Below are 124913 nucleotides of genomic sequence, written 5' to 3'. Positions count from 1 at the left end.
CTGTTTCCAGATTCACAAACGTGACCGTACGCTGCTTGTTGTTGGTTTATTTCATTTAATACTGAACATGTTTGGATTTCTGACTATTTTAAATCGTCACTTTTGGGCTCTGATGGTCATTTTCCACTATTTTCTGCTGTTTCATGAACCAAACGATTAATTGATTAATTGATAACACATGTGTGGACATATCAGGTTGATCAGTTTGTCTTTTTAGTCGTATTTAAACAGAAATATTAAACTTTAGCTGTTCTATGTTGCCACCTTTAGGCTCTGATTGTCATTTTCCACAATATTCAGCATTTTTACCAAACTAAACGATTAATTGATTAATCAACAACGATTAAAATTAACCGATTAACCGTTTTGCCTTTTAAAAATATCACAAAATAAGAGAAGAAAAGTCCAAAATAAGCTCTTCAAACTGTCCGAAACACAAACATGTTCAATTTAAAACGACATGAACCAACAACAAGCAGCAAATCTTCACATTTACGAAGCTGACATGTGAAAAAAAGTCCAGAAGTGGCTGCTGATTGATTCATTAAGGCAGCTTTAATGAAAACAAATCACTAATTGGACGCCTGGTTTGTGGCGAATGAATGAGAAGTGCAACATCTCCTGACTGAGATCTGCAGTTTGATTATTTCACTCAACCTTCCAACAACACGGAGCCTCTGACTGATCGATTCACTGATCGGCTCCTGCAGTGACTGACAGGTCTGCACGGTGCCACTGACGCGTCACAGCCACTTTCACGCGGATGTGTAGATGTTAAAACAGCCTCGGAGCTGCTGACGAGTCGACGTGAGTTCATTCGTGCACGTTTTTTTTTTGTTTTTTTTTACTCGCTGACGCTTCACGGCTGCATGTGTGAACTACAGCGCTGTAAACAAACGGATCCAGGTGGTGGACGGGTGATGTCCGCCGAGTGACCGGATGACAGCCTGTGTGTGTGTGTGTGTGTGTGTGTGTGTGTGTGTGTGTGTGTGTGTGTGTGTGTGTGTGTGTGTGTTTCCTCAGCTCCGACACACTCCAGACAGACAGCGCTACTTACTTGGCCACTCTGACCCAGACAGTTGGCAGCCGGCCCGGGTGCATTACACCGGTACCTCGACTACAAACCCCCGGAGGAGCGTCTGCACACTCACAATAAGCCACCTGACATCTCTTCTGGGTGTCGTTGCAAAAAAAAAAAAAGCCGAGAAGCTTCGTGAGTTAGTTTGAGCTCTGCAGACCTGCACCGCTGCAAAACTTTAAAGTAGATCCAGTGCGTAAACGTTTCCAAAAAAAGTACGCATTTTGCGCGCAAAACGCCCCCAACCCCCCCCGAAAAAACTCTGTGAACCCGCTGCGCATGAATGAAGAGGCTACACAACACAGTCTGCGTCCCTCACAGGATTTAACTGCTCACAAAAAAAAAAAAAAAAAAACTACACCTGAAACACACAAGCGTCCGTATTCTCAGCAGCGTTAGCGCATAGTTACCATGCTCATCTTCATCGCCAGCTCCGGTCCAACCGTGCAGAGAGAGCTCGGGACAAAAGACGTGTGCAGCTGTGAAGTTGCTCTGCTGCTCTCCTCTGTTCATCTCCTGCTGGACTCTGCCATCCTCCGAAAACTGCAGCGCGAGTCTCCGCTTCAGACCCGGACACTGTCACCTAAAACTGAAGCGGTTATTCAGCTGGATGTGGTCCAGCAGGGGAGTCTATTTTCAGCCTTTCTGTCGTCTTTTCAATCTTCTTCTTCTCCTCCTCCTTCTTCTTCTTCTTCTCGGAGGCTCAAAAAGTGAGTTGAGGTCGCGGAGCCGCCACAGTCAGACTGCGAGCACCAGCAGGAGTTGGCTCGGAGCTGCTCCTCCTCACTACATCGCAGAGACCGGGTCTGTCCCAGTCCAGGACAGCTCCACACTGCCAGCTTTTTCAGGGGGGGAGGTGACGTCAGTGCAGATGTTGCCTCTCAGCTCCATCAGCTGTGCGCATGTCCATCACAGCTGCCCTGAAATAACACCGCGCGCTTCAGCTGCTTCACCCCGAGCACGGGAGGTGACCCACAGAGCGGCTACTCGAGTACAAGTACTCCGTTACAAGTCAGAGAAAAGTCGGTGTCTTTAAGGAGCACGTTTAAAAACAACACAAAGTGAAAGTAACTAGAGGTGGAAGGTAACTGAGTACATTTACTCAATTCTTAGCTACTGGAACTTTGAGTATTCACATTTCCTGCTCCAGTACATGTATTTGTTAACATTAGTTACTAGTTACCTTCAGACCGTTTACTGGAGTAAAAGTACTCCATTACAAGTCAAAGTTAAGTCACTGTCTTTATCATTATAAACAACACAAAGTGAAAGTAACCAGTGTACTTGTACTTTAAGTATTTGTGTTTCCCACCACATTACACTTCTACTCCTATAACTTTAATTACTAGTGACTAGTGAGGCATTATTTACTGGAGTAAAAGTACTCTATTACAAGTAAAGGTAAAGTCAGTGTCTATAAAGAGCACATCTCACAACAACACAAAGTGCAAATAACCAGCGATGGAAGGTAACTAAGTACATTTACTCAATTTTTAGATACTTTTACTTTGAGTTTTTCCATTTTCAGCTTCATCTCTACTTCATTTATTCGATAACTTTAGTTACTAGCTACTTAATATCGGAGATTTTCACACCATAATCTAGTTACTAGTTACCTTCAGACCGTTTACTGGAGTAAAAGTACTCCATTACAAGTTAAAGTAAAGTCAATGTCTTTATCCAACACATTTATAAGCAACAAGTAACAAGAGATAGAATGTAACTAAATACATTTACTCAACATTAAGGTATGTACTCTGAGTATTTACATTTCCTGCTCCATTACATTTAGTCATTAACGTTAGTTTCTAGTTACCTTCAGACCGTTTACTGGAGTAAAAGTACTCCATTACAAGTTAAGGTAGAGTCAGTGTCTTTAAAGAGCGCGCCTAAAAACAACACAAAATGAAAGTAACCAGCGATGGAAGGTAACTAAGTTCATTTACTCAGTTTTTAGGTACTTGTAATTAGTATTCCCATTTTCTGCTACGTTAGACTTCCTAGACTTACTAGAGTAAAGATACTCCATTACAAGTCAAAGTACTTATTAAATATATCTATAGTAAGTAAAAGAACAAAAGTATTTGCAACAAAGTGGACAGAAAAGTGCAAAGTAACCAGTGATGGAATGTAACTAAGTACATTTACTCAATAGCTACTTGTACTTTGAGTATTTCCATTTGAATCTACATTACACTTCTACTCCTCTACATTTATTTGATAACTTTAGTTACTAGTTACTGTGTAGGGGTAGTTTTCACATCATAAACTTCAGCTCTTTAACCCCTGACAGAGGAGGTGTAGCACATTATAAAACTACTCTATTACAAGTAAAAGTAAAGTAAATGTATTTAAAGAACACGTTTAAAAACAACACAAAGTGCAAAGTAACCAGCAATGGAATGTAACTAAGTACATGTGTTGTGCTGAAGTACAATGATGAGGTACTTTTTCTGCTACTTTACACTTCCACTCAACTACAATATCATACTTTTACTCCATTACATTTAGGTTACTTTCCAGATTCAGATTAATAACACAAACAGCTCTTTAATACAGTGATTTACTCAAACACTTTTTCCGCTCCACTTCATTTTACTCCACCATATTTATTTGATTACTTCAGTTACTAGTTACTCTGCAGATTACATGCTGCATCACAGCCACAGTGGCTCGTTGTTACATGTATTTATTTTATCGTTCATCAGATTAAAGACAGATTCTGATAATCACAGTAGACAGAATATAAACACATGTAATTATCCGTATAATTGACTTTTACTTGTACTTTTGATACTTGAGTACATTAAATGTCAGATACTTTAATACTTTTACTCAAGTACTATTCATATGAGTTACTTTCACTTTTACCAAAGTAATATTTCAATGGACTTTTTGTGTTTTTTACTCAGGTATGACTTTTGGGTACTTTCTACAATACTAAAAGAAACTAAGTACATTTACTGAAGTCCAATTTTGAAGTACTTGTACTTTACTTGAGTATTTCCATTTTCTGCTACTTTAGATTTCCACTCCTACATTTTGCAGGTAAATATTGTAACTTATACTCGTCGTAAGAGTAACTTTGACATATTTTAACACGTTAACTTTACTTTTTTTAACTGTTTGACTTTTGGATACTTTTTACTCTTTTAACGCTCAAAGTAAAGTACACTACTTGTACTTTACTTGAATATCTCCATTTTCTGCTACTTTATACTTCCACTCATTTACTACATTTGTTTGATAACCTTAGTTACTTCACAGATTACAGATTACATGCTGCATCAGAGCAGAAGACGTGCATTTTTGTCTTCATTTATTTTATCAGCCAACAGGAAACTTGTACTTTTCATACTTAAGTATATTCAGTATCAGATACTTTTACTTCCTATGAGCGAGTTTAACTTTTATCAAAGTAATACTTTAACACGATATCTTTACTTTTACTCAAGTGGGACTTCTGGGTCTAATTATTGATGCATTAACACGTACGTGGTGCTTTAATGTTGCATCTGGTCAAAGAAGAGCTCACTTTAACTACTTTTGGGTATTTTATCTTTAATAATGATGTTTTTATGTCAAATATTAATCTGAAAAGTAACTACAGCTGTCAGAAACAAGCAGGGAAGTAAAAAGTACAATATTTCCTCCTGGATTGGAAAAAAATAGAGAATAAAATGGCATAAAGTGGAAGTATTGAAGAACAAAAACCTAAAAACTATACTCGAGTGATATTCCACTTACTGTAGGTGCAGATGTTTGGCTCAAACTTTGAATTTAACTAATGAAAACTGCTGTCAGACTAAAAGACATGAACACGTTCGTCTGATTTTACCATTAACCCTGAAGTATCCTGATGTAAATCAAACACAGATTGTCAGAATATACTTTATTATTTTCTTGCTATTAAGTGATAAAGTGTAGAGGTTGTGTGTGTGTGTGTGCTCAGTGTGGTGAAAGTCTTTCAGGGGTCTGCTGTCGGCTGTAGGTTAATGACAACCTCGTGTATTTTGCTGTAATTTGGCCCACGTCTATCTTTAGTCTGTAGGAAATTGAAAATCATGCCTATTCCCCGAGCCTCAGTCACAGCCGCTCATTATGTAGGAGCCCATATCATTACAGTCATTACATGCTCTCCTACACAGCCTGAGGAGGTGTCGCTGAGTTTGTGGGAAGCGGCGCCACCGTGTGTCTGAAAGGAGCGTCGCACAGGATTAGAAACGCATCTAAGATTGATGCGTTTTTTTTTTTTTTTACTACTCTCTTTACTACTTTGTGCTACTCTCCGGTCAGGTGACCTTACATATTCTCTGTTACTATAAGTTGGAACAAGGTGTGTCGGCTGGATGACCTGGATTCATGACTCAGGATTATTCACTGCAAACACAGTAAAACTGTGTGACTGTACTTCCTTTGGTGGTTGAGGTGGAGCTGATCCTGTTCCTGAAAACAATTTAAAAAATACTTAAAAAGGGCTCAGTTGGTACCACACAAAGCTACAAAACCTTGAAGTCAACACAGTACACATATCTACCTATGAAATTAATACTTTCAAGAACATTAAAGTAATCGTTCTTGGGAAAATATACAGTCAAAATATTGATTTTTTTTTTTTTAAAGATGTGTTTTTCAGCTCTGAAGTTATATTTTGTGAGATCTGTGGCACCAAATAACTTGTAGATGTGATAGAACCACATAAAAAAAACATTTGGCAGCAGGAAAGTGAAAACTAGTGGAGATTTAAATGATTCTTGAACTATCAAGTGTCAACTTTCACCGTTACAAGCTGCAACTTGTGTTTTTTTTCTGAACTCAATGAAAAAGAAAGGCTCAATAGGACTGAATGTGATATTACAGCTGGTGAAAAGTAAGAATAAAAAATCGTTAGTGATGGATCAATATAACCTCTTCAATTTTCACTTTAAAAAGTTTCAAGGAAATGAAAATAATCCTTCTGCGGGAGGGAAATACACAGTGTGTTTACATCAGCTGCAAAGATATTTAACAAGATCTGCTGCACACTGACCAAATAACCCGACCCAGATGTGAGAGAACTGTACTGATACTACACAGAATCAACATTCCCTTGCGGGAAAGTGACAGTTTTTGAAAATGAAAGGTTTCTCATTTAGGTATAAAATTAATCTGATTACAGCAGAGATTCTGTGTGAAACCTACTGAGCCTGTTTTTCATTCGGTTCAGGAAATTTGGCAATTGTTATTTGATGATTGTAAATATTCAGCAGAAACTATTTTAAGTTGCAATTTATCCGTAGAGTTTTTTGAGTTTTTTTGGATCTTCAGAACAAATTTCAACCCAATCCAAAGAAAAAAAGCAAGTGGTGAGGTGAACTTCAGCATTTCATAACTGAAAAAGTAAGTAAGTAAGTTTTTATATGAATTCTTTGAAGAAAATCCAGGACATGAGCTTGGAGGGTCTACGTGAGTTGCTTTGACCCATTTACAAATGAGAGCGTGCAGGCACATCAAAACCAAAGATGTCCAGTAGAAGTTTACCGGTACTCCGATGCTTTGGTAATAAATAAGGGCAGTAAATAACTGGACTCTGGAGCCGTGTGGTGTGTACAAAGTTGAACTATAAGTGACCTCTTGCGCTCAGATCTCACCTACCTGCTCGATATACAAATACTGTATACACCTGCATCACTGGAGCAACTCGATACAACATTTTTCACACAAAGAAAGAAATATATTCATGTATAAGGTTTGCCGAATTAACAAGAAGGCCCAAATAGTTGAAAATATTTGTCGACAGCGGTTCACAACGATCACAAAGTTCCTCCTGATGCAACAAGTCTCAAAATGTAGCATTTTTTTAAGGGAGTCTGGTGATTTTCTCCGCGGGATAGAAAGAAGTAGGGTTTAGTGTGTCACCCATTGGTTGATCGACATCAGAGTGCGTTGACCGACACTAATAAATAAATACATTTAAAAATGAATAAATTACTAAATAAAATGGAACATTGAACGGAAAAGTAAATAAATACGATGGTAAATAAGTACAGAGGCAAATTAAAACAAATATCAATTTATGTCCTGGTTTATTTATTAATACATGCATTTATTTTTAATATTACTTTAAGTGCATTTAATGGCATATTCATTTATTTATTGATTCATATATTTATTTATTTATTTATTTATTTAGGCAGTTTTGGTTTTACTTGTAAATGAGATTTTGATTTCAATGTGACCTCCTTATTAAATAACGTACGTATACTGTACATATAAAAAGCATTATAGTGTTAATAACATGGATTTGATGCACGGATCGCTTCAGACTCAGTGGATGTAAATATGTTGAATTCATTTTTGGAAGTTGGAGTTGAACTCTCAGTTCATATTTGCATCAAAGGGTTTTTTTTTTACATTTGAACAAAACATGTCAACATCCTCGTTGTGTGTGCGTACGTGTGTGCGTGTGTGTGTGTGTTTCCTGAAAGAGTCATTTAAGGTAATTGCAGTATAGTGGCCTCAATGTAGGTGTGTTCAGTGACGTCCTTTACTGGAAATTCAGGCATAATAAAAGTGATAACGCTGATAACAGCTACATTAAAGACACTCACGCTGTCTCTGGTCTCAGTCTGTCGTCCAGGAGTCTCCTCCGTCAGCTTCACCGACCCTCGACTCTCCATCCATCTGGTAAGATTTACCTCCTCCCAATGACCGCTTGAATCCCGACGTCATGTCTATTTTGTTTGATGTTCAAAAGGAAGGTGTAATTTATACTTATCTCTGCTGGGGGAAAACACACACAAGTAATGATCAGAAAATGGGCCCAGAGAACGTTGATAAGAACAAACATCAGTGACAAACCTGTTTTCATCCCTCACAGAAACATCCCAATCATGGCTGTGACCATGCAACCAGGACGATACCAGCAATCTGAGTTCCAGACCGGCGTCCTCAGCTGCTGCGATGACGTTGGAACGTGTGAGCGCTCGTTCCTTTTCTTTGAAATCTGATGTTCACAGTTACATCTGCAGACGAGAGGTAGATTTTTGTATTTTTTTCTCAATATATTTGTTTTTCTCTCCGAGTCAGGCTGCTACGGTTACTTCTGCTACTGTTGCCTCGGCTGCTCCATCGCCAGCGACATGGACGAGTGCTGCCTGTGTGGTTTGGGGATGCCGATGCGCAGCGTCTACAGGACCAAGTACAACATCAAGGTAAGTTCACAGTGGACGTGTGGAGCTGGAGACTGTGAGATGATTGGTTAACACTGAGTAATGATAAGACTACCTTTAATTAGGCTTACACGTACAACAAACTAAAGTGTCTAATACCTTAAAAGATGTAAAACATGGATTTCCTAGAAGTAATAAAATCTTTAAAGGAACAGTTCACCCAAAAAATTGATATCCAAACTTCTCATTTGCATTTTTGTAGCCAATTAAAGCAATCAGATCACAAACGGGCCAATGAAAAGGGAATTATTATATTTTTGAGTCGCTGTGAAGTGATTTTAACATTGTGGCTGTTTGGTGAGCTCCATGAGACACAGCCTTGTACAGTTTCCTCCTGACCTGAACAAAACCTGCACAGCTGTTTAACTTCCCCTGTCCTACATCACACCGTGTTCACACCGGGACAAAATCCTATCGTGTTGTAGCTGAAACCTCAGGTCATCCAGCAGAAGTTCATACTGATGCACCTTTCTAAGTGTGTGTGTTTGTGTTTCCAGGGGTCAATGTGTAAAGACTTCATGATTACTCTGTGCTGTCCGGTCTGTGCTACCTGCCAACTGAAGAGAGACATCGACCGCAGAAAGGAGCAAGGCATTTTCTAAACACACGCTCGTTTACAAAAGCCTCATACAGTCCACGTTCTGGTCTGTGGGGTTTTCTGTATGCAGCCGTTGAAATGATGGAAAGTCACATGTCTGTTTTATACCTTAGAAATCTGATTACACGCTGTCACGGCATGTCATAAATCTGCTGCACTGCTGTGCCCATTGAAGCACCTGTGAATGCAGCCAATTGCTTAATATTTATATGAAGCCCTATAAAGTATGATGTAACCTTTGAATGTGCTGTAAATGGACTATCATCGTGATTTACTTTATATCAACATTATATCTTGGGGGCATTGACTTCTTCCTGACAGTTAAATATTAGCCGGCTGGGACAAAACTGGTTTCGCCTTTCTTATCTCCAAGCTGCAGACGTATTTTCATGAGGAAGATTGTTTTAATTAATAAAAAACTCAGTTCAGTTCAGTTCAGTTCAGTTCAACTGAACTAATAAAAAACTGATTTTTAAAATGTTTTTTGTTTTTTTTCCTTTGGTGACACAAGTTTAAATCAGTTAAACTAAACTGAACAAAAACAGCTTCAAAATGCCTATAAGTCTATTAAATGGATGCTGATGAACTTGTGACCTGGATTATAAATATCTGCTAAACTTTTATTGGAATAAAAGTCGTTTTAATTTGATTTAAAAGTCTCTTGTCGTCTTTATGGAGGACAGAAACAATGAACAATGAATCAACTGATACTTATTTATTTACTTTTCCATTTCATTTAGTAATTTATTCATTTTTTATTGTATGTATTTACGAGTGTCGGTCTTTGCACTGTGATTTTAGTCGGCCATTAGGCGACACACTTTGAATAACTGCCCCTTCATTTGCATGAAGCACAAAGACGTGTAGAGAAAATGAGGAAATAACAGAAATAAAATTTGTATGATTTTCATGATGGCACCTACAGCCATGGCAGCGTTTTACTTCCCACCATAACTGAATTACCTATTTTGCATCGTATCTCCTGTAAACAGTAGAATAATATTCAATATATATAGTAATATATAAGTAAAATGGCCACCACGTGGTGTTTTTTGCAATGGCTCCATCTCTGAGGATGTTCAGGACCCCAAACTGTAAAAGTTTCATGCTTTTATGAAAAAGTGAACAACATTTTCACAAATCATCTGGACTTTATCTATAGATACTGATGTTTGTCTTTTACAGGATGCGAGGGCGGGTCTCTTACTTTACTGTTGGGGGGGACAATAAACAGACAACTTTCTCAAGAGCACTTCCCGAGGAGGAAACCAAAGATGCTGCCAAACGTACTGGTTTACTTAATGTAGGCCTACGTGGAGGAGATGCTGATTACTACCATGAAACTATCCTGTATAATGAAAGATAAATAACTTCAGGGTTGTACCAGCGTGTTAAAAAAAACCATGGCAGCGACGCACCAATACTTTGGAAGCAGTGACACACGAGATTCAACTGTGAGGTAACAGGTGGAACAAAAATGGAGTCATGACTGTAAATGTGTCATTGTTATTATAGTAAATTAAAATGTCAGACATCTTCCCGCCCAGTCGCCAGAAAAACATTTTAGCAGTTGCCGACGTTCATGGAGGTGGATGTTTCAACATTTGTTAACGTGACACCGCTGGATATTTTTAAGGAGAGCTGGGGACGCTTCAACAAGACGTGAGACGTCCACAGCAGTGTTTTAAGCAGTTTTAAGCCAAATCAGTTTTTCTAACCCAAACCCAGTGTGCTGAAACCCTCTGTGACTACAGACAAGTAGCATCTTGTGTTTTAAGTTAACTTTTGCAGAGTAGCTTCTTATAACTGTAGTCAGCCGGCACCTCCAGACTGTGAGGCGTATGAAGGAGGGAATAAACCTTTTAAAACTTTAAAACACATTGTTTTGCACCTTAAATTTGCATTTTCAGTGCATATTATTACATAATTAACTATTAGAATTGCTTGTTTTCACTGATATAGATTACAGAGCGGTCCCTGTGATCTCCACCTATGACAGGATGTTTTATTTGAGCTTAAATATTGGGCTGATTATTATTTTAAAAAGTCCTTTGACAAGATGAAAACAATGAAGTTAGGTATCAACAAATCTTGTTTGTGTGAGTGGAGAGAGATAAAATGTATTTCACGTATCCACAGTAATCAGAGAACAGGCCTTTATCGCAGCAGACATTTGGACGTGATTTGTTGATGGACCAGCGAAGGTCTCTATAATAAGAAACTTTTCTTTTCCAAATAATTAGTGTCTATCTCAGAACGACATACAGTCATTATCTGGAGATATTAAATAGATACTCAACAGGACACTGCTGAGACATCTGCAGGAGAGTATGACTGTCATATGAATGTGATTTAAAGGGGCTCTACAGTATATTGTAATGTGACCTTCCCCGTCTCTCGAGGTTTCCTACAGCCCATATTGTCTTAGTTGTTATTGTTTTTCAGCTGTTGCACTGTGGATTTCTTTGTGAAGGACTCAGATTTTCCTCGTCAGTCCAAAGGATGTGACTTTGTGCCATTTTGGGCGTCTAACGTAAACATTCTCGATTGTCCGCTAACATAAAGCATGAAGCACAACACAGAGGGTCCTTGCAGCCCCTGAAACCAAATTAAAACATTTCAATTCATTATTACAGAAGCAGAAAGTAACAACAAAAATCAGTGTCTCTCAGCTTTGAATTTAATTCTCTGTGCTGATATTCTATAAATGTGGACTGAGAACGTTTACACAAATAAATCCAGAGTCACTTGACAGATGTTGGTGCGTCATTATGTTAAATTAAAACACGAGAATGTGTTGAACACAAAAGCTTAAACAGACCAGGCGTTCGCATCTTTCACTTCTTTTTGACCCGATTACATGTCATCATATCCAAATTCTTCAACATGCTGAGAGAAACACACCTAAATGTTACATTACACCCCTTGTGTGACTACATCTTTGCCAGACACTGAACTATTTTCCCTGTCGGCAAAGATGTAAAACAGTGTTCTCTGTGAATATAAACAAGTGATGGTGATGACAGAGGTGTCTCTCCTTGGCCGTTTCCATCACTGGGACTGAAGTGCTGACCAGGAAGGAAGACGACACTTGGAGAGGCTGAGGGAGCAGTTTTGGGTTTTTTATTCTGAGAGTGGTGTCGATGTTTACTGGGTCATCTGGGTTTCCATCGCCTGCGCAGCCCACTCTGGAGCCGCCGTACGGATCTTCTCTAACAGGTTGTTGACTTGGAAACACAGAGACTGGATCTGCTTGTCCCACGTAGGAAGGGGTTCACGTGCTGCAGAAGATAAAAACAAAAGATTAGAAGGATATTAAACAGATGTCTATTTCAGGACACGTGAACAACTGATTTACATGTTCAAAAAGCTGTGTGTGACTTTAAATGGCCGCTGTGCCTGCTCTATCACAGCACTGCCCCTGCCCATGAGCAGGGAGGGTGCTTCATGCTGTTTGTTGTCATTCCTGTTTGAAAAGACTGCCCCCTGCTGGTCGCTGACTGATTGAGCCAAATCACAATGTAAACACTGTAAGACATCAGTTTGGGTTACTTTATTTTCTCCCTTGGGAGAAATTTGTCTTGGCTAAAGGGACGTGCTGCATCGAACCAGACATGCCAATGAAAACAGATTAATAAGAGTATGGTACGATTGCCTTAGATAAACAATTGAGCAAGTTGATCACAAAGTCAAGCGCACAAAATTACTAGAATAAAACATTAAGTAAAGTGTGACTGACACTCTTTGGTGGAGGAGAAATAAACAATGAAATCTGCAAATAATTTAACAGGTTGTTTTTTTTCTTTGGTTCACAAAATCCAGGTGGCAAGTTGTGTTTGATATCAAATCAGACCAGCTGTCGTTACTCACTCTCAAAGTGTACTATGCCATCTATCTGGTCGATGAAGCCGTTCATGCGTCCTTCTGTGATCATCTGCGAAGCAATTTTCTCAGCCTGAAGACAAACAAAAGAAGCTGATGCCTCAACATGTAGCAATGTACACATAGATGTTAATAATATCATCACTACTAAAATAAGTGCAACAATAATGGGCTTTAGAGTGAGCTAATACAGTAATTCTTCACTTCAAGCAAAAGTCAGACTGAGCAGTACAATGATAAAATATCAAACTGAATAATATATATAATTAAGGTCTGCTCAACATCTGCAGAGAGATCAACATTAATATTCCTTGAAACCGACCTGTGGCGGCAAACCGTCTCAATATTTACAGCTTAATATTCATTTTCCATCTCCTTATGTTACTTCACAGTGATGAGGCTAAAAATGAGAAACACTAAAAATATTTATCTAATCGCTGTCTGACCTTTGCTGGGGGGATTTCCAACAGTGCTCCCAGTTCTTCAAAAGTGATGTTGTTGTAGAGTTTGCTGGCAGACAGCAGGTTGTGTTCGATCACAGCTCTGTCCAGGATGCTGGAGCCTGCGAGGGGGTGAACACACAACCTCAACTATATTCATGCTCAATTATGATGAAGCTCCACATGGTGAAATGTTATATTGCACCCAGAGGAGGAATCTGGACTTTTTAAAGAAACAACACGCTCCACACATAGATCAAATATCAAAATATTAGGGGACGTGTGAAGCTAATTATCTCGACTCACCATCTGCTGTGGTGGCTTTCTGGTGGGGCATCAGCATGGCAGCAAACTCCTGCAGCTGGTTCCCTCTGATAATTCGATCAAGGTACATCTTCTCCAGAATACCGTAGGTGGCCAGCTGCTGACAGCGCTCATCCTTAAATAGAGTTGCCAACATACGGGAACGCTGCTGGCCTACAACAAATAGAAGTATTTTTGTTTTTTCAACTCTTTCTGTCCTTTATATTGTCTCTGAAAATATTGTCCTAAACACACAAGTCTGAGTGTACCTGCTGAAGCCAGTATGGTGCAGTTCAGGGCGTGTTTCAGCGCCTCCAGACGTTCACTCTCGTGGACGATTGATTTATAAGACAGCTCATTGTATCGTTGTGCGGCTTCAATGAACTTCCTCCTGAAGTCGAGGACTCTGGCATAGCACACCTGACGATGAAAACTCCATGAGACACCGATCCAATTTTATATTATATTCTGCCATTTATTTTCATGATTGTTTATCAATTTAGACGAAAAAATTAAAATGTGTCGAAGGCAAAATGCACACCACTTGTTTTATCTTTTATTTTGTGATGCAGGGGGTCAAATCACCCCAAAATCTACTTCCAATGAAAAAGAGTAAATTCCCTCTTCATTGACTGTCATGAAATGCAAATTCTTCCATTTTAGAAGCTGGAACCACATTTGTGTTTGAAGAATGACTGAAACAATTAATCGATTATCAAAACAGTTGGCCACTAATTTTCTTTCGATCAACTAATCGATTAATCGACTTATTATTGCAGCTCTACATTTATGCACATTGTTTGCATTCAATTGCAAAGATAGCAGTAATGCAGATATAACCTGTGGCGGTGAAATCACTGAGGGATTGTGTACCTTATAGTGTATCTGCAGCTGTTCATTAGACGACTCATTCTGAAGCAATGAGGCTCTGTTGATGTACGCCTCTGCCTGCACTGGATCATCGTCCTCCAGGTAGAGACGGGCAATTTTCAGGTATGTGTCCAGCTTATAGTCAACATTGTATTGCCTATGAGGGGAAATGAAAAGATTTTTGAAGAGCTGGAAATATCACAGACATTAAAGGTAAGGAAATAAATCTGCCGTTAGCTGACTTACTTCTGTCCCGTTTCGAGGGGAATTCCAACTAAAACCTGGGCAGCATTCCTCCAGTCGCCCTCCTTTTCATAAATGGTTGCTAAGTGCTGTCTGATTGAGGCCACCTGAGGATGAGCAAGAACACCCGTTTAATTGTGTGTTTCAGTAAGAATACTGAGGTTTAACTGACCTTATGAAGGCCGGTGAAAGAGTGTGAGGGCTTTTTACTTGTTCCTCAAAGGAGATGACCCTCGGCTGAATCTTTTCCAAGGTGAAGTGATACACGGCTTTAGCTGTGGCGTCAGGCAGGTTGGGCAGATGTGTGCAGAAGTCTGTGAGCAGCTGTCTCGAGATGACGAGACTGACATTTTCATTGACCACTGATCAAGAAAGGTACAAACAATACGTTTAGATATCCTGTTCATATGTACAAAGTACAAAGCGTGTTGTGTAAAAAGAATGGGAGGACAGCATACTTGCTTCAACAAAGGCCTTCAAGGATTCCAGTTGATCTGCATCTGTAAACTGAATGGCCTTGTCCAAAATCTGTCGATACCTACAAAAGATTTTACAGGTCAGAGAGCACACCAGTTTTAACTGATAAATGGACATTTAAGAGACTGAAACCGTAATACGGGGTGGTACATATAAACACGTCAGTATAAACTAAATAAATATAAAGCTCAAAGGTACATAAAGTCATACTTTGTTGGGCTGTTATTAAAATGGAGACTTCAACAGGTCAGTAAAAACAATGCACACAAGTACACAGTCCAAAGTGTCAATGAGACGATGTGGTTGAGGCGAAAAATTAAAAACAAGGATCATACAGAGTATCGTTAACAGGATCGATAATGAGAACAGTCAATGATTTGAGTTCACAGCTGGTGAAGTCAGGAGAGGTCATGATGAACATTAAGTTGATGTGTTTTCAGTCTGGATTTGAAAATGTTAACGGAGCTTGCCTCCCGAATTGGAGCTCTGTGGACAAAGGCTCTACCACCAAAACAGTTTTAATGAATCAGGGAACAGTTAAATATCTGACATTAAGGGAACACAAAAGACGTGATGGACGTTATGGGAAATAACCTAAAGGGACATTACGGAAGCCAACACAAACTACAGAAACAAACTCATTGTTTTCATGACTGAATAAACTGAATAAACACAATTTTATACTGTTTTACTTTATTTATGTGTGGCGGACCCTGCCACCTTTCTAGCTTTAAACAGTGTTCTGGGACCTTATTTTCCTCTGAGAACAGCTTGTTTATTCACTGATGGAAAAAAACAGTTTGTATTATTACCCACCACATTATTAAATTCTGAGTTGAATTGCGTCTCCAAACTACATAGCACACCAGTATCATTTGTAAATGGCACATTTCTTGTCAAATAACATTACCATGTTGAGCCTGGAAGCTTTTGTATGAGGTGTACGGTGACTCGGGGTGCAGAGGAACACCGGTTTCAAGGTAAACCCAGTGTGGTTATCATACAGTGTACATTTGCTGCTCTGCAGTATTGAATCCTACACATTAGTGTTATTAAAACATTATATTTGTATTAGTCTGTATCAAGTTTCATGTCTGTCAAGTTATAATATTTTATAACATTATATTAAAACATGTGTTCCGAATAAAAACCATCCGTTTTCATTCCTTTATGAGTTATTCTAGCTGACATTAATATTACAATATTAATACCGTGATATTTCCTGACATGGTTATCATGCACGTTATCGTTGCGACTCTAACGTTAACTGATTAGCCCAAGTTCCGACTGTTAGCTAATGCTATGCTGCTCTCAGCTGGTAAACAGTAGCCTCTAGATTCAGGCTATCAAGATGAAAATATAACAGTACTGTCAATGTTGGTGTTGAAGCGTAAAGGAACAAAATCTGCTCAATAAAGTGTTCCGATAAACCGTTAACGTTCACCTAGCTCAGCGCGGCTAATGTAGCTAGGTCGCGAACATTAGCTTAGCTCGGTCTATCACAGCTATTTCGTCACTAGCTAACAGTTAGTTTCCAGGTGTAGGGACGCATACGGCTGCTGTTTGCGTGTAAAATGTTTTCTGAGACTATCGTGACATACTTGGCGGCCAGATCTTTGTGAGATCCACTTGAATTCATCAGCTGTGCCAGCTCCTGCCTCACTTCGGTCGCCATTGTTGCCTGTCGAAGTGTCAACAACACCGGCTTCCTCCGCCAAGTAGGGAGCGGGACTTCCGGTGTGCCTGCCCGCCGCGGACGCGAGCACCTCGCGGTAGCGCGCACGCATGCGCAGCGAAAAGAAGTTGTGATTTTTATACAACGTGCAGTTTAAAAACGAAATATTAGATTTCATGGGAACATTTAATGGTTCCAGCTTCTCAAATGTCCCTTTAATCATTTTAACCATCTTAATTTAGTTTTAAAATCATTTTCAGATTTGGACAAAACCAGTATTTGTCAGGGTGTCACTGTGGGCTCTCTGACAAGTGTGACGATGTTTTTTCACGATTTTCAGATTTTTTTTCAAACCAAAAAAGGGTAGGTCTGGGCGATATGGCCTTTAGGTCTCAAACCTGAGGTTAGCAGACATGCATTTTAATAGGACTAAATATATACGCTTTGAAATAACGTATAATTAGTTAATTAGATTCTGTTCTGCTACTGCTCCAGCATATGTGCAGCTACAGAAACCATTCAACTATCAAACTGTTCAGCTTTTTGAGCTCTTTCAGCCTGTTACTTTTCAGCTTTATGTTCAGCTAGAGAAACTGTTCAACTATCACAATATTCAGCTTTTTCTGCAAAATCTTGACCATTCATTATTATAGTTTATGCAGTACATTCAGCAGATTTCCGAAATCACTTCAGCTGTCAGCATTCACACTGTATTTTTGCAGGAAATGCAATTTTTCTAGTTCAAAAAGGCCATTAAGTTTTTGTAAAACAACAAGCATTCTCATTGTTGCTATAGCAACAACATGAAGAAGATCAAAGGAAGATCAAAGGCAAATGTATTAAAGACTAGAATGTTGAAATGTTAAATAGAAGAGATGACTTTATATTTGCCACTTTTGCTCAGATCACAGTTTAGTTCAGACACAGATATCTTTGTCGCAATAGAACGTAAACAGAGTAACAGAAGAAAACGAAGGAACAGAAAAACGAGAACGAAGGAAGATAGTTCACAGGATAGGAAAGCAGAAATAAACTTGAGGAGATCTTGTTCTCGAAGCAGGAAGAGACAGAGAAGCCAGAGCAGAGATGACAGCGCTGGAAGACTTGGAAAACAACTCTGAGAAGGCTGGACCTTCAGCTGCTTTGTTGTCCCATTGTGGACAACCTGAAGAGCAGAGTGAAGTGCAAACTTCTTCCAGCAAGTCCTCTCAAGACACACCGCAGGAGATGAACGAACCACAGCTCCAAGCGTACTCTGAGACGCTGCACAACATTCAGACTGAACTTGAGTGGCAGATTTCCAACAGCAAGGACACTGAGATCGAATTGGAGAAAGCGAAGGCCGAGATTGCGGACCTTAAAAAGGAAGTGGAGAACATGAAATTAGTAGTCCATGCTGAAAAGCAGCTGCGTGCAGTGGCTGAACACAACATTGAGAGAACTACTCAAAGCTGCCTGAAGGACATAGAAAGAGCTCGCGATGAGGCTCACACAAAAGCTGAACAGCTGGAGGCCGATCTTGTAAATGAGAGGGCTCAAGTTCAGATGCTGGCCAAGGAAAAGGAAACGGCTTGGAAGATTGCAGAAAGATCCCAGGCTTCCCAAAAAGCCCAGCTTGACGAGACCAGGAAGATCAAATTTGCCCTTAAAAAGGCAGAGGATCTGCTGGAGACTAAGCACTTCTGCTGGCAGCAGGAGAGAACCTCTCTGCTGGAGAAGATGGAGAAATCCAGAGCTCTCTATGAGGATCAGCTGGAGCAGCCGAAACACGAGATCAGCATCCTCATGGATACTCTGAGGAATGTTGAGCAGAAGGCGGAGAGTGAAGAGCTGGTGATGCAGGAGGAAAAGACAAACTACATTCAGGCCAGAGAAGGAATCAAGAAGGCTTTGCAGAAGTTTCAACAGGAAGCAGAGAAGACTTTGGTAAACACCATCAGACATAAGGAGGAGTTGCAGCCATCTCTCATGCAGTCCACAAGCAGTATTGAGAAGATGCAGAAGGAAAGGGAGGAGGAGTGGGAGGAGAAAGAAAGCTCCATGGAGTCCCAGCTGGAAGAGCCCACGAGCAAGAAGAAAAAGAAGAAGAAATGGTACAGCACCTTTTTCCCGTGCATAAAGCCACGCTCAGTTACTGAGGACGACTAAAAACCCTCCCTGAGCTACGACTGGTTTTCTCCGGGTGCTCTGGTTAGCCAATTTTAATTGAAGAAGAAATTCTTCAATTAAAAAAAAAAAGTCACATTAGTTCAGGCGTGTAAAACTGACCCATCACAAATATACAAGAACAAATGCACGTACACACCCAGCCGTCTGAGGAGAGCGGATCTAAGTAACAGAAAAACGAGAACGAAGGAAGTTAGTTCACAGGATAAGAAAGCAGAAATAAACTTGAGGAGATCTTGTTCTCGGAGCAGGAAGAAACAGAGAAGCCAGAGCAGAGACAACAAAGCAATCCAGCAGATGACAGCGCTGGAAGACGTGGAAAACAACTCTGAGAAGGCTGGACCTTCTTCCAGTGCATAGATCCACGCTCAGTTACTGAGAACGACTAAAAACCCTCCCTGAGCTACAACTGGTTTTCTCCGGGTGCTCTGGTTAGCCAACTTTAATTGAAGAAGAAATTCTTCAATTAAAAAAAAAAAGTAACATTAGTTCAGGCGTGTAAAACTGACCCATCACAAATATACAAGAACAAATGCAGGTACGCACCCAGCCGTCTGAGGAGAGCGGATCTCTCTCTGAACTGTCTTTCCCAAGGTTTCTTCCTGTGTCCTTTCAAGGTTGTTCTGAGGTTCATGGGGAGTTGTTCCTCGTCTTCTTAGAGAGCTTGGGCTGGGTACCTGTTTCTGATCTGGTTCCACAAGGCCCACTGTCACACCATCACCAACAAAAATAATATAATCATTCAGTTTGAGCATAACAAAAAAATAGCATGAAATGAGATCAAATAAAACATTTGCCTTAAAAAGTTTTTTTTTAAATGATGTCATGTTTGTCATTCAGCTGTTCTTGAGAATTTAAAGTTTGTTGTAAAGCTTTAACTACACACAGGTCATTTCACTGCAGAACCCGTGCTTTTACTTTGGACAGTTGAAGTACCTTCAGCAGATTATACCTTTACTTAATTAAGGTTTTGAATGCAGGACTTGTACTAAAGTGTTACGTAGTTGTACATAAATGAAGGCTCTGGTTTTATATAAATCGATCATTTCTTTAAGATTTCAACAGTATTTGTCCTTTGCCACTAAAATGTTGAGCTTTTAAGGCTTTCTTGTGTGTGCTGGTCATGTAACCATGGTAACTACAGGAGCCACACCACCCCACAGCGACGAAACAATAAGATAGCTAACCACTTAGAGGTGTCACGCTCCGGCCGAGGACCCACCCTCACGGCGTAGGGGTCTGCGTCGACGGCGTAGCTACGGCGTAGGTACGCCGTCGACCTGACGCAGAAGCATAAACTAAGCTTAAGTTGGTGACCTGGCTTGCCTGCGTGATCCATGCCAGGATTTTCCCTCTGCCCTGCCTTCTGTTTGACTGACAATTGAGGCATCCAATCACCGTTGCCTGCTGCTCCACACCTGATTTCACTCTCCTCGTCAGCCTTGGCTTTAAAGCCACACCAGAAATGACAGTCTTCACCAGAGTATCACGTCTGTTTCCCAGGAGACCCGCTCATGTATTGCCTCTTCTTTGGATACCTTTACTCTGACTGCCAAGCCGTTGCCAACCCTGCTTCTGTCCAGCCACGTGAGTCTAGCCAAGCCCCTTTGTACTGCTGCCTGTGTTTCCCCCTGCCTGCCTGTGTACCGATCTCTGCCTGTTTTTGACTCCTGGATTTTTTGCCCCAGCCCGCGAGTTTTTTGGATTTTCTAAGTTTGACTTTTTTCTTCTGTGGCCTGTGCCTGGCTTGAACTGCCTATGTTTGATGAACTGCCTTTGTTTGATGAACAGTAAATAAATTGCCTAACCATCATTCTGCTCCTGGGTCCACAAACTTTTCAGGCCTCACCAGCCCTGACAAGAGGACTCTGAATTATACAACTTATCATAGAAGTTATCAAAATATCTTTAGATTTGAATCCATGTAGCTACATTTGTGTTGGTTATAAAGCTCTGCATTCAGAGTCAAATGAGCAAAAATCATTTCTGTTAAATAAAATAAAACAACCCAAAGGAGTTTCTTAATCGATCAGTGTTGTATGTTATATGATTGAGTTATTTCATCAAAGGGCAATAATGAAATAAGATTGCGGGAAGGCATTCAGCCAGAGCTCCAACCTCATCACCCACAGCCGTAAACACAGGGACGACCGGCCCCACCGCTGTCCTCACTGCCTTAAAGGCTTCCAGCACAGAGTGGACATGCAGCAGCACCAGGAGCACCACTGCGCCTACCGCTGACTCAACATCTTCAGCCTTTTACCAGCAGAAACACACTCAGGACAGAAAGCTACCAACTGTGTTGTTGTTACCACAAAGTCAAAGCTTACATCCAAAGCTTACATTTAACTGTCTTTTAGGACACTGAGAGGAGAAAGATGCTGTCATTTCTCTGCTCTGAGGTTTCCAACACATTCATTTTACAGGTTTTTAGATTTTACAGGGACAATATGTAAGAACTGGTCACATATATTACATATTGTCCCTTTAATGCCCAAACAGACTAAATAAACAAACATTCTTATTTTCTTTATCTTGTCATGACTGAATAAACAAACTGACCTTAAAGGACAACACAATTTATACTGTTTTACTTTGTTTACATGTGGCGGACCCTGCCACCTTTCTAGCTTCAAACACTGTTCTGGGATCTTATATTCCTCTGAGAACAGCTTGTTTATTAACTCATGGAAAAAAATACATATGTTGAGTTTGTGTATTACCTCATTAATATTGTAAATATTACAATCCTGATTTTGAATTTCTTCTTCAAAACCACACAGTGCCCCTTTAATGTTTTAGTGCACTGGTATCGTTTTGGACAGTAAAGAGTAAAGTTTATTGTTAAACTGTAAAATATCCTGCCCCCTTTACATATCTCTATCACAAGCGTGTTTTAAGGGATCCTTGATGAAAAAAAATGTGCATATATTGGCTGATATAGCGATAATCGACTAAAACTAAATAAGCAAACTCTCTTTGTTTGCATGACTGAAAAAACAAAATGTCATACAGTTTGTTTATATGTGGTGGACCCTGCCACCTTTCTAGCTTCAAACAGTGTGCTTCTGTTGGTAACTCAGATTGTAACACGTTACATGACAAACCTGTTATATGTTATGAAATATTATTAGTAACGTGCTACATTACTCTATTACAGCTAAAAGAAATATATTACTGTAACGTGTTGATTTTCTAACATGTGACTCCTAACACTGATTATAAGTAATGATACATGCTTTAACCAGTTTCAAAATTACTGCATGACAAGCCTCATGGGAAACAAAACCAAATATCACAATATTTTTGACCAAATAGGCCCTACTTTTTGACGTCTCTGCTCTGTTTGTTACTTTAGGTCTCAAACCTGAGGTTAGCAGACATGCATTTTAATAGGACTAAATATATACACTTTGAAATAACATATAATTCAAAAAGGCCATTAAGTTTTTGTAAAACAACAAGCATTCTCATTGTTGCTATAGCAACAGAATGAAGAAGATCAAAGGAAGATCAAACAAAGATCAAAGGAAGATCAAAGGAAGATCAAAGGCAAATGTATTAAAGACTAGAATGTTGAAGTGTTAAATAGAAGAGATGACTTTATATTTGCCACTTTTGCTCAGATCACAGTTTAGTTCAGACACAGATATCTTTGTCGCAATGGAACGTAAACAGACTAACAGAAGAAAACGAAGGAACAGAAAAACGAGAACGAAGGAAGATAGTTCACAGGATAGGAAAGCAAAAATAAACTTGAGGAGATCTTGTTCTCGAAGCAGGAAGAGACAGAGAAGCCAGAGCAGAGATAACAAAGCGATCCAGCAGATGACAGCGCTGGAAGATGTGGAAAACAACTCTGAGCAGGCTGGACCTTCAGCTGCTTTGTTTTCCCATTGTGGACAACCTGAAGAGCAGAGTGAAGTGCAAACTTCTTCCAGCAAGTCCTCTCAAGACACACCGCAGGAGATGAACAGGTCGAAGAAACCACAGCTCCAAGCGTACTCTGAGACGCTGCACAACATTCAGACTGAACTTGAGTGGCAGATTTCCAACAGCAAGGACATTCAGATCGAATTGGAGAAAGCGAAGGCCGAGATTGCGGACCTTAAAAAGGAAGTGGAGGACATGAAATTAGTAGTCCATGCTGAAAAGCAGCTGCGTGCAGTGGCTGAACACAACACTGAGAGAACTACTCAAAGTTGCCTGAAGGACATAGAAAGAGCTCGCGATGAGGCTCACACAAAAGCTGAACAGCTGGAGGCCGATCTTGTAAATGAGAGGGCTCAAGTTCAGATGCTGGCCAAGGAAAAGGAAACGGCTTGGAAGATTGCAGAAAGATCCCAGGCTTCCCAAAAAGCCCAGCTTGAGGAGACCAGGAAGATCAAATTTGCCCTTAAAAAGGCAGAGGATCTGCTGGAGACTAAGCACCTCTGCTGGCAGCAGGAGAGAACCTCTCTGCTGGAGAAGATGGAGAAATCCAGAGCTCTCTATGAGGATCAGCTGGAGCAGCAGAAACACGAGATCAGCATCCTCATGGATACTCTGAGGAATGTTGAGCAGAAGGCGGAAAGTGAACAGCTGGTGATGCAGGAGGAAAAGACACACTACATTCAGGCCAGAGAAGGAATCAAGAAGGCGTTGCAGAAGTTTCAACAGGAAGCAGAGAAGACTTTGGTAAACACCATCAGACATAAGGAGGAGTTGCAGCCATCTCTCATGCAGTCCACAGACAGTATTGAGAAGATGCAGAAGGAAAGGGAGGAGGAGTGGGAGGAGAAAGAAAGCTCCATGGAGTCCCAGCTGGAAGAGCCCACGAGCAAGAAGAAAAAGAAGAAGACTGTGACTTTGGATGAAGCCATCAGACATCAGGAGGAGTTGCAGCCATCTCTCATGCAGTCCACAGGCAGTATTGAGAAGATGCAGAAGGAAAGGGAGGAGGAGAGGGAGGAGGAGAGGGAGGAGAAAGAAAGCTCCATGGAGTCCCAGCTGGAAGAGCCCACGAGCAAGAAGAAAAAGAAAAAGACTGTGACTTTGGATGAAGCCATCAGACATCAGGAGGAGTTGCAGCCATCTCTCATGCAGTCCACAGGCAGTATTGAGAAGATGCAGAAGGAAAGGGAGGAGGAGTGGGTGGTGATAGAAAGCTCCATGATGGCCCAGCTGGAAAAGCCCACGAGCAAGAAGAAAAAGAAGAAGACTGTGACTTTGGATGAAGCCATCAGACATAAGGAGGAGTTGCAGCCATCTCTCATGCAGTCCACAGACAGTATTGAGAAGATGCAGAAGGAAAGGGAGGAGGAGTGGGAGGAGAAAGAAAGCTCCATGGAGTCCCAGCTGAAAGAGCCCACGAGCAAGAAGAAAAAGAAGAAGACTGTGACTTTGGATGAAGCCATCAGACATAAGGAAGAGTTGCAGCCATCTCTCATGCAGTCCACAGACAGTATTGAGAAGATGCAGCAGGAAAGGGAGGAGGAGTGGGTGGTGATAGAAAGCTCCATGAGGTCCCAGCTGGAAGAGCCCACGAGCAAGAAGAAAAAGAAGAAGAAATGGTACAGCATCTTTTTCCCGTGCATATTTCCACGCTCAGTTACTGAGGACGACTAAAAACCCTCCCTGAGCTACAGCTGGTTTTCTCCGGGTACTCCGGTTAGCCAATTTTAATTGAAGAAAAAATTCTTCAATTAAAAGAAAAAATTTACATTAGTTCAGGCGTGTAAAACTGACCCATCACAAATATACAAGAACAAATGCACGTACACACCCAGCCGTCTGAGGAGAGCGGATCTAAGTAACAGAAAAACGAGAACGAAGGAAGTTAGTTCACAGGATAAGAAAGCAGAAATAAACTTGAGGAGATCTTGTTCTCGGAGCAGGAAGAGACAGAGAAGCCAGAGCAGAGACAATAAAGCGGTCCAGCAGATGACAGCGCTGGAAGACGTGGAAAACAACTCTGAGAAGGCTGGACCTTCTTCCAATGCATAGATCCACGCTCAGTTACTGAGAACGACTAAAAACCCTCCCTGAGCTACAACTGGTTTTCTCCGGGTACTCCGGTTAGCCAATTTTAATTGAAGAAGAAATTCTTCAATTAAAAGAAAAAAGTTACATTAGTTCAGGTGTGTAAAACTGACCCATCACAAATATACAAGAACAAATGCACGTACACACCCAGCCGTCTGAGGAGAGCGGATCTAAGTAACAGAAAAACGGGAACGAAGGAAGTTAGTTCACAGGATAAGAAAGCAGAAATAAACTTGAGGAGATCTTGTTCTCGGAGCAGGAAGAGACAGAGAAGCCAGAGCAGAGACAACAAAGCGGTCCAGCAGATGACAGCGCTGGAAGACGTGGAAAACAACTCTGAGAAGGCTGGACCTTCTTCCAATGCATAGATCCACGCTCAGTTACTGAGAACGACTAAAAACCCTCCCTGAGCTACAACTGGTTTTCTCCGGGTACTCCGGTTAGCCAATTTTAATTGAAGAAGAAATTCTTCAATTAAAAGAAAAAAGTTACATTAGTTCAGGTGTGTAAAACTGACCCATCACAAATATACAAGAACAAATGCACGTACACACCCAGCCGTCTGAGGAGAGCGGATCTAAGTAACAGAAAAACGAGAACGAAGGAAGTTAGTTCACAGGATAAGAAAGCAGAAATAAACTTGAGGAGATCTTGTTCTCGGACCAGGAAGATCAAATTTGCCCTTAAAAAGGCAGAGGATCTGCTGGAGACCGAGCACCTCTGCTGGCAGCAGGAGAGAACCTCTCTGCTGGAGAAGATGGAGAAATCCAGAGCTCTCTATGAGGATCAGCTGGAGCAGCAGAAACATGAGATCAGCATCCTCATGGATACTCTGAGGAATGTTGAGCAGAAGGCGGAGAGTGAACAGCTGGTGATGCAGGAGGAAAAGACAAACTACATTCAGGCCAGAGAAGGAATCAAGAAGGCTTTGCACAAGTTTCAACAGGAAGCAGAGAAGACTTTGGTAAACACCATCAGACATAAGGAGGAGTTGCAGCCATCTCTCATGCAGTCCACAGACAGTATTGAGAAGATGCAGAAGGAAAGGGAGGAGGAGTGGGAGGAGAAAGAAAGCTCCATGGAGTCCCAGCTGAAAGAGCCCACGAGCAAGAAGAAAAAGAAGAAGAAATGGTACAGCATCCTTTTCCTGTGCATATTTCCACGCTCAGTTACTGAGGACGACTAAAAACCCTCCCTGAGCTACAACTGGTTTTCTCCGGGTACTCCGGTTAGCCAATTTTAATTGAAGAAGAAATTCTTCAATTAAAAGAAAAAAGTTACATTAGTTCAGGTGTGTAAAACTGACCCATCACAAATATACAAGAACAAATGCACGTACACACCCAGCCGTCTGAGGAGAGCGGATCTAAGTAACAGAAAAACGAGAACGAAGGAAGTTAGTTCACAGGATAAGAAAGCAGAAATAAACTTGAGGAGATCTTGTTCTCGGAGCAGGAAGAGACAGAGAAGCCAGAGCAGAGACAATAAAGCGGTCCAGCAGATGACAGCGCTGGAAGACGTGGAAAACAACTCTGAGAAGGCTGGACCTTCTTCCAATGCATAGATCCACGCTCAGTTACTGAGAACGACTAAAAACCCTCCCTGAGCTACAACTGGTTTTCTCCGGGTACTCCGGTTAGCCAATTTTAATTGAAGAAGAAATTCTTCAATTAAAAGAAAAAAGTTACATTAGTTCAGGTGTGTAAAACTGACCCATCACAAATATACAAGAACAAATGCACGTACACACCCAGCCGTCTGAGGAGAGCGGATCTAAGTAACAGAAAAACGGGAACGAAGGAAGTTAGTTCACAGGATAAGAAAGCAGAAATAAACTTGAGGAGATCTTGTTCTCGGAGCAGGAAGAGACAGAGAAGCCAGAGCAGAGACAACAAAGCGGTCCAGCAGATGACAGCGCTGGAAGACGTGGAAAACAACTCTGAGAAGGCTGGACCTTCTTCCAATGCATAGATCCACGCTCAGTTACTGAGAACGACTAAAAACCCTCCCTGAGCTACAACTGGTTTTCTCCGGGTACTCCGGTTAGCCAATTTTAATTGAAGAAGAAATTCTTCAATTAAAAGAAAAAAGTTACATTAGTTCAGGTGTGTAAAACTGACCCATCACAAATATACAAGAACAAATGCACGTACACACCCAGCCGTCTGAGGAGAGCGGATCTAAGTAACAGAAAAACGAGAACGAAGGAAGTTAGTTCACAGGATAAGAAAGCAGAAATAAACTTGAGGAGATCTTGTTCTCGGACCAGGAAGATCAAATTTGCCCTTAAAAAGGCAGAGGATCTGCTGGAGACCGAGCACCTCTGCTGGCAGCAGGAGAGAACCTCTCTGCTGGAGAAGATGGAGAAATCCAGAGCTCTCTATGAGGATCAGCTGGAGCAGCAGAAACATGAGATCAGCATCCTCATGGATACTCTGAGGAATGTTGAGCAGAAGGCGGAGAGTGAACAGCTGGTGATGCAGGAGGAAAAGACAAACTACATTCAGGCCAGAGAAGGAATCAAGAAGGCTTTGCACAAGTTTCAACAGGAAGCAGAGAAGACTTTGGTAAACACCATCAGACATAAGGAGGAGTTGCAGCCATCTCTCATGCAGTCCACAGACAGTATTGAGAAGATGCAGAAGGAAAGGGAGGAGGAGTGGGAGGAGAAAGAAAGCTCCATGGAGTCCCAGCTGGAAGAGCCCACGAGCAAGAAGAAAAAGAAGAAGACTGTGACTTTGGATGAAGCCATCAGACATCAGGAGGAGTTGCAGCCATCTCTCATGCAGTCCACAGACAGTATTGAGAAGATGCAGAAGGAAAGGGAGGAGGAGTGGGAGGAGAAAGACAGCTCCATGGAGTCCCAGCTGGAAGAGCCCACGAGCAAGAAGAAAAAGAAGAAGAAATGGTACAGCACCCTTTTCCTGTGCATATTTCCACGCTCAGTTACTGAGGACGACTAAAAACCCTCCCTGAGCTACAACTGGTTTTCTCCGGGTACTCCGGTTAGCCAATTTTAATTGAAGAAGAAATTCTTCAATTAAAAGAAAAAAGTTACATTAGTTCAGGTGTGTAAAACTGACCCATCACAAATATACAAGAACAAATGCACGTACACACCCAGCCATCTGAGGAGAGCGGATCTAAGTAACAGAAAAACGGGAACGAAGGAAGTTAGTTCACAGGATAAGAAAGCAGAAATAAACTTGAGGAGATCTTGTTCTCGGAGCAGGAAGAGACAGAGAAGCCAGAGCAGAGACAACAAAGCGGTCCAGCAGATGACAGCGCTGGAAGACGTGGAAAACAACTCTGAGAAGGCTGGACCTTCTTCCAATGCATAGATCCACGCTCAGTTACTGAGAACGACTAAAAACCCTCCCTGAGCTACAACTGGTTTTCTCCGGGTACTCCGGTTAGCCAATTTTAATTGAAGAAGAAATTCTTCAATTAAAAGAAAAAAGTTACATTAGTTCAGGCATATAAAACTGACCCATCACAAATATACAAGAACAAATGCACGTACACACCCAGCCGTCTGAGGAGAGCGGATCTAAGTAACAGAAAAACGAGAACGAAGGAAGTTAGTTCACAGGATAAGAAAGCAGAAATAAACTTGATGAGATCTTGTTCTCAGACCAGGAAGATCAAATTTGCCCTTAAAAAGGCAGAGGATCTGCTGGAGACCGAGCACCTCTGCTGGCAGCAGGAGAGAACCTCTCTGCTGGAGAAGATGGAGAAATACAGAGCTCTCTATGAGGATCAGCTGGAGCAGCCGAAACACGAGATCAGCATCCTCATGGATACTCTGAGGAATGTTGAGCAGAAGGCGGAGAGTGAACAGCTGGTGATGCAGGAGGAAAAGACACACTACATTCAGGCCAGAGAAGGAATCAAGAAGGCTTTGCACAAGTTTCAACAGGAAGCAGAGAAGACTTTGGTAAACACCATCAGACATAAGGAGGAGTTGCAGCCATCTCTCATGCAGTCCACAGACAGTATTGAGAAGATGCAGAAGGAAAGGGAGGAGGAGTGGGAGGAGAAAGAAAGCTCCATGGAGTCCCAGCTGGAAGAGCCCACGAGCAAGAAGAAAAAGAAGAAGAAATGGTACAGCACCCTTTTCCTGTGCATATTTCCACGCTCAGTTACTGAGGACGACTAAAAACCCTCCCTGAGCTACAACTGGTTTTCTCCGGGTATTCCGGTTAGCCAATTTTAATTGAAGAAGAAATTCTTCAATTAAAAGAAAAAAGTTACATTAGTTCAGGCATATAAAACTGACCCATCACAAATTTGGAGTACCCGGTTTTCTCCGGGTACTCCATCCATCCATCCATCCATCCATTTTCTACCGCTTATCCGCGGCCGGGTTGCGGGGGCAGCTGCCTGAGCAGGGACACCCAGACTTCCCTCTCCCCGGACACTTCCTCCAGCTCCTCCGGGAGGACCCCAAGGCGTTCCCAGGCCAGCCGGGCGACATAGTCACTCCAGCGTGTCCTGGGTCTTCCTCGGGGTCTCCTCCTCCCGGTGGGGCATCCGATACAGATGCCCGAGCCACCTCAGCTGGCTCCTCTCGATGTGGAGGAGCAGCGGCTCTACTCCGAGCTCCTCCCGTGTGACAGAGCTCCTCACCCTATCTCTAAGGGAGCGCCCTGCCACCCTGCGGAGGAAACTCATTTCGGCCGCTTGTATCCGGGATATTATTCTTTCGGTCACGACCCAAATTTCATGACCATAGGCGAGGGTAGGAACGTAGATTGACCGGTAAATCGAGAGCTTCGCCTCTCGGCTCAGCTCTCTCTTCACCACGACAGACCGATACAACGGCCGCATTACTGCGGCCGCCGCACCGATCCGCCTGTCAATCTCGCGCTCCATCCTTCCCTCACTCGTGAACAACACCCCGAGATACTTGAACTCCTCCACTTGAGGCAGGAACTCTCCCCCAACCCGGAGGGGACAAGCCACCTTTTTCCGGTCGAGAACCATCGCCTCAGACTTGGAGGTGCTGATTCTCATCCCAGCTGCTTCACACTCGGCTGCAAACCGCCCCAGGACATGCTGGAGGTCCCGGCTCGAAAAGCAGGGATGAAATCCAGTGGCTCCCGAACCAGATCCCCTCCGGCCCATGACTGCCCCTACAAATTCTGTCCATAAAAATAATGAACAGAACCGGTGACAAAGGGCAGCCCTGCCGGAGTCCAACATGCACCGGAAACAGGTCTGACTTACTGCCGGCAATGCGAACCAAGCTCCTGCTCCAGTCATACAGGGACCATACAGCCCTTAGCAGAGGGCCCCCAACCCTGTACTCCCGAAGCACCTCCCACAGAATGCCACGAGGGACACGGTCGAATGCCTTCTCCAAGTCCACAAAACACATGTGGACTGGTTGGGCAACTCCCATGAACCCTCCAGCACCCTGCGGAGGGTATAGAGCTGGTCCAGTGTTCCACGGCCAGGACGAAAACCGCATTGTTCCTCCTGAATCCGAGGTTCAACTATCGGCTGAATTCTCCTCTCCAGTACCCTGGAATAGACTTTACCAGGGAGGCTGAGGAGTGTGATCCCCCGATAGTTGGAACACACCCTCCGGTCCCCCTTTTTGAATAGAGGGACCACCACCCCGGTCTGCCAGTCCAGAGGCACTGTCCCCAACTGCCACGCGATGTTGCAGAGACGTGTCAACCAAGACAGCCCCACAACATCCAGAGACTTGAGGTACTCAGGGTGGATCTCATCCACCCCCGGTGCTTTGCCACCGGGCATCTTCCAGACTACCTCGGTGACTTCGGCTTGGGTGATGAATGGATCAACCTCCGAGTCCCCAGCCTCTGCTTCCTCTATGGAAGGCGTGTCAGTGGGATTGAGGAGATCCTCGAAGTATTCCTTCCACCGCCCGACGATATCCCCAGTCGAGGTCAACAGCTCCCCACCTCCACTGTAAACAGTGTTGGTGGAGGGCTGCTTCCCCTTTCTAAGGCGCCGGATGGTTTGCCAGAATTTCCTCGAGGCCGACCGGTAGTCCTCCTCCATGGCCTCCCCGAACTTTTCCCAGACCCGAGCCTTTGCTTCCGCGACCTCCCGTGCTGCAGCACGCTTGGCCTGCCGGTACCCGTCAGCTGCCTCAGGAGTCCCCCAAGCCAACCAGGCTCGATAGGACTCCTTCTTCAGCTTGACAGCATCCCTTACTGTCGTTGTCCACCACCGGGTTCGGGGATTGCCGCCACGACAGGCACCGGAGACCTTACGGCCACAGCTTCGAACAGCCGCGTCAACAATGGAAGCGGAGAACAAGGCCCATTCGGACTCAATGTCCCCAGCCTCCCTCGGGATCTGGTCTCCCGGAGGTGGGAGTTGAAGACCTCCCCGACAGAGGGTTCCACCAGACGTTCCCAGCAGACCCTCACAGTACGTTTGGGTCTGCCAAGTCTGTCCAGCTTCCTCCCCTGCCAGCGGATCCAACTCACCACCAGGTGGTGATCAGTTGACAGCTCAGCCCCTCTCTTCACCCGAGTGTCCAAGACATACGGCCAGAGGTCAGATGACACGACCACAAAGTCGATCATTGACCTCCGGCCTAGGGTGTCCTGGTGCCATGTGCACTGATGAACACCCTTATGCTTGAACATGGTGTTTGTTATGGACAAACTGTGGCTAGCACAGAAGTCCAACAACAGAACACCACTCGGGTTCAGATCGGGGAGGCCGTTCCTCCCAATCACACCCCTCCAGGTAACACTGTTGCTGCCCACGTGAGCATTGAAGTCCCCCAGTAGAACGATGAAGTCCCCAATTAGAGCACTCTCCAGTACCCCTCCCAGGGACTCCAAGAAGGCCAGGTACTCTGCACTGCCGTTTGGCCCGTAGGCCGAAACAACAGTGAGAGACCTATCCCCGACCTGAAGGCGCAGGAAAATGACCCTCTCGTCCCCCGGGGAAAACTCCAACACATGGCGGCTGAGCTGGGGAGCTATGAGCAAGCCCACACCAGCTCGTCGCCTCTCACCGCGGGCAACTCCAGAGTAGAAGAGAGTCCAGCCTCTCTCAAGGAGTTGGGTCCCAGAGCCCAGACTGTGCGTTGAGGCAAGCCCGACTATCTCTAGCCGGTAGCGCTCAACCTCCCGCACCAGTTCAGGCTCTTTCCCCCTCAGCGAGGTGACATTCCATGTCCCCATGGCTAGAGTCACCGTCCAGGGATTGGGTCGCTGGGGCACCCGCCCAGGACAGCCACCCAAATCGCACCGCACCAGCCCCTTCTGAACCCTCCTGTGGGTGGTGGGCCTACTGGAGGGCGGGGCCACGTCGCTCCTTCGGGCTGACCCGGCCACCAGGCGCTCGCCTGTGAGCCCCAACCCCGGGCCTGGCTCCAGGGTGGGGCCCCGGTGACGCCATTCCGGGCGACGTAAACTTCCTTGATGTAATGTCTGTCATAGGGGGCTTTGGAACTGCTCTTAGTCTGACCTGTCACCTAGGGCCTGTTTGCCTTGGGAGACCCTACCAGGGGCATTAAGCCCCGGACAACATAGCTTCTAGGATCATTCAGGTGCTCAAACCCCTCCACCACGGTAAGGTGTCGGTTCAAGGAGGAGTACTCCGGTTAGCCAATTTTAATTGAAGAAGAAATTCTTCAATTAAAAGAAAAAAGTTACATTAGTTCAGGTGTGTAAAACTGACCCATCACAAATATACAAGAACAAATGCACGTACACACCCAGCCGTCTGAGGAGAGCGGATCTAAGTAACAGGAACGAAGGAAGTTAGTTCACAGGATAAGAAAGCAGAAATAAACTTGAGGAGATCTTGTTCTCGGAGCAGGAAGAGACAGAGAAGCCAGAGCAGAGACAACAAAGCGGTCCAGCAGATGACAGCGCTGGAAGACATGGAAAACAACTCTGAGAAGGCTGGACCTTCTTCCAATGCATAGATCCATGCTCAGTTACTGAGAACGACTAAAAACCCTCCCTGAGCTACAACTGGTTTTCTCCGGGTGCTCTGGTTAGCCAACTTTAATTGAAGAAGAAATTCTTCAATTAAAAGAAAAAAGTTACATTAGTTCAGGCGTGTAAAACTGACCCATCAACAAATATACAAGAACAAATGCACGTACACACCCAGCCATCTGAGGAGAGGGGATCTCTCTCTGAATTGCCTTTCCCAAGGTTTCTTCCTGTGTCCTTTCAAGGTTGTTCTGAGGTTCATGGGGAGTTGTTCCTCGTCTTCTTAGAGAGCTTGGGCTGGGTACCTGTTCCTGATCTGGATCCGCAAGGCCCACTGTCACACCATCACCAACAAAAATAATATAATCATTCAGTTTGGGCATAACAAAAAAAAAAAAAATAGCATAAAATGAGATCAAATAAAACATTTGCCTTAAAAAGTTTTTTTTAAATGATGTCATGTTTGTCATTCAGCTGTTCTTGAGAATTTAAAGTTTGTTGTAAAGCTTTAACTACACACAGGTCATTTCACTGCAGAACCCGTGCTTTTACTTTGGACAGTTGAAGTACCTTCAGCAGATTATACCTTTACTTAATTAAGGTTTTGAATGCAGGACTTGTACTAAAGTGTTACGTAGTTGTACATAAATGAAGGCTCTGGTTTTATATAAATCGATCATTTCTTTATGATTTCAACAGTATTTGTCCTTTGCCACTAAAATGTTGAGCTTTAAAGGCTTTCTTGTGTGTGCTGGTCATGTAACCATGGCAACTACAGGAGCCACACCACCCCACAGCGACGAAACAATAAGATAGCTAACCACTTAGAGGACTCTGAATTATACAACTTATCATACAAGTTATCAAAATATCTTTAGATTTGAATCCATGTAGCTACATTTGTGTTGGTTATAAAGCTCTGCATTCAGAGTCAAATAAGCAAAAATCATTTCTGTTAAATAAAATAAAACGACCCAAAGGAGTTTCTTAATCGATCAGTGTTGTATGTTATATGATTGAGTTATTTCATCAAAGGGCAATAATGAAATAAGATTGTGGGAAGGCATTCAGAATCAGAACCAGAATCAGAATCAGAATTCCTTTATTTGTCCCGCAAATGGGGAAATTTCTTAGTCACAGCAGCCAAAGGACAGTATCACACTAAACAATAATAAAAAGTAAAAAATACACAATATAATAAGAAGATAAGAAATAGAATTAACTCATATATACATAGTATTTACAATATGAACTTAGTATTTATAATATGAATGGTGTAAGTATAAACAGTTCGGTATTTTTATTTACAAATAATAAATAATAAATATGGGTATTAAAAATTGTCCAATTAGTGCAAACCAAAATGTATGTGGATATGTGTAGAGTTGTTTGTATTGCACAGTGCACATGTGAGGTCTACTGGGAGCAGTGCTGGTTGTACAGTCTAACAGCAGCAGGAAGGAAGGACCTGCGATACCTCTCCTTCACACACTTGGGGTGTATCAGCCTGTCGCTGAAGGAGCTGACCAGTGCGGTGATAGTGACCTGCAGGGGGTGGGACTCCTTCACCAGCAGCGATGACAGCTTGTCCATCATCCTGCTCTCTCCCACCAACTGCACTGGGTCAAGAGGGCGCCCCAGGATGGAGCTGCCTTCTTGATAAGTTTATCAAGTCTCTTCCTATCTGCTGCGAGATGCTGCTGCTCCAGCAGACTACACCAGAGCCAGCCAGAGCTCCAACCTCATCACCCACAGCCGTAAACACAGGGACGACTGGCCCCACCGCTGTCCTCGCTGCCTCAAAGGCTTCCAGCACAGAGTGGACATGCAGCAGCACCAGGAGCACCACTGCGCCTACCGCTGACTCAACATCTGCAGCCTTTTACCAGCAGAAACACACTCAGGACAGAAAGCTACCAACTGTGTTGTTGTTACCACAAAGTCAAAGCTTACATCCAAAGCTTACATTTAACTGTCTTTTAGGACACTGAGAGGAGAAAGATGCTGTCATTTCTCTGCTCTGAGGTTTCCAACACATTCATTTTACAGGTTTTTAGATTTTACAGGGACAATATGTAAGAACTGGTCACATATATTACATATTGTCCCTTTAATGCCCAAACAGACTAAATAAACAAACATTCTTATTTTCTTTATCTTGTCATGACTGAATAAACAAACTGACCTTAAAGGACAACACAATTTATACTGTTTTACTTTGTTTACATGTGGCGGACCCTGCCACCTTTCTAGCTTCAAACACTGTTCTGGGACCTTATATTCCTCTGAGAGCAGCTTGTTTATTAACTCATGGAAAAAAAATACATATGTTGAGTTTGTGTATTACCTCATTAATATTGTAAATATTACAATTCTTCTTCTTCAAAACCACACGGTGCCCCTTTAATGTTTTAGTGCACTGGTATCGTTTTGGACAGTAAAGAGTAAAGTTTATTGTTAAACTGTAAAATATCCTGCCCCCTTTACATATCTCTATCACAAGCGTGTTTTAAGGGATCCTTGATGAAAAAAAATGTGCATATATTGGCTGATATAGCGATAATCGACTAAAACTAAATAAGCAAACTCTCTTTGTTTGCATGACTGAAAAAATAGAATAGAATAGATATACTTTATTGATCCCAAGCTGGGAAATTAAGGTGTAGCAGCAGCATTACACACAGAGACGAATGACAACACAGTGAAATAAAAAGTACAACCTAGACATATTAACATAGCAATATAAAATGTAATATAAAAAATGTATATATACAAAAAATATGTACACAAGCAGTATTAATTGTAGTGTAAAAAGTGCAAAAATAAAATATAAGGTGCAGTGAACAGATGAGGTGCAGAACAGTGTAAAAACATATGAAGTGCGTAGAGACTGTATGTTATGACCAGAGTTTTAGCTGTTATTATACAGTGTGATGGCATGTGGCAGGAAAGATTTCCTGTATCTGTCCAAAATCTGTATCTGTAAACAAAATGTCATACAGTTTGTTTGTATGTGGCGGACCCTGCCACCTTTCTAGCTTCAACAGTGTTTCACAAGTGAATAAACAAGCTGTTCTCGAAGGAAATTAAGGTCCCAGTTTGTTTATATGTGGCGGACCCTGCCACCTTAATTTCCTTCGAGAACAGCTTGTTTATTCACTTGTGAAACACTGTTGAAGCTAGAAAGGTGGCAGGGTCCGCCACAGGGTCCGCCACATCTGGGACCTTAATTTCCTTCGAGAACAGCTTGTTTATTCACTTGTGAAACAGTTTGTATTATTTACGGAAGAGGATTAGGACCACATGTGACATTTAAAAAAAAAAAAAAATGTCACATGTGGCCCTAATCCTCTTCCGTAGTATTATTACTTCATTAATATTGTAAATGTTACATTTGTGAGTTTGAATGTCGTCTCTAAAACTACACAACGCTCCTTTAAATCAACCCTAAGTGTTGCATCGGTGAAGTCGCGCTGTACCTTTAAGAGAAACGTAGCAGTGACGTAGGGCGCGGAGGGCGTGGTCGACTTGTGAAATGTCAGGGAGGAATGGCGCTCGGCGCGGTATTTTGAACAATCGCCTTTTGCTTTCCTCGCTTTATCTGGAAACGTTGCCCGGCGTAAATATCTCGGGGTAAGCAGCGCTGCGTGTCGGGCCGTGCTGGGCTCCGCTACAACCGCATTCAGCAGGAAGCCGCACACTTAAAAAAAAAAGTGTTCAGTGTTGAGAATGTTGTGCTAGCTAGCTTGGGTTAGCAGCCTCAGCAAGTTTGCTAGTACAGTTGTCCTGCCCGCTGGGCTGGCTTGATGTGGCTGATGATGATGATGATGGTGATGATGATAACGATGGTTAAGCACTGGGGACAGGATAGCCCCCCGGACCTGATCATTTACAGCACTCTTTGTTCTGAGATAAAGTTTGGTGTGTGCTAACAGACATTCATTTTATCGTGTGAGCCATCTGCTAAGTGAAGTTAAACTGCGTCCGCAAAATGAAAAGTAAAAGCTAGGTTAAGTTAGCTGAGCACCGAGACGTAACGTCGCGGAGTTGTTTCGGTGGGATGGAAAAGCGACTTCTGCATTAAAACTGTTCCCACTCAGTCACGTTATACTGTTAAACATGATAGTTAGCCTCTGCTGTTAGCTGCTCCACCGAGACCCTGCTGCTGCATCTGACGTGCTCTCTGGGTTAGAGACGGATCCTGTGTGTGTGCATCTTGACTGGGTTAAAATAGAAATTCAACTGAAATGTGTAATTTATAACTGGTTGGGCCCGGCTAACTTGACTTACAGCCACACGCACCGCAGGCTACACACGCCCCTCAGGTAAATCTATTGGGTGCTGTAGTTTATTAAGTGCATTGTCTGGCTTGAACTGTTGTAATCCAGATGGACGTCTCAAGTGACAGGAGGGGTTGTTGAAAGCTAGCATTGTTTACGTTGAGTGCGCTAAAAGAGTTTGTGTGACGGCAGCACACAGTGACCCGCGAGTCTCATCCTCGGCTCTCGTGTAGCTGCAGTGTTTTTTGCGGCTAAGTGTTTTAGCTCAGTGTAAATAAGAGCAAAATGCAGCCCCTCATTCTCATGTAGCTCCGCGTTAGCCGGGGCAAGCTAACAGAGTTGATGACGAGGTAAAAATGGCGGATCTTTCGAAATCCAACCCCGGCCTGAAATAGTAACGCAGCCAGCGAGCAGCTCGTCGCTTTTCTCTCTGTCTTTGCTCCCACAGGGGACACTTCTTCACTTCTGGGATGGTTTTGGTGGGGTTTTGGTTACAGGAATGAGTGCAGCTTCAGCACGGTTTAATGTGAGGACGTGTGCACAGTCACAGCAGTGTGTGTGTGTGTGTGTGTGTGTGTTTGGGGTGGGAAGGGTTCATATGTGTGGATTAATGTTGAGCAGAGAGCTGCGGGACAAAGATCCGCCTGAGATGATCGCTGCGGCCTAGCTAACCCACCATCAGCTGTCAGGCTGTGTCAGGGCTCCGCCGTGACTCACACACAGGACACCCCTCCATTGATAAAACCTCACGACGCTACTGAAAACTAATTCACAGGCAGAAAGTTATAAAACCGGGCACTTTTTGCAGTGAGCGCGGCTAACTCGTTAGCTTGAACTGCCTTGATGGTTTGTTTATTTTTCCTGCAAAGCCTTTTGCATGCAGACTGCAGTGTCTCACTGTTTATCAAGTATGTAAAGCATTATAACATTAATTAATGGTATATATATATATTTATTTGCAATTGTATGCAACACCTATGTGAAAAGTAATCAACATATTCTCTGGATATACCCTGAGATATATTGCATGCATCAGGCACCATGATGCATTTCCTGCAGTAATTATAATAATGATAATCTTTATTTGTTTGTTTATTTCATTTTTCTTTTATTTATGAGAAACCTCTTGCTGCTAATCTCCTGAATATCACAAAGTAATCTGTTCTGTAAAATGAATGACAAGTCATTCAAATGGAATAAGGATTCTGACTATTTCCTCAGGGATGACCATGTGAGATTTCCCAATTAAATGTGTTTTTATATAGCTCGTTTAAAAACAGAGTTTACAAAGTACTTTGACAAACAAGCGAAAGCAGGAAACTGATGAAGACAGTATTACAGTATAAACAGTCAGCAAACACAAGAAAGCCGAGTCTGAGGTGAGTTAAGACGAGAAGCAACAGAAAAAGACGAGGAATAAAAGGGATGAAACAGGCAAAATCACAGAAAAAGAAAGAGGGGGTGGAAAGTATTGCAAAAAAGAGATAAATAAAAGAATAAAATCATCCAAGGAGAAGAAGAGGAATCTTAAAATGTTTAATCATCTATCTTTGCTTACTCCATCTTAGCCTTTCCCTCAGTTCAATTTTTTAAAGCACAAAAATGTGAAATTATCGGTCATCTTACCGACCACGAGAATCAGGTAATAACCAGTTAACGGTACCGGCACCATTTCTATCTTCTTTCCCATCTCCAGTACGGCTAGATGAACCAATAAAGTCGCGTTTTGTCCTCTGTTGTTGGAGAAGAAACAGCCGGAGGCCTGTAATACAAAATCAGTTGAACATATCCAGGATATTTTCCGTTATCTGGCTTCACTGACGCTAACGAATAACGCTTAGCGGTCACACGAAAGTGGTTTCGACTTGATAAGTCAGCCCAGGTTTCCATATCAAACCATGAGCACGTTGGCATGAAAGGGGAGATGTTTGTGGCATCTGACCAATCACAAACACGGACAACTCAACTGGCAGCAGAGCGGAATATTTTATAAAAAACAGTAAACTATTAGACAGATAGTGAAAGAAGTTAAACACATAATTCAGGCGTACCCCGTTAAGTTTCCTAGCCCCTGGTTTTCTTTGCAAAGGTGGTACAAATTATAATACAGCTTGGAAATGCTAGAGGAGACAAGTTGTCTGTTTCCACTTTTAAATAATTACAAATACAAAAGGAAATGTTTCTTAAAAGCTTGCAGTCTGTTGAACTTGAATTTATATGTTGAGTTGAAAAATGTGACACATTTTTCTGTGTTCTTTGGGGATTAACAGAGAGCTGAGAGTTTGCCAGCATGGATGTGGTGTCACCAGAGCTCAACAGCCTTCTTCCTGATGAGATCATGGATACTGAGGCCATAGAGGATATCCCTCACTCCCAACCCGACGGCACTGCGGTTCAGTCCGAGCCCAGCGATGACACATCGGTCCCGATGGAAACGGATACACCCATGGCTTCAGAGAACTTGAGCCTCTGTTCGGATGCCAGTTCTACAGAACGCACTCAGACTGTGACCACCTCCATCGCCACGGACTCCACGTTCACCATCAGCTCCATGAGTCAGCTTCCTATCTCCATATCCACATCGTCCCCTCTTCTTACCGTCAAACCATCCATGGCTACTTCCATAGCCACCACCAAAACTACAGACAGTGTGACTGGGACTGTCTCTACGAGTGGGCTGCAGAAGCTCACGGCTCCGTTCACCATCTCTCCCGCCAACCACCAGATCATTCTCAACAAGGTGGCTTCATCTCAAGCCACAGAGGCAGCAAAGTCTGCAGGTTCTCAACCGCAGGTCATCAAGCAGGAAGGACAAAAACTTTTGGTCACAGCCATAGGAAAGTCGGGGCAGCCTATAGTGCTGCAGTTGCCCCACACAGGCAGCAAGCCTGGTGTTTCACAGACTTCAGGAGACATCAAATCTCCTGCGCCACAGTTTAAAGTGGTGACGATCGGTGGGAGGTCGGAGCTGAAGCCTGTGGTGGGAACTGCAGGGAACCAGTTGACCACATTACAGGCCCAGCAGCTGAAGACTGTACAGGTAACAGAGATTGTATTGTGTCATTGCAATATTTAAACAAACAGATGTTATTTGACAATATAATATAGTAGGTGGAAGATCATTAGCCACTGGGAGTGAACAATTTACTGAAATATGATTGAAATTGCAATAAGACCAAGTGCAATATCCAAATTGTAAAGTAGATTCTGTATAAATGAAGCATTGTGGTGCTACAGAGACGACCCGGCCTTCAAATCAGCTTCTTCATACGCAAGACAACATGTTGGTTTAACTAAAACTTTCTGTGAAAATGAAATGCAAAAATGAACACACCCACTAAAAGTGTGACTCATGTCGCGAACGCAATATGATTTTTTTCAGAATATCATCACCCCTATTTGCCACAAATTAGTGTTAAAGGAACAGTTCACCCAAATATGAGAATGCAGTCATCATCTCCTCCCTCCATGCTGATGGAAAGTCAGGTGAAGTCTCGTAGCCCACAAAACATTTCTGGAGCTTCACAGCAAAACAGAGTTGCAGCATTCTGCTAAACACCTGAAGCAGCTGGAGGACTGTCTGAAGTGGGTGCACGAGCTCGACTGCACATCGAGGATGTGAATAACGTCATGACTTTAAGGAGGAATCTAGATCAGATATAACTAATTTTCCAGTGTCACTGAGCCTGTTTCTGTTGTATTTGTGCCCTTAAGGACCAGCCAGTCAGTGTCGGCCAGTAGCAGGTTCAACCTTGTGTTTTGAATTTTGAAGATGAAACAACAGACAGTCAGGTAAAAGACTGCAAGTGAAGTGAGGTTATTTGCTCTAATGCTGTCGAAAAAAGAGATGGACAGTTGAGGGCCGACTTGTTTTAATGGATATTTTGTCAGAATAAAATCAAAGGTAATACATTAAATAAATTAATGTTAATATAAGGCTGCAACTAATGATTATACCTTCATTGTTGAGTAATCTGTTTATGACTTTCTTGATTAATCGAATAGTTTGGTATAGAAAATGGTGAAAAATCTAAATTAAGATGACGTTCTCAAATTGTGTTGTCCACAACCCAAATATATTCAGTTAACTGTCATAGAGGAAGAAAAAAAATCACATTTAAGAAGCTGGAGTCGGAGAACTCTTTCCTGTTTTGTCTTTAAAGATTACTCAAACCTATTAACCGATTATCATAATAGTTGACAACTAATCGATTAATCAATGCTGCTCTACTTTCTATCCAAATTAAAGTACTTTTTGGGCAGATGAACTAGTGATGCACAGATCCACACAGGTGATGCTGCAGATCATGTATTTTTCAGATGTGACTGGTAAACGAAATACTTTTTCTTAGTCACTGAAGTCTAATCATTAAAATCAGTGTGAATAAACAGATTTTAAATCAACAAGTTGAGATGAAAACACAACAAAAGAAACTAAAATAAACCAGCAGCAGTAATTCAAGATTAAAGACTCTTTATGAATTAAAAATGTTAAGATCTTAAAGTTATGATTGTTTGAGCTGAATACAGATCATTCTTCCTGAATATCTCCACAGATTTCTAAGAAAACACCAACATCCTCGGCAGCACCGATCAAGTTTATCATCACAAAAACTGTTAACAGCAAAGGTCCCCAGACCTCAGTGTCTCCTGTTATTGCAGGTAAGTTCATTATTTATTTAAGTGTTCAGATGTCTCCTGTGTTCTGTTTCTGTTGTAACGAAGCCACATTTTCTTAAATCTTGTGTCATGTGTTCATAGGACGGGTCCTGACACAGAGTACTGCAGTGATGCCCCCGAGGACCATCACTCTCTCAGAGCCCCACAACACCAGTATACAAAGTATCCCCGGCAAAAAGATCGCCATTTCACCCCTTAAGACTCCCAGCAAGGTGCGGCTACACCCGACTCCTCATTTACAAAATAATGGATCCCTTTCCTCTTTTTACGTATCGTTTTTTGGTGTCGGGTTCCCCCACTTGTTTTTGGTTTATTTCAGTTTTGAAAGGCTGCAGGTTGTTCACCCCCATATCAACTGTTTTTCCTCTTACCTGCAGTGCTATTTATCCATCGAGATTGTTTTGTTGTGAGTTGCAGAGATATCGGCTGTGGAGGTGTCTGCCTTCTCTCCAGTATAATGGAACTAGATGGTGCCCAGCTTGCGGTGCTCAAAGCACCAAGAAAATCAATTTGATAAAATCAACAGCAATGTCTCCTTCCAGAAATCATGATTCGGTTACTCAAGATAATCCACAGAGCTTGTGGAGTAAAACTGTGAGTAAAACTGCCCAGGAGGAAGAGTTTATCTACTCCTGGATGAGAGGCTCGTGCTCTTGAAAGCGTGGGGTGTAAATATTAATGGCATCCATCTTGGCTGAGCTTTAATGTTAGCTAACTTAGTTAGCTCGCCTCTCGTCCATGAGTAGATAAACAAAAGAAAATGGTTCCTACATGAAACTGCTCACAACAAGGTGTGCAACTAACACCAAAAACATCTAGATGGATAAATGTCAAACATTAATGTCTGAGAATATATACGAGATATCTTTCAGGTCAGCAGTCACATTGATACGACTGCTCTCTCCTTGTTCGTCCCTGTCAGGTGACTGTGGTTTCTGTGGCCTCCCCGACCTCCAACGCCTCTCAGAAGTCAGTGACGCTGCCTGTTAATGTAGCACTCGGCCAGCAGATCCTCGCAGTCCAGCAGTCCACATCTGCATCTCCAGTCAAGGCCACCAGCCAGAGCACAGCGCAGGTAAGAGTGTGAACATGGGTCTGGTCTCATGAAGTACCGAGTGCTCGGTAGTCACAGGGTCTCCAGTTTCTATTTCTGTCATTTGGACTCTGAGCTCCATCCCCTGTTGAATCTGAACATTTTCAGAATCTAAAACCAGTCCAGTCTGTGGCTGTGGGAGGAGTCAGCGCCTCCCAGTTCAAGACCATCATCCCACTGGCCACCCAGCCCAACGTGCAGCAGATTCAGGTTCCAGGCAGCAGGTTCCACTACGTCCGCCTCGTCACGGCAACGACAGCCAGCAGCACGGGACAGCCCAGTGGTCCCAGCACCAGCTCCATACAGACAGGTGACTCACACACAGACCTTTCAATGGTTTCTGGTAACACACTTTATTTAACAAAAGCACAGTGGAAGCTCTTATGTGGCAGCTTATGATACTCAATGTCCCACAGCTAAACCCATGGTGGTGAGTACAGGAGCAGTCAGGATGTCTGTCCCCATCGTCCCGGCGCAGACCATCAAACAGGTAACTCCTCATTCAAACAGAGCTTTATTTAAAATATCTCTAGAGCTGTGTTCATGGATCTTGTTCCATGCAGGTGGCACCGAAGCCCTTGACGTCAGCAACGGTAGTAACCACCACTCAGACCCAGCAACGCCTCATCATGCCTGCCACTCCACTACCCCAGATCCAGCCCAACTTCACCAACCTCCCTCCCGGCACCGTCCTGGCTCCAGCTCCAGGAGGAGGGAACGTGGGCTATGCAGTCGTGCCAGCACAATACGTCACACAGGTTAGTGGTGTTGGTGAGTTTTTTTTCATTCACAGCTCTTTGATATTCATGTGTTTTTATTTATTTTCTGTCATGTTATCTGCCTCTGCAGCTCCAGCAGCCTCCGTTCGTGACCCTCTCCAGCAGCCCCAGTTTCCCAGCGTCCACTGGTGTCCAGACTCAGGCCAGATTACCACTGAACGGGTGAGGAGGGACATGAAGACTGTTCTAACTACATCATTTATCTTCAGTTTAAACTGGAGAAGAAAATTTGCGTTGATATTGACTTTTTGAACTCAAATAGAAAATGGTAAAACTATCTTGCCTAATTGAAAAAAAACCTGGTATTATATATATATTTTGGGGCTGTACGGGACAGAGATGTGGCCTCGAGTTGATGTGAGTCCCTGTTTTGTTGGACTTTGATGTCGTGAATTGATTTGACTTGAGACATGATGGCTCGACTGTTACTACAACAATTACTACTAACTACTCAGTTACTAGTGAACAGGCAACCCGATAAACTCGTAAACAAAAGATGCACAAAGCCTTCGCTTGATTATTTAGATGATATCATGTGTCATTATCAACAAAATATCAATATTTCATTTTTAATACCTCGTCAGTTTGATGATATTTCTGCACCCCTAGAATATTTTTTAATTGAGAAGAACTTCCAAATTAAAAGTTAAAGTTAAAAGTTCCATGTTTATACTTTTTAAAACTACCTCTGTTTTCTTAACGGTACTAACTGATATTGAATTGATTGATTGGTTGAATGTGCTTTGCTTTCATTATAATCAACGTTGTTCGTTGGCTCACAGCGTGTCGACGGCAGAAACAACTTCAAGACCGAGGAAACCTTGCAACTGCACCAAGTCACAGTGTCTCAAACTGTGAGTACGACTGAGGTTTAGTTTTGTGTGTCCACTGATCTAGGCTAACTCATTCTGATTCTGTCAGTTTTATTAAATGGAGCTCTATTTTTCTTCCTCAGATACTGTGACTGCTTTGCAAATGGAGAGTTCTGCAATAATTGTAACTGCAATAACTGCTTCAATAACCTGGAGCATGAAACTGAACGTCTCAAAGCTATAAAGGTGAGCTGGAGGTGTTTGTGTTGTTGGACTGAGTCGCTTCCTCTCTCAGACAGATGGATTTAGGTGAAACTGTGTTTTTCCTCAGACGTGTCTGGACCGGAACCCAGAGGCCTTCAAACCTAAAATCGGTAAAGGCAAAGAGGGCGAGTCAGACCGCCGACACAGCAAAGGCTGCAACTGCAAACGATCGGGCTGCCTGAAGAACTACTGCGAGTGCTACGAGGTGGGCTGTAATGTAACTTCGTCTCTTCCACCTCATACTGACTGATTTGACTGTCGTTTTTACATTTCATTGTTTCCTTTGTTTCACCTCGAAGGCGAAGATCATGTGCTCGTCCATTTGTAAGTGCATCGGCTGTAAGAACTTCGAGGAGAGCCCGGAGAGGAAGACGCTGATGCACCTGGCCGACGCAGCAGAAGTCCGAGTGCAGCAGCAGACTGCAGCAAAGACCAAGCTGTCGTCACAGATCTCAGACCTGCTCATGCGGACGACGCCTGTTATCTCAAGTGGAGGCGGGAGGTACGGTACCACTTCTCTCTACAACACCAAGAAGTTACAGGAGATCAGTGGTGTAAAAAGTATTCTTATCCTTTACTCAAGGGTCATTCCATGACAACTCACCCAAAATCCAGACCTCTTCCCAGTTCACGTCATGGATTTTGTAAAAAGAAATTCATGTTACACTTCATGGGACCTTACCAAATCCTATAGCTGCACTCACAAGCTAAATGTCAGTGTTTCTTCTGTGTATGTGTGTATCCTCAGCCTCGCTAATTGTTTAATTCTCACTTGATTGGGATGAAATTTGTCCTGAACATCCAAGAAACGGTGAGGAAACTTGGCAACATGTATTCATTTAAATAGCTGTTGCTGAATGTTTACATTAATCAAATGAATAACAGGAAGTCATTCACTCTCATGTTCTAAAATTATCATCTCCACTAGTTTTCACTTTCCTGCAACCAAACTTTGGTTCTTCGTAGTTATAATGTATTTCTATCTAGAAGTTATTTTGTCCTGCAGAAAAAAAGTGGTTTAAGTGGTTTTATTTCATCTGTAGATATTTGTCCTGTTGACTTCAAGGTTTTCTGTCTGTCTGATACATATTGAGCCTGTTTTTAATCAGGTTCAGGACATTTTCATGTTGCATACTAGCTGATGTTATCTAGTTCTGTGTGTCTGAACAAAATCTTAGTCTTAGTTCTTTAGCTCAATACACACATATTTCACAGTTTGAAACTCTAAATTAATTTCTGACATGAAACTTAAAAAAATATCTTTTCCAGTCTGTCTTGTGACAGTTGGCTTCTTCTTCTAGGATGTTCCTGTTGAGCAGGGCTCCATGATCTCACCAAACTGGCTGATACTATCGTCCATTGGCACAGCCCTAGTGGATAGGGAGAATCATGAAACCGCTAATAGTTACACCCCTAATACGTACATATATAAAGTTGTATACAAAGATCCCTTTTGTTCATCCCTGGCACATTCTTCAGGACAACGTTAGCCCTGGTGTTAAATGACTTACTCAGCTCCTCTGCCAACATTTAACAATGGCTGTTGACATGGAGGATGTTGTTTTCTCTCACTGAGCTCTTGTTTTTTCATCTCCCCACAGGCTGCCGTACACGTTCGTAACGAAGGAGGTGCTTGAAGCGACGTGCGAGTGTCTGCTGGAACAGGCCAAGAAGGCAGAACAGACTCATCAGCCTCAGGTGGAGGCAGAGAGGTTGATCCTGGAGGAGTTCGGACACTGCCTCATGAGGATAATCAGCTCCGCGGGGAAAGCCAAAGCAGACTGTGCCTCCATCAACTGCTAGGCTGCGGCACTGTGGCTCTCCTCGCACTCTAACCCGGCCCGGCTGTGGGGGCTGAGATGTATGGATTACTGTGCTCTCTGTCTCGGACCCCCGTGGTTTCTCTCCTGCAGGGAAACGGGTTGTCTCCCTCATCAAATGGCCTGAAAGTAGATTCCCCTGCCCGGGGCACGCTACGGCCAGCTGGAATAATAAACATGGAACAGGCGTTTGCACTGTTCCCCGACTCAAACTGAAGGACAAATGGACAGAGCAGACTGCCTCTGATAGACCTTCGTAAACTGCTTCACACTTGTTTGGCCGGCTGTGATGGACAGAAGTGACTCTGAGCGAGTTGGTGCTGAACAGGAATGAAGTTGTTTCTTCACTTTATTTTCCCTGCGAGGCCCCGATCAGATCTGTTTTTCCCCCTCAAACCTTTGTTCTTCCATTTTACTCTGTTTCCTTTTATTCTTTCCCTTTTTAAAGGTTTTCGAAAAAGAAATGCCTGTAATTTTTATGTAATCATTTGTGCTGACAGTAGACGAACAGAACATGTATCTTTTGATATTTATTTTGACAAGTATTTGTAATCGTTGTGAGCGCTAATATGGTGTGGCTTATAGTGCTGCAGAATGTTAATTATTAATCACGGCTAGGCTAAATTGTTTCTATGAAAATGAATTATCCTAAAGGCAAGATGAACACACACACAATGCATTATACACACACACACACACAGCACTGGTCAGAATAGTTGGGACGTGGCTAGATTGGCGGAGGTACACAATTCTTCTGGTGCTGTTCTGTTTTATTAGTCACATGCTTACTGTACATTAAAAAAACATTGAGACTTAAATGACTCGTTAAATGTTGTTTCCTAACGAGAGGCGAGCAGCTGAAAGAAAGAATCATGTGTCTTTTTTTTTTATTGTTTATTGTCAAAACCTTCAACTTCATGAATGTAACATTGCAGAGAGGAAGAGAGAACCAGAGTCTCTGAGTGCTGAGTTCACTGACACACATCTATGGCATTTACCCATCGCTGGCTAACATTAGCTTATGGCTAATATACAGTAATCTGGCTGTTTGGGTGGATAAACACTGCGTGAGTAACCCGAATAATTCCACATGTTCCTGCAGTCAAACTCGCTTCACTGGTGGTGAACGCACCATGAAAACAACCATCGCTGCAGGTGAAAATCTACCAGACGTGACTCAGGCACAAATGTTTAAATGTGTAAGTCCTTCACAAAGAAACTAGTCCAGCAGCTTTGAACACCTGACGGGGAGGGTCTCACTTTTCACGTCACGTTATAATCTGCTCACATATGGACAAAATGAAAGTGATAAATAAATGTGGTGTGCTGTAGCTCAGGAGGTAGAGCGGGTCGTCTAGTAATCGGAAGGTCACTGGTTCGAATCCCGGCCCCCCTCAGCTACCTTAAGCAAGATACTGAACCCCAAATTGCTCCTGATGAGCAGTTGGCGCCTTGCATGGCAGCCTCCGCCATCAGTGTATGAATGTGTGTGTGAATGGGTGAATGTGCCAAGTATTGTAAAGCGCTTTGAGCTGTCAGTAGACTGGAAAAGCGCTATAGAAATGCAAGACCATTTACCAGGACCATTTAAATTGTTACACAGAGCCCCTTTCATTTCAGTGCCGTTCGCTGACTTCCCTATTCTGGAAGTGGGATAATTTAATAACACAACTCGACAAATGTCCAGTTGTTTTAACTCATTTTAATGTAGAATTACTACATATTATATCTTTTAAATAACACGTTATGTTCATATAGATTATATACTTACATTTAAAAAAAAACTTTCAATGATCCATGCCTATTATGGCTATTTAAAAATAATAATAATTTCCACTTGCTATCTGGGAGAAGACAAATCTATGCGCATGCTCAGTCAGAGTGAGTGTACCGCCCAGGCAGCAGGTGGCGGCAGCGCGCTGCAGGACGAACGTGTCAATAAACCAGAAGAAGAAGAAAACGACGCCATGAGGAAGTGAAGACTGGAGTTGTGGATCAGATGCAGCACGATGTCTTTAGGAGGGTTAATATCTAAGACAGGAACAGTTGAATTTCACCTGCAAGTGTTTGAAAAACGCAAGTTGTGTGCGTACGATGTAACAGCTTCCGGTAGAGGTAGCTAGCTAGTTTGCGTTTCTCTTTTTAACGCGACTTTCAAACGAGGTTTCGTTTAGCGACGTTAGTGGATATTGTATCTGCACGTCGATGCTCCCGTTCGGTAATCAGGTGAGTAAACTGCAGGTTATAATCATCATTACTGTGTTTTTAGTGATAATGTGTTGCAGAGCGAACAGTTAATCCGCTTCACGCAGGAAACCCGCCACCTGCCAGAGCACGTGGTCCAGAAAGGACGGCGTGTCCCTGTGCGTCACGCCGGACTCCTATTTAAAATGTGATCGTTTAAGATGAATTCACTTACCGACCAGGATTAATTCGCTAATGGAACATAACTTAAACATTTTTTTGAAATTCATACACCCACTCTTCATTTCGGCATACATCCTGTGAGCATATAATTAGTTTTTCATATAGTAAACGGTGTTTAAATGTATTCATGGTACTTTTTGATGGTTAATGTCTAAATTCTTGTTTTGCAGATCAGCTGAAGGAGACTGAAGTGCAGACTGGACCTGACAGACGTGTATGTATTAAGTTTTGTCATTCATGTAAAATAGTGAAAAGCCGTCCCAATGATTATACCAATCACTACCCATCTGACCCATTCAGTTGTCTGGGGAAGATTATTCACAGTTTGTAAATGAGGGTCTGGCTCTCCTCTCCTGACTTCAGAGCCTGCTGCTGTTTGTGAAAGTGACTTTTCAGCTCACTTGAATATCTGCTTTGTTCTTTCAGACCTGCTGAGGCGATACAACTACATCTACTATAAGTACTTGGCTGGTTTGTCTTTGTTCTCATTTCAAGGTGTTTTAATAAATACAAGTTGTGAAGAAAAGCTGGTGTTTGTGTGTATTGTTTGGGGGGTATGTTTAGAGAAATGAGGTCACACTTAATTTAACAAGTATAGTATAGGGGAATCAATTCCTCCATTTGATGCAGTTTTATTTTGTTACAGTTCAGAGGGAATTATTGTTGTGGTGTCCAGCTGGGGCTCAGTGTCAAGTTTCTTGTGCAAGAAAATTCATGTTTTCCTTTTTAAGTAACAGTTTTAGGCCCCAAGTGACACAATCCAGTGTTCCACAATACTGTTTTCTATCTTACCTACATCTTAAATTGAAAATAAAAAATGTAATTGAATTTTCTTCTACAATAAAACCACATTGAATGCTTAAATGTAAATGTTCCACTTCCAGCTTCTATTGACTAAACTTACATAGTTACATGTTTTGCATACATGCACTCCTGAGAAAGAAAAATAGTAGCTTAATTACACTAGTAATTGCACACTGAGTGCATGTATGCGTGTGCATGGATATGCAATACAAGTCAAAATGTGTTTCATTATTTTTGGGAACCAAAAATATTCACAAAATAAAAATGACTAGAATAAACAAGAGAAACACTAATTTTGAGTAGTTTAATTTATAAAATGAATCTTGGGACAAAAAAGGTTTAAATTAAATTATTTTGAAAATAAAATAAAGTTATTCCAAGGCTGAATGCTAACACTAGATGCTAACACTAGCATAACAATGATGTGAAACTATAAATAAAAAAATGTAACTTAATTTCTTTATCTGCGACAATAAATCCACATTGAATACTTAAATATAAAAGCTCCACGTGTTTTCCTTCTTCCAGCTTCTCCTAACTTTAAGTTTTGGGAGATTTATTATCAGAAAAGGTGTCGCTAGCATCGTTAGCATAGCTAGCATGCTAGCAGGAGCAGCAGCGGCGTCGACGTCCCCCGGAAGCTGTTGTTGTTCTTCTTCTTCGTGGGCGGAGGAGGTTGTTGCTTAGTGCCACGTTGATGGAGCCAGTGGGGACGTGGAGATCTGTCTTGAGTCGGCAGCCGGGACCCGGTAGCCTCTTCTCCTGTCTGTACAACCGCTAATCCTCAAAAAGCAGAAGCGACACGGGGGAAACTCGAGCGGGCGGAAGGCAGTTTGTGTTTGTCGCCAGCAGTTTTATGTGTTTATTCATGTGAGAAGGAGAAAAGAAAAGGAAGGTAAGTGAAGTGATAAGATATCTGAGTGTTTCTATGAGTGTCTCCACTGTGTTACACTGCCCCTGCACAGGCAGCTAGCAGGCTAATAAACCCCTGTAGCTCCGGGACATGTTGTACTATGTGTGTACAAGACGTGACAACACACTGCAGCTCGCTTTCTGCCCTTTCTGCCCTCGTTTCTCCTCCTGCTGTCAGCACAGTGTGGGTTTTCACTGGCCAGTCAGCTGTTAGCTTGCTGCTAGCTTGCACTGTACTTTTTTTTTTGTGTTTGCTAATGTTTGAACCTTTGAATGTGAGAAGCTAGCCGAATGGTGGGTGGGTTTCTTGGGAGTCGTTTGTAATGTCATTACTGCAAATCGGCTCAATAATGCAGCGCCGATGTGATAATTAGTGTTAGTGTAAGTAGGCCTTTGTGTGTAACTGTGTAACTAGTGTGTTTATTACAGTAGTGAGGCTGAATGGGGAGAATACAGGATGTAAAAGTGACAGTAACACCTGAATTGGTTGTCTGTAAACTCAACAATATCACCTCAGGTCTTGACTAATTAGCCTCCTCTTAGCACGAGTCTATTCAAAAAATAAAACATTTACTCTCTGTTAGCAGTTTGTTAAATGCACCTAGATTAAACTAATGCAGTCTAACACAACTTCCCTTTAATGAACCTGTTTTAAAGGAGCATTATGTAGTTTTTGGGGAAGCAAAGTTCATCAGAAGAGAAAGATTTTTTTTAATGTCTAAACAAACCAAATAAACAAACTCTCTTTGTTTTCATAACAGTATAAACAAACTGACCTTAAAGGACAACACAACTTATACTGTTTTACTTTGTTTATATGTGGCGGACCCTGCCAGCAGCATTAACAGCTTTGTTAATTCACTTACGAAACAAATAAATATTTCTGAGTTTGTATTATTGCCTCATTGTTATTGTAAATATTAAAATGAGTTGTCTTGCAGTGTATCGATTATCGCTGTATCGTGATTCTGTCGTTATTGTGGGCAACATATTGTCAAATAAATATGGCAAAAAAACATCATATTGTAATTATGTTGACAGATAAAGTGATGGCGATATGATTTAAATTAGTGGTAGTGATCATTTTTTCATCATAATTTTAATTTTTACTGAAAAACCTATTAAAATCCTGATGAACAAACATGTTTTCTTATCGATTTGTAGACCAGGACATCTCTGCAGCACTACAGTAACTCATTAAAGTAATTTAATCACAAATACTCTTATCGAAACATTGCAGCTTCTGCTATTTGGTTATCACACTGCTCGTACTCTGATCTCGATAATATTTTGATTGATTGTGCAGCCTGAATGCAAATTTAGGATTTGTTGACCAAACTGGCTGCGAAAAGATCCAAATCAGTGATGCGAGTCCTCGTCGGCACTAAAAATCAGTGCATAAAAAAACTTTTTCATGTCACCGCTCTGCCGCCGTGGCTCATCAGGGAATGTGAAGAGAGTTTCATACTGATTACGTGCATTCTGTACAAATCACATTAGGAAGTGATCTTTTCACAGCGAGTGCGGACAGACGGATAACTGAATGTGCCAGCTCAGCAACATCATCTGTTTTTTTTAATTCATACTGTCAAAGCTAAAAGACACCGAACGCTGCATGTACGCTCTGTTATCTGTGGTTGATTCCTGCAGAAGCCACATGGAGAGAAACAAAAACAAAATTATATTGTACTGTAACCACCCTGTAGTCATTTCTGCATGTTCCTCCGTTATTTCTCCAGGATGAAACTCAAAGAGATCAACCGCACGGCCATCCAGAGCTGGAGTCCTGCGCAGCACCACCCCATCTACCTTGCGACAGGTACGAGCATGCAGCGAGCGGCCGGCACACGCCCGCAGCTGCTGAGATATCTGGAGTTCTGGCAGGACGTTATATCATTTATATCGTGTCACTTAGACTAATGAGAGTCAGAGCACCTCACTTATCTGCATTTTTTGAACTGGAGAAACTGCTTTCTGTCTGATCGCATCATGTATAATGTGACACAACATGGCCCAAAGCTTCCGGTCCTCTCTGTCTGCAGGAACATCAGCCCAGCAGCTGGATGCCTCCTTCAGCACCAATGCCTCCCTGGAGTTTTTCCAGCTGGACTTGACTGAACCGTCTCTGGACATGAAGTCATGTGGCAGCTTCTCCTCCTCTCACAGGTACTGAAAGCTGCACTTATGTTGTGGTAGATCGTTTTTCCTTTGAGTGCAGCTGTTCACCACACACCCCTCTCTCTCTCTCTCTCCACAGATACCACAAACTGGTCTGGGGTCCGTACGGAATGGACAGCGGCGCTCACCCGTCCGGCGTTCTCATCGCAGGAAGCGAGAACGGCAACGTCATCTTGTACGACCCCGCAAAGATCATGGCCGGAGAGAGCGATGTGGTCATTGCTGAGAGCGAGAAGCACACAGGGCCAGTGAGAGCTCTCGACGTCAACCCGTTCCAGGTACGATCCAGTTAAAGGAACAGTTCACCCGAAAACGAAGATTCAGTCATTATCTAATCGCCCTCGGGCTGACGGAAAGTCAGGTGAAGTTTCGTAGTCCACAAAACATTTCTGGAGCGTCACAGCGAACGAGCTCTGCAGCATTCTCATCCGGGGACCAAATGTGAAAAAAACAAAACATAAAATGGCTCCATCCAGCTCGTCCAACATAATCAAGCCTCCAGAAGCTCAGAGACCTCAAAATGGTTTGAAAAGACGTTTATTTACACCCTACAATCTTCACTGTAGCTGCTAAACTAAAAGCGTCAGCTCAGACCTGTCTGATGTGGGTGCATGAGCTCGAGTGTATGAGCCCATTATATATTTTAAATCAAGTCTCCAGCTGCTTCAGTTGTTTAGCAGAATGCTGCAACTCTGTTTTACTGTGAAGCTCCAGAAATGTTCTGTGGACTACGAGACTTCACCTGACTTTACATCAGCATGGAGGGAGGAGATGATGACTGGATTTTCAAGTTTTGGGTGAACTGTTCCTTTAACTCCAGTGTCAGTCTCTGCATTTGTTTCAGACAACGTCAAATTCACTGATTTTGTATTTTGTCCTCTGCTGCAGACAAACCTGGTTGCATCAGGTGGGAATGAGTCTGAGATCTATATCTGGGACATGAATAACTTTGGCTCTCCGATGGCACCAGGACCAAAAACTCAGGTATTTATTTTTACTCTATTTGCCACATTTTATATTTATTTTCTACCTTGAAATAAAATATAAACTTCTTCTTCTGCGACAACAACTTTGTATGTAGATCTGCAACTAATGATTATTTCCATTTTCTCGATTAATCGATTAGTTGTTTGGTTTATAAAATAAAACGTTGATCAAAAGTCCCAAAGATATTGAGTTTACTGTCATAGAGGAGGAAAGGAACCAGGAAATATTCACATTAAAGAAGCTGGAAAAATCAAAGAGCTGTTGTTTTGTCTGAAAGCCTCAGGAGGACATCAGCTGTGTGTCGTGGAACAGACAGGTCCAACACATCCTGGCCTCTGCCAGCCCGAGTGGCCGGGCCTCAGTGTGGGACCTCCGCAAGAACGACCTCATCATTAAAGTCAGCGACCACAGCAACAGAGTACGTCCTTCCTCCTGCACTCACACCAAGTCTTACTCCTCCTGTGCTGTTGGATCTTCTCAGGATTGTTTGGTGCTGTCCGCTCGACTGAATCTGTTTCCGATCGTGTGTTTTTCAGATGCATTGCTCGGGGCTGGCCTGGAACCCAGAAGTGGCCACTCAGCTGGTCTTGGCCTCGGAGGACGACCGGCTGCCGGTCATCCAGATGTGGGACTTACGTTTTGCTACATCTCCTCTGAAGATTTTAGAGAATCACACCCGGTAAACACACCTGTTCAAAAGCAGCGAGAAGCTTTCCTCTGCAGGCTTAAAGGATAAGACTGCTGATGATTTAGATTTTTCTTACTTTCAACAAATCTCAGAAAAAGACCAAATGAATTGATCCTAAAGTCAAAAAACAAACGGTGCACCAGCTCCCCTGTTCTGCCAGGTAAAATGACTGTTTTTATGAATGTAGTCTGGTGGATTAAAAGAGAGCACAGATGGATGAAACAGCTTCAGTTCCCCGTCGGTAAATCCCACAAATACAGTCGTCCTTTGTCACATTGTCTATTCTCATGAATTGTGACATCCGTCTTGCACAACATGATTATTCGATGCCTTCATTTGTTGCGTGAAAGCTCAGAAAAATTATTAATTGGATTTGTTGACAATAGCAGCCTCATCCCTTAAAATTCAGGTGATTATTTAAGTCATAACTGAACTGTTTTTTACGCACAGGGGTGTCCTGGCCATCGCCTGGAGCTTGGCTGATCCCGAGCTGCTCCTGAGCTGTGGGAAGGACAGCAGGATCCTGTGCTGGAATCCAAACACAGGAGAGGTAAAAAATATATGACAATAAATGTCAGTCATACGCAGGTTACACAACTAACGTTGATGAAAGTCAGTGTTTCTTCTGTCCCTCTGATGTCAGTAAATCCTCTGCTTGTGTCTCCAGGTGTTGTACGAGTTGCCCACCAGCAGTCAGTGGTGCTTTGACATCCAGTGGTGCCCGAGGAACCCCGCGGTGCTGTCGGCTGCAGGCTTCGACGGACACATCGACATCTACTCCATCATGGGAGGCAGCAACCAGGCGCAGAGCCAGAGACACGCCGACCAAGTGAGACCAAATATCCTGAGACAGGAAAAAAAGAGACCGCAGCACAGTGATTTATCACCTCTGATGTCTAACTTGACTCTCTTTACAGATCAGTAACTCGTTTGGGAACATGGATCCTTTTGGGACGGGACAGACTTTGCCCCCGCTGCAGCTGCCCCAGACGACTGCCCCTCCAGCCATAGTAACTCCGCTGAAGAAGCCCCCGAAGTGGATCCGCCGACCCGTCGGAGCCTCGTTCGCTGTGAGTCCCGTTCATTTAGTTTTCATGACTCTGAGGATCGAGCGTCTTCGTTTCACCATCTGAAACCTTCTTCTTGCTCTTGTTCAGTTCGGTGGGAAGCTGGTATCTCTGGAGAACACAAAGCCGAACCCTCAGCAGCCCACCGCGCACGTCGTTCACGTCAGCCAGGTCATTACAGAAACGGCCTTTCTGAAGCGCTCGGAGCAGCTGCAGGCGACTCTGAGCGCCGGAGGCTTCGTGGATTTCTGCCAGGAAAAGATCGACGTGGCTGCAAATGAGTTTGAAAAGACTCTGTGGTGCTTCCTCAAGGTTGGAAAGAATCATTTCCTAGAAACATTTGAATAAAACTTGAAATATTTGATTGTATTTTTAAGTTGTTTGTGACTTTTTTGTGTTTTCAGGCTAATTTTGAAAGTGACGTCCGCAGCAAGTACCTGGAACTGCTGGGATACAACAAAGAGGAGCTCGCCTTAAAGGTGAGATGTCCTTTCTAGGCTCCTGTAGGCCTCATGAGACACTATAGATATATTTACTCCAAATATTCTCTGTTTAATACTTTCATCAAGTGTCTTTCAGTACATGTTGTCATAAACAATCCTTTTATTGTTTTCAGATTTCTGCAGCACTCGAGGAAAAACCTGCTGACCCTCCACAGGTACGTTCGTGCAGAGCAGTTAGTGTTAACGGTGCATTTTAAAGAAGTTATTCAACATTTTGTGAAATTAACAAATTTGAAGTCTTGTCAAAAGTTTGATGAGGAGATTGATACCACTCTGTGAACTCTGAAACAGCTGGCATGGCTTTAACACCAGCTGAAACACGTTCATTATCTTATTTGTTGAATCAAAAACTGAAGGAATTATCCCCCGTAAACCTGTTCTTGACTTCCTGTAGTGGTGACGATGAGACTGAAGGCAAAAAAAATCAAATAAAACATATTTATCTCTATCTCATATTATCTCTGTGCTCATTTGCAGCTGAGTATTCAATGTTCCTCCCTGACTTTGACCTCATATCCTCCCTCAACATTCAGGTGGAGGTGCCTGCTCCTCCAGCCGTCCTGCAGCCTTTGCCGGAGCTCAGCTTCGTGCCTCCTGCTGACACTCCCGAGGCAGCGTTCGACCTGATCGCTGCTGCAAACCCTCAACCAGAAGCCACACTGGAACTAGACTCCACTCCTGAGGCAGCGTTCGACCTGATCGCTGCTGCAAACCCTCAACCAGAAGCCACACCGGAACTAGACTCCACTCCTGAGGCAGCGTTCGACATGATCGCTGCTGCAAACCTTCAGCCAGACGCTGCACCAGAACTCGACTCCATTCTTGACCCAGAGCCCGAAGAGCCAGCAGCAGCAGCAGATCCTGAGGATGCTGCGACCGATGAACTGGAAGAAAATGTGGACTCAGTTCTCCCAGAGGAAGAGGAGATCCCTTTGGAGGAGGTAAACCGTCATTGCTGCACATGTTCATAGGTTCTGTCTTCTAGCTCAGTTACCTTCAGAAACACGGCTGAACTTGTTTCCTCTGATGTATGTGCTGTTAAACACAGGCGCTTCTGTGTATTGTGTATTGCAAAATCTTTGTCCAAAATCGGCGAACTCAACAATGGAATTCATAAACAATATTCACAAGGAGTAACAGATAACGATAATATGGTACAAGAAAATAATGTGGCGACATCGTTTCAGTCAGAACAACATAGATTTTTTTTTCTTTGTCTGGAGTGAGCAGTGAGTGCTGAGGGGTGAAATCAAAGTGGGTGAATGAACTCAGCGCTCCCCTCCACTCACATGCTCTGTCACGAGGTGTCTGCACAGTCAAGATAATAGGAATTGCAGTACAGAACTTTTTAAAATGATTTATTAATAAGTCTGAATCTTGCAACACGCGTGGGAAGGAGAAGAGTAAACTGAAGACATGACGGGATGTTTCTGTGGTGTTTCAGGAGACAGCGGCGCCAGTGGAGGAGGAGCCCAGGCCTGCTGAGACTTTAGCTCCAGTTGAGGAGCCCACCGAGGCTCCAGAACCAGAACCGGAACCAGAACTAGCTCCATCTCCGGCTCCAGCTCTGGTTCCGTCTCCTTCTCCTGCTCTTGTTCCATCTCCATCTCCAGCTCCAGCTAACGCAGGAGGAGTCAGCCTCAGCATCAGTCAAGGTAACAACACTGAACCTTCAGTGACAGAGGGAGAGCTAACTGTGGTTGTCGTGTTTGGTTCTAGTAAAATGCTTTCTGTGTTCTGGTCAGATGTGGACGGGCTGATCACTCAGGCCCTGCTGACCGGAGACTTTGAGGGAGCTGTGGAGCTCTGTCTCCATGACAACCGAATGGCAGACAGTATCATCCTGGCCATCGCCGGAGGGTCCGAGCTCTTAGAGAAAACCCAGAAGAAGTATTTCACCAAAACTCACAGCAAGATCACCAAGGTGACGACAACAAGGAGAAGTTAACAAGGAGAGTTAATGAATTAAAAGTGTATTACTGATGATGTGACCGCGTGTTTGTCGTGCAGCTGATCAGCGCCGTGGTGATGAAAGACTGGCATGACATCCTGAAGACGTGCGAGCTGCAGAACTGGAAGGAGGCGCTGGCTGCCGTCATGACCTACGCTCAGCCTGAGGAGTTCTCCTCCCTCTGTGGTCAGTTCAACGGAAAAGTTCGCCCAAAAATAAGAATCCAGTCATCATCTCCTCCCCCTCCCATACTGATGGACAAAAACATTTCTGGAGCTTCACAGCAAAGTACTGGAGAGAAAAAAACCCAAACTAAAATGGTGTAATCCACGTCTCTGAGAGCTCCGAGATCCCAAACTGATTTGGAAACACATTATTTACACCCTCAACGTGCGTGCTAACATTTTTAGCTCGCAGCTCAGAGAAGATTTCAGCGTACAAATGGGTGTAAATAACATCTTTTCAAATCAGTTTGGGATCTCAGGGCTTCTGGAGACTTGGATTACACCAGACGAGCTGTATGGAGCCATTTTATGTATATATATTTATTTTTTCTTCCATTTTTAAAACAAGTCTCCAGCTACTTCAGTTGTTTAGGAAAATGCTGCAACGCTGTTTTACTGTGAAGCTCCAGAAATGTTTTGTGGACGACGAGACTTCACCTGACTTTCCATCAGCATGGAGGGAGGAGATGATGACTGTTATACTGCTGCTGTCATTTCTTTCCTCTTTCATTGTTCCAGCTGACATGCTGGTTCTCTCAGTGTCTCCTGTCTCTTCTTTTATTACATTTCGTTGTCTCAGTCATGAATTTGTGCTCTATAATTGAACTTGTCTGCTCGTAGATCTCCTCGGGGACAGACTGGAGGCAGCAGAGGACGCCCAGCTGCAGGCACAGGCCTGTCTGTGTTACATCTGTGCTGGAAACGTGGAGAAACTCGTGTCTTGCTGGACCAGAGCGCAGGACGGACTATGTCCACTGTCTCTCCAGGTAGGTTTACCTGCTGCAATGCTTAATGGATGGGATGTGATCTATTAAATTGACTCCAGCTTTGTATCTGAAACCTGCAACCTGCTGATATCTTTGGACACTTGGGGGCAGCATCTCAGTCCACCGGATGAATTGAAATCCAGTTTTTTCCCTCTTTAAACTCTGTATGAACACAGTTAGTGAGCAGTTAGTGAGCAAAATTTAGGAGTTTATAGAGACAAGAACAAAAATCAGAGTGATTATTGAGCTTAAATTCATCAGGTGGTTCGAAACATGTCTCCAAATGTAAGCTGCGGTTGCTCCACGTCTGCTGGATGTTTAAATGGCTGTCTGTTTGCTAAATTCATAGTAGTAAACTGAAGGATCTTGAATAGAAAGAACAGAACAGAAGGCAGAAGATGTGGTCGGATTTTGTGTTTTCAGCTTGTTCTGTCTTTTTTTTTTTTTTGTCGTGCTAATGCTTTGTGTCTCCGTCCCTCAGGACCTGGTGGAGAAGGTGGTGGTGCTGCGGCGTGCCGTGGAGCAGACTCAGCGCTCTGGTCCGGCTGCTATCGGCATCCTGCTGGCTGAGAAGATGAGCCAGTACGCCAACCTGCTGGCCTCCCAGGGCAGCCTGTCCACTGCCATCACCTACCTGCCTGACAACACCAACCAGGTGTGTAACTGAGTCTGTGTGTCGAGTTCCTCCTCAGCTCTCAGGAATAACAACGTTTTTGCTAATAAAGCCTCGAGTGAAGTGAAAACAAAGATGCTGATAAACATCTGTTCATATCTGTTACTGTAGTTTCACAAGCTGTCACATAACCAGCAACAAAATAACAGTTTCTTTGATGCATCACATCTCCACAAATATTACAACACACTGACCCAAGTTCCCCTCTCTCGTTTGGACCTTACAGGTCGCCGTGCAGCAGCTTCGGGAGCGTCTCCGTCGGGCTCTGGGGCAGCAGCCGGAGGCTCCAGCAGCTCCGGTACAAACCCAGAGAGCTCGGTCTCATCAGCCTGCCCCGACTCAGGCCGCTCCCCGTCATCCGTTCACCCCGATCCAGCCCGCCATGGTGCCTCAGCCCCCTGCAGCAGCTCCAGCACCCATACCTACACCCGCTGCCTCGGCACCAGCACAGCCGCAGTATTACCAGCCAGTAGGTTCCAGCATTACATCACACGTATTACATCACTGTTCCTCACTTTGACATGATGTTAGTCGTGAACCTGAGTCTGTGCGAAACCTGTTTATCATCAGGGTGCACACAGGTTTAGGTCTGAGGTTTTATTAACCCTGAGGGCAGACTGGTCTTCTTCCTGCTCCTCCTCTAAAACCCGACAACATCTCCAGGTCACACACGAGGGAGAGGTTTTGATGGATGGCGTCCGGTCCGTGAAATACTCAAATCTCTTATCAAACCTGTTTATCTCTCACTGAAAAGGTTTGATAAGAGAATGTTTCTGTATTGTTTCAGAAGGCGATTAGACACCTTGAGTTTGTGTTTTTTCACAAATGTTGAAACCTGATAAGATCTGATAGGTGGATTATTCACTGGATGATAATTTGATAAAACGCTCTCAGACTCACACACGACTAACCAGCCGATGAGGATCTCATTGCTGTTGTGTTGTCGACATTTCATCGACTGGATTTCCATTCTCACCAGGGTTTAAATCACACGCTCATTCCTAAATGAACTCATGAAACATTAATAAGACATGTGCGTCTGTAGAAGAGGCTGGTGATCTACGGAGGCCTGAAACTGACAACATTAAAAAGAAATAAAGACATAAATAAATGTCTCAATAAATAAATGTATTTAAAATAAATGTAGACATTAATTAATTTACAGAATGTGACATAAATTGACATTTCTGCATTTCAGTTTGCTTCTGTTGTTATCTGACGTTTTATTAATTCCCGTTTATTAGCTTTCCATTTTGTTTTTTTAACTATTTTTATTATTTCTTTATTCTTTTCACTTTGCCTCTTGCAAAATAATATGTAAATGAATACACAGATGAACATTTGAAAATGAGTAAATAAATGAAGACGATGGTAAAGCTAACGGAAAACTAAATAAATAGGAGAATTAATTTTTTAAAAAAAGGTAAATAAATACAGAAGCAATTTAAAACAGAAAAATCAGTTTATGTCCCATTTTATAAATTAATCAATGCCTACATTTATCACTTAATGACATATTTGTTTATTTATTTGTTTATTTATTGAGACATTAGTTTCTTTATATTTATTTTGGCAGTTTCAGTCCTCCATAGTTCACCACCAGTTGGTGGCAGCAAAGTTTTCTCTGTGTAAAAACGTTATTTTCTGGCGGTGTGTTTCTGTCATTTGAACCCTGGTTCTGGTCCAAAGTGTTGTTGTGTTGTTTTGTGTGTCCCCCCTCCTCCTCCCTCCTCCTCCCCCCATGCTGCGGCCATCATTAGTGTGTGCCGTGTGTCTCTGTGTGCTTCAGGTGAGGGCTGCCTCCACTGTCACCTCCTGGAGTAACCAAACTCCCACAGCCCTCCCCACTGTCCCTCCTCCTCTTCAGGACCAGCAGGTACACTGACCGCCCACCTGGCCTCCACACACACACCTGTGCAGATGTTTGCAGATGTTCTCGCACGCAGACTTCCACCTCCATGATTGCGAATAACTAAATATGATATTCTGAATCCTGTCTGGCTGCTGTGGTGCGTCCGTGGTAACCGGCCTTCACCCACAGCTACTCCACTTCCTGTGTCTCCCGTGATGCGTTCACTGTCACTCAGTCTCTCATTAGTTCCTCCTGCGCCTCCTGTGATTTGCCTGCTTGTCACGACATGCATGTTGCTCCTTGTGAGCAAACATAATGAGACTGAACTGAAGTCGTTACATAAATGTTTTCTTCCGACTCAAAGAAGAGCAGATTTGACACGAGACTATTCTGCCCTGTGTGTTCAGCACCGAGCTTTATTTTTACAGCGGGAAGAAAAAGTCTCCTAGAGATGTTCTGAGCCGACTGTAGCTTCAACGCTGAATCTTTTATCTCCCCCTTCTCACTCTGTTATTAGCAAAGATCAGCATACAACACATCCAGGTAGCAGCTAGAGTATATACCTAACACCCAATATAAACCTAATAACTATAACAATATTATTAAAGTATCGGGACATCTCTGCTGGCTTCCTCTTCTGTTGCATCTCACAGATACGTCTATCAGTGGACATTTCTTTGTCTTTTATTTTGAAATATGGTTTCCTGTGTGTCTTTGCAGGTGGAGCCGTCAAACCCCATGTACGGGATGCCTCCCGCCGGCTCAGCTGCTGCACCTCCACCCTCCTCCACTCCTGCTTACATGTTCTCCCATCAGTACCAGCGTAAGTGTTGAGCACTTCCTACCTGAGGAGTCAGCTGCGTGTTACGAGGGTCTTTATCTTTAAGAAATCTTTGATATGGAGAGAAAAGCACAGGTACAGATGAAACTGTGAGGGTCATTAAGCAACCTCGTCTCCTAAAAATAAAGTTTAATTCAACATATCTGCAATCTGTTCACGCCCAATGCAAAAAGTTCATACTTAAATGTTTGTTATGATCATAATTAAACAACTTAAAGACGAGACAATAACAATATTTTACCAAAACCACCATCCCAACCATCTTTCCACAACCTGAACTAAATGTTTTGGGTCGCTTTCACACCTGCCAAAAAAACTCTGGTGATGAGTCACTAATTATTAGAATTAATGGTCAATGTGCAGCTATATAAAATATATTCTAGAGCCGCTTTCCACCAGCACTTTTGGCCGCGGCGAGTCAAAACGAGCTGCCGCGACTTGCTTTTCCATCACCAGTTTTACTGCGCCTGCTCCACAGTTATGCCAAGCCGGGCCCGCCGGGCTGCGGTGGCGTCTCGCATCTACAGCCGACCCGTGACAAGCACCCGTCTCCTCCCTGGAATCAATACTGAACTCATGTCTGTGCAGGAAACACGTTGTTCAGCTCTCAGTACTTCTGTAGCTTCTAACTGAATCTCTTTAGTTTCTCCTGTCCTACAAGAGATTTTTCACTCCTGGAAAATGTTGGAAGTCGTCCAGGCTGTGATTATTTGTGTGAAAACTTTATTTGTAGGAGACAGGGTTGCAGATGACACACGAACACACAGTCCTTCTTCTCTCTTCTTTAATCAAACATTTCCTTTTAGAAATGTTTGACTCTCTAACATCTGATCTCGTCTTCGTCCTCGCTAACAGAGGATGAGAATGTCTTACAGCTCGTTCTGAACGTTTATCTCTTTGAGTCTTTTGAAACCTGCCAGCTGAACATGAAGCACGTTGCATGATACAGTCAGTATAACCAGCACCAGTTGTTCACTAACAGCGTCTTGTTTGTCCTGGGCGACTCCCAGCCTACCCCCAGGTCAGCCAGTACCCACCTGGAGCTGGTGGGGTGTCTATCTATCAGCCTCTTCAGTACTCCTCCTCTGCTGCTCCTCCTCATCCTCCTGCAGAGCCTCCTGGCTTCCTCTCTCAGTACACTCAGCCCGTCCCCTCTCAGCCTCCACCTCCGGTCTATCCCGGACAGCCTCCTATCAGCCAGTGCCTGTCCTCCTCTGCTCCCTCCCATCCTCCTTTCTATCCGACCTCCTCCTCCTCCTCCTCCTCCTTCTCCACTCCGCCGTCCTCCGGAGCATCTTTCCAGCATGGCGGTCCAGGATCTCCTGTGTCATACATGCCTCCTCCTCCTCCTCCGAGCGGAGTCTCAGGTACACAGCTTGAGTCTGACCCCGGGCTGATCCCCGCCTCTCAGCGAACAGGTCTGCATGGCTCCGATCACACTCCTCTCAAATTCACTCAGTGGCTCGAACGTCATCTTTTTAACTACAACCACGTTTACAGTGTCAGTCTGCCTCTCAGGGTGTGTTTTTTATTTCTTTACTCATGTGTCACATCAACAGTAGGAAGCAGCCGATCATAAACCTCAGACTTCATCCAGAAGATGTTAAAATGTGTTTTTAAAAAGTCTTAAATTAATTAAACACGTCGTCTTTCCCCGCAGCTGAGAACAGACGTTTCTGAGGCGTCTCGCTTCTTTCTCATTAGCTCGTTCACCCGCTGTTGTTTTCAAAATTAACGTTAAATTGATTATAAACATTTACATTGCAGACGAAAAGCCAGATGTCAGCTGTGTTGAAGGGAAATACAGGACATTTTACTGAAATAACAGGTTTTAGTCTCTTTAACAAACGTGAATGTTTTTTAACTTCTTAAAATAAAAGACAGAATCAAATCTCACCGACAGTAGAAGCTTGATCATTTAATTCATCATTATAGACTTTAATTACAATCAATGTATTCATTGATAAATTCACAATAACATTAACATGTTCTTCTCTGAGAAATGTGAAAGAAAAGGCCACATTTTTTCAACTAAAGACTAGTTCTTCACATTTTACCAGTGATTTCTGCTCTTTTCTGGAAAAGATATAGTTTCAATATATAGTTTATTATATGACCAGCAAACAAAGAGTAAAATAGGACTTTTGCAGGACGTGTAAAACCAAAAGTAGTTAAAATTTAGTTAAGAATTACATTTTTTTTAATATTATAATGCAATATATGTATAACTTCGCTCATGTTCTATCTGAACAGCGTGTAACAAACTTGTTAATCCATCATTTTAGTAATTAAAACAATTCAATTAAAATTTAATCAATTAAATTAGCATTGAAATGATACATTTTAAAACTTTACATGAAAAAAATGAGAGTAATGATAATATTATTGAGAAGATATAATTATAGCGAACAGATACACTCGATCTAAAGTCTCTTTGTCAGGACATTTTATTTATTTATTGACTTCATCAGCTGTCTGCACACAGGCGATCCCACACCAGACCTCATAAAGAAATGTATATATTTTAGTTTTAAATAGTACATGCGCCCTGTTATGTAGATTAAACCGTTTATCTTTGGAACAGAGGGGAATGATAAATTACATCTAATCGTACTTTATTACATAAATCTGAAAAATAACAGGAAGAGTCCACGATTATAATTAAAACTAACTAAAGTTTTCTGAACTAAATTTGCACGGCTTTTATCCCAGTATTGATCTTTTAATTGATTATAAATCACATTATGTTGATTAAAATAGAAGAGCTTTAAAGGAAGAGTTCAACATTTTGGGAAATACACGTGTGAATCCTGCTGAGATTTAGATGAAAAGATTGATACCAAGCTCATGTCTGTACACTTAATATGAGGCTGCGGCCAGTTAGCTTAGCTTAGCACAAAGGAATAGTGTCTATTTATTGATTTAACAAACATGATGTAACAAAATTGATTTGTGAGCTTCAGAAGTGCTGGTAGGCAGATTTTCTTTTCAACAGAGTCGAGGCAGCTTTTTGTCTCTTTATGCTAAGCTAACAGCTGTAGTTTCATATTAATCTAAAGACATGAGAGTATCAGTCTTCTTCATCAGTTTGAGTAATTTTTTTTTAAGCAAAAGGAAAAAATTCTCTGATGTCATCTTGTTGAATGTGAATATTTTCTGGTTTCTTTCCTTATTCAGTAACCTGAATAACTTTGGGTTGCGGGTAAAACAAGAGATTTGAGGACGTCGTCTTGATCGACATTTTTCACCAATGACCACAATGAAAACAATCGTTAGTTGCAGCCCGAATCTTTTCATTCTTATGTTCACAGTTAGCTAAGTTAATGAGTGTGTTTCCCAAAATGTTGAACGTTTTTCTTGTGATCACAGCTTAGGCAAACAAATGAAATATATTCTGATACACTTTAAAACATGAAACAGATCGTCTCCCGGTGGTGTAATTAGGATTTTGTTCCTCCTGTAGGGCCTCAGAACGGCTGGAACGACCCTCCGGCCCTGAGCAGAGCGTCAAAGAAGAAGGTGAGTCTGCCGACTGAAGTCAAACGCTCTAGAGATCTGTAACTCCTCCTCCTGACGGAGATGGAGATGTGTGAAATAAATTGTATTTATCATCGTTCAGCCGGTGCCACAGACGTACACCCCTCCTGCCCCCATCACCTCCCCCATCATGGCTCCGCTGGGCGCCGACCCTCAGGCCCAGCCGGTGCCCTCGGGGGCCCCTCAGGCCATGGTCCAGGGCCCGCACGGTGCCCAGGTCCCCTACTCAGGCATGCAGCAGCAGCAGCAGCAGCAGCAGCAGCAGCAGTTCTCCCCTCCACCCATGAACCCTGCGATGCCCAAGACCAGTATGGAGGGAGCACCAGGAGCACCGACAGGAGATGTTATACAGGTACAGACTGTAGTTTCATCTTACATCCAGACAAAAAAAGTGTTTTCATGTGAAAATATTCGTTGAAGGAGGTTTTGTGCCCTTTGCTCGTTAAACAGTGATAATCTGGCCACGAAGTAAAGGTCTTTGCACACCAAGTCGTCTTTTTTTGTCCGACATTGCTTCACTTTTTAAAATATGTACGCGTTCATGTTGTGTCAGTCGTGTTTACAAACTTTTGTCCGTCGTCATTTTTTTCTCATCAGGTTAAATTTTCTGTGTTTTCTGCGTCCAACATCCAGCGAAAGGTTCTCAAAGTCATTTCACACATCAGACCTCTGACCCTGTATAAAACCCTTTCAGCCTCTGCAGTCGATCCCCGCAGAGAAGATCATGAAGAAGCCCATCCCCGACGAGCACCAGGTCCTGAAGACCACCTTCGAGGGGCTCATTCAGAAGTGCTTGGCTGTAGCTACCGACCCTGTGAGTCTTATCTGACGGAGACAACAGCTCAGTTCATCTTAACTTAACAAAGTGACAACGTGTAATCGGACCCTGTTTCATGTTTTCACAGCAAACTAAGAGGAAGCTCGATGATGCTAACAAACGTCTGGAGGCGCTGTACGACAAACTCAGAGAGCAGACGGTGAGTGTTGGTTTATAATAATACGAAGAAGAGGAAGAAGAAGAAGACAATGGCTCCTTGATGTTTATGAAAGGAGAGAAAGGAGTGCAGTTTTAAACTGAATGTAAGACAGAGAAAAGAAAATACAAATACAGTAATTTACAGTAACAACACACTGGAGAAGCCGCAACTTCCTGGTTAAAAAAAAAAAAGGTTTTGTAGCCACAAGTTTAGTCGGATTTGGGAATTAGTTCCTCTTAAATTGTCTTAAATTCTGATTTTTGAAGTCTTAAATGCCACAAACATTTTGTACGACGTAATCTATCCATCTTTTAATTTTTATTCTTCTAAATGTCTGATGTTACAAATCAAAGAGAAATTCAGGATTAGAGTATTAAAATGTTGATGCATGAGGCCAAATGTCTTCCTGTTACATAACTGTATATACTGAGAAAGTTTCTCTGATTTCTCTGCTGCTCTTCTCTCCAGCTCTCTCCCGCCATTGTCGGAGGTCTACACAACATAGCCCGGAGTATAGAGTCCCGATCCTACACGGAGGGCCTCAACATCCACACCCACATAGTCAGCAGCAGCAACTTCAGCGAGACGTCAGCCTTCATGCCCGTACTCAAGGTGGTGCTGACACAAGCCAACAAACTGGGAGTGTGATCAGGCTGAAAAATCCCAAACTCCTCCGAGTCGTTGATCGGTGGACGGCGGAGAGGGACCGGTCAGCGGGTCAAGCTCGTTTCACAGGAAGCCACATTTGACGAAGAATTATGAGATGTACGAAAATCCTGTTAAATTCTTCTACGTGCCATTCATGTTTTCTGACGCAACTCAAACACAAGCCATGCTATGAGTCGCACGCAGTGGTGAAAGTAAATTCTGAGCCCCGTGCAAACGAGTGCAACAAAGAAAGGGCTCCAGACTCCACCTTAAAGTACCAACGAGTCAAACTAAACATTTGTTTTTAATGTAAACTTGAAGTGGATTAATGTTTGAGAATTTAATGAATATGCATCAATTGTATTGAAAATCTCCAAACCGGTAATCAGAATATGAGGAAGACGCAGTTTCATCATGTTGGATGTGGAAGTAAATATGGAAGAATCTAATTCATAGAGCGGTGTTGACAACAAAGACGGGACAAGAACCAGGAGATTCAGGAATTTTAAGGGCATTTGTCTCTGCTCGTGATGAGATTATCAAAATAAATGTAGTCAGTTATGAGGCTGATCTGACCCTGATATTAACATCCATCCTGAGTGATCCGATCAGAAGAGGACGGCTCTCAGTCTCGGTTCACACCTGCCGTTAACATGAAGGACCAGCTGTGATCTGAGCTCACTTCTCCGCTCTATATGCAAATAAATATCACTGGGACAAAAGGACATAATGTTTTTTACACAAAGAAAAAAAGAAGTTAATGCAGAACATTTGCTGAATTTTTAAGAAGGCCCACATAATGAAGAATTTGTCAGAAACAGCGTTTCACAAAGTTTATAAAGTTTCTCTTAACTCAACAACTCTTAAAATTGTGCACTTTTTCAAGGGAGTCTGGGGACGTTGACCTCGGGCAACAACGAAGTAGCCTATATTGGTTACCGTTTACTGTATTGGTAGAAGTTGACATGTGTACCATCAATACAATGTCTTCTTTCATAAATTGAGTGTAAATGGTGAAATCAGTGTAAACAGTGTGTTCAAACAGCTGCTAAATGTTGGCAGGTAAGACTTTAGCACTTCAGACACAGAAGCAGACTCACCTTTTTCTTTGACGCTGTGACAAATTGACAGTTTTGTTGAAACAAACAACTTCATGTTTTGCATTTAATGCTGAATGCACAAGAAGGTACGAATGATTGAGAATTAGTTGTAGCCATTGAGCAAAGTTTGTTCAATTTCTCCTTACTCCTAATAATTCTTACAATTACACAAATTGTAAAGGGAGGCTGGTATATGAAGTGTGTCTTACCTGCCAACATTCAGCAGTGTAGCATTTACACTAAATATATGGGAGGAGACACCATTTTACACCAAACATAACCAATATAGGGTACTTCTTTGTCGCCCCCCGTGGAGAAAGTCCCCAGACTCCCTTAAAAAAGTGCACAATTTAGTGAGTTGTTGAGTTAGGAGAAACTTTATGAATGTTGTGAAACTCTGCCTCTGACGAATCCTTAACTTTTTGGGCCTTCTTGTAAATTCGGCAAACGTGATGCATGAAGTTCGTGTCTGTAAGTCCCAGTGAGGTTTGGGTTTATTTGCATACAGAGCAGCGAAGTATGTCCAATCACAAGTGGTCACTCGAGACGCATGTTAATACCAGGTGTGAACTAACACACTTAGATCTGTCCACTTGCGATCGAATCACTCAGGACGGATGTTGACAGCAGCTCTGATGAGCCTCTAACAGAATAAAACCAGTCTTATTGAATTAGGCATTAATAGCGGCATGCTTTTTGCTCACAACTGCTTGATCATGCAAACAGCAATCATTTAAGAAATATAAGCTTGTTCATCTTTATAGTCTTTTAATGTTTGTGCACTACAGCAACGCTCAGATGCATTATAATCCATAAATATGTAGAATTTTACAGAATCGGGCTTTATTTTGATTTATAAATGCATCATCGCCTGCATGTATTTTGCAGTAGATCTGCGAATGAGGCTACAGAGAAACACAGTAACAAAAGATTAAATAAGAATATGGATTAATTCAAACACGGTCTCCCTCATTAGCGTTTAAAGAAGCATTGATGCTCGGAGTTCAGTTTTATTATAACGTGCCTGATATGACGTCTGATAGTTCTTTACACAGTCTTTCTGCTTTTACTTTCACCACTGGTGTCACTACATACAACACATTGGACCAAGATAAGATCAGTGTGTGGGATACGTCAATGCAAAGCAATGCAGTCCCATCTGTTGAGGACGTTTGATGTCGTTTTATTTCTTGTTTTTTTAATGTTTCCTTTTTCTGTTCAGTGTAATCACGAGGCTCCAGCAGAGTGCAATGGACTTTTAAAAAAGAGACTGTGCTTTTATGAATTTTAAAGTATGCATGCTTAAACAAACGCTAACAGTCTTCTTTAATGGCATTTGGGGTTAATTATGCGCTAATTAATCAGACCTCAGAGGGAGAGTGGAAGGAGACTTGTACTTGATTTTCATTCCAGCAGCGATGATGATGATGATGATGATGATGATGATGAGGGCTGTAGTCAGAGCGGTCAACCTCAGTTTATGTTGTTAATAAAGAAAAACAAGTCTTTGTTTTAGATCGACTACATGCAATATTTTCAATAAATAGTATTTATTTACAATATGATGTTGTTGTTTTGTTGCTTGGATGCTCATTGAAGCAACTGTTACTCCAACTATTGTGTTTTTATTTTTTTTCTGGAGGTAAATGTTGAATATTTTACTCTTCATGCTGCGACAGAGCCGAAGTTATCAAATAAATGTAGTAATCTGCAAAGTAAATAAAGCGTACGTTTTAGACAATCATTTTATTGACAATAGAAAACCAAAAGAAGGTTTATTAAGGAAAACATTTGTCTTGAGAAAGAACTTCATGTGTGACATTTGCCAAATTTACAAGAAGGCCAAAATAATTAACAATTTGTCAGAGACGGCGTTTCACAAAGTTTATAAAGTTCCTCCTCACTCAACATATCACTAAATTGAGCGATTTTATAAGGGAGTCTGGTGAAGTAGCCCTTATCGATCACTGTTTAGTGTATTTGTAAAATCTTACTGTTAATAAAAATGTTTTGATGGATTCTTCATTCGTTTTCAGGCTTCAGTTATATTATCTGTAGTTTTTTCACATTTTCTTGGAGACAAATATCGTACTTTTTACTCCATTACATTTATTTGATAACTTTAGTTACTTTGCAGATTTACGTGCTGCATCAGAGCCAAAGTGGTACATTTATAATTAATTTATTTTATCTGCATCAGATAGAAAAAAATTAAACATTTATTCAAGAAAAGGTTTCTCCAAACTCAACAACAAAGAAAGAACTCAATGTATAAAATTTGCCGAATTTACAAAAAGGCCCAAATAATTAAGAATTTGTCAGAGACGGCGTTTCAGAAAGTTTATAAAGTTCCTCCTTGAATCATTGCGTTACCTCATTCTGACATTTATTTACATGAAGATCTTCCAGATTATTACTTTAATGTGGACAATTGGTGAAATTACCCTTTAAGCATATTTATTTCCCGAAAATTACTTTTTTTAGGGCTTGTATTTAATATCAGATATTATGTGAATCAGGTGACTCACTTTTTTACCTTTTTTCTCCAATTATGGCTTTTGGATGAGTAATTTACACATCAATAATTATAATCCACTGATATGATATTAACCTGAGTACTTTTACATTTATGTAATTTTAAGTACATTTTGAATGATCTGACTTCTTCCTCTGACACACATGTACCACTTTAATTAAGCTACTGTGCTCCGCGCTCTTACTTTGAAGGACAGAGACTGAAACCGGAAGTGAAACTGATCTTAATCACCTGTTGATGAGACGCCACGACGACACCACTGGCTCTGCTGCTGCTGCTGCCTCACAGGGCTGGACTGATCACTGATCACTTCCTGTATCCGTTTTCTTTAAAAAATACACATCATACCAGGTGAACTGAAGCCTGAGCTGTTCGACATGTGCCTCTGTTTGTAAGTGTTGTCCAGCTCCTCCTCATCACACACTGACCTTCCAGGAGAAGAGATGCTGAGGTGCAGTCCCTGGGCTCTTCTGCCTCCCATCTACTCTGCATTTACTGCTGCTGGACTGTGGGTGGTGTAAGTAAACTGTTGATGAGAGGACTGTGGTCAGTTTGACAGCAGAGTAATGTTTCAGACAACAGAAGCCATATCTCAACACTTCTCTGACGGTTTCCTGTGTTATTTTGTGCAGTAGTTTACAGTAGTGTCAGCGTTTGGTGTCAGCGTGGATCCGCTGTGGCAGGAAACGTTGCACAGCTTCTCTTCGTCTCCTGTTTTAACACAATATTGAGGTTGAGGTGCCGGTTTAGGTTTAAAGCTGCAAAGTGTCGCTGATAAAGAGACAAAGATGACAAAAGAGGTGGAGAGCGACTACAAAGAGACAGAACGATCACAAAAAAGGCACAAAGTTATTACATCGTGACACAAAACTACCACAAAGTCGCAAATGACCACAAAGAGACACAAATATCTACAACGAGGCACAAAACTACTACCAGACCCAGAAAATGACTCCAAAGATACACAAAACTCCCACAAACAAAAACACTACACTACAAAAGAACATCAACAAAGAGACACAAAAGGACTATCAAGGAACACAAATGACTACTGAGACATCAAACAACTACAAAGAGACCAGAAATGACTACAAACAGAAATAAACAACTACAAAGACACAAAATGACCAAAAAGAGACATAAAATGATTACAAAGAGACACAAAACAACGACAAAGACACAAAACACCAGCAAGGAGACAGATAATGAAAACAAAGAGACCAAACATTACTACAAAGATACACAGAACGACTACAGAGTGTGTCCTTACATACACCGTGTCACATTACAATATATGATAATAATGTTAATCTTCATGTGTTTTCATGCATTTTAATAGATACTTTGTTGCTGTCAGCAATGAGAAGATCTCACCGCTGGGTTCAGAACGGTAAGAATTAAACATGAACCGCAAATAATGACTGAAATATTTCTCCACGTTAAACCTTTCTGTGTTTTTAGGAGGAGAAATGGATCCTTATATCCTCCATACATCAGGTACATATTCATCTTTTATCTTCCTTTAACAATAAAAGCAAAGTTACTGTTGTAAATCTTTATTGTAGCATGTTTCTTCTTTTCCACATTCAGTATTGCAGGAAACTTTCCACCAGCCAGCTGCATCTTCAGTGAGGTCATGAACTTGGCTGCGTTTGTGGGTGAGAGCAGCCGGTCGTGTTAATAGTTGGAGAACAAGCTGTTATCTAAAGAACTGGACTGAAGTGTCGGTTGTTACTGATTGTCCTTCGGTTCTTCTCCCTCGCAGGGTTCATTATTGTCGTCCTCAGATACCTTCAGCTGAAACCCAGACTGGACAGAGCGTGGCTGAACGTCGGGAGTCTGGCGGCTTTCTCTGCCGGCTGCTTTGGAATGACGCTCGTCGGAAACTTCCAGGTAAACACTGACGGATCGCTTACAGGTGGACTCACCTGCAGGTTCAGCTGCAGACACGTGACGGGTAAAGAGTGATGTCATTGATTAGTTTTGATTTTAGCTGTTCACCGACAAGAAAATACACAACCTCGGCACCTTCATGACATTTGGACTGGGGACGCTGTTCTGCTGGGCGCAGTCCTACATCACCCTGAGAGTCAACATCAGGAACGAGGGGAGGAAGGCTGCTGTCGTCCGTTTCCTGCTGTCTGGATCCATCACGGTCTGCATGATCCTCTGTATCCTTTCACTCAAAAGTCCACCAGTTATCCACATTAAAGAGGCAAAGAATGACTACTTAGATTCACAAAACTACAGAGACACAACATGACCAGTAAGACACACAAATAAAACTACAGAGAAAATGACTACAGAGATTCACAGAGCTACAAAGACAAAAATGTGACTAAGACAAACAAAACAAATCCACAGACACACAAAATTACTTAGCATAGCATAGCTACATAGCTCAGTGTAAAGACCGCAAAGACAGAAGCAGCTCGCCTGACTCCGGTCAGATTATACAAATGAAATATAACGTGGTCAGTCGTCAGTTTTAGAGGCGCAGCAGGTGGATTTTGTTGCTATTAGACTGAACCAGAACAATCGTTTCTCACAGTTCTAGTCTTTATGCTAAGCTAATCTTAACACCTCCCCTCTTTGGCTTCAAATTTACATAACAACCAGTCAGAATCAGGAACTGAGGTCGTCACTGGTCATTAAGAATTATTGAGACTCAACCTTAACTGGCCTGATGCAGACTTCTCCCTGATGCCTCAGGGCCTCCACACTCAGGCAGCTCAGTGTCAGTGGGCGCTGGTCATGTTCTTCCTCATCTTCATCAGCACTTTTGCCATCGAGTTTCGGCACAGCCGCTTTGGCGTGGTGTGCACAGAAGAGTCCGGGTGTCCAGTGAACCTGAGCGTCTCTGAAGTGTCCCGGTACCAGCCCGACGAACTGTAGAGGATACTTTTTATCTGAAAGTGAAAAGTTACTTAAAGCGACACCAAAAATCTGCTGTTTACACGCTGTGTTTTTCCTTGTATGCAAAGAAGGATTTTTTATTAAGTTTTACCATTTTTGAATACTCCATTTTAAACATTATGAACTGTATTATTATTGTTTGGTCTTCTCAAATGTTTTTGCTTTTAGATTGTACGACTTTATAGATGTTACAACTATAATGATAGTTATGCTATCAGTATCAATAAAAATACAGCAAAATTAAAAATCTGTTAAATTTTGTGGATTATTCAGAGAATAAGAATAATAAAGATGTTATGAAGCAGAAATCTTCACTGTAGCTGCTAAGATAAAAGCACAACCTGTCTGTAGTTGGTGCACGAGCTCAGCTGTGCGTTATGTTTGTGTTTATTACGTCTTAAGTCTCCAGCTGCTTCAGTTGTTTAGCAGAACGCTGCAACTCTGTTTTGCTGTGAAACTCCAGAAATGTTTTGTGGACTACGAGACTTCACCTGACTTTCAATCAGCATGGAAGGAGGGAGTCATCATCGACTGAATATTCATTTTTGGGTGAATTTTTCCTCTAACTGTTTTAGATTTACAGCCTAACGGGTACAAAAACATTTGGACTGAGAGACACAGTTCTGTGTGAGATGAGGCATTTATTGGAAGTTTTCAGATTATCATTCCTGAATAATACCAATTACGTTTCACACACAAATCCTCAATTTGGCAAATTTTTTTTTTTAGGTAACTTTCCAACACCAATATTACAGATTATCAACGAGGATGGCACATTTAAATAGACACCATTCACCTGCGAGGAGGGACTAATTAAGACATTTGAACAAAGTTTGAAATGAGAACTTTCTGTCAGCATCGCCGCTGCTGCGTGCATCTATTACTGTAATTCTACTTCCTAAAACATTACAGTGTTAAACAGTTCAACCACTGGATTAAACATACATCTGCAACACGTGTGCACGTGTAGAGGGAGGAAACGGCACGTGAATGGAAAATGTTTACAAAAGGTGACAGATACAGCACACACACATACAGTTGGAAAAGTTTTGAGTAACATCGAAGAGGTTCAGAACCGGTGACCAGCTCATCTAAAAGGTAGAAAGGTAAAGTAACGTCACAGGTGTGCAGTTCTCCTTCAGGGTTTTCCGCTTCTTTCAGCTTCTCCGATCTCTTCCCAGTCGATCAAATGGTCCAACGAAAGCGATGTTCTATTCGAGTTCCTATTTACGCTCGGGAGATCCGTTTCCTTACATGTGAAAGGGATCCTGAAAAGATCTGAACAGATGAACATCTCACAGGCCGGGACTTCAGCAGCCCTACAGGTGGCTGACTGTCGCATCTCCTACTCTTCTTCAACTGCCAACGTGGAACAAACAAAAACAGTTGTAAAAAGGAGGGGGGAGGGTGGGGGGGCGAAGGAGAGAAGGAACGGGTCATTATGTGATGAAGCCAGAGAGGTTCTCCCCGTCTTCCTCCACGCTCTGTGTTAAACACGTCCCGTCGGTTCAAGTTGGCTAAAGGTTGTGATGAGGTTATAGTGGGACCTCTCGTCATCCGTCAGCTCCATGTTTCCAGGCCTGACCACCACCACCACGTTCGCCCCGGCTTCTTCAGCCGCTTTAGCCTCTGCAATGACAAATCCATGAGTGAGTATGTGGAGACAGCATGTAATCCCAACTACAACAAACCAACACTGTTCTGGTGACTCTGATTCGGTTTGTGTCCAGTTTGAATGAAGTGTGTTTTACGATGAGTTAACGAGGCGATTTAACTCGTCTTAGTTCAGTCAAAGAGAGAAACTTGAATTCAGATGGTGGACGGTTGTATTTTTCCGTTTAATAAGGAAAAAAATGTGTGAAAATATTTCCTTTCTTGACATTTGGTGAGTTTATTTTGTTTTTTTGGAAACTTCGCAGCTATCAGACTATCACCTCTTGACCTACAAAGTGGTAATAGGAGACAGGACGGGCCGGGACTAGCTGGTTAGCATGCTAACTTCAGTTCACTTTGACTTTTTCAGCAGTGACAGCCATGCTAATGTTTGACTTAGACCTTTATGCAACTGTCATTTACATATTCAAATTCTTATTTAAAAAGAAAGGGGTGTTTTACAACAACAGCTCGACTTTGTCCTAGTGGCTTTTTGCAAATTCAAATAATATTCAGCAGAAATAAAGATTCCAGAGTTCAACGGAAAAAAACAGCCTTCAGTGATTCAACAGTAAACAACAAAAGAAAGTTAAGTGTCTTAAATCTGTCCAGAGTTAACCATCTTCACAAGCAAACCAAAGGATCTTTGGCAATGGTATCAGATTAGTACAGTTTTCTTTAAGAGTGAACCCTCTTCTCAAAGAAATCAATAAAGAATCTTTGAGCAACATTATCAGTTAAGTTCAGGTTTTCCTTCACGTGTGAACCCTCTTCTCATAGAAATAAATGAAGGATCTTTAGCAACGTTTTCAGTTTTTCCTTCATTAGTGAACCCTCTTCTCAAAGAAATCAATAAAGGATCTCTGGCAATGTTATCGGTTTAGTTCAGCTTTTCCTCCACAAGTGAGACGTCTTCTCATAGAAATGAAAAAAGGACCTTTGGCAACGTTGCCAGTTCCGTTCAGCTTTTCCTCCACAAGTGAACCCTCTTCTCAAAGAAATCAATAAAGGATCTCTGAAAACAAACACACCTCGAGTGACGTCTGTCAGGAATGTGATTTCCTCTGGTGGGCAGCCGATCCTCTCGGCAATCCTCTCGTAGCTCTTGCCTTCTACTTTAGCTCCTATAGTCGTGTCAAAGTGACCATCAAATAACTGGAAAGAGACAAAAACAACAACAACTTTACATGAACAGCAGTTTACAATCAACAAAGACGACTGTGTGAAACTAACGATCCATCTTACTGATATTAAATATTAAATACATGCTGAGGCGGCTGCACTCACATCTAAAACGTCTCCTTCGACAGAGTATCCAAACAGAAGTTTCTGGGCCTCCACGCTTCCAGACGAGTAAATATACACTTTGAGTCCTTGTCCTTTCCATCTCTTGATGGATGGGATTACATCCTGGTAGACCCTGTTGGCAACAAGACCACAATCACAAGATTAATCTTATTTAATTACATTTATAAAGCTTATGATATACACAAAACTACATGACCTCAGAAATCAAACCTTTGTAATCAATTTGAGCATTTTTAACAGCATTTAAAGATATTTTATGAATAAATTTCGATGTATTTCAACCGTACTTATGGATGTTTGATTAAAAATATCCAATATTGATATATAAACATACAGTATGACTCTGCACATCAGAAAACCCCAGTTAGTTTCATCTCGTTTGTCACGAAACAAACATAAAATTACTTTCTATGATCAAATAAAAACATTTAGTCGAAACATTCATTCCTTTTAAAATACTTAAGTTTACGTGAGTAAGTTGGTCATTGCTTTAATAGCACGTTTTATAGCTGATTACTTGCTGCACTTCTTTCCTGTGAATCCCTCATGCTTAGTTAGGCAGTTTAAATCCAGCCTGGGAACGGCGGACTCCGCCACTACCGATGAAAGCTAATAAAGACACTTGAATAGGTTGTTTGCAGTCACGTGATTTTGATGACGCGTGACTTTCAGATGGAGCGCGGTGGTGAAAAGCAGAAGGGATGAGATGGACAAACGTTGGCTGTCGTTGCTACGTATTGTTGTTCAGCTACGGGTACAAACTCCAGCAAAGGAAAAACAGAACAACAGTAACTTTAACGTTACAAAATAAGGACACAAATACCATTATTCCACGAAGGTTTGGGCAACCAGAAAGGACAACACAGTTGGCATATTAAGAGTTTTTAATACTGCTTCCTATGCATCACAAACTGCACCATAAATCACTTCCTGTTCTCCATCTGCATTGCAACAGAATGACCACACATCATATGCAACACCGGACCTCGCCCCTCTGTGGTCGACTATCTGCTTGTTTTTCTGGACATCAGCGTGAAGAGGATGTGGGTGATAAAATGATCCACAGACGACAAAAACAGGATGAATATTATCTCCTAGGCCAGGAGAAAGAAAAAGAGCCACGGTGACGTCACCAGCGCCTTTCTGAGAAGTTGAGAGATTTTCAACTAGAAGCACAAGAAAGGCGGAGCTCCGGCTGCCTGCCGCCACAGACGCTCAGTCATCATTAGAAACATGTAAGAAAAGAGGCTGGTGCTCAGAAATGAACGTTATGTGGACACAGGGCCTAAAGTGGAGTCAGAGTCTGTTGTCTTTTCCGAGGTCCTTCTGAACTGTCCTTCACATCTTTCCTTGATCTTGTGACGTTTTCCACCGAGGTCATGGAAAACTTCTCAGGAAAAGAAGTAGGATGTAATTACTTTTAACCATCTGACTGCAGCTCTGGACTTAAAGATCTCTAATCGGGACACAAACACACTTTTCAGTTTAAACCATCTGAGTTTTTATGTTCCAGCTTCCCAGTTTTAAATGCAGTAATGATGATAACAGACAGTCCTGTATGCTGAACTGTTCAGGTACATAAATATAAATAAATAAATGAATTTTGGATTGAGGAAAGCGATCAGTGTACTTACTCGCCTTTGATTCTCCCAGAAGAATACGCTGACCTCCACATGTGACCCTGGAGCTGTTTGAGTGCTGTTGACTTCCTGTCTGCTGCCATCTGCCACAGCACATTATCCACCACTTCCCTAATGGCCTTCTCCTCGTCTGTGTGAACCGTCTGGTCCACGGCGTGGACGGGACACGAACGGTTCTGTTTCATGTCCTCTTCAATCTGCCACAGGGAGCATCATCACATGTTTTGTGTTGTCTTTGTCAAAATAGCGAATGAAGGATCAGGTAAAGTGTTGAGGGTGAAAATCATCAGGTATCAGGAGAACAAACAACAGGTGTTGTCTCACATTTATTCAGTAAACAAAATGTAAACTAACACATTTTTAAGCACGGCAATATTAAATGACTTCAGAAATGTTAGGACTTTAATCAACTACATTTATGCAGGACAAACTGCAAGACTCTGCTCTTAATTTTGATTCGATAAGCGGTGAGGCCGTCGCTCCTTTACCTGTTTCTTTAAGAGATGAACATCTTGCTTGCACTCGTCTTCCTCCCAGTGAGTGGACAAGTAATCCTCGAGATGCTCCCTGATGTATGGAAATAAAATATCCTGGGAAAGACAAAGAGGAGTCATCGGGTGTGTTCGAGAGGCTCCTTACAGAGTGAAAAATAAAATCAATCCCACACAAAACAGACTGGTTTGTAATTTATTTACGGATCTAGATGTTGACCTCGCCTTAGATCCTCGAGCCGCCCTGACCCTCACTCCTCTGGTGTTTTCATAAAGAAATTAATTTTTAATTTGGCTTTTAATGTGAAGTTACTGCATCAATGTTATTCTTTTAGCCTATGATGTCATGACTGTTACATTATCATTATTATTTTTATGTCTGCTTGCTTTTCTCTAATTCAATGCAAGTGCTGCTTCTTTTAACCTGTTATTTCTACATTTTCTTTTTAAATTAAATTATTTATTATCGTGTAATCTTTTATCTTGTCTGTGTTAAGCACTTTGGGCTGCATCTTTACATGAACGGTGCTATAAATAAAGTTATTATTATCATGTTTGTTATTACGATTGTGGTTTTTTTGTTGTTGTTGTTATTGATAGGTGGAGCACTCGTAATTACGATAACTCCGATATGACATGAACGCAGCATGATAAGCTTTAATTAGCTAGGTTGTAACATGCTAACAATCACATTTTAGTGATTATAAAGAGGATAATAACAAAAGGAGAATAAGTTAGAAGTAGAAAATAACTGTAGTATGAAGGTATGACTCTGTTATAAGAGCATACTGGTGAAGCTACACTGGTTTAGCTGGCTGCTACTGGTGACAGGCGTCCGTTAGCATGGCCGCAGCGAGTCGTTGTTGAGCGCTACATAATTAGCTAACGCTGCTATTACATTATTATGCACGTCATCCTGAAAACAACAGCTCGGCTTAATAAAACTCACCTTTACAAACGTGATCGGCGTGGTCGTGCCTTCGATATCCAGCAAGAGTGCAGTGGTACAGGCAGGAATTGAAACAGTGGCCATTTTTTTTTAAGGAGAGTCTGCAGCTGGTTAGCTGACGTTAGCTAGCTAGCTTAATTAGCAGCACCGCGGTGTTAAAGCTAGGAACCTGCTGCTGCACCTCGCTGGTTGTCTAACTAACCCGGACAAGGTGGAGCAGAGCAAAAGATTATCCCAGCGCTAAGAAAAAAAAGTCCCCCCTGGTTAGCTGTTTGATTTTAACTAGCTGTCGTTGCCATCACCGCGCAGCTAACACAGACTCTGCGCCCAGTGAGCACACACATGTTCGGGGCTGTCAGTTCGCCGGACGCCCGGCGGGGGGCGCTGCTGAGCGGAGGGTCAGTGCGCGAGAAGAGACGAAGAAGAAACTGCGATGAAAACAAAACGACGCTCACAAACTAAAACTGTAGCAACCGAAACTGATTTCTGCCTCACTGACACACAAAGCTGCCTGAATTCAGACCAACACCGCAACTCGGCTCGTTCGGACGAACCGGATAGCTCGCTCTGATTCAAGCTAACGATCCATGATAACACAATACTAGCTAGCGTTAGCTGACTAGCTTAGCTTCTACAAGGGGAATTCTGACGTAGCTGGTTAGTGACAACTTTAGTTAGCTGCTAAAAAGCCAAAAAAAGAATAAAAAGAAAAATGTCGGACGATTATGAATTCAGCGATGACACCACCATGATGAGAATGGAGGAGGACGGAGAGGCGAACAGCGATGACCCGATGTCTGCGGCCGGGGACTGTGGCCTGATGGGGGGCGAGGCCGAGGGATCAAGAATTGACGCCAGTAAAAACGAGGAGGATGAAGGGTACGGTTACACCACACTTATCCTACAGTTCTGCAGAATTTAACATGTTCAGGTGCCACAGATGTGTTGCTAAACGTCCAACAAGTCAACGTCAAGTTTCCTTTAAACTGTGTCAACAGGAAGATGTTTGTAGGAGGGCTCAGCTGGGACACGACCAAGAAGGATCTGAAAGATTACTTCTCCAAGTACGGAGAGGTCGTAGACTGCACGCTGAAGCTGGACCCCATGACGGGCCGGTCACGGGGCTTCGGCTTTGTGCTCTTCAAAGATCCTGAAAGTGTTGACAAGGTGCTGCTCTGCTCCCAGAAGTGATGTTTACACCCCAGGTTACTGCAGACACACGTCGGTGGGGAGGTGCACTGTGGTCTGAGGACTGGAGGTCATGGTGCCAGTAGCGCCGAGACCGAAAAGTGGCTGATGGTATGTCGATTGCTGCTCAGCGGTATATACCGATTCCTAGAGTGGTATACCGATCCTTAGAGTGGTATACCGATCCTTAAAGTGGTATACCGGTCCTTGGAGTGGTATACCGGTCCTTAGAGTGGTATACCGGTCCTTAAAGTGGTATACCGGTCCTTAGAGTTGTATACCGGTCCTTAAAGTGGTATACCGATCCTTAAAGTGGTATACCGGTCCTTAGAGTGGTATACCGATCCTTAAAGTGGTATACCGGTCCTTGGAGTGGTATACCGGTCCTTAGAGTGGTATACCGGTCCTTAAAGTGGTATACCGGTCCTTAAAGTGGTATACCGGTCCTTAGAGTTGTATACCGGTCCTTAAAGTGGTATACCGATCCTTAAAGTGGTATACCGGTCCTTAAAGTGGTATACCGATCCTTAGAGTTGTATACCGGTCCTTAAAGTGGTATACCGGTCCTTAAAGTGGTATACCGGTCCTTAAAGTGGTATACCGATCCTTAAAGTGGTATACCGGTCCTTGGAGTGGTATACCGGTCCTTGGAGTGGTATACCGGTCCTTGGAGTGGTATACCGCTGGTATGCCACTGAAAGACTGTTGGATGGGCACCGCCCCCTGGTGAATATGCAAATATAATGCCACCGGGCTGGTTTTAGGACAAGTGCTGCCGTAAATGTATACATTTGTTTTAGTCTTTATTGACGATGATAATTTAACACATTGCCGTAAATAAAGGAACATATGTATTTATTTTGGATGTTATGTTGTTGGGATGTAGGCATACAGACAGTAATTACACGTGGGATTCTTGCAATATGATAGCAAAGTAATACGTCTAAATATCTGCGTATAAACGACTTAAAGCTAATGAGAGAGCTAGCCTTAGCTAACATGGCTAATGTTAGCCCAGCCACCGTAGCCAGTCTGACTAATCGATAGCAAACACAATAATGCATTACTTCATATAAAATTCATCAGGGGGCGTTACCCATCCAAGCGGCACATACCACCATGTGTCGGTGGAATACCAGCGGCGTACCACTCCAAGGATCGGTATATGCCGCTGAGCCGCAATCGACATACCTTCAGCCACTTTTTGATCTCGGGGTCTCTCCGTGGTACTATACCATAATAGAACCTGACCGATATATTGATCGGGCGATATTAAAAGGCGACATCGACTCAGACTGTATGTCGTCTGATATGTGTTAATATGAAAACCTATTTTATTTTCTTTTATTGGGATTTTCAAAGTTAAACATACAGCTGAGAATAGTAGATGTATATAAAAAAAGAAATACAATTAAATATAAAAAATTAATATTCAGATACATTTAGAAAAATTAAAAATCATTCAACAAACAACATTAATTTAATTAATTTGCACGTTAAGAGAAAAATTGAATATTACAAAAAAGTTTGCAATATGTATTTTTCTGAGAAGAACGAGAAAAAGAAACAACAGAAAGACGTCTGTTTACACTCAGTTATTTTTTCTTTTTGTTGATTAATGATTTTCTTGTGCAGGTTGCCTCGCAGAAGGAACACAAGCTCAATGGAAAGGTCATCGATCCCAAAAAAGCCAAGGCCATGAAGAGTAAGGAGCCCGTGAAGAAGATCTTTGTCGGCGGTCTCTCTCCAGACACTCCTGAGGAGAAAGTCAGAGAGTACTTCGGTGCCTTCGGAGAGGTACGCCTCTGTTCGGTCTGCACGTCGGTGAAGGGCGGCTGAAACTTAACCTGCTCGATGTTTCCTTTCATACACATGATTTGAATTCTTGTCATAAAGACAACTAAATATTAATTTAAAAGTTCATTGATCATGTGCTCAGGTGGAGTCAATTGAACTTCCCATGGAGAACAAAACAAACAAGAGGAGAGGCTTCTGCTTCATCACATTCAAAGAGGAGGATCCTGTGAAGAGCATCATGGAGAAGAAGTACCACAATATTGGACTTAGCAAGGTACAGACGGCTGTTTTCTCTCCAATAAAACTTTAGTACCTGGCAGTTTGTTTGGCACATACTGTGATGACTTTATAAGACTGACACCCGATCCCTGTGGAAATAAATCAACTTGATTGCTGTTTGTTTAGTGTGAAATAAAAGTGGCGATGTCCAAAGAGCAGTACCAGCAGCAGCAGTACTGGGGAGGCAGAGGTGGATACTCATCCAGGTCTCGAGGAAGAGGTGGTGGTGAGTGGACACAACTCTTGTGGTACATGTAAAGAAAAATGTAAATAATGTGACATATTCACCTTTTGAATCCCTAATGACCAGTAAAATATGACATGAATCATATAGTGTAGAAGCTACTTAATTAAATTGAAGACTTTTCTTTAAAGGAGTAATTCAACATTCTGGGAAACACACGTCATCCCTTTCTTTGTGAGAGTTAGAGGAGGAGTTAAACATCAATCTCATGTCTGTATGGTAAATATAAGCTACCATTATTAGGTGGGTGAGGGAGATAACCGCTAATGCTCATTAATTAACATTTATTATCTTGTTTGTTTTATCTGTAGTAAAAGTGACAGGTTGTGTTGTTATGGGAGGTTCACTTCTTTGTTGCCTGTGAAGAAAAGTCACCAGACTCCCTTTAAAAATCACTTAATTATGTGAATTGTTGAGTCTGGAGAAACTTTATAAACTTTGTGAAACGTTGGACAGATGTTAATATCAGGTCTGATCAGAGCCTTTGCGACTTCCTGGAGTCCCGTCATAACCACAAGCTTGCCAGGAAACAAACACAGACATCAGTGCATCACTGCCCGGCACATAACTCTCCATAAAACCACACCTTGTCATCTTTACTCGGCTGTTTTTGTACAGATTGTGACTCTAAGGCTCAGACAACAACGTCCAAACAAACATGGACGAACCCAGTGAACCTGATGAGGTCGTGTCATTACAAAAACGTGATGAACGGTATCTATTTTAAATCCTGTTTATTTGCAGGTCCCAATCAAAATTGGAACCAGGGTTATGGCAACTACTGGAACCAAGGCTATGGAAATTATGGCAATTATGGTTACAATAATCAAGGATATGGAGGATATGGTGGCTATGATTACCCTGGTTACAACAACTATTACGGATATGGTGACTACAACGGTAAGTAAATCACAGAGTGAGTATTTTTTATTTTATTTTTACTTGTAGAATTAAATCAAATATTTCTACGAGATAAAGATACTTAATGTGTTTATGTATAAAGTTACGAGTTAAATAAGGAGGTAATATTTGTGTCCACAGATTAAGAGTTAACGAGGCTTTTATTCCATTTCTAAACTAACGTTAGCTACTAACCTGCATAAAGTCTGTTACGAGTCCTTCACAAAGAAATCCACAGTCCAGTGAAACGACTCGTTTCACTGTCATAATTTGAGAAAGTCTAGTCTAGAAGAGCCGCACGATTAAATCATTTTATCCCCGTTCAAGTAAGCTGGGATCTGGGAAGAACCGGGTATCTTCATACCGGGGAAGTCGAGCTTTTTTGGTTTCAAAGCGCCACTGAGCAGCTTTCATAGGAATGAACGGGGCTTCGTCTCCAACACTGTGTCCAGGTTTTTTGTTACGTCCCTGTCGGTGCACATACCCTTTGCCGTACGAAGCAATGTAGAGTTTAAGTCGTGCACCTGAATGCACCATGAAGTCCCTCTGACTGTGTCAACAAAACACGACAGAGACTCTCAGCAGAGTTTTATAATGAATTACTTTCAGTACAAACTGTCAGTGTGGAGGAGAGTCTTAAGAGATTTACTCACCAAACAGAAATGTTGCCCTCGTTTGGCCCTCGGTGGACTCGGACATACTCTAACAACTACATTTACAGAAGTTGTAGAAACTCGTCGATACATTTGTTTGTGATTGTTGAAATTGAAGACTCACTTCAACCAATTTTTAATTTAAAATCAAAGTCGTGACACCCTTATTTAAATCGTTGTAAAGGTTTACTGTTGTTTCTGTTTTCACGGTGTTGTTTTTGTGTTGTTTTTTGAACGTTTTTACAGTTTTTCTTTGTTAAGTAAAAAAATACGTCATGTCAATCAACAATGTTGTACCACACCCGTAGATCAGTCTGGTGGATACGGAAAGTCGCCACGGCGTGGTGTTCACACCAACAGTTACAAGCCGTATTAAAGGGGAAACCCTCACCTTCAAGTAGGTATGTAAAAACAAAAATACACTACTTACTGTTAATTTAACGTAGTCATATTTACTTTGCTGTTTGGTAACATTAATGTGTAATTTCTTCTTGTAAATTTCTTTTTCTCAGCACCCTCAAGTGCTTTACAGTAGTGGTAACATAGAGGCTACAGTCTTGTGGTGATTATTTTAACAACCGGCCTTCTGCTGCCTCTTTTGCACCTTCATTTTTTTTTTTTTTTTTTTAAACTGTAAAGTTAACAGGTAAAGTACTGCTACTACAGTAAATGGATGCCAAAGTTAAGGATGTGCAAGGAAAACAGAAAAGGAAGTATGTTGTCTCCTAACTCTGACATACCTTGTTTGTACCTGCCAGCGGAGCTTCCTTGCAGGCCATGAGCTGACTCCCAGATACTCTCAGGGCCCGCTCAATGCGGACCGGGTACGAGAAGCATACGCTCTCGAATGCTGCCATTTGGTATGGTCTTACAACATCCTGTATCAGCATTTCTAAACTAAAACAATATGGGACACGTCCAGCTTTGTCATCTTTCTTTCCATTTTTAATTTGTTTGCAACTGTTTGTAATGTAAAACTTAAATTATACACATGTAATTGTCATTTTTTACAGGCCCTTACTCCCCCACAAGTAATGATTTATAAATATGAGAAAATAACTATTTGCTTTTCAAAGGATACGTACAGCTTTCTCTGGACTTCCCAGTTCCTATTGTTAATATATGCATTCCTAATCTTATCTAAAATGCTTGTTTCTTTATTTAGCTCTTGTAGCCAGTAGTCCATGAGCTAAAACCTGGTTCGTATTTGGACTCTACTGTGTTGGGGGATAAAGTGCTTTACTTTTACTGTGTACATGTATTGCTCTGTTTTGTCTTACTGACAGCGATGGAAAAGACTTCTCTTTTGTAACGAATTTTCCCTCTTATAACCTTTTGTAAAACAACAAGTGTCACAACATTTCCAGAAATTTGCATGTAATGCTTCTTTAACGTGTATTTTTTGACCAGTCGAAGGTTTTCTTCCATTTAGTATTTTGGCTTTGACCTCTTCAATTTATCGCACTTCAGGATTTCTAGCTTATGGACTAACTTTTTTTATTTTTTTTAAACTGTAAAAATGTTAAAATAATTGTTCTCAGTTTCTTTGTTTTTTCTTTTTTAACATTGGACATTATAAACACGGGGGATTCCTATTTTTTTTCTTTCTTTCTTTCTTTCTAATTGAACATTTTGTTCGTTCATCTGGAGCTGATTTTGTTTCTGTTTTGTTTTTCGCAGGTTTCAGAGCGATGAAAGGAAAGACAGCTGTGGGCTGGCGGAGCATTGGCCAGAGAGATGATGGTATCCAGCAAAGATCACTAGCTGATTGTAAAATATAAACTGAAGAGCACTATGACCTACAGCACATTTCCTCTCCAGTATTTGTTGTATCTTAAAACTTTTTGGATTTCGATGTTTTGCATTTATTTAGATTCCTGCAAAGTTTGAGCGGTCTGCGTTCCCCATCCCTTCTTGTTTTTTGTATTTATTGTCATCATATGCTAATTGTGAAATTGCTTCATTTATTATTACATGACTGAATTGTTAGATGGGTTGGAACAGGTCACACATATATACACAGTACTGTGGTAGCAAAGATATAAAATGCGTCGTTACAATTTATCCTCTTTATCATAGTCATCAGTCATATAATACAATATGTTATTACAGAGTTTGACATTCATGAACATACAGTATATATACACAGGTAATTATACATCAAGAAATGTGACGAATAAAAATAATAAACTCTCATTTGGACGTCTGATCCTTTTGTGAAATATTAAGAGCCGTGTTCGTCACACGCTGGAGTGTTGAAGGAAGTTTTTCAGTCGAGTTTATGACAATTTTATCGTCACATCATCGGGTTCATCGCAGAGTAACCTCATCAGAATTACACATGAATATTTTGATCTACAACACATCTGTGTGTTAGAGCTGAAATCATCAGAAACTCGTGAGAGCGATTTAAAAGGCGAGCTGCATCCCACCAGCGTGATCGTGTTCAGTCCCTGAGCCGGTGAAGGAGTGTCGATGGGGTTTAAATAGTATTTGTGGCAAAGAGGATGATGAGGATGAGGACGATCAGCACGATCACGCCGATTATGATCATCATTTTAATGTTTTTCCACCAGTATTTCCTGGCGACCCGCGTGGACGTTCTCTGGAACGAGTCGGCCTGAAAAGAGACATAATTGAAACCTAATTAAACACAAGTGATGGAAGAAATAACATGATTTTTCTATATTTAAAGGGGAACTTTACTGATTTTATGGAAGTCTGGTTACAGGTGTTGGGGAAAAGTATTTTGTGGCTTGATGTTACAGAAGCTTATTACAGCCACACCAGGAAAAGAAAACTGGATTATTATCGTGTTACAACGTGTAAAGTTTATTTTTTAAACAAAGTTTTCTGACGTTATTATGAAATACAAACTAACCACAATATAACATGAAGCTTTTCTTGCTATAAAAATATATTGATGATGTTATAATGTGAAACGTTGTGATAATTTGCTGTTATAATGATATTTTCACACCATATTGCATCATAACGTGACACATTTCATGTTATAACAATGAAAGTAATCATCTTATCACATGAGACGCTTCACATGATGACAACATAAATAGCATATTGTCATAACAAGAAAAGTTTGTTGTTGTAACTATGTAATTTTTAACGTTATAACGATAAGTTATCACACTATAATGTGAAATGTTTTACATTATACCAAGATAAATAGCATGTTTTTATAACAGGCTAAGTTTCTTGTTATAACAATATAAGTTTTCATGTTACAGTGTGAAACTTTTTGTATTATATCAATAAGTTATCACTGTAATGTGACATATTTCACATAATAATAAGATAAATAGTATATTCCAATAACAAGAATAATTTCTTGTTATAATCTGATAAGTTTGTATTTCACTGTGAAAACATCTTTTTATAAAAACATACTTTTCATGTTATAACGTGACACTGGTCAGTTTTTATTTTTGTGTCGTGGCATCAAGACGTGAGAGGAAGGAAGAAAAGTTTTGTTGCATAAAATTAGTTTTAATTTGTTGGCCGCTTCTCTAATCTTCAAATGAAAGCATCTGGAAGTTTACAGTGAAACTGTCTCTCCGACACACCGGCAGGCATCTGATGACATGACAAGGGGCCCCGAAAAGTGAGGTCCAAGAACCCCCGAGGGTCGTTCAGGGGGCCTCAGGACGTCTCCAGCAAAAAGGGGAATCATTTATCTTTACTATAATTTCATCCATGAGTAGCACAGAGACATTATGTCTGACTTTTGTGGTCTCAGGTTTCAAACACTCTGTAATAAAACCTCTCAAAGCTGAACTCTGATCAGACGGAGGAGCTCAACGAGAAAAAGTTTGAGAACCGCTCATGTAAATTACTGTATTTTATAAGCTTATCGTGTTTTCTTTTTAAATCTTCCCCTCAAAAGTAACTACTCACTACAGCTGTCAGATAAATGTTGTGGAATAAAAATATTTCCCTGTTGAAGTATAAAGTGGCAGGAAACAGAAATACTCAAGTACAAGTATCTCACACTTGTACTGTGGTCATCATGATTAAACACTCACAGAGGCCTGCAGGTCGTCAGTCTTCCCGATCAGATCATCCAGTCGGTCGCCTCTCTCCAGCACTTTGCTGATGTTGTCTGTCAGAATGACTTTCACCTCGTTGACTTGACCCTGCACCTGGTCAAGTTTAGCCGCCGAGCCGGGAGCCGGGGATTGAGGGTTAACGGCAGCCTGTGAAAAAAACAGGGACAAACCGGTGTCCATTAATCTGTGGATTATTTTCTTGATTAATCGATTAGTTGTTTGGTCAATAAAGTGTCAGAAAACTGTTGATATTCAGTTTACTGATATTCACAGTCAAAGGTTCACTTTTAAAGAAGGTTGATTTTTAAGTCTTATTCCCAAAATACTGACGCTTTGGGATTGTAAATCGGGTCAGTCGCCATCCCAAAGGATACTGAACCTTTGGGATGACCTCAAAATTCTGACTTTAAACTCATAATTCTGACTTTAAACTCTTAATTCAGACTTTTTTCCTCATAATTTGACTTAAAAACCTACTTTCTTACAAAGTGGACATTTAAGAAGCTGGATTCAGACAATTTTGACATTTTTAACTGATTAATTGAAAATCAAAGCAGTCGACCATTTATTCAACAGCTGACATCTAACAGACTAATCAGTGTAGCTCTTCTGGTCAAACCGCTCTGAAGTTAAATATAGTCAACAACGACCTCTGTGGTCACAATTATAGTGACCAGACTCACTTCCTGCTACTGAGTTAACAGGAAAAGGGCTCTATCAGTGAACCGCGGCCTGTGTGACTGTCAGAAAACCTCCAGCACTTTGCTTACAAAGTAAACCTGGTCAGCAAACATGAACCGACCCGTAGGGAGTCATTTTTAGATCATATCAAGATGAAAATCAAGCTGTGATATCTGAACAGACGTCTGAGATGAAGGACTAAACAGCACTGTATAAAAAGCACATCACTCACCATAGCAGCTCTGTTTCTCCGTCACAACCAACAAAACAACCTCACACAAACACACAAAAACCTCCACAGAGTCCTGTTATCCGGTCCTGGCAGCACAATAAACAGATCTGTGCTTCTTGTGACTGTATGAGTCACACAGCAAGAGCTGAACAAACCTCTGCTGAAGGTTGCACCTTCTCTGTGTTACTCATTAACTGAGCTGTTGCCTCAATCAAAGTCTCATTGGCCCAACAGGAGCTAGACACCATCGCCACAAACAACAAGTCAGATCATGACCCCGCAGACCTTTCATTTCCTGCTTTTCATGACAACAGTTGTTGGAAAAGAGAACATTTCAGTTTAAACAGCTAAAAACTTCTACATATGTGTGTCTACGTACCATCAGCTGATAGAGCGGTGGATGCAGGCAAGCACTGAACTGATACGTCCGGGCAAAGGGCTCAGCCGGGATATTTGCAAGGCAATAAAGGAGTGAAGTCACTCTGTTGCTTCACTTCATTTCCTCATCCTGCGTTTGGCAGTTTGTTGTTTCAGCAGTGACAGTTCGGCCTATGTATGCAAATATGCTTCACTCGTGCAGTTTTTGAGGGAAGAGTTCAGCTCAGCTTCAACAATATGTGTGATTTCCTTCGTTATGTGCAAGAACCACATCTCATGAATAACTGTCACTCCACCCAGCAGCTGTCTGCAGTCTGAAGTAATCTGTGATGATTAATGATAAAAGTATTCAGACCTTTTACTGAAGCTGAAGTAACATAAATACTCCGTTACAAGTGAAACTTTAACTGGGTGTATAATGTTTCTCAAGTAAAAGAAGAAAGTCTTATAAAGTTTTATATTCAATCCAGGAGTTTTATTTGTGACAGAGTATTTTTAAACTGAGGTGTCCTGCTTTAACTGAAGTGAGAGATCTTAAAGGAACAGTTCACCCAAACATGAAAATTGCTGATGGAAAGTCAGTCCACAAAACATTTCTGGAGCTTCACTGCAGCATCCTGCTAAACAGCTGAAGTAGCTGGAGACTTGATTTAATACTTGAAAACAAACAAACAAACATAAAATGTCTTCATAATGGCTGGTGTAATCCCAAACTAATTTAAAAAGATGTTATTTAAATCCTTTTTTAAGATGAAATCTTCACTGTAGCTGCGAAGCTCAAAGTGTTAGTGTGTATCTCAGAGCTTGGATTTCACCAGATGAGCTGTATGGAGCTACTTTAATTGCAACCCAATCATCAGGATAAATGTTGGCCAAGAACCTTTCTGCAAAACAACAGGTAAGTTAAAACTGGATGTTTCTTCTTTCTTTAGGTTAAATTTTCTGTTTGTTTCTTGTCACAACACTGTGTTTATTCACCACTTTAGGTGAGGAGAACATCACGGTTTGGCTTGAAATACTTCTTTTGCTCGCCACGATCGCGGGTGGATCTGGTCTGACTTCCCGTGAAAAATAGCCAGTTTTAGTCGCCACAAAAACTGCTTGAAATGTCAACAGCTTTCCTGCGAAAACGCCCAGTTTTGCCCGACACAAACACACATGGAAAATGTCTCCACGGCTCATTTATTGTGTTTTAAACTGACAAACATCACATGTGTGATTCATGACACAATTCAAACAGGATCAATAAATTACTTGTCTCTTCATTCACTACCAGACAAAGTTTTTATCAAATAGGGTCCCGTGGTGGTCCATCAGAGGGGGCGTGACTTTGGCTCGTGTTGCATTGTGGGTAATGTAGGCTGAAATGAAGCTTTATCTATGCGTTCTGGCCTTTCCATACACACGTAAACGACTTTTCAGGTCACGTAGCTTTAGGAAAACTCTTGCGTTTTCAGTGTTTATGTGTAGACAGAAAAACTGTTTATTTTGGCTTGTCACCTTTGTTTGTCAGGCTTCTGATTGGCCATCGTGGCCTTACGGTAGAGGTGATATCGCCACCTGTTGGTTTGGCGTGAAACCGAATGCGTTTTCTTTAAAAAAAGACCCGTGTACGTGAGGACAAGGTCTAAAAAAGGTGACATCTCTGCGTCTGCTTTATCCATTTTCATCGTTTCATTGTCCGAACTGTCAAAAAAAAACAAAAACGGCGCCTACATTACCCACAATGCAACTCAGCCACTGAGTGACATCACTGGAGGCAGTGTCAGATTACACGCAGCTTCCTCTGGAGCCACAAAAAGCTGTATACTACTTCCCCCACGCGTGCAGTGGCATTTTTAAAGACCCTGTTAACACACTTTAATGCATAAAATCGGCGGAGTCACCCTTTAATGTTACGCTCTCACGTCCCGTGCCGCGTCATAACAGCGACATCTTGAGGCTGCCCCGGCTGCTGCCTGAAGGACTCCCGCATGGAAACGTCCTCCTGGAGCCCGCAAACAGCCTTTTTACGCGGCGAAGTCCACCGAGAAACACACACGAGTGTAAAAGTCGTACTTTTATAATTACTTTTATAATTATTCGTCCTGATTAAAACACGAAACATCCGCCGCTTCCCGCAGTTTTGAAGCGTCGCCTCGCCGGCTCCTCTCAGCTCAGCCCACCGAGTTAATCATTGATTTCTACGGTCGGACTCGGCGGACATCAGGAGTCCGGGTCCACTTCGCAGCTCGACACGTTCGGTTCAGCTCACTTTTATCCACTTGAAGTCCAGTTGTGCGTCCCGAGCTGAAGATGAACCCGAGCGGAGCCCGCAGCGGGAAGAGCTTCCTGTTCACGTCCGAGTCGGTCGGAGAGGGACACTCCGGTACTGAGCCCATCCGCACGCCGACACTGAGGTCCAGTCCTCGGTACCTGTCTGGCTCTTTAATATCTTAAGATTTATATTTAGTAACACTTTATAGTATCTGTCACATCATTAAAAATAAACTAAATACTAAAAAATGGCAAATTTATAGTTAATCAAACTTTACTGAACTGCTTTGTAAATACTGTTCATTCATTAACATGTGGATGAGAAGCAACTGATGTTTTTAAGTTTATATAATTAACTATTAATGTACCATTTATTAATGATGGTTATTATAAAGTTTTTCACATGTCAGTAAGTTATTTTTGGTCAATACATTTAAGTCAAAATGTTCTTCTTCTTCTCAAATGTTCATAGATATTATTTCCTAAGTGATTATTTAGTCAAATTGCAGATAAAAGCATATATTTATACTATAGTCAGATTTATAGTAGTCAAAATGTAGGTGAATACACCTGTGACTCATGTTTAACTGTGTACTGAGTGGACATGTGTGGACATGTTGAGACCGTTATAATCAATAGTGGAAGAAGTAAACAGATATTTTACTTAAAGGAGCTCTGTGTAGTTTTAGGGAAGAAATTCAAACTCTCAATTTTTATATTTTACAATATTAACGAGGGAATAACACAAACTCAGAAATATGTATTTGCTCCATTAGTGAATAAACAAGCTGCTCTCAGAGGAAAATAAGGTCCCAGAACACTGTTTGAAGCTAGGAAGGTGGCAGGGTCCGCCACATATGAACAAAGTAAAACAGGATAAATTGTGTTGTCCTTTAAGGTCAGTTTGTTTATTCAGTTTATTCAGTCATGTAAACAAAGAGACTCTGTTTGTTTAGTTTGTTTGGGCAGTAAAGAATAAGTCAATAAAGATCTTTATCTTCTGTCTTTGTGTTCGCAGATAAAATGTGTGATCAGATCAGTGATGCTGTCCTGGACGCATACCTGAGCCAAGACCCCGACTCTAAAGTGGCCTGTGGTAAGTGCTCTTATGATGTTGACATGTTGGGTGAATTGTTCCTTTAATGTTATAACAGCCCACAGAAGCCACAAGCTGCTCCCGGGTCACGCAGGTAGTGTGAGTGTGAAATGTTGCCCTGTGGAGCAACTCTGAACTATAATAACAGCAGACATGAAAGCAGTGTAGCCGACATACCTGTGTGATTCTAGTTTCAAAGGTGTGCCGATGGCTAATGGTTATACAATCAATTATCTTACACTGGATCAGCTTTTGTCCTTTAAAACAAAGTTCAGTACTTTGTTATGTCACTGGAATTCAACTCCCTCTGAAGCACCTGAACTGACAGTAAATTGTATTTTCACTGCTCTTTTTTTTGTTACTTTTTCCGTTTGTTTGCTCAGAATCTGAGCCCGAGTCAGATTAGTTCATTAGTTTTATTTATTATCCTTTCACAAATTATTTTTGTGTCGCTGGCAGTTGTAAAACAAAAAAACAACCATAACAGATGATTCGCAGATGATGCAAACAACAGCTGTGTTTTGACGAGAATGCAATGGAAGGGGAAGATGGAATAACACATATAGTGGCTGAATATTTAAATATTACTTTAAAATACAGTCAACCTTGATAAATACTTGTTGGTGTGAAGCTTGGACGATATCCAGAATGTTATATCATGATATTTTCCTGCCCAATATTATTGTTGTAACATAAAATACACATATTTTATTTGTGTTTTGTGTTGAGGACTGAGAGGTTGGTTATGCTGTTCACTTCTTTACATCTTCCTTTGCAGCAACACAGACAACACTTTTAAATAAGAAAGTAATATTTAAAAAATGTCTGTCCCTTCCCTCTAAACTCTAGAGGGTCAGCAGCTGAGAAATAACACTGATAAATTAAAGATTAAAATAAAAATATAGTCAGCCTCACACAGCTGGTCGATATTGTAAAAAATATCATATATGACTGCAAATATCGTGATATTTGATAATATCAAGCCTTATTGTTACGTCCCTTTCTTCACTCTGTAATCAAAGATTCCTGGTTTGTGTCGTTACAGAATGTGTGACGAAGACGGGGATGATTTTACTGGTGGGAGAAGTGACCTCTAAGGCCAAAGTGGATCTCCAGACGGTGGTCCGAGACACCGTGAAGTCCATTGGCTATGATAGTTCTTCGAAAGGTGCAGTATGATGGGATTCATTATTATTAGTCAATAACTTTGAGTGAATGAAGTGAATGAGTCCCGACTGTGACCTGCAGGTTTTGACTACAAGACCTGCAACGTGCTGTTAGCGCTGGAGCCGCAGTGCATGGAGATATCAGACTGTGTGTTTGAAGGCAGGGATCAGGAGGACATCGGTGCTGGGGACCAGGTTCAGTGTTTCACCTTTAAATCCTCAACTATTTTACTTCCTGGGTTTATAATTGCCTCGTTATATGTTGTGAAGATGGTTGTAAAGAGTCACTTTGGGAGAGGATAGGGCTGCAACGAATGATTATTTTCTTGATTAATTGATAAATCATTTAGTCTGTAAAATTAAAAATTAAAAAAAAGGTGAGAAATGCTCAGTTGAGTCCAAAGTTATGTCTTCAAATCGCTTATTTTGTCCAACAAACAGTCCAAAACCAAAAGAGTCTTTATTTATTGTCATAAATGACAAAGAAAGCAGCAAATCCCCAGTTTAAAAGAGCCAAAACATGTCATTTACATTACAGTGAAGCACATGGAAACCAGAAAGCGTTTGATGCATTGTGATTGTTGTTGTGGCTTCTTCTTCTTCTTGTTCTTCTTTCTTCTTCCCTAAATGACAGAAACCCCTGCTACTCTGAGTCTGCAGACAGTCCTACTTGCCTAATCCTGCAAGATGACATTCAGAAGCTCTTTTTCAACTGTATTTACTTCGATTTAAAGATTGGAAGTTGAATCTGTACAAAACTTTGGACCCGACTGCTCTCAATGGGTTTCCATCTTTATCTCCTCAGGGTTTGATGTTTGGATACGCCACAGATGAGACCGAGGAGTGTATGCCCCTAACCATCCTTTTGGCTCACAAACTCAACTACAGGATGAAGGAGCTGTCACGCAACGGAGAGTGTCCTTGGATACTACCAGACTCCAAATCACAAGTGAGCCTCCTCAGAAGAACGAAAAAAAAGCCATCTCTCCTTTGTTTCCTGTCTAATAAAGGAATAAAGAAGCACCAAGAATTCTGCTGCATCCTCATTTAACTGTTCATTTTGAGTTTGATTTTAGCTCCTTGGCTCTTTCCTGCAGGTCACAGTGGAGTACCGAGACAACATGGGAGCCATGGAGCCACTGCGTGTTCACACTGTGGTCATCTCAGTCCAACACATCCCAGAAATCAGCCTGGAGGAGATCAGACGCCATCTGATAGAGAAGGTGGTGAAGGTTATCATTCCTGCCAAATACTTGGATGACAAGACCATCTACCATCTACTGCCAAGTGGGAAATTCCTTCTAGGTGGCCCACAGGTGAGTGAGGACGAATCCCCAGAGGGAAATAAATCAAAAGTGTGTTAAAGCAGGTGCTGACCGATGTTTTTGTATCATCAGAGTGACGCAGGACTCACGGGGCGTAAAATCATCGTGGACACATATGGAGGGTGGGGTGGCCACGGAGGAGGAGCTTTCTCTGGGAAAGATTACTCCAAAGTGGATCGGTCCGGAGCTTACGCCGCTCGCTGGGTCGCCAAGTCCTTGGTCAAAGCCGGACTGTGCAGGAGAGCCCTCGTTCAGGTGAGGAAGATAAAAAGACATGACGTGTTTTCTTACAGATGCTTGTGTTGAAGTGCATTTAAACGGAGTGCACAGAAAGATACTGAGGACACAATAAAAGCTACAGAAGCAAGTTCACGTTAAGGAAAAGTCAAAATAAAGTATATAAAGAATAAGAGCAATAAGAGCACTACAAAATGAAAAAAGATACGTATATTTGCATGAACACTGGCATCATGTATCTCTCTGACACTGATTCTAAAAGATTGTTATTATTTGTGTCTGATTCTTCTTGATGACTTTGAAAACTGTATAAGAGATGAAGGTAGAAGTCTGAGATGTCCTGACAGCTGAGAGCATCGATTTATTGTCCGTTATTCCCTTCAGATCTCCTACGCTATCGGTGTGAGCCGTCCACTCTCCATCTCAGTGTTTCACTACGGCACGTCGACCAGGGATGAAGACGAGCTGCTGCAGATCGTACAGAAGAACTTTGACCTGAGGCCCGGGGTCATTGTGAAGTATGTGTAGTTTTTTTTTTCATAGCTCCGAACACTGTATTCATGTCTTGTTCTGTAAATATAACCGTGTAACACCGACTGTGTTTCTCTTGCAGAGAGCTGGGTTTGAAGCGGCCGATTTACCAGGCCACCGCCTGCTACGGTCACTTCGGCAGAGAGGAGTTCCCCTGGGAAAAGCCAAAGCCGCTGGTGTTTTGAGTCCAGGAGCTGATCACATTTTTAAAACAGTCAAGAGTCACAGAATCCATGTTTTCTACAGACAGCTGTGGAACTGAAAGCATAAATGTCTGTTCTCTGTTAACTTCTGACCCTAAACTGTGAAGGCAGTCGTCTCGGTGCCTTTGTTGAAGAATTCATTTTGATTCTTTTATTTTTTATTTTTAACACAACCATGATCAAGGTACACTCCTGTATGAGAAACTGTAGTTATTGTTAAAAAAATAATCATGCTGTGAATGTGAAACTTTTTGAGAATCTTGGAATAAACTGTGTCAGATTTATTACAATCATTTATTTTGATAAAATGTAATAAATATTTTGTGATTAAAAAGCTGCATAAGAATACCTCGGGTCTTTGACTTTGTTAAGAATTACTTTTACTTTACGTTACTTAAGATTAAGATCGTAAACAGAGGTGGAAGACATTCAGACACTGAAGTAAAAGTGCCAATACAGCCATTTAAAAATACTTAAGTAGTAGAAGTCTTACATTAAAACCCTTATAGATCAGTGCAGAAGTCAGCCTGGGAAAACAATTAGCCTGGCTCTGTCCAAAGACAACAAAACTCCACTACTAGCACTCTAAAACTATAAATTACACATTTCGTCTTGTTTCTTTGCTTAATCCTAAGTAACTAAAGCTGTCAAATTAACTGGAGTGGAGTGGAGGTATAAAGTTGCATGAAAAAATTAAGTTAAAAGTTGAAGAAAATGGTAATACTTGCTTCAAAACTGTACTTAAAGTCACTTACATACAGTAATTGCACATGTACATACACTGACAGGCAGTAATGGAAGAAGTATTCAGACCTTTACTTAAGTAAAAGTAGCAAAAACTGTAGAAATACTATAAATGGTTTTAATTACTTAGTAAAAGTACAAAGTATGAACATCAACATGTTCTCAAATTACCAAAAGTAAAAGTACTCTTTGCTAAATGGCCCATTTCAGGGTCATGTTTATTATATTACTGAATTTTAAGTATTGATGCATTCATGTGTTCATCACTTCATTAAGTGGCAGACAATTAAAATACTCAAGTACATCAAAATTGTACTTTAGTGCAGTAGGTTACAGTACTAGCTGCGTATTTTTACTTTTGATACTACATTTTGCTGTAAATACTAAGGCTCTGTATTTTTACTGATGTAACGCAGTATAAATACAGTGTGGTCAGCCTTCTGTGAGGTTTTCTTCACCTGTGATAGCCGTCATCACCACTGGATGGAGTCACAGGTTAAATAACAGGAGCCAGGAGAACATGGCCGACTCAGAACATGATGGAAAGAAACATGTTAAAAATAAGCTGCTGCCACTTTATGTCAAACTTTACAGCTGTACAGAGGATAAACAACATTTAACTCTCTGAAAACCTTAAATTAACATGTACAGTATTTTATTGCACAGCAAAGGTAAAAGTATTGATGCATTCATGTGTTCATCACTTCATAAAGTGGCAGTAAAAAGGAAAATACTCAAGTGCAGAGGATAAACAACATATAACTCTCTGAAAACCTTAAATTAACACGTACAGTATTTTATTCTGCAGCTCAGAGCGACCATAAACAAACGGAGAAGGTTTAGACCAATCACAAGCAGCGACACAGACGCGGCGGTGCTACAGCGCGCCTGATTGGCTGAAGCAGCAGCAGCACAGGCGGAGGGGCTGGTCCAGGCGCCTGCTGCTCTTGGAAAGTTCACGACTCTTTGATTCGTCTTTGAGCGACAAGGCAGCCGAACCCGCGACTCTCCGCACAACGTGGACCCGTCCTGTTCTGGTTCGGACCGAGCGGAGTTAAAGTCAGAACACCTGGAAGCTTTGACGAGGTTTTACAGGAGGAGACACATTCAGGGTGTGTCTGGAGATAAAAAAAACAAACAAACAAAACAAAAACAAACAGAAATCACACTTCTTGGTTTGGACACTTGGCTGAGACGTCACCGCCGCCATGCCGGGCAACGGTGGCGTGTACGCGGTGAAGAGGAGGAAGAAGCCCGTGCAGAAAATGTAAGTTTTTTTTAAACGCGTGGCCGTGCGTGTGTGCGTGTGCGTGTGTGCGTGTGCTCCTGGGGACCGCGCTGCAGTGACCCGACAGGCCCGAGCTCAGCGCACCGTGGGCGGGGTGGACGCTGCTCAGCACCGCCGGTGCAACTACTGCGTATTGATCATCATTTAATACGATCGATAGTTTGATATTCACCAGCACAGTCCGGGCTGTGTGATGGTTTATGATTTCCGGGGGCACAGGTAGTTTACCTGCAGCAACTAGAGAGCTGAAGCCACGCCCCCTCCTCAGGTGGACCCCCGTGGGTTGTATGTGAGTGAATGAAGAGACAAATAAGTTATTGATCCTGTCTGATTAGTGCCATGAATCACACGAGGAAGAGGAGTGCATGGGATCAAAAAAATGTGTTTTTAAACTGTCCCTAGACCAGAGGGGCCTACATTACCCACAATGCAACTTAACCACTGAGAGACATCACTTAAGGCAGTTTATCAGTTTACTGCAGCTTCACAACAAACTGCTTCATACGACCACTCAGACCTGCAAACACACTTTAATGTGAGCAATGTGTAAAAAAGTGGTGAAGTTTCCCTTTAAGAGAAGCCAAACAACAGTTTCTGCCCCAAATTATCTGAAATTATACGAGAACTTTCCTGGAAATCATTCGGTGTTGCATGTTTTGTGGTTGAGTGTTGATGACGAGGACTGAAGCTGTATCTTCCTCCAGATGGTCTAAGTTGCATTCTGGGTAATGCAGGCGACATGTTTTGCAAAGGAATAAAGACGGGGATATAAATCTGCTTCTGCTGTGAATATAAATATAGTTTCTTTATCCAAACTGTCCATAACACAGAGCCGAAGTCAGCGTCGTCCTGTTTCCCTCATGGGACCTCCTATCAGACAAACTGTGTACGTTAGTGAACGAAGAGACAAATAATTTATTGATCCTGTTTGAATCGTGTCATGAATCACACATATGATGTTTGTTAGATAATTTTCCAAGTCAATAAAGTCAATAAAGTAAAATCTCATGTATTTTTGTGTTAAAGCGCTTCCACCTCTGAGAACAGGCTGATTAATCCTGCAGGACGAGCTGCAGAAACACTGTTAACCTGCTTTCTAACGAGCCAGCTCCACTTCTTGTGACGTCCAGTGGACATCCTGTGATTTGTTTTGGATACACTGCCTTCATTTATTTACTCCCTCAGGCAACGTGCTGGCATTGTTTCCCAAATATAGTCCCGAGCCGTATTTGTCACAACCGGAGGTGACTGTTACCGTGTTACTCATCAGCAGACTGTACGATACTTCTCTCCCTGTTGCTTCATCGCCTGTCTGCTGTTGTTTGCTTTAACTGTTTCATCTCTTCGTTCGTGCCTGCTTTGTTCTTTCTCCTCTTCCCTCCGTCTCTCGTCTCAGATCTCTGTGTTTATTCACGGAGGGATGACACACAGAGCCGCTGCGTGTCCCGACATGCAGAGAGGAGTTATGTTGTGGTAATTTGTAGTAATCGCAGCGCAGGCCGAGTGGAAGATCAACAGACGCAGGCCGTCTCAGAGTCATGATGTAACTCTGTGTTCGAGGTGAATTAGCTGTTTCGCTCCGAATGCGTTTATATTCAGATGGTCAGGACGATCGTGTCGGTTGATCGGTTCCATCACCTCTGAAATATCTCAACGACGGTCACGTGGATCGCTCACAGATCCTCAGAGGATGAATCCTACAAACCGGAGTGATCCTCTGACTTTTTAGCGCCAACGTCAGGTTCAAATCAGTCTGTAGTTTATCTGAAGAAACGTTAATGAGAAGAGAAAGATCTTCATTGACTGATTTTTTCTCCTTCCTAAACAAACAAAATAAACAGAATTTATACTGTTTTACTTTGTTTATGTGTGGCAGACCCTGCCACCTTTCTAGCTTCAAACAGTGTTCTGGGACCTCTGAGAACAGCTTGTTTATTAGAGTTCGATTAGAAATTCATCTTTAAAAGGTTGTAAATAATCTTTTTAAACCAATTTGGTTGAAATTCAGGAGACTTGGATTACAGCTGTCTCAAGCTGCTTCGCTGTTTTTCTGTGAAGCTCCTGAAATGTTTTGTGAACGACGAGACTTCACCTGACGTTACATCAGCGTGGAGGAGAGGAGACAGTGTATTTCTACAATGTGGGATTTCCAACTTCACTTTAAAACAAGACCCGAGTTCTTCTTCTCTCGGCGCTGATCTAATCTCAAGAACATTTCTCTCTGTGTGTGTTTTTCAGTCTCGTAATAATAAAAGTATGAACGACTCTTTCAGCCTCTGCTTTCTCTCAAAACCAGGAAGTTGAATCTTTGTTTGATGTGGTTCAGAGTTTATTTGGGCAGCAGCCGACGTCGTCTCTTAGAAAGTCACAGGAATTTACAACAGACGTATTATTGTCGTGAACAGGATGAGTCAGTGTGTCAGTGAGACACACGAGCCTCCTACGTCCACACACACAGACGCTCCTGTGGCAGGATATGAAAAATCTACCTCCCACTTTTAAATCAAAATGGAAATTCCACTTTCATGTGTTGTAGGCCGACGCTGAACTCATCCTCTTGTCTTGTGTGTTGTTTTAAAGCGCGAAGCCTCCACCTGTGAAGACCAATCCGTCCAAACGCCACCGGGACCGTCTGAACGTGGAGCTGGACCGTCTGACCGGCCTGCTGCCGTTCTCCGAGGAGGTCAGAGGTCGCCTGGACAAACTGTCCGTCCTCCGGCTCAGCGTGGGATACCTCAAGGTTAAGAGTTACTTCCACGGTCAGTGGCCTCCGCCTCGTGGTTTTGTGGTACTGAGAGTAAAAGCTACACAGAAAAGGTGTGAAATATTTAAAGTGAGGAGGGAGAAAGTGCGGGACAGACGTGTAATGTGCTGCTCCGGACACTTTTTCGGGCCGAGCTCTGAGTGTTCGTGGTGTCAGAGAGGGAACGTGATACTGGGAATAATGAATAGGAGGGAAACAGGAGAGTGTGCTGAGAGGAGGTGGAGTCGATGCAGAGGGAACATGAGACGGGCCGACTGGAACAGTAGGTCTTTATTCTGACGCTGATCACACACACACACACACACACACACACACACACACAGGTAAAGGTGGCCGTTGCTCGCCTCCACCATCAGGACATTGTCCAGGTGTCAAAATGTGCCACTGAAATGACGGAGTCGTCCTCCTGTTAGCTTAAGGTGTGATTACTGTGTTGAACTGTGCCTTAAAGGTACAAAAACAGTTCACCCATAAATGAAAGTTCAGTCATTGTTTACTCGCCCTGATGCAAAGTCGAGCCCCTTTAAATCACCTTTACCAGCGGCAGTATTCAAGCAATGTGCAGATGAATGCGTAGTTATACTCCAGTGACGTATATTATTCTGAACAGGCCTCAGATTTTACACCAGCAGGCCTCTCCCCCCTCACTTTGTGCCTCTCCGGCTCTGCTATCAGCCGGCTGATCGCTGCTGTTGATGGAGCGGAGGTGGGGGGGGGATGAGGCACGGTGGCACGACATGAGGGCTCCGGACAGACGGGAGTGTTTGTGAACGAACCACCGCGTCTCACTGACGTAGATGTCGTTCTGAATATGAAGAGAATCAGCTCGCAGCAGTTTTTTACAAACGAGTTCAGAGACTCGAAACTGAGATTGTTTGAGAGGAACTCGACTGTGTTAAACCTGCTGCAAGTGGCTCCATCTGATGAGGACCGTATCTACCTCATCACGTTCAGCCCCGCGCCGTCGCACATCATAATATGAGCGCGTTATCTCCTCGCGACTTTCATGTCCGTCCAGCAAACTGTCAACATCACATAATGTCACCAAGGCAACAAGAAGATATGTAACAACAGTAAATCCACCTTTACATCAAACCGAGCTCATGATCGAGGGCAGCATTAAACATTCACAAGACAAATCTGAGCAGCCTTCACAAACTTCACATTTAAGAAGCTGGAACCGGACGATGTTTGAAAAAAAAAATGGATTAATTGATTAATAGTTGCAGCTCCAGTGGCAGTAGAAGTCAAGTCAGTAGATCTCTAAAGTCAGCAGGATTCATCCTCTGGGAACCATGAATGTATTTACAAGATTTAATGGTAGTCCGTTCGATAGTTGACGAGACACATCACCACAAACCAAAGAGGTCATCCTAGTGAATAGTCGGAGTTAGATGGCTCATCCTCTGGGGATCATGAGTGTCTGTACAGTAGCTTCAGTCTGGTAGACCGCTGCTGGAGTCGAGTCGATCGCGAGTTTTCCAGGATGAAACGTTCATTGTTGTTGGAGCGAGGACCTCTCGGTGGCCTCCTGAATTTCTTCTAACTCTCCGTCTAATCTTCCGCAGCAGTTTCCTCTGATTGTGGATGGATGTTTGTTCAGGGCACAACAAAGCCTTAAAAATAACAAAACTTCCACGCAGTCCTCACGTGATCTCTGATGGCTTTTTTTTTAACGGATAGTTAGAAATATGTTTGGATGTTTTTTAAGCTATTGTTACGTGAAGATCAAAACCAGGGCCGGGCTGCAGTTTGATGTGTGAGATGAAAACACTTCTCTTGTTTGAGTCGTCCTGTGCACATGAAGACGTCCAAGTACCAATAAACAAAGGACAGCAGACTTTCCACATTTTACTAAGAAATGTAAATATCATATTTTAACAAGCGATTTTTCTATTTTAAAAACTACTTCTGCTTTCTTTCTTTGTTTCTTTGAGGTCTAAACAGGCTCAAAAACTCACAAAACTTTACTCAAATTGGTGGAAATGTAATTATTTAATGCTGCTTTCACCTCCACGTATGATATTTTGTACACGTGTGTCACACGTTGACCTACAAAACAGTCTCTTGTGGTCGAGACCTAAACCCAACAGGAAGACGGCCATTTTAAATTTAGCACTCATTTTTGGCGACTTGCACCTGTTGAATATCAGACAAAGATTATCAGACTTTCCTCCATCTACTGTCTTTTTAATCGCAGGTGAACATTTTTACTAAGAAATGTAAATATCATATTTTAAAAACTACTTCCTCTCACATTCATCGCACTAATAAATTAAGCTGTAGAGCAGCAGGTCTCAACATTCGTCTTCTCTGAATGTTGATAATAAATCTGGTTACAATTATGATTATTTCTCCTGTTATTATTTATATATAATATGTAATATATATATCTGAGTGTTAACCAGATGCAACGATAAGAAATTTGACATTCAAACTCTGAGTGGGCGTTTTGTGAAGCCTAGTGACGTCTTCTGTCGTCTGTAAACACACAGAAACAGTCTAGTTTGAAACTGAAGCACAAACCGGACTCAGTCGTCGCAGGTGAGCTCTGAATGAGTCCCAGGTGATGCTGCTGCAGCCGTCGCTAGCGGCGAAGGTAACCATGGTGACCCCGTGTCAACACAGTTCAGGAAGTGTGACACCGTTGTGGGGGCGGTGGCGAGGGTTTGTCTAGTTTGGGCCGTGGCCGAGTGCAGAGCTGGTGGTTCGTGTCTGCTTCCTGTGTTTGTGGATAACGAGGGGTGAACGAGGTTGAATGGAGGTCAGCGTGTCATTAACTCGGCCTCCAGCTGCATTTTTCTGCGATATAACTCTGCTCTGCTGAATCATAAACAGGCCTGAGATGCTGAGGCTTCACACTGACAGACTCTGCTTCATTTTGTCTAATGATAAAACTTCAAGAGTGTCCAGAGGTGGAAATAAGTTTATATACTGTCAAAGGTTTTTACTTCACTTGATTATTTCCATTTTAAACCAGGTCACTTCACACTTTTACTCCATTTACCCGATAACCTTCATTACTAGTAACTTTTGAGATTCAAATATTAAATAGGAAACGTATCAGTTTCTAACATGTAATGTTGTTAAAGGAACAGTTCACCTAAAAATGAAAAGTCAGTCCCCTCTGTATGATGAACTGGCGACTTGTCCGGGTGTACCCCGCCACTCGCTCAGTGTCAGCTGAGATGAGCTCCAGCCACCCGCAACCCTGTAAAGCAGACCTCCAACTCATTTTTCTTTTTCAATTATGAAAACTAACAAACAAAGTGGAGAAAAACTTAATAAGTGAATTTTTTTAAACATATTAAAGATCCGAGCTTTGCAGTCAGACATCATGAATGTGAAAGTCAGGCCCCGCAGCACTTTGCTTTTGTTCAGAGTAGTCGAACAGACCTGCTGTAAACAGTATGAATGAATGAAGGCCGGTATTTCTCATTGAACTCTGAAATCTTTATTTGTGGTGAAGATTATTTGAACTTGTCCAACCCTACCCTGCCCCAGGATAGAGTCCAGCTGTTGTTGCAACACGATAGAAAGTTCTGACCTGATTAACGGGTCTGAATCGGGTTTTTTCTGAATTTATTGCCCCGTCTGACTAAATCTCTGATGAAGCCTTCAGGCAGCTTCGGTCTTGTTCTGAAGGGCTGCAGCTCTCCGTCAGCCCCCCTCCTGGCCCACGTCTTTCGGGAGGTGCGCTGACTCTGCGTGTGAACCCTCTTCCTTGAAAACTTCACAGGAGGAAGACGTGGAGGGGGGGAGAGGAAGAGGAGAGGAAGAGGAAGGTAGGCAGGACAGGATGGACGTGAAGTGAAGCAGGGGAGGCCGGGTTACAGATTCACGTCGGCTTTTTTCAGTAAAACTGTCCGATTTGTTTAGTCTTTGCTCTCCGCTGCACATTTTTCTGTCCCGCTGAGTTCAACACTCGAAGACATGTTGATGCATTGCGCCAATTTGAGTCGGCTACAGTTCGCGTTGTAATAACAAACTGGAGATTCTTGCAGTCGTCTGAGTTTGTGGAAAGCTGCTCTTGACCGAGATGACAGGGCAAATTCCTGGGTTTGTGGGGGGGGAGACGAGAGGCAGATCCAGTGGGTTTGTTTTAAAAAGGAGGGAGGGAGGGCGGTGGGAGTACGAGGGGGGGGAGGGTAGCGTGCCATAGAGTCATTACTGTAAGGAAAGGAAAGGAGGTTTTGCTTAGCTGAATGAGTGCCAGTGATCACAGATTAGATTACACAAGAGCTTAAAAATCTCCTTTTTAACACCAAAGTGCAAAAAATTATGAGCCACACTTCCCTCACATCCCCTGTTCTCAACATCCGTCTGCAAAATACGTTATTTCCCGCTTTTAATTGTGAGCGTTTGCAGCTAATTCTGGGTGAAATCTGCATGACTTCATGTTACACAAATACATGAACACTGTGCAGCTGTGTACACACAACAGCACATGCTCTCACTTGCTCCCCCTGCTCGTGGAGGTTAACGCTGCCTGCAGGAAGTCACTGATACTTTTATCTGTTCCACAAATAAACCAGTGAAACATTAGCAGGGATGCAGCAGAGACACATGCAGCGAGTTGGAGAAACACGCTGGATACTCGAGTTTACTTTGGCTGCAATGTTTCGTGCTTCTCTTCTCTCTAAAGTCGAGACAATACAGGCGAAAACATTAAAAAATATGGTTGATTTGTGATATTTTGCTTCTGTAACATGAGTTCTTCTTAGTAAATAGTTGTATATAACTTTGTAAATTTCAAAAACTTGAGTACAAATTTAGCAAACAACAATCTATATTTGCATTCTAAGTTTTAAAAATGGTTTCTTTAAACATGTTCGTGGTTTTCACAGTAAAAAATCAAACTTTTCCTGCTCGGATTTTATGTTTTTTGTGTGATTGTAGGTCCAATGTGTTAATACAGTATGTCAAAATGAAGAAATGACTGTACAGTCACACGTGTGAGGTTGTGCTGAAAAAAGTGACACCAGACAAGGCGAGTTAAACAGTTTAAAGGTGAAATATAAAGGTAAAATCAAAAGTAGTCAAAAACGGCCAATTATGCCCTGGACCTCAGAGGGTTAAAGGAAAGAAAATGTCCAAAATACACATTTAAGTGTTTATTTTTGTTAGTTTTTTACATTTATAAGAATGAGTGCACGTTTAAAAATAATTGTCTTCATGTGAGAAATCAATGGGGGAAGTTTCATTGTGATATCTGCCTGAAAATGTTACTTTATTCACTGTTTTTGGTCTAAAATGTCTGTAATCTCCACTTCTGCAGCAAACACATGGAACTTTCCAGGATTTGTTCATTTATCAATCACAGCCTGATTTATTGAACAACTTATTCCTAAAAAAACATGGAGGAAATGGTTTGTTTTTTTGTTGTTGAATGTTTTTGACCGATGAGTTTGTTTCTGTTTCATTCTGCAGTGGCGCTCCAGAAGAGGTCGGCTCCGAACGTCTCCACAAACGGCAGAAATGGACAGTCGGGCTCCCTGGATGGAGTCAGTTTCTCAGAGGGAGAGCTCCTTCTCCAGGTACGGCAACAAAACACTGGATGTATTACGGTGTTTGTCAGTGTGCATGTGTGTTACTGTGTATTTCCATTACTTCTTTAGGCTTTAAATGGATTTGTGTTGGTCGTGAGGACTGATGGGACGGTCTTCTACACATCATCGACCATCCAGGACTTTCTGGGCTTCCATCAGGTACTTATTAACAGAAACGCCTCTCTGTGTGGTGTCATACGGTTCAACAGCAGCACAATCCTCCAAAATGTTCGTACAGTCGATTAATTCTTGTAAATGTGAACTCCTCCTGTCCGTCATCAGTCCGACGTGGTCCACCACAGTGTTTATGAGCTCATCCACACGGACGACAGAGAGATGTTCAAGTGTCAGCTGCACTTCGCTCTCAACCCCGGCGAGAACGACTCCAGAGCAGAGAGTAAGAATCCAACCGGCCTTCAGACACACAGAGGGTTTTTAGTTTCACTCTGACGAGGAGATGTCAGAATATCGGATGTGGATGAAACAACAATACTGTCTCTTTCTTCTCTCTGCAGATGGACAGTCCTGCAGTAAAACTTCCAGCGGCTCTGTGAGCTTGTTGCCGCAGTACATCCCTCCAGAGAACTCCTCCTTCCTGGAAAGAAGCTTCTGCTGTCGCCTTCGCTGCCTCCTGGACAACACATCCGGATTCCTGGTACAATAAAGAAAAGCATTTCTTAAGAATTAGGGCGAAAACAAAAAAAAAAAAGTGAACTGAACTGAAATTGAAAAGTAATTAAACAACTAACATTTCAAACTGAAAGTTAAAGTCAAGAAACAACAACAACAATTTATTCAAACTAAAACTAATTGTAGGAAAAGTTTTGTCCTGTTGAAGAGGACGCCGTCGCAAATCTGTTGATGCTACGCTGCGTTCACAGTGTTGTCTAAAAAATGGGAAACAGCATTTCTTACGGCATGGCTGTTAAACTTCACACTGTGGCGTATTTCTACACGCCTAAAACCAACCTGCTTATCGGCACTTTGTCACGAGCATCAGTTGGTCATTGCACATCACGTGAATACAGCGTATAGAAAGTGCAGAGTCGTAATTATCAAAGTAACCATCAACTATAATTGTTCACATTCACAGTGAAGTAAATGTAACTGTGTCTCCTCAACCTCAGGCTCTAAACTTCAACGGGCGTCTGAAGTACCTCCACCTGCAGGGAAACACCGGGGCTGATGGGACAGCGGCTCCTCCTCAGCTGGCTCTGTTTGCCATCGCCGCACCTGTGCAGCCTCCTTCAGTCATGGAGATCCGGACGAAGACGCTCATCTTCCAGACCAAACACAGGATGGACTTCGCTCCTATGGGCATTGACACCAGGTTGGCCGTTTTGGAGAATCTCAAATCGTTGTTGATGTGTTGATGCATGAGATGAAACCAGCTTCTATAACCGCCTGTCCTCGCGTTTGTTTCTCTCCAGAGGGAAGCTGGTTTTAGGATACACAGAGATCGAGTTGGTCACAACAGGCTCTGGATATCAGTTCATCCACGCTGCTGACATGATGTACTGCGCCGACAACCACCTCAAGAGTGAGACGTCCGACAGGACACACACACTGAACACGCTGTCCACTGTTATACTTGTAACACCGACACTAATGAAAGGTTAAAAACATCAGTCTGTTCTGTCCTCAGTGATAAAGACCGGAGACAGCGGCTTCACGTTCTTCAGGCTGCTCACCAAAACCGGACACTGGTTGTGGGTTCAGGCGACTGCCAGGATCGTCTTCAAAGGAGGGCGACCAGACTTCATCATCGCTCGTCAGAAAGCCCTCACGTAAGCATCTTCAACTTCTTTGTCGCCCGTGGAGAAAGTCCCCAGACTCCCTTAAAATAACGCATAATTTTGTGAGTTGTTGAGTTCGGAGGAACTTTATAAACTTTGTGAAACGCTGTCTGCAACAATTTCTAAATCATTGGTGCCTTCTTGTCAATTCGGCATCAAATATAAAACATCAAGATCTTCCTTTCCTTTGTCAGTTTGATGTGGCATCACTGTACCAGCCTGTCTGCCTTCGTGTCTTAAGTGCGTCTTTCCTGCCAACATTTAGCAGCTGTTTGAACACACTGTTTACACTGATTTCACCATTTACACTCAATTTATGAAAGAAGAAACATTTTATTGACGCTGAACATGTCACATTTTACAAATACAGTAAACTGAGGATGTTAAAACCAGGTCTGTCTGCCTGTGATGAACTGACGACCTGTCCTTTGCTTGTCACTTCTTATCTTTCTGTAGAAACGAAGAAGGAGAGGAACACCTGCACCAGAGAAGACGGCAGCTGCCCTTCAACCTTGCCACTGGCGAAGGCGTCCTGTACGACACCTGGATGGATGCCTTCTCCATGCCTGGTCCTCCTGGCTCTGCTGCACCGGGCACCACGGGGCCCTCAACAGAGAAAGCTCTGGACCCCGCCTCCCTTCTGGGTTCACTTCGCCAGCAGGACCACTCCGTTTACACGCAGCCGCAGACACCCAGTCCCCAGCTCCAGATCTTCGACCAGATAGAGGACCTGGATTTGGAACAACCCCAGTCGTCCTTGGAGCGGGCCTTCCTGGACAGCCACGCTCTGCTCAGCGTGCCGGGCCAGACCCAGACTTCACAGAACAGGTCCATCACAGAGGACCAAGTCTTGATCGACTCATTGGAGCAGATTTTGGGAGATATCGGCGACGGAGGGATAGAGGGTCTTGAAGTTGAGGAGAGCGAGCTGAGGGACTGGGAGAACACCCTCGTCAGGATGAATAACGAGAGGGAAGACGCATCGAAGGAACTCAACCACATCCTGGCCGATGACGTGTTCACGTACGTGGAGGAGGCTCTGAGGAAGGAGACTGGTGGGTTTGTGCAGAGGTCAGATCAAACTCACGCGTCCCGGAACAGCTTGTCCATGCAAGGACAGCATCCTGCGACTGTGTTTCCAAATAACAAGCAGCCGATGACGGACATGAGGTCTGGATTCAGAGAGCAGACTCTGCTGGGAGATGTTCTCAGTGGTGTTGGACTAAACAGTGCTGCACACACACATTCACCCACACAGTGTCACAACACACACCAGGGACACACCTCTCGACTGTGGCCGCCAAGCAGCAGCAATCACCGCTGCGGCAACCAACAGACTTCACAGTCCTGCCACGCTGTCCACTCGCAGCCTGACGCCACACAACAGTCCTGGCATCCGTCTGTCCAAAACACCAACAACTTCCACAGCAGCTGTCAGTCTGTCCTGGACGTGACGGACCAAAGAGTGCAATATACTCTAAACCACACTGGTTCACAGCTTCACAACCCTTCACTGTGGCAACAACAACAGCAGCTGCCGCCAAGTTTTCAGCACCACACACTGACACATTCCTCACACACACCAGGCAGCGTGGACTCAACCGCTCCGTCTTTCCACCCGCAAACGCAGCGATTATCTGGCAGCTGCATGTATGAAAAAAGAGAAGGTCACATACCGAACGCTGCTACTGTTCCTGTGAGACACAACGGGCCCACACACTTCGCAGACGCTCCCTTCACAACGCCCGGTCCAAACGTGGCGGTCGTCAACCAGGGAGCGACGCAGCCGCCCGGTCACGGCGCTCACGTGGCTGACGGCTTGGTTCGTCTGAGCGGAGACGACAGTCGCTCAGGATATCCTCCTGAAAATGGATCGTTACAGTCGTCCTTCTTCTGTTGGAACGATGAAGCTCAGGTAAAACAAGGCCGTCATTAAAAACACATTGGAAGTCATTTTGAGGTAAAATTGAAAATAAGTTAATAAACTACAGCTCAGATTTCAGGATCTCTGGGACGAATACGTCCCAACTGTTTGTCCAGATGGTTTTCATTTGTCTTGGAAAACATGTTTCATGAGCTGCAGGCGGTTCTTGCCCTGTTCTGATGAACCGTCTCGATGAATGGAAGTTTCTGCACAATGTTAAAGGAACAGTTCACCCAAAAGATGAAAAATTCAGTCATCATCTCCTCCCTCCACGCTGATGGAAAGTCAGGTGAAGTTTCGTAGTCCACAAAACATTTCTGGAGCTTCACAGTAAAACAGAGTCGCATCATTCTCCTAAACAACTGAAGCAGCTGGAGACTGAAAAGGACTCAAACTTCATGCGGATCACAGTTTAATCTGTAAACACAAACATTTTCATTCATGGGCGAGCTGTTCCTTCAATCTGTAAGGTTTGTTTTTTTTCTCAATCAGTTGTTTGGTCTCCAAAATGTCAGAAAATGGGGGAAATGTCGATCAAGATGACGTCTTCAGATATCTTGTTATGTCCACAACCCAAAGATATTCAGTTTAGTCACAGATTTTTAAAATTGATTAATTGATAATCAAAATAGTTGTGGATTCATTTAATAGTTAACTAATCGATTGATTGATTAATCCTTGAAGCTCAAACTGAAACGGACACAAACCTAAACCTAAATATTCTTCACTAATCACGTATCAAGACCAGATTTCTAATCGTCAGGAGGGATGACTGTACTGATCTCCTCCAATCTGATCCAGATGTTGCTTTTAATCATAATCAATCACCGTATTTCTACACTTCTCTCCCACAGATCCCCAAAGTTCCCCTGAACGGCGTCGCCGACCCGTTTGCCTTCCCTGCCCTTCCTACAGGGAGCATCAACCTCTCCCAAAACAGCGGCCCGTAGAGACTCTGACTGGAGACAGACGTGATGAAAACGCGTGATGAAATCTTCTGAGATTATTCCTCCAGACGAACGAAGAGATGACGAGGAGTTTCCCTTCACGGATATTTTTATAGATGCTTCGTTCTCATTTCAAACTTTTCTGCATCACAGGATTTTACTGATGATTTCAGTATCTCAAGTCTCTTCGAATATTAATCAAACAGCTTCACACAGTAATTAGCTTCTTTTTTTTTCACGTATTCGTGCTGCAAGTAACCAACAATGTTGTGAAGCGCCCTGTCGGCTGGATGGAAGCTGGACTCAACAGGATTTATCGCCGCAAACACCAGAAGAAATCTCAGCTGCAGCTTCTAAAGAACGAGGAATAAAGGACGTATCAGTTTATCTCTTCCTACTGTTCGTCACAATGTGAATATATCTTGTGAATATGTAGTTTATGTCTGTGCATCTCTGAGAGGACGCATCATATTTCACGTCGAGTTCTTATACTTTAAAAGTATAGAAATTAGGGGTCGACCGATTATCGGGTCAGATTGTCGATAAAATGAACTAATTTAAAAATGTGCTTCTGTGACTCTGATGCAACATCCTCTCACACAATGTCCCGCCCACAACAGTGTCGGACACGTCACAGTTGATATATAAATACTGAATAATCTGAATATGCAAAGTAACTAAATTCATCAAATAAATGTAGTGGAGAGGAAGAATAAAGTAGCAGAAAATGGAAAAACTCAAGTAAAAATACCTGAAAGTTGTACTTAAGAACAGAACTTAAGTAAATTGTAATTTTGACATTAATATTTTCATTTTTACTGCAAATGAATATCAGTTTTCAGTCTCCTTGATCTCTAATAATCGATATCACCCCTGAAAAAGCCACATCGGTCGACTCCTAATAGAAATGTTTATTAATGTAGCTTCTTATTTTCAGTGAACTCAACCAAAGGCAGTTTATTTTCTTGTTTATTTCTTGTTTCTGTCTCAAAACACAGTTTGTGTTTTCTCCGATTTCTCCTCCTGTTCATGCTAAACGTGCTTCTGATGTAAGTGAAGTGGACAGAATCCACAGTCCTGGTTCTGAGAATCCGCTCATGAAGTTAACTACATTAAGGATCTTTTTAACAAGGTGTTGGGACGATTTCCAGCTGTGTTTGTGGCAGCAGAACCAGTATTTTAACCCCAAAACGTGATATTTTCTGAACCCTATCCGAGTAGATTTTATGTGGAAACCTAATTAAGCCACAAGGTGTCGTCACTACAAAAAAATCTAAATTTAAAGGTGCAGTATGTCCTATTTTTTCCTATAGAGTTTTGATGATATTTTTAAAGTTGTCTACGTGTTGTGTTGCAGATATCTTCTGAAATCAGCAGCCAACCAGCGAGCCCGACCCGTTCTCTTGCAGAATAGTTCGCACCTCTAGCTGCATGGCTAACTGAGCTAACTCAAGTCACTAAGACTAACACTAAGTCATGCTACGCGGGGTCGAGGGGAAGCCTTTTTATGTTTGTGTGGTCACCTGTCGCTGTATCGTCCAGGGAAACGTTAGATGATGCGTCACAGGTTGGAAAGGAAGTCGACAGACGGAGTAAACATCGTAAACAATCTCGTCTGTGAGACTTTCTGCCTGAGTCACGTCAGATTTTCATTGTTAATGCTGGTTGTTTAACAATGACAACAACAGCTTCTGTGATCCTGCGCTACTTCTTTTGATTGAGGAACTACATACTGTGCATTTAATCTGTTATGTTGGCAGGACTGTGGATTTTGTCCCCTTCACTTGATTTCTTAGCAGCCAGCACAAACAGGAGGAATGACTTCATGTTCACTTGGGCTCTGTACTTTTAAGGCAGACTTGAAAAATTGTGAAAGTGTCCTTTAATTGGTTAGTTTTGTTTGTGCCTCCAAAGAAGTCGCTTGGATTTTATTCAGCTGTGAAACTAAAGATGAAAATGTAGAAACCTGTGTTTATCAAACACGAAGAGGAAAGAACTAGAATAATAATTTATGTCATGACACGACGCAGTATTAAAACACTGTAAAATATATTTAACTTCAGTACTTTCCCTTCTTCAAAACACTGAAATCCCAACTGCAGTGACACCGTGAAATAAAAGATAAAAACTACAGTGAAACTTAACTCGTCACACTCACATGTAGCATTTATTAGAAGCATATAAACAGCAAATAAATGGACATTATTAAGTGTTTATTATTTTACAGTATCAGTCAATAATTACAACTTCATATATTTACAACTGTGTTATATTGTCATTCCTTATCCGTCAATACCACCCACTGAATATTGGACAGAGCCACCGTGACGTCACCCAAACGTTTCCTGAAGAGCCAGAATGAAGCTCAGAGTCGGTGATAATGGCCGTCGCCGTGATAACCGGCGAAATCAGAAATCACTTTTAAAATGCTTGTTCCCTGAATGGAGTTCGGATCGATAAGAGCTATGCTGTGCTGAGACATATTTCCATGACTTACCTGGTAGTCCGACTTCCTCAATTTCAGTGTGAATGTTGGCACCGTCAGGCTTTTGCAGCACAACATCAAGCGAAAATCCTTGCTTGAGTTCAATATTTTCAACTCCTGCGAATGTGCAAATGACGCAAAAACTCCCGTCAGTCGCGCCTATTCACGTCTTTTCATTGACTTTGGTTGTAATCTAGACACGCAAATAATTCGCCCCCGCCAAATTTTTTGTTCAATATTTGCATTAGCGGTTCTTCACAAACACGGCCGAGAGCTGAAGATCAGTGACTGCAATTAACTGAGGTGAAGCGGCTAGCTGTCACTCAAAGTGGCCACGCCCCTAATTATGCGTGACTTTAAGCCTTAATATAAATTAAACAAGTGAGTCATAAAATTCACCTCGTCATGAGCAGTGACATAAGTTATCGAAACCAAAACCGTATAAAACGGTTAAAACGGCATCTTCTGGGGATTGACTCGCTTTTGGAGCCTCGAGTGGCCGTTAGAGGAACTGCAGTTTTTGGTAATTCATTTCTCAGCCACTTTAGTTTCTACACCAACATCCAAAAACACGGGTAAACACTTAAAAATGTCCTTATATCTGCTTCCAGCTACATAGCAGAGTGAGTTATAGTTTCTTACAGAACATTTATTAATTATGAATTAGTGGATGAATCTCCAGACTCGAGACTTATGATGTGCATAATGCTGCAGCCAGTAATCGGGTCGTGATTTCTGACATGACATCACATGACGTGGGAGAGACGGCAGCTCCGTGCGAACAGATCTAACCGTGTAAACAAACTGTATATGTTCATGTTTCCATCTCAGCTGCATCAAAGAAGAACTTTGTTATCGTATTCATAAATGAGCACTTTTTGCCTGTAAGAGATATTATTGCCATATTATAGTGCTTCTGTAATTGTAGCTAACATTAAACTCTGTAGCTGCTTTGTATTCCTTACGTAGAAGATGTAACCATTGAGGAATCTAATTTATTTTGCCATTAAAGAACTGTAACCCCTCAGGTAGCCTCATGTGTTATTCCCGGTGCCACACATGAAGCAGGAGATCATGTGAGGACACGGTGTGATTGTATCCAAACTGGGTCGCCCGCTGACGTCATAACTTTAGATGTGAGCAGGTATCGGGTTGAGCCCTTTGTGATGGTGTGCTCCGTCTGCAGCGCTGCCAGGCTGTGTTGTTATCTGTGGAGGATCTGTGGGAGCGATGGCACATTCAGTGTTTTTGTTCCAGCCTCCCTGCTCCCACATCATCACTCCTCTGAGATAAATGTGTTCCCACAAGCCGTTATGTAACCGCCAGCAGCCTCCCTGACACAACACTTTCCCCTCGGTCTCTCCAGTGTCTCCTCTGGGCAGGACTGTGTCTTCAGACATAAGATTGTTCTTTATTCTGGTGACAAGACGCTGAAGGGTCGACAGCCATGGTAGCCATGGATGTAGCTACTGGAGCGAAGCAGTGCTTAGAGCGAAATGCTAATGACATGCTCACCCTCCGTGATAAAGGACCAACTGTAGCTGCTGAGCTAAAAGCGTTAGCATGTATCCTGTCTGAATGTAAATAACATGAAACATTTCTGGAGCTTCACAGCAAAACACTTGCAGCATTCTCCTAAACAACTGAGGTAGAAGTAGAAGTACATGCTGCTTTAGTAACCATGTTCACCATCTCATTATAGCGTGTTAGCATGCTGACAAGAGCTAATCAGCACCAAATACAACTTTTCATAGTATGTACAACACAAAACTAATTGTCTCATTGATACTTAGTTATTATTTAGACAAAGTTTGACATGAGGGGTTAATGATGTACATTTTCCCTTTTCTCCCGTCACAGTGGTGGAAATGGGCCTCGGTACAGAAGAGTGATGCTACATTGGAAAACTGTTTTAGCTCCATCCAGAGCCACAGAAGACATTAAACGACACTTTGCAGCCGGTGTCGTCGTCTTCATGACCCATAAACTGATTTTCATGCATTGAATTAGTGAAGTGCCCCTTTAACGTGAGACACTTTTGTACAAAGATTTGCTTTGTGACGTATTGTTCTCATGATTCACTGTGTAAATATAGTCCACATACTGTAGATTGATATCGATCACTTCACAAGTTGAAGATAATCGACAGCAGATGAAATTTCCTTCCTGCAGTGAGTCGTGGTTGTTGAATGGACCCTTCATCCTGAAAACAAAGAGGTTAATGCATCCGGTTTCATCTCAAGTCCTCAGGTTACCATTTCTGTTCTCCCTAAATCAAATTGCCCGAGTCCTGTTCAAGTGAGCAGTCAACTCGTGCAATGCTAAACCATTATTTTACTTTTGGAAAATATGCAGAAGACCTGTATTTTAGCTGTGTGTGTGTTTTTTTTTTTTTTTAAGTCCAGCTCTGAAATCCAAGCTGTCCCCGAAGAAAAGGCTGACTGGTCGGTCTGAACGAGGGATTAAACACAAGGAAAAATAAAGAGACCCGATATCACAATCAACCGGACTCGATACGACGTTCTCACGCGAGGAATCTGACGCTCTACTCAGAGCAAGAGGAAAGAGAAGGGCTTGTGAGAAAAGGGGAGGGAGGGAGGAAGTGGCTCTGAAAACAAATGACTGCTCTGGGAGTTGGTTCATAAAAGCTGAAGGCTCAGTGGTTCAGATTTAGTTCACAGAAAACGTCTGTAATGACAAAACTGAGGAAAGAAATGCCTCAGACAGAAGATAATCATTGACTTTCTATGAACTTCCTGCCATCTTGATGTATAATTATGGGAATATTGTGTGAATAATTAGTCTGAATGAGAAATTAATTGACTAAAATGAGATTTAATATATTTTGCAGGCTTGTTTCAGGTGTTTTAAGTCATTATTTTGAGAAGAATCTGATTATTTTGAGACACTAAGTTATTATTTCTATAGTTACAATTTCTGAACTGAACTTGAGTGCTTCCATTACATTGATTCAACACATTTCAGAGAGAAATATTGTACTTTTTAGTCAACGAGACTGTTTTATTTGACAGCTTTAGTTACTTATGGTTACTTTTACTGTATATCTTGGCTCCGTCTGTCACGTTTCAGATGTTTCCATAATCAGACAGTAAGTTTTAGTTCTTTATGGAGTAAACAGAGTAATTTTGGAGACAACTTCAGTTTGAAGCAGTTCCACTGAAGAGAAATTTCCTTCCTGAACTTTTCAAATTGGTTTTATGTTAATTGTCGAGCCCCAGAGAAGTCAGAGAGGTCAACAATGATGATTGATAAGAAAGCAAAGATGACAAAAAAGTCAAAAAATGAACACAACTGTGTTATTTTTCCTCTTTAGTCATCTCACAACCCCTCAGTTTTATCTCGTGACCCTTGCGAGGGGCCTGGCCCCTAGGTTGGGAACCACTGCACTAAACTGGCTCCACCTTGAGCAGCTTCAACAGTAACATGTACAGTATATATATGTCCTGTGTTGATCTACCAGCTGTTGTTTCTTTATGCTATATTGTATTGTAGTATTGTATAATGACAAATAAATGATGTTGAGCCTTCACACATTGATGCATCAGTATTAACAATCTAATCTTACTTTAGATACTTTCAAGTATAGTTTGCTGATAATATCTCTGTACTTTTACTTACACCAGAACAGTACTTTGGCTCCATCATGTGCTCATAAATAGTCTGACAAGTACCGTCAGCTGTTTTTAACCAGGAAAAGAAAAGTGAACAGAATCAGAGGAAGAGTTAGAGAAATATCAGCAAAGCCTGAGGAGCCAAGAAATATTTTACAACTAAAAACTTTGATGTTTTCAAACGTGGAGCAGGTTTTAACTGAGGCTTTGTTGTAAAACAGGAAACACAGTTGATAACCACATCCTCTTCTCTCTGATCGCTTGTCTTGTTCTGCCATTCTAACTTCAGTCATCAGGAAGTGAAGCTCAGACAGTCGTTGTCACTGAGAGGTGAAATGGCGCAGAGAGCAGTTCAGCTGGACCGAGAGACTTTCTCTTGTTCGATCTGTTTGGATCTGCTGAAGGATCCGGTGGCTACTCCCTGTGGACACAGCTACTGCAAGAACTGTATTGAAGATCACTGGGACACAGAGGATGAGAGGAGGATCCACAGCTGCCCTCAGTGCAGGAAGAGCTTCACACCGAGGCCTGAGCTGCTGAAAAACACCATGTTAGCAGCTTTAGTGGAGGAGCTGAAGAAGACTGGACTCCAAGCTGCTCCTGCTGATCACTGCTATGCTGGACCTGAAGATGTGGCCTGTGATGTCTGCACTGGGAGTAAACTGAAAGCCCTCAAGTCCTGTCTGTTCTGTCTGGTTTCTTTCTGTGAGAAACACCTCCAGCCTCATTATGAATCACCTCCATTTAAAAAACACAAGCTGGTGGAGCCGTCCAAGAAGCTCCAGGAAAACATCTGCTCTCGTCATGATGAGGTGATGAAGATGCTCTGCCGTACTGATCAGCAGTGTATCTGTTATCTCTGCTCTGTGGAGGAACATAAAGGCCACGACACAGTGTCAGCTGCAGCAGAGAGGACTGAGAGGCAGAGAGAGCTGGAGGGGAGTCGACAAAACATCCAGCAGAGAATCCAGGACAGAGAGGAAGATGTGAAGGTGCTTCAACAGGAGGTGGAGGCCATCAATGGCTCTGCTGATGAAGCAGTGGAGCAAAGTGAGAAGATCTTCATGGAGCTGATCCGTCTCACGGAGAAAAGACGCTCTGATGTGAAGCAGCAGGTCAGATCCCAGCAGGAAACTGAAGTGAGTCGAGTCAAACAGCTTCAGGAGAAGCTGGAGCAGGAGATCACTGAGCTGAAGAGGAAAGACGCTGAGCTGAAGAAGCTCTCACACACAGAGGATCACAACCAGTTTCTACACAACTACCCCTCACTGTCAGCACTCAGTGAGTCTACACACTCATCCAGCATCAATATCCGTCCTCTGAAGTACTTTGAGGATGTGACAGCAGCTGTGTCAGAGGTCAGAGACAAACTACAGGACGTCCTGAGAGAGACATGGACAAACATCTCACTGACAGAGACTCAAGTGGATGTTTTACTGCCACAACCGGAGCCCAAGACCAGAGCTGACTTCTTAAGATATTCATGTGACATCACACTGGATCCAAACACAGCACACACACGTCTGTTATTATCTGAGGGGAACAGAAAAGCAACATTAGTGTTTCAACATCAGTCTTATCCTGATCACCCAGACAGATTCACTGAGTGGTTTCAGGTCCTAAGTAGAGAGAGTCTGACTGGACGTTGTTACTGGGAGGTGGAGAGGAGAGGGAGAGATGTTGGTGTAGCAGTCGCATACAAGAACATCAGCAGAGCAGGGAGGTCAGATGAAAGTTTATTTGGATTGAATGACAAATCTTGGATGTTATATTGTTCCACAGACAGTTATATCTTTCATTACAACAAAGTCCACACTCCCGTCTCAGGTCCTCGGTCCTCCAGAGTTGGAGTGTACCTGGATCACAGTGCAGGTATTCTGTCCTTCTACAGCGTCTCTGAAACCATCACTCTCCTCCACAGAGTCCAGACCACATTCACTCAGCCTCTCTATGCTGGACTTTGGTTTGACTGGTTTTCTGACTCTGCTGAGTTTTGTAAAGTCAAATAGACAGAAGTCATTTCAGGGTCAGTGGGTTAAATTCTGTGTTTCATTTCTTCACACTTGTTGTGTTTCCATCATTGTTGCTGAGAGCTGATTGTTGTGGCGTTTCTTCACTGCACACAGATCAGCTGTCAATCAAACATGATGGGCGGTACTTTGACGTCTTCCATTTAATTTTAAAAGTCTGTATGATGTAGTACATTAAAGCAGAGAAACTGTGACGTAACATGCTGCTCAAATATTCAATTTAAGAGGATTTAAAAGAGAAATAATGAGACGTTATGAGCGTATTGAGTAACATTTATGTCAAGATGACTGTTATTGATTGTATCTGAGTTGATTTGTGAAAGTAGAAGTGAACAATAAAGTGATGTCCATCAGTATCTACAGTATCTGGTGTTATTATTAAGAAAGGGGCGGCTCAGAGAGTTTTTTCTTCTTCCAGCTCCTGTTTGGTTCACTGAATGTGTCGAAGCGTAACCGGGTGGTAAATCTACTCAGAATTCAATTCACAGTCAGGTTTGGGATCGCTCTCAAACATGTTTAAATGTTCACGTTTTCTTTGTTGTTTTCTGTTGAGTGTAACATCATGTGACCACACGTCCACATTTTCAGGGACAGTCCCGGTTTTCAAAAGAACGCTATGTCGTTTTGGAGAGGTCAGAATTTGAATACTTAGAATATCAATGATGTAATAATACAAACTCAGAAATATGTTGTTGTACACTGCCTCACACGGAGCACCATATGTGGTACTTTGTGCAACATTAAAGGAATAGTTCACTCTAGAACGAAATTCAGTCATTATCGACTCACCCTCATGCTGATGAGAAGTCCGGTGTAGTTTCTTATTCCTCAAAGTGCAGCTGGAGACCCGTGGGGGTACCCTCCGGCAGCAAAAATCCATATAACGGGCGTCAATGTGTACGCGAGTCTCCCCCTTACAGCGTTTGCACTACAGAAGCTGCGCCAGACAAGATCAACGAGACTCGCGATAGATACACACAGGTATTTATATCCAGCTGTGAGTTTCAAAGTTTCAAATCACTAGTGCAGGCAGATCCCTCTTGTGTTTGTGTGTCGCTCGGTCGCTCACAGCTGGATGTCTCGTTGATCTTGTCTGGCGCGGCTTCCGTAGTGCAAACGCTGTGAGGGAGACTCGCGTGCACGCGGGAGCGTGCCTCCAGGCAAATATAGTATAGTGACTGTTTAGGCTAGAAAAATGTACTAAATGACGTTGTTTCGAGTAAACTCTGGATGTCGCCACTTCAGGACACTTGGATTGCAGCGGACGAGCAGTATGGAGGAATATTACAAAGTTTTTGTGTCGTTTTATGGACCTTTTCGTCTCGGACGCCATTTACGCCCGTTATATGGATTTTTACTACAGGAGGGTACCCCCGTGGGTCTCCAGCTGCACTTTGAGGAATAAAAGACTACACCGGATTTCTCATCAGCATGAGGGTGAGTCGATAATGACTGAATTTCGTTCTAGAGTGAACTATTCCTTTAATAGGTAGTTTTTTTGTTAAATTTGCTGTCAATAATAATTAATAATTATCAGGGATAATTGTTAATTATGATAAATAATAAGATCCAATTCATATTAGATCACCTCGGGGCACTACCCTTGAAGAAGGGAAAAGATAGCCAATTCACCAAATCAGTCTCAGAAAAAGGTACTAAACTGTCAGTTTGTGACTCTGATTAATAATTAACTTAATAACTACAACCAATATTACCATAACAGCTAGTAATGGTCGAAGGATTTTGGAGTCCTTGACAGAGTAGAGGTTGGCAACATTCACTCTTGTACAATATTAAATAGACAGCATGAAGGTTCAAACGTCTTTTATTTAACACAATGATGCAAACACACAAACTGACATGTACTATATACAGGTGTGTGTGTGTGTGTGTGTATGTGTGTCTGGAAGAACAAAGAAACAATGGTGGTGCTCACACCGTGTGCTCACTGATATCACATGTGGATGTGATATGCTCCGGCTGAAAGAGTGTGTGCGCGTGTGTTATAGAAGATGGTTAGTTGCATGCAAAGACCCTGAGTCTGTATGAAGCATAATTCAACTAACATCAAATAAGCTGTGTAGCAAAGCAAACTACCAATAACCTGACCTGAGATCACAATAACACCAAAACTGTGAACAAACATGTAGGTTGAACACATTTGCATTACATCAACCATAGTTAAAAGTCCTGTGCTTAGCCGTGCTATGCTATGCTGTGTGCTATCTAGGCCCAGTTCAACATTACCAGTCTTTGAAGGAAAGGTGCTGGTGGTTCCTTGGCTGATGAGCCAAGCAGGAGAAGGTTGTAATCCCAATGTTGAACAATGCTGTTCTTGCTGTGCAAGGTCTGATGAAAGACAGCAGGTGGAGGAAACTGGTCACTTCTTTCCTATGCAAGGATAGCAGCTCGGTGCTAACTTGCTTGGTATTCCTTGGATTGTGTAGTTAGCGGGCAAGCTTTGCGTTGCAGCTGCTGGCGCTAAGTAAGCTGGAATACTAGCAGGACCTCCCATTGCTGCAGTGAGGAGAAGTTCTTTGGGCCTGCTGGAAATGCAGCTGACAGCTCTCAGCAGCTGTGAGGCCCAGAAGAATCCAGGAGAAGAGAACTTGAGGGCAGGCAGCCCCGTGGGGAGGCAGGTGGAGAAGAGAGAGAACAAAGGAAGGAGCTGGAGTGTTGACTATTTGGTCAGTGGGGGGTCTGTCACCCTGATTAATAGTAGCTCAAAGCTGAATTTGCACCTAGGTGTGAAGACTGGAGAATTCTGGGAAACTGCGTTCAGTTCAGAGTCCCTTTTGAAATCCACAGTGAACGACATCATCTGTGGGTCCCAACAATGTATTTGTTCCATCAGTGAATAAACAAGCTGTGCACATATAAAAAAAAGTGAAACAGTATAAATTGCGTTGTCCTTTAAGGTCAGTTTGTTTATTCAGAAATAGATTAAGATCTTTCTCTTCTCATCAACATTTCTTCACCAAAAGTGCAGAGTGCTCCTTTAACTGTGCGTTAAAACCAAAGTGAAATCTTCTTTGACTTTTCTTATTATACTGAAGTTATTTATCTGGTGTCTTCCCTACTGCCTTCAAATCAGCAGTGGTGAGGCCCTTTCTGAAGAAGAGTAACTTAGATCCCAACACTCTTAACAACTACCGACCTGTATCTAACTTACCTTTTTTAAACAAAATTTTAGAAAAACTGGTTTTTATCCAACTCAATGAATTTTTAAATAGAAACAATATTTTAGAGAAGTATCAGTCGGGTTTTAGGACAAACCACAGCATCGAGACAGCCCTGTTGAAAATTGTTAATGACATCAGGTGTAACATGGACTCACAGAAACTTTCAGTCCTGGTGCTACTGGATCTTAGTGCTGCCTTTGATACAGTAGATCACCACACCCTGATAAACAGACTCAAAAACCTGGTGGGCCTCTCTGGCACTGTTTTAAAACTGGTTCAACTCCTACTTTAATGACCGACAATTTCTTGTAAGTATGGATACATGTTCCTCAAAAACCTATGAAATACACTGTGGGGTGCCCCAAGGCTCAATTTTAGGCCCAATACTTTTTGATCTATATATGCTTCCACTTGGTGACGTCATCAGGAGACACGGCGTAAATTTTCATAGTTATGCTGATGACACACAGCTCTATATCGCCGTGTCTCCTGAAGACACGAGGCCAGTTGACATTCTTCTTAACTGAATTTTAGATATAAAATCATGGATGCCAGAGAATTTCCTGCAGCTCAACCGGGACAAAACAGAAGTTTTAATTATTGGTCCTGAAGCCAAGAGAGAGAAACTTTTACCAAAACTACTAAAGACTTTAAACCTTCACAATGTGTCAAGAACCTTGGTGTCATTTTTGATTCTGAGCTTGATTTTATTCCTCATATTAAGGATGTTACAAAGATAGGGTTTTATCATCTCAAGAACATAGCCAGAATCCACCCGTTTCTCTCTCGGTCAAACACGGAGGTGCTGATGCATGCTTTTATCTCATGTCGCATAGATTACTGCAATGCCCTGCTTTCTGATCTTCCCATAAAGAGCACTTCCAAACTCCAGCTACTTCAAAATTCAGCCGCACGTGTGCTGACAAGGACCAGAAGGCAGGAGCACATTACACCTGTTTTAAAGTCGCTGCATTGGCTCCCCGTGCGTTTCAGGATCGATTTTAAGGTTCTTTTGTTAGTTTTTAAGTGTCTTAACGGTCTTGGGCCTTCTTATCTATCTGATTTGTTTTGAAATTACCAA

At 42.3% G+C, this 124913-nt stretch overlaps 11 protein-coding genes and 1 long non-coding RNA gene across 21 annotated transcripts in view; 9 read left to right on the top strand and 3 right to left on the bottom strand.

Annotated features, from left to right (window-relative positions):
• Nucleotides 1-7950: 7950 nt before the first annotated feature.
• Nucleotides 7951-8891, top strand: LOC141005500 (placenta-specific gene 8 protein-like). Its single transcript, XM_073477352.1, has 3 exons — nucleotides 7951-8035; nucleotides 8147-8271; nucleotides 8787-8891. The coding sequence occupies exons 1-3, from the start codon at nucleotides 7951-7953 to the stop codon at nucleotides 8889-8891; spliced, it is 315 nt and encodes a 104-aa protein (XP_073333453.1).
• Nucleotides 8892-11545: 2654 nt separating this feature from the next.
• cops4 (COP9 constitutive photomorphogenic homolog subunit 4 (Arabidopsis)) lies at nucleotides 11546-16829 on the bottom strand. The gene is made up of 10 exons (XM_073478500.1): nucleotides 16704-16829; nucleotides 15084-15163; nucleotides 14836-14987; nucleotides 14629-14732; nucleotides 14386-14539; nucleotides 13782-13932; nucleotides 13516-13686; nucleotides 13216-13331; nucleotides 12758-12842; nucleotides 11546-12168 (listed from the first exon to the last, which is right to left on the bottom strand). Exons 1-10 carry the CDS (start codon nucleotides 16775-16777, stop codon nucleotides 12035-12037), a joined length of 1221 nt encoding a protein of 406 aa, XP_073334601.1. The 5' UTR covers nucleotides 16778-16829; the 3' UTR covers nucleotides 11546-12034.
• Nucleotides 16830-36423: 19594 nt separating this feature from the next.
• On the top strand, nucleotides 36424-47450 carry lin54 (lin-54 DREAM MuvB core complex component). Of its 3 annotated transcripts, none has more exons than XM_073478627.1 (14): nucleotides 36424-36537; nucleotides 39455-40224; nucleotides 41741-41846; nucleotides 41946-42076; nucleotides 42787-42939; nucleotides 43066-43267; nucleotides 43374-43447; nucleotides 43521-43715; nucleotides 43807-43898; nucleotides 44519-44590; nucleotides 44692-44794; nucleotides 44880-45017; nucleotides 45112-45314; nucleotides 46414-47450. In XM_073478627.1, exons 2-14 carry the CDS (start codon nucleotides 39475-39477, stop codon nucleotides 46613-46615), a joined length of 2421 nt encoding a protein of 806 aa, XP_073334728.1. In that variant the 5' UTR covers nucleotides 36424-36537; nucleotides 39455-39474; the 3' UTR covers nucleotides 46616-47450. The 3 variants fall into 3 exon arrangements, with proteins under 3 accessions (XP_073334728.1, XP_073334730.1, XP_073334729.1); XM_073478629.1 differs by lacking the exon at nucleotides 36424-36537 and adding an exon at nucleotides 37184-37229 and having other exon boundaries at nucleotides 46414-46698; XM_073478628.1 differs by lacking the exon at nucleotides 36424-36537 and adding an exon at nucleotides 37816-38092.
• A 1182-nt stretch (nucleotides 47451-48632) lies between these two features.
• On the top strand, nucleotides 48633-49585 carry LOC141006257 (uncharacterized). 2 transcript variants are annotated; one of them, XR_012179911.1, is made up of 3 exons: nucleotides 48633-48858; nucleotides 49230-49273; nucleotides 49486-49585. It is a non-coding gene; the product is annotated as an uncharacterized lncRNA (long non-coding RNA). The 2 variants fall into 2 exon arrangements; XR_012179910.1 differs by having other exon boundaries at nucleotides 49230-49585.
• A 1001-nt stretch (nucleotides 49586-50586) lies between these two features.
• sec31a (SEC31 homolog A, COPII coat complex component) lies at nucleotides 50587-70330 on the top strand. 3 transcript variants are annotated; one of them, XM_073477774.1, is made up of 28 exons: nucleotides 50587-50758; nucleotides 52515-52594; nucleotides 52818-52941; nucleotides 53033-53231; nucleotides 53842-53937; nucleotides 54218-54358; nucleotides 54477-54619; nucleotides 55079-55178; nucleotides 55296-55457; nucleotides 55546-55698; nucleotides 55786-56007; nucleotides 56100-56174; nucleotides 56312-56353; nucleotides 56732-57139; nucleotides 57643-57853; nucleotides 57944-58122; nucleotides 58209-58335; nucleotides 58995-59140; nucleotides 59622-59795; nucleotides 60040-60282; nucleotides 61603-61689; nucleotides 62386-62488; nucleotides 63517-63873; nucleotides 65970-66025; nucleotides 66126-66395; nucleotides 66738-66857; nucleotides 66949-67020; nucleotides 67489-70330. In XM_073477774.1, exons 2-28 carry the CDS (start codon nucleotides 52516-52518, stop codon nucleotides 67666-67668), a joined length of 4269 nt encoding a protein of 1422 aa, XP_073333875.1. In that variant the 5' UTR covers nucleotides 50587-50758; nucleotide 52515; the 3' UTR covers nucleotides 67669-70330. The 3 variants fall into 3 exon arrangements, with proteins under 3 accessions (XP_073333875.1, XP_073333874.1, XP_073333876.1); XM_073477773.1 differs by having other exon boundaries at nucleotides 63517-63924; XM_073477775.1 differs by lacking the exon at nucleotides 63517-63873.
• Nucleotides 70331-71611: 1281 nt separating this feature from the next.
• Nucleotides 71612-74455, top strand: tmem150c (transmembrane protein 150C). Its single transcript, XM_073478241.1, has 7 exons — nucleotides 71612-71821; nucleotides 72644-72694; nucleotides 72766-72801; nucleotides 72895-72962; nucleotides 73070-73197; nucleotides 73298-73475; nucleotides 73997-74455. Exons 1-7 carry the CDS (start codon nucleotides 71748-71750, stop codon nucleotides 74197-74199), a joined length of 738 nt encoding a protein of 245 aa, XP_073334342.1. The 5' UTR covers nucleotides 71612-71747; the 3' UTR covers nucleotides 74200-74455.
• A 386-nt stretch (nucleotides 74456-74841) lies between these two features.
• On the bottom strand, nucleotides 74842-80703 carry enoph1 (enolase-phosphatase 1). The gene is made up of 6 exons (XM_073478542.1): nucleotides 80262-80703; nucleotides 79310-79411; nucleotides 78816-79018; nucleotides 77161-77293; nucleotides 76905-77028; nucleotides 74842-75849 (listed from the first exon to the last, which is right to left on the bottom strand). The coding sequence occupies exons 1-6, from the start codon at nucleotides 80343-80345 to the stop codon at nucleotides 75710-75712; spliced, it is 786 nt and encodes a 261-aa protein (XP_073334643.1). The 5' UTR covers nucleotides 80346-80703; the 3' UTR covers nucleotides 74842-75709.
• A 270-nt stretch (nucleotides 80704-80973) lies between these two features.
• Nucleotides 80974-87518, top strand: hnrnpd (heterogeneous nuclear ribonucleoprotein D). Of its 3 annotated transcripts, XR_012179914.1 has the most exons (9): nucleotides 80974-81140; nucleotides 81260-81428; nucleotides 83085-83246; nucleotides 83389-83520; nucleotides 83652-83751; nucleotides 84514-84669; nucleotides 85631-85723; nucleotides 86081-86182; nucleotides 87003-87518. XR_012179914.1 is itself a non-coding variant. In XM_073478541.1 (8 exons), the coding sequence occupies exons 1-7, from the start codon at nucleotides 80974-80976 to the stop codon at nucleotides 85696-85698; spliced, it is 954 nt and encodes a 317-aa protein (XP_073334642.1). In that variant the 3' UTR covers nucleotides 85699-85723; nucleotides 87003-87518. The 3 variants fall into 3 exon arrangements, 2 of the variants coding, with proteins under 2 accessions (XP_073334642.1, XP_073334641.1); XM_073478541.1 differs by lacking the exon at nucleotides 86081-86182; XM_073478540.1 differs by having other exon boundaries at nucleotides 86081-87518.
• LOC141006362 (vesicle-associated membrane protein 8) lies at nucleotides 87377-90741 on the bottom strand. 2 transcript variants are annotated; one of them, XM_073478544.1, is made up of 3 exons: nucleotides 90679-90741; nucleotides 89363-89533; nucleotides 87377-87942 (listed from the first exon to the last, which is right to left on the bottom strand). In XM_073478544.1, the coding sequence occupies exons 1-3, from the start codon at nucleotides 90679-90681 to the stop codon at nucleotides 87805-87807; spliced, it is 312 nt and encodes a 103-aa protein (XP_073334645.1). In that variant the 5' UTR covers nucleotides 90682-90741; the 3' UTR covers nucleotides 87377-87804. The 2 variants fall into 2 exon arrangements, with proteins under 2 accessions (XP_073334645.1, XP_073334644.1); XM_073478543.1 differs by lacking the exon at nucleotides 90679-90741 and adding an exon at nucleotides 90300-90437.
• Nucleotides 90742-92627: 1886 nt separating this feature from the next.
• Nucleotides 92628-97839, top strand: mat2al (methionine adenosyltransferase II, alpha-like). 2 transcript variants are annotated; one of them, XM_073478682.1, is made up of 9 exons: nucleotides 92628-93045; nucleotides 93952-94029; nucleotides 95075-95197; nucleotides 95278-95390; nucleotides 96001-96144; nucleotides 96293-96511; nucleotides 96593-96775; nucleotides 97142-97275; nucleotides 97371-97839. In XM_073478682.1, exons 1-9 carry the CDS (start codon nucleotides 92973-92975, stop codon nucleotides 97471-97473), a joined length of 1170 nt encoding a protein of 389 aa, XP_073334783.1. In that variant the 5' UTR covers nucleotides 92628-92972; the 3' UTR covers nucleotides 97474-97839. The 2 variants fall into 2 exon arrangements, with proteins under 2 accessions (XP_073334783.1, XP_073334784.1); XM_073478683.1 differs by having other exon boundaries at nucleotides 93022-93088; nucleotides 97371-97677.
• Nucleotides 97840-99235: 1396 nt separating this feature from the next.
• LOC141005779 (aryl hydrocarbon receptor-like) lies at nucleotides 99236-116015 on the top strand. Its single transcript, XM_073477805.1, has 11 exons — nucleotides 99236-99502; nucleotides 102104-102282; nucleotides 107718-107824; nucleotides 107906-107995; nucleotides 108119-108233; nucleotides 108352-108491; nucleotides 108964-109166; nucleotides 109267-109376; nucleotides 109482-109623; nucleotides 110089-111547; nucleotides 112411-116015. The coding sequence occupies exons 1-11, from the start codon at nucleotides 99444-99446 to the stop codon at nucleotides 112504-112506; spliced, it is 2700 nt and encodes an 899-aa protein (XP_073333906.1). The 5' UTR covers nucleotides 99236-99443; the 3' UTR covers nucleotides 112507-116015.
• A 2940-nt stretch (nucleotides 116016-118955) lies between these two features.
• The window catches only part of LOC141005651 (uncharacterized), a 10514-nt gene continuing 4556 nt past the window's right edge, over nucleotides 118956-124913 (top strand). The window contains exon 1 of the mRNA XM_073477573.1: nucleotides 118956-120617. Within this exon, the coding sequence (XP_073333674.1) occupies nucleotides 118956-120617 (1662 nt within the window). The remainder of the gene's footprint in view (nucleotides 120618-124913) is intronic.

Source organism: Pagrus major, chromosome 12 (assembly GCF_040436345.1).
Source record: "Pagrus major chromosome 12, Pma_NU_1.0".
NCBI lineage: Eukaryota > Metazoa > Chordata > Actinopteri > Spariformes > Sparidae > Pagrus > Pagrus major.
This window is presented reverse-complemented; position numbering and strand designations above follow the sequence as displayed.

What these genes read in the sequence shown, in the direction of transcription:
- LOC141005500 (XM_073477352.1), top strand. Translation starts at nt 7,951, where the DNA reads ATGGCTGTGACCATGCAACCAGGACGATACCAGCAATCTGAGTTCCAG. An exon ending in CTGCGATGACGTTGGAACGT is followed by an intron (nt 8,036 to 8,146) that starts GTGAGCGCTCGT and finishes TCTCCGAGTCAG; the next exon opens with GCTGCTACGGTTACTTCTGC. An exon ending in GGACCAAGTACAACATCAAG is followed by an intron (nt 8,272 to 8,786) that starts GTAAGTTCACAG and finishes TTGTGTTTCCAG; the next exon opens with GGGTCAATGTGTAAAGACTT.
- cops4 (XM_073478500.1), bottom strand. Translation starts at nt 16,777, where the DNA reads ATGGCGACCGAAGTGAGGCAGGAGCTGGCACAGCTGATGAATTCAAGT. An exon ending in GAAAGCCACCACAGCAGATG is followed by an intron (nt 13,332 to 13,515) that starts GTGAGTCGAGAT and finishes ACCCCCTCGCAG; the next exon opens with GCTCCAGCATCCTGGACAGA. An exon ending in TGGCATAGTACACTTTGAGA is followed by an intron (nt 12,169 to 12,757) that starts GTGAGTAACGAC and finishes TATCTTCTGCAG; the next exon opens with CACGTGAACCCCTTCCTACG.
- lin54 (XM_073478627.1), top strand. Translation starts at nt 39,475, where the DNA reads ATGGATGTGGTGTCACCAGAGCTCAACAGCCTTCTTCCTGATGAGATC. An exon ending in CCAGCCAGAGCACAGCGCAG is followed by an intron (nt 42,940 to 43,065) that starts GTAAGAGTGTGA and finishes GAACATTTTCAG; the next exon opens with AATCTAAAACCAGTCCAGTC. An exon ending in CAGCACAATACGTCACACAG is followed by an intron (nt 43,716 to 43,806) that starts GTTAGTGGTGTT and finishes CTGCCTCTGCAG; the next exon opens with CTCCAGCAGCCTCCGTTCGT.
- sec31a (XM_073477773.1), top strand. Translation starts at nt 52,516, where the DNA reads ATGAAACTCAAAGAGATCAACCGCACGGCCATCCAGAGCTGGAGTCCT. An exon ending in CCCCGCCTCTCAGCGAACAG is followed by an intron (nt 63,925 to 65,969) that starts GTCTGCATGGCT and finishes TTCCTCCTGTAG; the next exon opens with GGCCTCAGAACGGCTGGAAC. An exon ending in TGGCTGTAGCTACCGACCCT is followed by an intron (nt 66,858 to 66,948) that starts GTGAGTCTTATC and finishes ATGTTTTCACAG; the next exon opens with CAAACTAAGAGGAAGCTCGA.
- tmem150c (XM_073478241.1), top strand. Translation starts at nt 71,748, where the DNA reads ATGCTGAGGTGCAGTCCCTGGGCTCTTCTGCCTCCCATCTACTCTGCA. An exon ending in GCTGCTGGACTGTGGGTGGT is followed by an intron (nt 71,822 to 72,643) that starts GTAAGTAAACTG and finishes GCATTTTAATAG; the next exon opens with ATACTTTGTTGCTGTCAGCA. An exon ending in TCACCGCTGGGTTCAGAACG is followed by an intron (nt 72,695 to 72,765) that starts GTAAGAATTAAA and finishes CTGTGTTTTTAG; the next exon opens with GAGGAGAAATGGATCCTTAT.
- enoph1 (XM_073478542.1), bottom strand. Translation starts at nt 80,345, where the DNA reads ATGGCCACTGTTTCAATTCCTGCCTGTACCACTGCACTCTTGCTGGAT. An exon ending in TCTGGGAGAATCAAAGGCGA is followed by an intron (nt 77,294 to 78,815) that starts GTAAGTACACTG and finishes TGTTGCCAACAG; the next exon opens with GGTCTACCAGGATGTAATCC. An exon ending in TCGAAGGAGACGTTTTAGAT is followed by an intron (nt 77,029 to 77,160) that starts GTGAGTGCAGCC and finishes GTCTCTTTCCAG; the next exon opens with TTATTTGATGGTCACTTTGA.
- hnrnpd (XM_073478541.1), top strand. Translation starts at nt 80,974, where the DNA reads ATGTCGGACGATTATGAATTCAGCGATGACACCACCATGATGAGAATG. An exon ending in ATCCTGAAAGTGTTGACAAG is followed by an intron (nt 81,429 to 83,084) that starts GTGCTGCTCTGC and finishes TTTCTTGTGCAG; the next exon opens with GTTGCCTCGCAGAAGGAACA. An exon ending in CGGATATGGTGACTACAACG is followed by an intron (nt 84,670 to 85,630) that starts GTAAGTAAATCA and finishes CCACACCCGTAG; the next exon opens with ATCAGTCTGGTGGATACGGA.
- LOC141006362 (XM_073478544.1), bottom strand. An exon ending in CTGACGACCTGCAGGCCTCT is followed by an intron (nt 87,943 to 89,362) that starts GTGAGTGTTTAA and finishes GTCTCTTTTCAG; the next exon opens with GCCGACTCGTTCCAGAGAAC.
- mat2al (XM_073478682.1), top strand. Translation starts at nt 92,973, where the DNA reads ATGAACCCGAGCGGAGCCCGCAGCGGGAAGAGCTTCCTGTTCACGTCC. An exon ending in CGACTCTAAAGTGGCCTGTG is followed by an intron (nt 94,030 to 95,074) that starts GTAAGTGCTCTT and finishes GTGTCGTTACAG; the next exon opens with AATGTGTGACGAAGACGGGG. An exon ending in TACCAGACTCCAAATCACAA is followed by an intron (nt 96,145 to 96,292) that starts GTGAGCCTCCTC and finishes TCTTTCCTGCAG; the next exon opens with GTCACAGTGGAGTACCGAGA.
- LOC141005779 (XM_073477805.1), top strand. Translation starts at nt 99,444, where the DNA reads ATGCCGGGCAACGGTGGCGTGTACGCGGTGAAGAGGAGGAAGAAGCCC. An exon ending in GAACGACTCCAGAGCAGAGA is followed by an intron (nt 108,234 to 108,351) that starts GTAAGAATCCAA and finishes TTCTCTCTGCAG; the next exon opens with ATGGACAGTCCTGCAGTAAA. An exon ending in GCTCGTCAGAAAGCCCTCAC is followed by an intron (nt 109,624 to 110,088) that starts GTAAGCATCTTC and finishes ATCTTTCTGTAG; the next exon opens with AAACGAAGAAGGAGAGGAAC.